The sequence below is a fragment of the Tenrec ecaudatus genome, chromosome 1, assembly GCF_050624435.1.
Source record: "Tenrec ecaudatus isolate mTenEca1 chromosome 1, mTenEca1.hap1, whole genome shotgun sequence".
Classification (NCBI taxonomy): domain Eukaryota; kingdom Metazoa; phylum Chordata; class Mammalia; order Afrosoricida; family Tenrecidae; genus Tenrec; species Tenrec ecaudatus.
This window is the reverse complement of record NC_134530.1, coordinates 237,808,195-237,952,373: the sequence shown is the minus strand read 5'-3', so window position 1 is coordinate 237,952,373 and position 144,179 is coordinate 237,808,195.

Genomic DNA, 144,179 nt, shown 5'->3' with positions numbered 1-144,179 from the left:
ATAAATATATTTACATATGTACATTCCAGTCTTTGGACGTCTATAAATACCCTTTGTCAACTAGTTCTTTACTCTATTTCCTTTTACTTTCCTCTTGTCCCTCTATCATGCTCAGCCTTCATTTGGGTTTCAGTGATTTCTCTCGGTTACCTTGCCCTCGCTGAATCCCTACCAGGCCTCTCACACCCTCTTTGCTACTGATTTTGGATCACTTATTGCTCCCCTGTCCCTGGGTTGGTCAGCACCACCTCCTTTCCCTCTCTTCCCCTTTTCCTGTGTCACCCCAGAACCACTGAAGACAAACGTGTGTATAAGCAAATGTGAAGAAAGCTAATGGTGCCCGCCTATTTAAAGATAAAGCGTCTGGGGTCTTAAAGGCTTGAAGATAAACAAGAGGCCATCTAGCTGAGAAGCATCAAAGCCCACATGGAAGAAGCACACCAGCCTGTCTTACTACAAGGTGCAGTAGGGACCTGTTATCAGACATGAAAGAACTAAAAATCATATCAATGCTTGCCCACCTCCCTGATACAATCAATGAAAACAAACATCAGCATAGGCAAATGTGGTGAAGAAAGCTAATGGTGCCTAGCTTTCAAAAGATATAATGTCTGGGGTCTTAAAGGCTTGAAGATAAACAAGTGGCCATCTAGCTCAGAAGCAACAAAGCCCACATGGAAGAAACACAGCAGCCTGTGTGACCACAAGCTGTTGAAGAGATCAGGTATCAAGCATCAAGGAACAAAAAATCATGTCATTGAAAATGTGGGTGAGTGCAGAGTGAAGACTCAAAGCCCATCTGTAGGCAACTGGACACCCCCTTACTGAAGGGTTGTGGGTAGGAGATGAGCCAGTCAGGGTACAGTGTAGCAACGATGAAACATACAACTTCCTCTAGTTCTTAAATGCTACCTCTCCCCTACTATCATGATCCCAATTCTACCTTACAAATCTGGCTAGACTAGAGGATGTACATAGGTACAGAGAGCAGCTGGAAACACAGGGAATCCAGGACAGATGACTCCTTCAGGGCCAGTCGTGAGAGTGGCGATGCCTGGAGGGTGGAGAGAATGTGGGGTAGAAAGGGGGAACTCATTACAAGAATCTACGTATAGCCTCCTTCCTGGGGGAGAACAGCAGAGAAGAAGGCAGAGGGAGACATCGGATGGTGTAATATATGACAAAATAATGATAATGTATTAATTGTGAAGGGTTCATGGAGTAGGGAGGGAGAAAATGACAGCAGATATTAGGGCTTAGGTAGAAGGCAAATGTTTTGAGAATGATGATGGCAACAAATGTACATATGTTCTTGACAAAATGGATGTATGTATGGATTTTGATAAGAATTGTATGAGCCCCCAATAAAATGATTAAATTAAAAAAAAGAAAGTAACATGTCTTCCCACTTCTAATGCTGCATTCAGAATGACATATATTCACATAACTTCCGGATATTTTCCCATCTTTACTAATCTTTAAAGGAGAGAAAGTACCTATTCAAATAACCTGGTGATGTCCAACTTAGTTCCATCCTTTTACATCTTCGGAGAAAGTTGCTCATGAAGAACAGGAACTGAGGGCTCTACCAGAGTCAGGTGCCTTTCTTCGGTGGTTGGGTAGGGGCAGAGATGTAGCAGGAAAAAAAGAATAATACTTCCATTATCCAGCACACCCTATGATTAGGTAGGTAACTTGATTAGGTTAGCTCCAACTTTATTGTTTAGTTCGCGAGTCAATTTGCCACAAATTATATTGCATTGGCTAACTTGTCCTTTATCCACAGTCAAGGTAGTACTTAGCTTTTTTCTCCTGGCATTTTTGCCTTAGTCTTCCATTGACTCAGAATTCATAGAGGCATGAGGAATTTCTTCTTTTCATAAATAGCAGGATCACTTAACCTTTTAAGATTATTTTTGCCCTTTCTGATCTTTTTTGTCTTCCTTTTTTTGTGACCATAAACCCAAATGTCAGTTATAAATAATTTATAATTTAAGAAATGTATTACAGGAGACATATTATGATATAATATCAACAGTGCAATTTCTATAAACCCTCACTGCCACTAAGTCTACGTCAGCTCACAGTGACCCTATAGGAAAAGGCAAAACTGCTTCCGAGAGTTTCTGGGCCTGTTTACAAAAGTAGAAAGCCCTGTCTTTTTCCTGAGGAGCGGCTGGTAATTTCAAGCGATGGAGCCAAGAGTTAGCAACCCAAATGTAGCTACTACACACAAAGTGTAACCTGAACTCTCATAGCTGATTCCATGTATACAATAACTTATGCAGAGAAGAAATCACACTTCTTGAATTCAACATTCAGCCTCTTTGCATTTGTCCAACATTATCTATGCTCTTTCTTCAGTGTGTTATATCGGATGCATCGTATCCTTCTAAGACAGATCTTCAAACACTGATCTAGCAGCTTGCCTTACTGTGGTGGCATTGTGTGTTTCAAGGGCTCTAGAAGCTATGTCACTGGAATTAAAAACACCAGGAGGATCACCCATAGTGAACAAGTTTCAGGATAAAAACAGACTAGACAGGAAGGTCCTGGATTCTACTTCTAGAAAATATTCATCAGTGAACATCTTGTAAGTAGCAGAGGAACATTGTGGCAGGAAGAGGAGTCCCTCAAGTTAGAAGGCATCAAAATGCCACTTGGGAAGAGTTGCCTCCTCGTAGTAGAGCTGGCCTTAATGATGTGCTTGAAGCAAAGCTTTGGGAGCCTTCATTTGTCGATGACTGAAAATGAGAAGAAACAATTGTTTACATCCATTAATAAGTGAAACATGGAATGTATGAAAACCTGCAATGTATGAATGTAGGAAAAGGTGAAACTGTCAAAAAGAAGAAAAATGTATTAGATATCAATAGTTGGGGCATTAGTGAGCTGAAGTATCCTGGTATTGGCCATTTTCAATTGGAAATGCTATGGTCTACTCTGCCAGGAATGACAAATTCAAGAGGAATCTCTCCACTCAATACACACAAAAACTTGAGGTCTATGTTGAAGTACCAAGCTGTCATAATTAGGAACATACACAGGTGCTCCAAGGAAGACCAGTTAATGCAAATATCATTCAACTTCACACTTTCAACCAATGGGGTTGTGAAACTGAAATATCAGAAATGAAGGCATGGAAGATTTTCACCAACTTCTGTAGTCTGAAACTGATCAAATGTACAGTTAACGTACCTTGATAATTACTGTTAATTGAAATATGAAGTTTGGTAACAAACACTTATTGGTAGCTGGAAATATGGCCTCAGTTAACTAAATGGCACTGGAGATTGAAGATAGACATTTACACAGCCAATAACTTACTAGAAATACCTTTTCTCAAGAGCATTAAAAGTAATATACATGTGGACCTCACTAGAGGGCACACACAGGGATCAAATATACTACATCTGTGCAAAAGGGGTATGGAGAGCACAGTATCAGCAATCAGAAGAATGCCAGGCACCAGGTGTTGACGGGATCAACTATCAGGCCTGAGAGAACTCAAAACAATTATATTGATGAAAATGAGGGCAATTGAAGTGGAGACCTAAAGCCCATCTGTAGAAAATTGGACATCTCACCAAAAGGTCACAAGGAAGGGATGAGCTAGCCAGCATGCAGTATAGCACCACCAAACATACAACACTCCTCTGGTTCTTGAATGCTTCCTCTTCCCCACTATCATGACCCCATTTCTACCTTACAAATCCGGCTAGACCAGAGCATGTACACAGGTACAGATAAGAGCTCTTGAACACAGAATCTAAGACACATAAAGCCCTTATGAACAGTAATTGGAGTAGTGATACCATGAGGGTAGGGGGAAGGTGTGTGGTGATGAAGGGGGAACCTATTGCAATGATCAGCATAACCCCCCCCCCCAACCAGGGGACGAACAATATAAATGTGATGACAGGCAGCAGATGGTATAAAATAAATTTTAATTTATCAAGGGTTCATGAGGATGGGAGAGGGTGAGGGAGGGGGCGATAAAAAGAACAAAGCCAGGGGTTAACTGCAGAGCAGACTGTCAATTGCTTTTCAGTAAATTCAAGTTGAAGTTGAAAAAAAATTAAAACAAGTCCAAGAGAGCCTAAGTATGACCCTGAATATATCATAGTCACGGGCACTTAAAGACTATTTTAAGAATGGGTTTGATGCACTGACTAGTAATGATCAGACTATGTGAGTTGTGGGAGAACAAAAGGTGTCACACATGAAGAAAGCAAAAGGACAGACTACAGATGTTAAAAAAACAAACAAACAAAAACCAGGAGAAAATAAAGAGAGAAGTCGAAAGTGGATGTCAGAGGACACTCTGAAATTTATTCTTGAACCAAGAGCAATAGAGAAAATTAAAGAAATGATGACATGAAAGAGCTCAACAGAAGATTTCAAAGGACAGCTCAAGAAGATGAAATATGATTATGAAATGTGCAAAGGCCTGGAGTTAAAAACTCAACAGGAGGGGCATGCTCGACATATCTCAAGCTGAAAGGGAAAAAATGCAAGCGTCATGTGGCAATGCTGAATTCTTCTATGGGCAAAATATTGAATGATGCAGGAAGCCTGAAAAGAAAATGCCAGTAATACATATTGTCAGTTTAATTTAATGTAGGAATTGATCTACTTTAAACTATTTCATATGGTAGCCAGGAATTTGCAAAATTCCAGTTGAAATGTTTCAAAAAATGGATGAAACTCTGGAAGGAATGACTCATCTAACCAAGACATTTTTGAACACATTTATCTGATCAACTGACTGGAGAAAAAAAAACACATTTTATGCATTCCAATAAAAGGTGATCCAATAGAATATGAAAATTATGGAAAAATATTAATATAACATTCAAGTGAAATGTACAGTTGAAACAGTGCATATCCAGAGAGATGCCCATAATTCAAGCTGGATTTAGGAGAGGGTGTGAAAGGAGGAATTTTGCTAATGTCAGATACATCTTGACTGAGGGCAAAGGATACCAAGAAGAGGTTTAGTTGTATTTTATTGACTATGCAAGGGCATTTCACTGTGTGAGTTATAACAAATTATGGCTAACATTATGAAGAATGTATATTTCAGAACACTTAATTGTACTCTTGTTGAATCTGTAATTGTTTATTGATCAATAAACAATTGTTTGAAAAGAGTAAGAAGACACTATAAAAAACAAACCGCCATAAGCTCACTGCTCTCCAGTCGATTGTGACACAGAGTGACCCTGTAGAACAGAGTCACGCTGTCCCTGAGGGTTTCTGACACTGTGACTCTTTACAGGAGTAGAGAGTCTTACCTTTCTCCTGTGGAGTGGATGGTTGTTTTGAACTGGCCACCTTGCAATTAGCAGCCCAAGGCATAAATAACCCACTCTCCCACGGGGGCACCAAAATGATACTACATGGAATAAAAATAGGAACAGCATTGTTAGGGTTGTATTTTTTAACCATATTTATTCAATTTATAAACTCAACAAGTAAACCAAAAACCAGACTACATAACAAAGATATCATCAGGATCGGTGGAAAATTCATTAAAAACTTTTGATATGGAGACAACAGTTTTACCTGCAGAAAGGAAAGAGGGCTTGAAGCATTTACTTCTGATTACAAGGACTATGATTTATATATACCTCGATATAAAGTAGGTGAAGATCCTCACAAATGAACGGCCTCACCGTGATAAATGGAGAAAAGTTTGAAATCATCAAGGATTGTATTTTACTTTGATCCATAATCCACACCCATTTTATTTGGATTCAGTCTCAACACCAAGCAGCAATTTAAAAAATTCAATGGCATATTACCTTGGGGAAATCTGCTATATTTCTTTTGTGCCACAAAATGAGATGACCTTCAGGATTAAGGCACATCTTATTTTATTTTCAATAGTCTCATGTACATGTGATAATTGGACAAAGAATAAGGAAAATTGAAGAAGAATTGATACCTTTGAATTATGGTGTTGCAAAGACCATTGACTATACCAAGGGTTTCGGGGGGAGGGGGGGCAGGAATCCATCTTGGAAAAAATGCATCTGGAATGCTTTTTATATGGAAAAATGACAAGATGTTAACTCAGATATTTTGGACACAATGTCAAGAGAGACGTGCCCCTGGAGAAGGAGTTCGTGCTTGGTAAAGTGCAAACTCAGTGGAAAGGGGAGAGCTTCTCCGTGAGACAGGCTGACACAATGGCTGCAGCTATGGGTTAAACACAGCAAGCGTCAGGAGGACACTGCATGTCTAGGCACTGCTTCATTTTTACAAGGCGCTGCTGTAAGTTGTAAACACCTCAGTGCACCTAACAACAACGACATCAGGACAGATTTTAATTTACCTTTCAGCAAGTTTCTTGTTGCATTTCTGGGGGTATTGATTTCCAGAGAGAATGTTTACATTGAGGTTGCATTTTTCATTTCTGTTATCAGTAGTTTGAGGCAGTTTGTTCAATTTATTTACCTGACTAAAATTTAGAAGAAAAAAAACCCCACACAGAAGTAATTTTATACTAATGAAGGTAGGACAAGATCTCTAGATAATTGGATGACTGAATATTGATTAGTGTTGAGGTTATTTTGGTGTTTTTACTACAATTTTATATTCATTCATTTCTTGCGTTTCTTTTTTGATTAATTTGGATTATTACATATATCAAATCATTCCATTGTGTTAATTCTTAGACAAGTCAACATTACCTTGAGCTTTTGTTGTGCTGTCTGCTTACTTTCCTGATTGCTCTCAGTGTTTTTGCTGACTCCGACAGAAATAAAAAGCCTCTAACATCAGTTTTTTAGTTGGAATCAACTCGGTGGGGTGGGTTTAGTAGAAGTATCAGTTTTATGCTATTAATTCAACTAGTTGCTTTTTAAAAATATTAGAATGTGGATAAGATTACTGTACAGCTGGTTCATTTGCTCCATGAGAGAGCTGCGTAGCTGCCATATTGACAGTGGTGAAATTGACTCAAGGTGACTGTGTCCGCCCAATCCAAATGCTCAGTTAAACAAATGTACACTGAGTCCTTACTATCTGTCACATGCAAGGTGCAGTTCAGAAACATTCAAATTGCATTTGGTCCCCCACCAAAACAGCATGTTTCCCACCAAGACAACATGTTTATTTCTGTTTATCTAGAATTTAAAAAATCTTATGATAACTTAAAAGTACATTATAAATATTAATATGATATTTCATAATCATTGCATAAAATAAAAAGCACGATAGAAAAGTTTATGTAAAATACCATTTCAAGTGTATTTCTGAAGTAAAAAAAAATACATTAAAAGCTTAGGAGTTCAAAGTGGGGACCCAAGGCCCATCTGTGGGAAATTGGACATCCCCTTGCAGAAGGGCCGTTGGGAGGAGAGAAGTCAGTCAGGGTGCAGTGAAGCAATGATAAGACATACAATTTTCTTCTAGTTCTTGAATGCTTCCTCCCCCACCACCCCCCGCCACTATCATGATCCCAATTGTACCTTACAAATCTGACTGGACCGGAAGATGTACACTGACACAAATAGGAACTGGAAACACAGGGAATCCAGGACAGATGAACTCCTCAGGACCAGTAGTGAAAGTGGCGATACCGGGAAGGTGGAGAGAAGGTGAGGGAGAAAGGGGGAACACATTACAAGAATTTACATTTAAGCTTCTTCCTGGGAGACAGACAGTGGAGAAGTGGGTGAAGGGCGACGTTGGACGGTGTAAGACATGACAAAATAATAATAATTGACAAATTATCAAGGTTTCATGGGGGAGGAGGAAGGTGAAGGGAGGGGAAAAACAAGGAGCTGATACCCAGGGCTCAAGTAGAAAGCAAATGTTTTGAGAATGATGATGGCAACAAATGTACAAAAGTGCTTGACACAATGGATGTATGTACGGATTGTGATGAATTGCATGAGCCCCCAATAAAATGATTTTTAAAAAAAGAAATACATTTTAAAAAGAAAAAAAAAGCTTGGTGCATGATACCGTTGTGAGATCCCCACAGGAAATAAACCTCCCATGATTTCCCTCTATCTATAATGGATTGGAGAGATGACTATAGGAAATCAAAATGATAAACCTCACTTGAATAGCTAAAACCCATCAGTTACCAGCCCTCTGGGACACATTGAGTTTTCAACATTTCACATTGGGGTTTATCTCTGATGTATTTTGTCAATGAGGGTATCCCTCCTGAATTTTTGTTAAATATTTTTCAGTATATGAAACCCTGGGTTAATGAACCTATAAAGACAACAAGTAGAATCAGGGTTCTGGGGGTACAGGGGAGGTAGGGGAAAGGAGAGCTGATATGAAGGCGTTCAGGAGGGAAGAGAATATTCTGAAACTGATTGTGGTCACAATTGTATAATACTGTTTGATGTGATAGAACTATGGAATGATAGGACATCTGTATTAGCTCCCAATAAAATGATTAAAAAAGAAAAGCTTAGTGTATGGAAATTAAAATGTATAAAGCCAAGATAAGCAAGACACATGAACTGTTCTCAACAAGTTTATTATTGAAGTGAAAAAGAATACACGTACAAAAAGCTTCAACATGAGGGAGAACATGAGTGGAGTTCTAATTCAGGAGATGAAACAATAAAACCAACATAGGCGAGGCTATTAGAAAAAATAAATTATAGGACATGTTAAGAAGAATAAAAAGATCTGTAGAACTCAGTAGGAAATGGAAGACAGGCCCCGGATAGACTTTCCCAGTGTTGATAAAATTATACTTTTCATAAGAACTCGAAATTGTGTGTCAGTTTTCAATTAAATATGATAGAGGGCATTAGTTCTTGGATTGACCTGGGTCCTTTGGAATTAAGATTCCAAATGTAGCAAGCAGATGATGTCCTTGGTGGACTCTACTTCTTCCCATAGAGTGCCTCTGGGGTGCGAATAGTTGACATGCTCATACACTCACCCGAAGACTGGAGATTCAAATCTACATCCAGGCACCAAAGGACAAGGCCGAGCAATCTACTTCTGAAAACTCACCCCGGGAAGATCGTATGGAGTGCAGTTCTAAATGACAAATGAAAAACAATAGTTCTTCCTCTATTATTTTCTCACTTTCATATGCTTGTCTCCCAAGGTAGCCATGAGCTGTAGAAGGAAAATTGCTCTACCTGTGTTGAAAGACTACTCAGCATATGCTTCGTGCCAGCTTAAAGAATGACAGGACACCCTCCTTTCAGTTTCAATAATTGCCCCTCATTTATTCTATTCATAGGCAGTTCAAAGAGTGAAGCACTTTAACAAGATCTTTATTTTTAAGTTAAAAAGCATTTATTATAATTGATTCCGTATTAGTGGTATAGTACAGTATGTATAAGGGAAATATCCCTAAGTTTAGGGGTTAAAGATTGCTGGGTGAGATTCCACTTACTTAGCTGTCCTGATTCTCTGCTACATAGATTCATATTATCTTTAGTTTCAACCAAATAAACCATTACTTTAAATGTTTGATTAGTTTTCATTCTAAATGGACTTTTGGTTATTTAGATTATACTTCTATTCCATACAAATGACAGCTAATTTTAATACTCTTTGGTACTTATTTGAGAAATTTATTATTATGAATTATATAGAGATAAGTTAGTTCCTGAGGCTATAAGAATACCGAGGACAATGAAAAACAATTTGGTGAATAGAGCTTTAAAAAAATCGATGTAAAACTTTCTTTGAATTTACATTTTCTTTAGTCAAGACAGAAACCAGCCTGACTTAGAATATGGAGTCTATGAATTAGATTATTTTGTTGCTCAATGGGTTTCCAGGCAGTGCAGGTAGCGCTATATTTCAGTTTGGCATGAAGTGTGTGAACATTCAGGTCTCACTTAAAGACTGTCTAGGGCAGCTGTCTACTGACTTGAGACTGAGAAGGAGTTGAATCACAGCTTTCTGCATTTGTATCACACACACGACAAATAAAAAGATAATAAAATTAAGAATATATTAATATAAATATCAATGAATATTGCTTTATAAAAGATTCATCATGACTCTAAATACTACCTGTGAAAGGTAGGTTAATTGTACCAACATGGCCAAGGAACACATGTGGGATTAATTGAAGGGCAGAGAGATAAATGGCTCAGTGAGCCTCGCCGTTCCTGTCTCTTGCTCTTTGATGATCAAACCAGTGTGCGGCTGCCTTAGCTTGTTCTCTGCATCAATTTGCAAGCTACACTACCTGTGGGACATCTAACCCATGGACTGTATCGCTGTAGTTTGAGGTTCCTTCAAGACTTGCTTTGCCACGCTACTGAAGTATACATCGCTTGAGCTGGGACTGTCGGGCCCTGTCATCTGGCTGACTGTTGGTGACTTACCTTGCTAATTGCTGCCTGTGACTAGATCTCCTGAATTTCTCTACAGAGGACTATATGGAAGCCCTCAAAACTGGAAGGACTGCCAGTGTATTAGCTGTCTCACGGAAGTGAGTTGCACTGAGCCGTTTGTACTGCTTTATAGATTAATTAACTGTTTATTTTGTATGTTATCTATCTATGTAAATATATATATATATATATATATATATATATATATATATATATATATATATGTAAAAGCATTAGTGTCCTGGTTTTGTTTCTCTAAAGAACCCTGTTTAACATACTACCCAAACTCAAATGCCTTTATTCAAACACCACATAATTATATGGGAATAAATTCAAACCTTATCATGCATTATTCAAGAAATATAATCAAACTAATTTTAAACTTTCTGGAAATGGGGAATAAATACTCTATACATAATTTTTCAAAATTAATTTAGTATATTTAATGTTCTAAATTCCACAAAAATCTGAAACTATAAAGTCTAATCCAAGATTCTAAAAAGGAAGATATTTAAATCAATACACACACACACACAAAAACCAAATGAAGAGTTTTATGTATTTGGGCTATAAAAGTGGCTACTAATAGCAAGGTCAATGTAAAACATTATATGTTTACCTTAAAACTAATAACCACAACAAAAAGGATGCATGAGATATATATATATATATATATATATATATATATATATATATATATATATATATATATAATTTTAGGGTAGCCATGGGATCTTTTCAATGAGTAGATTGCTTTCTCTTTGGTTTGGTGTTGCTCAAGAAAATCAAAATAGTTTAAAGTATAGAAGGGGATTAAAAATTCTTGAAAAGTGAAATTAAAATATAATGGAATTTTCTTATAAACTTTTGGAAACATCCTCATATAAAAATCTTCTGTTCCTATTATGAGATATTTGGGGAGGGGTGAATTTCTCAGAAAATTCCAAGTTTATTTTACACTGTTATGTTTAATATTAGACACAGCTTCTATTTATTGAGAAATTCTTATGTGCAAAGTTAAATAGCATCATGTTATTTCATCCTCATTAAACTTATTGCCATCCAGTCTATTCCAAACCACAACTACCCTAATGCAAAAGAGAACTGTCCCCGTGAGTTTCCCAAACTGTAACTCTGCATGGACACAGACAGACTCATCCTTCTCTGGGCGGGGGACTGGTGGGTTTGAAATGCTGACCTTGCGGTTAATAGCCCACCAGGCAGCCCATGGCACCACGAGGGCTCTTTTTCTTGAGCCGAAGAACTAGTAATTACAGAGGGGTTGCCTGAGGTTTAGGAAGGTTACATAAGTTTCCCAGAACCCCACAACTAGTAATTAGAAGAGCAAGTATTTGAATCAAGACCTGTTTCAGTCTAAAGATCCTACTCATATTCTTCTGTGTTCATGAGAAATCAAGAGAGGGTCCAAATAAAATGAATAAAGCACACAGGCTATGTTGATAATTGGGCAGCAGGAAGCCGTTTGAGCTGTAGGGAACTGGAAAAAGACAACAGTGTAAGTATTTATATGCCATGTATGAGAAAAGTAAAGAGACTTTAATATGCATTGCATGGTCACCAATTGTTGTTTTCTTGAAATTCACATTCACCTCTAGCCCAATAAGGCCACGGTTGAGCCAGGAATTCCTCTCTGCTATTGAGCACTGTCCTTCCACCTCGATCGGAGCAGTACCATGAGGGTAAGAGCTTTCAAACCATGCTGGTCGGAGGGAGAAGTCTGATGGGAAATTTCAGCCCTCTAAAACAGGTTGTTTCTTATAATACCCAAGACAAAAGTGCAGGATGCACTCAGAGCTCTGATTTAAGACCTGAAAATGAGTCTGGCTGGAGGACCTATTTATAAAGCAGAGCTTTTGATGAAAATCTATCTTGCAGCACCTCTGGTTTGATTTAGCAAAGTCCATAGAAATAGTGTATCTGTCTTAGAAGCCTCATCTCTGGGGGGTTGAGGATACTGAATTATCCATGAATATTACCAAGCCATGAATAATACAATGTTCTTGCCTTTATTAGCTACCTAAATCACTAGCCATGTGCATTTATTTTTGATGTGTCATGTTACTTTTCTGATGAGTCATATGACATTACATACACTTTGGAAAGGAAGAGGCATGTCGTTTTGCTGAAGTGAGTTACAGCCGGACATGGAAACAATGCTCCTACTCAGAAATAACTAACAAATAACTAATCAATAGGCCTAAAATATCAAACAGTGACTGTGGACAGTACACAATGTTCCCACTGAGAGCCAGTCAACGACCCTCCCTAGATACTCTCAGTCTCTCCAAGGGCAGTCTTGAACTGTCTTTCAGAGTACTCCAGCATGCTCCAGAAAAAGACATCACCTCCAAGAAGCAGGGAAGACTGAAAGAACCTGGCTTGGATTCAGAAAAACGTGGATTCAAAATCTAGACAGGACATTTAAAAAAATCATTTTATTGGGGGTTCTTACAGCTCTTATAACAAACCATACATAAATCCATTGTTTCATGCACATTTGTACATATGTTACCATCATCATTTTCAAAACATTTTCTTTCTATTTGAGTCTTTCATATCAGCAGCTTATTTTGCCCCTTCCTCCTGAACTCTTGATAATTAAAAACATTTTTTTCATGTCTTACACTGACCACTATCTCCCTTTACCCTCTTTCCTGTTTTTCAGGGTGTGTGTGTGTGTGTGTGTGTGTGTGTGTGTGTGTGTGTGTGTGTGTGTGTGTGTGTGTGTTAATATGTTGATCATTGTGATCAGTTCTCCCTTTATCCCCCCATTTTCCCCCTACTCTCCTAGTATTGCTACTCTCATTATTGATTCTGAGGGGTTTATCTGTCCAGGATTCCCCGTGTTGTGAGCTCTTAGCTGTACAAGTGTACATGCTCCTGTCTAGCCAGATTTGTAAGACAGAACTGAGGCCATGATGTGGAGCAGGGGGAGGAAGCATTAAAGAACTAGAGGAAAGTTGTGTGTTTTATCAGTGCTATACTGTACCCTGACTGGCTCTAGACAGGACCTTTATCAGTTCTGACTAGTTAGGTAAGTTCTCTCTGCTTCTGTATCCTCATATGTAAAATTTTGCAAAGCTGGAACAACAAGTGATCTAGAATCGATGGCAAGGAGGGCATAGGATGCTTGGTAGGGCTTGATCAAGGGCAATGTAACTGAGAGGAATTACTGAAACTCAAACGAAGACCGAACATAATAATGGGTCAAGAAGAAAGTAAAAGGAAATAGAGGAAAGAGCTAGGAGGCAAAGGGCATGTATAGAGGTCTAAACACAGGTATGTACATATGTAAATATATTTATATACAACGATAGGGAAATAGATCTATGTAAATATATTCATAGGTTTAGTATTAGGGTATCAGATGGACATTGTGCCTCTACTCAAATACTCCCTCAACGCAAAAACATTTTGTTCTAATAACCTGGTATTCTGTGATGTGCACCTTCCTGACAAGATCGCTGAAGACAAAATGGGTGCATAAGCAAATGTGGTGAAGTAAACTGAAGGGGTCTGGTTATTAAAAGATACAGGGTCTGGGGTCTTAAAAGCTTGAATATAAACAAGCGGCCATCTAGCTGAGAGAAGCAACAGAGTCCACATGGAAGAAACACACCAGCCTGTGTGATCAGGAGGTGTCCATAGGATCAGGTATCAGGCATCAAAGACCCGGAACAAAAAATGTACCATTGTGAATGAGGCAGAGTGCAGAGTGGAGACCCAAAGCCCATCTGTAGACAATTGGACATCCTGTTACAGAAGGGTCACAAGGAAGAGACGAGCCAGTCAAGGTGCAGTATAACACCATTGAAACATAAACTTTCCTCTAATTCTTTCATGTCACCCCCCTGCACTAGCATGACCTCAATTCCACCTTACAAATCTGGCTAGATCAGAGCATGTACATGGGTACAGATAAGAGATGAAAACACAGGGAACCCAGGACAGATAAGCCCTCAGGACCAATAATGAGAGTAGCAACACCAGAAGGATAAGGTGAGGGGAGGTGAGAAAGGGGGAACTGATCACAATGACCCCCTCCCAGACAGACAACAGAAAAGTGGGTGAAGGGAGACGTCGGACAGTATAAAATATGACAAAATAATAATAATTTATAAATTATCAAGAGTTCATGAGAAAGGAGGAGTGGGGAGGGAAGGAAAAAATGAGGAGCTGATACCAAGGGCTCAAGTAGAAAGAAAATGTTTTGAAAATGATGATGGCAACAAATGTACAAATGTGCTTGACACAATGGATGAATGTATGGATTGTGAGGAGTTGGATGAGCCCCCAATAAAATGATTTTTTTTAAAGAGTTTTAAAACCGATCATGGTGCACAAGTTAGATAGACCTAGGAATAAGGGAGCATTTATACACACACACACACACACACACACACACATCTCACTCTCTACATGGTATTTTTCAATCCAACCAATCTTTTATTTCTCTTTTTAGACCATCAAGGATGAAACTCTGGGAACAAGTGGAATGAGTGGTAAATTTTGACTCAGAAGTACTATGCCCATGCATGAGTCATTTGATATCTCTGAATTCCACTTTTCTCTGCAATATATTAGGGTTGCAGACCATGCTCAAGTTTCCTTAAGTTCTGACTTGCTATCATTTTATGATTCAATATTTCAAAGGAAGTAAAACCAGATTTTGCATCTCTGGTTACCTTTTTAAATACTAAGGTGTGTTGGTTAGGTTCCTCTTTGTGAAACGGGTCTATTTGATGAACAAATCCCATAGTCAGAGAGAAGACTTATGGAAAGGCACAGATTGAGAATGAAATTGAATGCTCTGATAGTGACATGCTGACAGTACGGAGAATCCCATGGGCATATTGAGAAGCAAGACTAGATCTAGTGGAATAATTGGAGTTAGCTGTCTTTCTGGTTTTAAGAAAACAAAAGTTTGGTATAAATGACATGCGATTGCTAAAACTTACGACGAACAATGGCTACCTACCAACTAGTTGCTATTGAAGCAACACCAGCTCATGGTGACACCTGCGTTTCAGAATAAAACTGCTCCATAGAACTCGCAAAGCATGCCTCTTCAGAAGTAGAGCACCAGACTTTTCTTCTGAGGCTCCTTCTCAACAGACTCGAATCTTCAACTGTACTGTGAACAGTCAGACAAAATAAGCATTTGCACCTCTCAGAGACGCCGTGACTGACAATGATACTGCTGTTGTGGGCTTCCAAGTCGATTCTGACACATAGCAACTTTATTTTTTAAAAGATCATTTTATTGGGATCTCTTACAGCTCTTAAAACAATGCATATATCAATTGTATCAAGCATATCTGTACATATGTTGCCAGCATTATTTTCTAAACATATACTTTCTATTTGAGCCGTTGAAAAACAAAAACAAAGAAATGCACTGCCGTTGAGTTGGTTTCCAATAAGAGTGGCCCTATAAGGCAGAGCACAACTGTCCGGGTGGGGTTCTGAGGATGTAACTCCTGCTGAGGACAGAAAGCCTTGTCGTTTCCCCATGGAGCAGCTGGTGATTTCGAACTGCTAACCTTTCCTCACCTGTGACATTCCCCAAAGCATCTTGCTAGGTGTTTCATCCTGTGGAGTGACAGGTGACTTGAGACCACCACTCTTCTGATGAGCATTAGCAACGTGGTGCTCGACTCTCGCACCCGCAGGACTAACAAGAGGATGGTGTCATTTAGTATCATCCTTGAGTGTGATCATAGATATTGGATAAGCATTAACCTAAACTAAGCATCTTCCACAAATGACACACACCCTAAATGCACTGCTCATTCCTTAAGCTGAACCATTTCACACCAGAAAGTGAATGTAGATGTCCACTGGATGAAGAATTTACTTTCAAGAGGGATCACATTTTCTGAAACATTAGAGCTACACAGGATTAGGAACCATGAGGGAAAATGGGACACTATTTAAAAGCTGTGTGGGTGGTAGAGCTCAGCCACGTGTGAAACTCTGGAGGACCTGTTTCAGTTTCAGCAATCTGGGGATGTGATGACTTGCTAATGGGTACTTAGCTAGAGTCTTGGTAATAATGTGCTTAGCAGCACACTGGAAGCCTACTTTTATCTGTGAAATAAGGGATAGAAAGAGTATCTACTTTATAGGATTGCTGTAAGGATTAAATAAGTTACAGTTTTCCACGTAATAAGTACTCAATAAATGTAAGCTATTATTAGTAGTAATGATAGTACTACTAAGGAATACTTGGTATTCACAGTTGCCGACAGATCTCATATTCGGGAGTTAAATCAGATATTTGTTAATCTTCAGCTATATTAAGGGTTGTTTTGTTCTGATACCTGATACCTGATCCCATCAAAACCTCGTGTTCACACAGGTTGTGTGTATTCTAGAAGCAATATATGGATGGATGGAGGGCAGATGGTGACCTTTGGGACTATTTGGGAAAATAAATCACAGGAACAAATCTCTTCAGATCCACTGCATGAATTACCATGCTGTAAAGAGCATTTCTGGCTCTAGTTAGCCTTCTCGAGTTTAAGGAATGGAACTGAGCCCGGACAAGGGGTAGGATTTACCTCCAGAAAGGAAATAAATTATTGCCTGTCTCTGTGACCCAACTATGGAACCGGCCCTACTGAAAGAATGTGTGTCCATTCATCTTAAGTACACATCCCCGATGATGACATGTTTATGATTTGCTGCTTGTTTGTTAGTTTGTTTCCTGGTCAGTTAATCTCATTATTATTCTACTTGTAGGATTTGCTTCTGGAACTTCGGTTAAAACCAATAATCCATTTGGAAATGTTCAAACTGCAGAATAAAGAAGTCGACGTGTGTCTGTCTTAAGTGTTGAAAAAAACCTGTTTGTAGGATGTTTGCTTCTTAAATAGCTAACGAAGTAAACTTATGTTTACTTATTATAATAGCGATAAAAACCATTGCCCACAGTTTGAATCAGAGAAGTAGAGAACATTGCCTACAACCCACTTACCTGAACATGTAGTGTGGTGCTTTGAAGAAGTAACTAAATTTCAACCGATTCAAACTGAATTTGAAGAGAGGAGAGCTCGGTTTCTCAACGTGACTTTTTCTTTTAAACACAAATTACATGGTTTCCCTTAGGAGCTAATCTGGTGACTTGTGATACGATTTCCCCCCTTTACTTTTCGCTCAGGATTGAACACTGCACATACAAGACATTCGTTCAAAGGTACCCACCAACATGTTCGTGCTTTGTCTTACTTGGCGTGGACTGTTCTAAGATCATCTTCCTAATTTTCTCCGTCGGGCTCTTTCTGACAGAATAAAGCTTCCATGGTGTCATAGAAGTCCAGAAAAGTTCCTTTTTTGTTCCCGTAGAAATAAAATTCTCCTCCTCTCTCTACTACCAAGTGCCTCCTCTCAGGGACCACGCAAACTCGCATCTCCCCAAGCGCCGTGTGGACCGCTGTGGTTGGGGGATGTTGAGTCAGGTCCGGCTCACAGTGACCCGATTCCTGCCGGTGCTGTGCGGTCCTGGTCGCTGTTCCCACGCCTGCGGCCATTGCTGAGCCCCAGCGTCAACCGTCTCGTGGAGGGTCTTCCTGTTTAGCTGACCTTCTACTGCGTCGACTGGGTGTCCTTCTCAGAGGGCCGCTGGCTAGATGGATGATTTCGTTCCTGTCAAAATCATGTCCAGTTCAGGCACCTGGGCGTGAGCTGTTAAATCGTCAGCCCGAAACATGACTTTTTACAAATTCTAAATCCACATGGACATTATAATTCGGTTGTCTACAAGTGAGCCTGCACCTAAGAATCCTGTTTCTATTCTGTTCTCTAGGGAGTTTCTGCACACTCACTCACTGGGGTGGGGTGGTGTGTGTGTGTGTGTGTGTGTGTGTGTGTGTGTGTGTGTGTGTGTGTGTGATTGTTTTGAAATGCTTCACTGGCTTCCGAGTGGGTTAGGTTTCCTAGACCAGAGTCTCAGACATTTTTAAGACCCCGGTGACAAAGGTCACAGGCTGGGCTGCTAACCATAAGCTCAGTACTTTGAAACGACCAGCCGTTCCCAGGGAGAAAGAGCAGGCTTTCTGCTGCCATAAAGAGTGAATAGTCTGTGTGGGGACGTCCAATTGTCTTGAGATGGGCTTTGAGTTTCCATTCCGATCCCCTTTGTTCGCATCAAAATTGTTGTTTTGTTCTGATACCTGATACCTGATCCCATCAACACTTCGTGTTCACACAGGTTGGTGTGCTTCTTCCATGTAGGCTTTGTTGTTTCCCTGCTAGATGGCCACTTGTTTATCTTCAAGCCTTTGGGTCACAAGGAAGAGATGAGTCAGCCAGGGTGCAGTATAGCACCGAGGACACGCACAACATTCCTCTAGTTCTTTAATACTTTCTCCACCACCACCCCTTCTCCAACTATCATGACCCTAGTTCTACGTTACAAAGCTGGCTAGACTGGAGCATGTACACTGCTATAGATAAGAGCTCAAAACGCACAGACTCCAGGACAGACAAACCCCTCAGGATCAATAATAAGAGTAGTGAGATCTTGAGAGAAAGGGGAAGGTGGAGGAAAAGGGAGAGAAAGGGGGAAACTGATCACAATGATCGATGTACAACCCCTCTACCCAGGGGGACGAACAACAGTAATGTGCGTGAAAGGAGACAGAAGACAGTGTAAAATATGAAAATAAAACTGATTTATCAAGGGTTCACGAGGGTGGGAGAGTGGGGAAGGGAGGGGAAAAAAGAGGAGCTGATACCAAGGGCTCAAGAAGAAAGAAAATGTTTTGGAAACGATGATAGCAACATATGTGCAAGTGTGCTTGATGTATGGATTCTTATAAGAGCTGTAAGAACTCCCAATAAAATGACTTATTAAAATAAAAAGAGTTAATAGTCTTGGAAACTCACAAAGGCAGTTCTACCCTATCCTATAAGAGAGATAGAGAGTAGAAAAAATATCTTAAAGATACTTTCATATACTTTTTGAAATTTCTGATATCTTCTATTTAGCCCACACATAGATTTCTACCTATTGAATTAATATCAACCCTAGCTTCAAAGAGAGGGCAGAAACAGGCTTTCACAAAGAAACTTAGCTTTAAGAGTTAAAATTAGTTTCTCCGTTTCCATAGCAGAGCTAATGGTCTGAAAGTTCACAGGGATTTTGCTTTGCAAGAATTGTGTTCATAAGAGAAAAATATTTCACGGGGAGTCTGTTCCTCTCTAAGTCCGTGCTGTCTTCACCCTTCCTTCCTCTTCCTCTCCTGTTGTAAGAACTTACCTATATTTTCATCCAGCATAGAATTACATATGTTTGGTAAGGTGTACTACATTTCTTCAAGTCACAGAAACCAGGTAGGAATTCTGCCTATTGTTTCCCTCCAACAAATTCATCCTATGTCTTTGATTCATCGAAGTCCTGTTGAATTTGGGAAAATGGATCTGTGTTTCTTCCAATCATACAAACTGTCTGTGAGCACTCATTTCTTGTCTTCCCTGAGTTTTTAGGATTTGAGGTTTGAATACTTTACTGGTAAGAAATTGTACCCTTACTTAGTGCCTTTCCAGAAGCCCATTCTCCATCCAGCTTCCTATTTCTCCCCTCAACTATAGTTATTTCCATCTGCTGCTTCCTTATCTTCCTCATAAAAGCCCTCCAGTTTGTATGCTTTTCTTCTCCTTCAAGACTTTCTCAGATTTTCTACAGAACAAGCTCCCACGTAGCGAAGATGGATGGATGAAAACATGCAGCTGCAGTATGTGAAGTCTTTCCATGGAAAGAGATGTCCCTCTTACAGCTATGATGAGTGAGTGCTGTACTAGAGGTCTTTAAAGTGACCAAGGGAGCACTTGTCCGGGACTTCTCATGGGTTATAGGATAACTTCAGATGTGCATTCATGCACACCAAAAGAATTTGAGGGGTGTTTTTATATCCACAAGACAGATGATGTATAGTGGTACTGATATATTTTTTATGCTTCATGTACTAAATTTTTAAAAAGTTACACCTGCAGATTTTTATCTGTGTTCCATCAGCATAAACGCTCCAGGATCAGCACTTTTCAGTTCTCCCATGAAAAGTGATGAGGTCTTGCAAGGGCTGGGGTCATATGATCTGTCTCAGTGCTGTCTTAAACGGTTGCCAGAAGCTGGGGCATAAAGTGAGTGCTATTTTGGCCACACTTTACTGAATTCCCTCTCCAGATGCTCTACGTATTTCACAGCAGAATTAGCTACAGCAATCAGTGTGGAGGATCATAAATGTCCCAACTCCTCTCTCAATCCCCACCAGTTCACAGCTCTTACTAGCTGAAGATGATGACAAACTTATTCCGTGCACCTGACACTGCAAAATGTACATGTGCTTGAGGGCTGCAGGGTGCCGGGGGGGCGGGGGAGAGGGAAGGTTGTGGGGAACATCATGGGAATGAGGAAAGTTTGGCTTTAAAGGCTGAGACTTTTCCTTGCGCGACGTTGTGTGTGCTTTATAGGACCTAAGAGGGCAGCCAATAACCTGAGACTGTGTTTCATACCTGAGTCCCGAGCTGGACTTGTCGTTTTCCATCCAAAGTCAAATTCTCTCCTGCAAGTCTTTGCATCCAAATCCATTTTCGGGGCGATTTGCCTACCCAAACATTTCTTGAAACCATTCTCAACGGGGAGCTTACCTGGGATTCTCTACGGCGTCATCTGAAGTAAAGTGACCAGGATTTTAGTTTGCACTTCCAAGTGCTCTCAGTCTCAGCAGTTCCGTCAAACTGATGTTAATGCACCATAATATTCGTAAGAGCCCAGGCCTTGTGGGAGGGTATATTTAGACACTTTTCGTTCCGTGCAGCTATTTACGGCAGGTGGATCAGACTCCTCACACGGCATCCCTTCGAATATAGTAAATGACTGTCAGCAAATAAGTGTCAAAGCCAAGCTAAATCTTCAGTTCTTTAAACGTTACAAAATGGGGATGAGCACACACTGGCATCCGGCACTTGGCAGTCGTCTTTATTGTCGGTGATCTGTGTGCCCAGCATGACCTGGCAGTAACTTTCAGATACCCTCCTCAGATGTTTGCTTCCCTGGTCAAGCTCTAGGAAATCTCCCAGTGAAGCTAATCTGCATCTTTACGTCCATCGATAACGTCTCCGGTTCAGGACTTGTGTAACCACCATCTGCCCTCTGCAGAATTAGAAATCCTATGAAAGTTATTTATATGCATGATATATAAGCTTTGAAAAACAAAATCCAGTGTCTAATGCATAGCAACCCTACATATCCTTTCTGGGGCTGTGCCTCTTTATGGAAGCAGGTAGCCTCGCCTTCCTTCCTTAGAGAGACTGGTAGACTCGAACTGTCGACCCTTCTGTTAACTTATCAGACAGCGCCACCATGGCTCCTTCTATGAGCTTTAAAATCAGATGTCCCCACATCTAATTGATTAGTGTCTTGGAGTTGATGCTTTTAAAATTAGAATATTATTTTAGGCAAAAATATCAAATTATCTAATTACCAGAAACAGAATCCACTAATTGTGTGTGTGTGTGCATGTGTGCGCGTGTATGTGCATGTGTGTGTGTGTGTGTGTGTCTCGGCTGTTGACTATAGTGGCTATCAAATTTTTGCCTAGAGTTTTGATGAAAAATGTCACAGGGACATTTTTTGAGAACTGTGACTCAAAAAGTCAGCTCACTGCCTGGTCGATCCAGTTGAGTAAACCATTTGGGGTGTTGCTAGAAAGGGATTGGTGGAAGAACCATCCGCTTTATGTCTGCAGATTGACTTGAGTTGCGTTGCTTTTCATCTTCTCTTGTGTTACTTGTTTGAAAACTCCACTTTGTTTAGTTGCAGGTGGGGAGAAAAACAACATCTGCAACCCTTTGGTCTCTACTAAGTAAACCACACACTGTAGACCGGATGCTAGTTTAGGAAAACTGCCCACATCATGAACTCCCTCCAGGTGCAAATACTTACAGTAGGAGCTACAGGCTCCTACTGTAAAGAAAAGTTTCACAGCTTCTTCTGCTCACTCCGTGGTCCCTCATCTACATCCTCAACAGTCTGTTTTATCTAATATTGAAATAGAGGCTTCACCTGCACCACCTGCAAATGCATGAGCGCGCACACATCAACCCCCTCACCGCACCCCGCCCGCACGCGGACACACTTGTAGTTTATTTCCTGTAGTTTCAACCTTTACAGAAAGCTTTCACTGCAACTCCGACTTTACAGCAGTCACAAACCTAGACTAGGCTTCCTTGCCAGCGTTCTGCTTTGGCTCGGGTTGTGAGCATGTGAAGGGTAAGTGGTGGGGGTGAAGGGAGACCCCTGTTATCATGCAAGCAATTGCTAACTGTGGACCTCTGACTTTGTAATTTGTTCTTTATGGACTTGCCTGCAGCCAATAAGCAAAATCAATAGTCTGCTGAAAAGTAAGCAAGTGCCAGCGTGCTATGTGACAGGTGAAGATACATGTGCTTACCAGGGGTCAGGGGGCCAAATCAAATTTCTCTCTGACTTCTTTTCAAAAAGCTGAACCATTTAGGGAGCAGTCGTCGTTGGGCAATGTTGCGATGAGGAATAAGGAAGGCGGCTGCTCTTTTTTCTCCTTTCATGATGTTTGTTTTCAACTGCCTGTTCAGTAAGGTCACCGGGAAGAAATTATGTGAGAAGAATAAAGTGCTTAGAGCCTAGTTATTTATTCATTCATTCATTCCTTTCTGTAGACTAACACGAGCTGCTGCTTTCTCATGCATATTAATACAGCGGTGATTGTCCAAACATTTGTTTGTTCTCTTCCTCCTCAAGAAATAGGTAAGTCTCTTTCCATGGCCATAGACTTGATTACCTGTAGTTTAAGTCAGAGGGAAGCTTATATGAGCTTGATGGGAGGCAGACAGTTCTCTAAGCCAACATTATAGTAGGATGTAAATTTACTCAATAATTTGGCTTCTGATAAGATGTCAAGAACCTATTCTGTTTTCTTCTCAGCGCCATCAGACGTCAGGCACTTTTGGAGATGGATATAAAATTTTAAAACTAATGGACAAGAGTGGATTCAAAGGGAGTAAATAAAATGGGCTTCTAATCTTTGATATTTCATCACTGTATTCTCCCTTTGGTTTCTGAGACTCCAATGTGTTTGAATGTTCAGCTCAAAAGACAGGATTACCATCGCAAGCAGGACTGCTTAACCTGCTATTAAACGGAAACAAGTAAGCTAACAGGGGATTTTCTTTTTGCTTTTCCCCCTCAAATTTTGAGGAACTGACAAACAGCAGGGAACCATGCAAATCTAGCTATAATCAGGCCGGTGTACACCAGGCACCCAGAGCAAAGCCCCAGACCAAAGACTAGCATTCCGGAAGAACCTCAGAAGACAGCACAAGCTGAGTCTGCTACTTTGGGTGTGACTCCTTCGGAAGGGAAAATGAAATTAGGAATATCGCTCAATTTCAATTATTTCTATGGTAAATTGTAATGTTTACTTTTTATTTTACAATTGTAATAGATTTGTGCTTTTGTAGTTGCGTCATTTCAAGGGCACACCCATAGGCTTTGTTAAGTTTCCATGGAAAGCTCAGAGGCAAACCAGCCAGGGCTGTTTCCATGGTGCCATCATTTGCTTTGAAATCTTTTGAAGATTCAAAATTCTGTGAAATCAGAACTGATGCCCCAAAAGATTACCCTCATGGCATGAAGCCATTGGATTTTTGGGTCCTTTCTGGTAGTAGAACACTAGGTTTTTCCCTAGTCTAGCTTAGTCTGGAAACTCCACTAAAACCTGCTTGCCACGGGAAAGCAATCCTGCTGGTACTGAAAATGCCAAAGACCTAACTTCCAGAATCATAGCCACAAGCAAGCCACCACAATAAGACAACCTGACGACAGATGGTAGAAAAGTCATAAAACCCCCAGATCCCACTTATTTCACATCGTATTGAATATCACATCATATTAAATATCAGGAAATTTCAGTTTACAAAAGCAATTTAGGTTATCTTAGTGTTTATGGGGCCTCATACGCTTCTTCCTAAGTAGAGAGTAAATTCCTTGAGAGTGGACACTGCGGCTTGCATTTCCCTGTAGCGCCTGTGTTTGAGCTACAGCCTCAACTCAGGGTCACTTGAGCAAACATGAATCTGAACTTGATTAACTTACGTGAAAGTGTACCTGCTTTGTCTCTATGTAGATTGTGTAATTGTAGTACATAAAGATATACATGTCAATGTCATATAGTGTGTTAAGAATATATCTACATGCTTTTTCTTCATTAGTACATACATTTATTTTTATGTCTGTGTTCAGATAATCATAGAAAATGTAATAGGGTCTAAAACTATTGGGGTTAAACTATGAGGGCTAAACATTAATTCCATTAAGTATCCCTCTCTACTACTGGCATATAATTCACATGGCATACAATTCAGCAGTTCAATCATATTAAGAAGAGATGTGAAATCATCACCACAATCAGTTTTAGAACATTTTATCCTTTTTTATAGTTATATTTTAGCTTATAATAATTTCAGATACATAAGATGCTAGAGAGAATATAACGCTATATTAGCAAGTATTGTAGCTATTAGCCACATATGGCTATTGAATACTTAATATATGGCTAATCAAAATTGATAGGTGCTTTAAGTGTAAAATGAACAGAATATTTTAAAAACACAGTTTGAAAAAAAAGAAAAGGTGTTGAAATCATGCTATTTTGGATTATTATATCAAATTAAATATGTTATTGAAATTAATTTTGCTTGCCAAACTTTTAAAAATATAGTTACCAGAAAATTTGAAGTTACATGTTCAACTTACATATTTCTATTGAAGAGTGACTTATACAAGTTCACATAAGTTATTATAGCCAAACCACTACCTCAGATACACTTGGCCATCTTACTTATCTGTTTATATAGAAAGCAGTTCCTGTGTTTATCAACTGTAATTATAATATAGTCACATTTGTGTCCCTTTATTCCCTCTCACAAAGGCATTTAAATGAATAACAGCCTATGATTCAATGTTTAATCTTCATTACACTTCTTAAAAAATGAATTTATAAATCAAAAGGCAAAACTTGGTATTCTGAATTTGGGGATATAAAACAATAGATTTATGCTAGCAATTTTCAACCAATCATTGTCTTCTTCTGATATAGATGGCCAAGCCTTCTTCTACGATGCCACTGGGTGCCTTTGAACCACCAACCTTTCAGGTAGTAGATGACTGGAATGATTTGTACCACCTAGGGATTTATGTAGAGTTCTTTTTCAGATCAAGAGTATCTACTTACTCATTCATTATTTTCCTCCTCTTCGATCCTTCATATTGTTCCTCCATAGTTAATTTCAGCATCACTCTCCCAAACCAAACCAAACTTGCATTGGTGGTGTTAGGCATCGCTGAGTTGGTTTAAACTCATAGTAACCCTGTTTACAACAGAAAAAAACAGTGTGCCATCCTCAAAATCATTGCTGCTTGAGCCCATTGTGCAACTGTGCTATTCTATGTCATAGAGGGCTTTACTTGTTTTTGCTCATCTTCTACCAAGCACGGTATTTTTCTCCAGGGACTGGCCCTTCCTAATTATATGTCTACATTATGTGAGACAAAGTCGCCACCTTCCCTCTAAGAAGCCTTCTGACTGTCCTTCCTCCAAGACAAATTTGTTATTTCTTTTGGTAGTTTATGATATAATTTCAAATGGCCTAAATCATGACTTCCTAGGTATGGCGGTCACATATTGTGTTTAATCAGGTCTGTGATGCACACATTTCCACAGTCTTTGATCTCTAAAATTAAGATGCAACTTACAATCAAGGGCATCTTTAATACTGGGGCACAGGTTCATTGATAGCGTGTGTGTGTGTGTGTGTGCGCGCTTTCGTAGAGTTAGATAAAATCATGCTGCTACCTACAGTGGCATCTGAAGTTTCATGACATGTGATAAATCATGTGGGAAGTTTTATAAGAGACAGAGTCCTGGCCTCAGCTCATAGGCAATGAGACCTTATATGAGGCTGATGCTGTTTGGTTATCTTTTCTGGTCAAGCACTCTGAAAATGTCTGATTGTGTCCTGGGACCATTGTCTCCATGAACCACTGATCTCCAGGCTGCTTTAGGATAGTGTCAGCATCCTGCCCTTTGGTACCAATTCAATTCATTCACAAATCAACCAAGGGCTCATGAACAATTTTTTACCTAGTTTCTAGATGGTGAGTGGACCAAACAGAATAGAAAAGACAGACTGTCCTCAAGGAATTGATAACTTCCTGTCCCCCATGCATTGGGATATTCTAAGTTCCAGTCTCTTCTGTAAAATCAAATCGTGAATCCCTCTGCTTCTCCAGACGATCAGAAGGCACGCATTGTTCAGGGAGGAGTTGACTACTCTCTTTGTGAAGCGATGTCTAGTCTGTCTGACCACTCTAGAGGGGAAAATACTTTGGGGTTAGAAGCAGAGGCTACAGGCACAGGCCTGTGGCAGGGTTGTAATTTGAAAGCTAGATCACAAGCTACATGGGAGGTAATGAGTTCCCATTTTTGACTTAATTAAGACTTTAATGGTTATAAAGACAAGCATCTCTCCTTAATTCCATACCAACTGAGGACAGCAATTTCAATCACTTTTATAATGTTGACCCAAAGGTACGAAAAAGAGGGGAAATGCCTGACAGTACAAAGGATCCTGTGATATCCAGGTCACTGTGAGCCCTGGGCCAAGAGAACATTGCTATCCCATTGCTTAAGTTATCTCCTAACTCTAAACTAGCTACTTTCTGGAGACTGTAGACCTGCTAAGGCCCCTAAGGGACCATTGGGAAGAAGATGAGAGCCCCACATTTACAGAAATGATGCTGGAACTCGAAGCTCTCTGGGAATGCAAGTAGCCATCCTCGATAGTCTATTGAGGGGACTAAAGGGGTCGTTATATGGCATCCTTGAAAGAGCACCCTTCCCTGAAGGGGCTTTGTGTCTTGTCCATTGGAGAAGTCTGACATTGTGCAGTAGATATTCCTTTGTATTAAGACATTGTCTACGTTAGCATACAAATTTGCTTAACAGACACAACATATTAAACTATCAATAGTCATTTGTACCTTAGAATGAAGTGTTAATAATTAATTTAATAATTATTTATTAAGCCACGGTAGAAGGCACCCACTCTGTGAGGCACTGGGAATATAATGGGAAGCAAAAGCAGACACTCATTCTCATTCCAAGGAGCTCACAGTTGAGTAGCAGAAAATGAAATTATGAAAATGAATGCATGATCACAACTGAGTAGGCATTGGGGATATGATGCAGAGCAAAAGACACTATTCTTAATCTCATGGAGTTTGCAGTCTAACAGTAGAAACAGATATTAATAGGAAAAATATTACAATCTTACAATTCATGCATGATCACAAACCAAGGTAAACGCTTTCACTGGTGAGTTACTGGAACTGAGCCAGGAGGTCAAAGGAGAGAAGCGTCTTTGAGGAGTTGGCCATTGAACTATATCTAAAGGATGCATAAGATCAGGAGGCACTGACTAGGTAATGAAGAAAGCAGCATATTGAGAATAGCCTTTAGTCCTCTTGAAATTAGGTTTTGTTTGATAGGATGTATTGTAGACAAATCAATGAGAGTTCTTCACCTGCTGGGACATGAAAATATCTTTGATTGAGAGTATATTTATCTCTGTCCTATTTTTAATAATGTAGATTTTATACTTATAAACTTTAATTGGCAAGCTAATTATTGGTGGGGAATAGAATTTCATTTTGAGAAAGCAGAATAGCAAAAGTTTAGACAATTGAGGTCTACAGATAAGGCACCTGTTTATTTTAGAAAACACTTTCTTCTCTGTACGAGATGTTTTCTGGAGCATATAAAAATAACGTGTGTGTGTGTGTGTGTTCCAATTCTGATGCAGCGACTGCTAAAATAAGAAATGATTTGCTCTTGGGGGAAAGGATAAGATACCGGAGGAGAGTGGATCTAATGGTCGCATTGCTCACTCTCTGTTGGGTAACAGAAACAGCCAAGGTTGAGAGGGAAACGATGGTTATGAAATTCCATATGGCTGATTGTTAGACAGTGAAATACATTTCCAAACGGTGGGAATTGAGAACATGGATTCCCTGGTACTGTTGCATGCATTCTGAAAAGGGTAGCAAGCAAAGCATTGCCTTTTTTTTCCTGAGTGAATTTAAGTTCTATAAAGTAAACATTCTTCTAAATTTCCAAGTACTTTAGATTGAAAGTATATTATTAAAAGTGTTGAGTTTATTTTAAATGGCCAACAAAAGTATGGGAACATATACTGACAATGATAGCCATGGTAGGTAGGTAGATATATTATAGATTAGATAGATAGATAAAACAAAATAATTTTTAAAGGGTGGGGGTGGGGATATTGGAAACTTCATTCACTGTGTAAATATGTGTACCCACTGTGGACAATGATATGGTGCTACCTCAAACTGGGAATAGAAATCCCATATGATCTAGCAATTAATTACTCTGCTGGTTATACATCCTAAAGAAATAAAAGCTACAGCACAAACAGACATATGCCCAGTCATGTTTCATGACAGCACTGTTCACAAAAACAAGAAGATGGAAGTAATCGAATGCCCATCAGTAAAAGAACAGATAAAGACACTGGTATCTACACACAATGGAATATGATATAGCCCTAAAGCCATGAGACAGCCATGAAGCACACCGTGGCCTGGGTGTACCTGAAGGCTATTATGCTGAGTGAAATCAAGTTAATCACAAAAGGACAAATATTGTATGAGATCACTGTTACGAAGAAAGAAAAAGACAAAGACATTCATACCCAAAGGAACAAACTTTGGGGGTTGCCAAGGTGGGGAGGATGAGACAGGGGAGATGACATAATAGTCTAGAGGGTTGACAGGTCGTAACTTGAGTGAAAGGAAAGAGTAATCCACAGGAGGGTGAGAAGAAATCAAAGGAAGGGGGTAAGCTATTGGGGAGTTTGATAAATAATTTAAATTCTTGAATACAAATTTGATAATCTGATAATTTAACTCCCCACCTAACTCACAACTTAAACGATTGCTTAAACCAAAAGAGAGTGTTGAGTTTAGGTTATTGAAACCACATCTTGAGTTTAGCAGGAAACAACCTTTTAGCTGATCAGTAAGACTGTCACCAATAAAAGAACAAGTATGTGGTGGTTCGCTTTCCACACGTTTCCCATGTCTTTTCTGAACAATTATTTTGATTGTCCCGGAGCTGATTCTGACCCACGGTGACCCTGTAAGACAGAGTTGAACTGCCCCTTTGGGTTTCTGAGACGTTAAATCTTTTCAGGTAGCAAATGTTCTCATCTTTCTCTCTCATATTGACTGGCGGGCACAAATCACAGAGCATGTGTTCAGTTCCTCTAAGGTGCACAGCTTTGCTTCTTTCCTTTGGCCACCTAAAGCTATTCCCAAAGACAAACGAAAGGAAATCACATTTTACGTCCTTAAAAATGATCATTGCTTCACAGTAATACAAGCTCATTAGAATTCTTTTTCTTGTAGTGGGTTTAGAAAAGAAGCAAAGCTAAGGAACAACACCAGCAATTTTATTAACACAAAATTGTAAGTTTCAAAGAAATTTGCATTTCCAGTATTGGGAAGTATTGAGTCTTTTTTGAACTCAAATCTTATGTTCACACCAGGGTGAAAAAGGGCAACATTTATAACATCTGAATCTGTGAGCCAGTGAATAAAAGATATCAGTGTTACTTAGCTGAGCCATGAATAAATATTCCTAACAATGGCACATGCATGGCTAATTGAATGACTTTTGTTAATATTAAACTAGATATTCATGGACATGTGCCTTTTACTATAAAGAAAATACCGCCTGGGGCTAGTTTTGTTTTTCTCGTCTCGGACAATTTATGTGCTTTCACTGAAATGAATATAAACTCCTATTCTCATGGCAAAAGAATTCACCATTAATTTGGGTAGAGAATTTCCTTATTCCCTTTGTGATACACTTTATTGAAAAAAGCAAACTGTAAACGTATCTTAAAATTTCTGTTTGTGCGTTATGTTTAATTTCAACAACAAATTAGATGTCTATAAATAGAGATCTCTAGGATTATTGGGACCCGATGAATTGTTATCAAGTCCATAAGAGATTTTCTTTTGATTCATTTAAAAAGTAATAAAACAAAACCAAAACAAAATAAAATTCCTATGTGAATGTTTGTGCGGTTTGAACCTCCCATTTTCTTTATTTCTGCGATCGTTTCCCCCCTTTTCATTTGTACAATATGTAATGCAATATATAATATATTATAATTATAATATGTAATGCAATTAGTATTTCCTTGTATTGACTGCTCAGCATTTATTCTGGGAGTCCAGTGGCACAGTGGTTACATATTCAGCTGTGATCTGAAAGGTCAGCAGTTTGAAACCACCAGGAGAAAGGCCTGGCTTTCTACTCTGGTGGAGAGTTACAGTCTCGGGAGCTCAAGGAAGCCATTCTCTCCAGTTCTCGGGGTCGCTAGGAATTGGCAGTGGGTTCTGACTAAAAGGGATGAGCTTGTTCTTACAGCAGCACCACCCCTTCACGAAGAACCCCGGCCTATACTTTCCTGGTCTTGCTGCAATCAAGAGGGTTGGCAGTGACCTACACTTGTCCAACTTGCTGTTCTCTCCAAAAACTTGGAATGTTAAACAAGATAGACAAAACCAGTTGTGAGCTCTTTAGGTTTTTCCTCTAAAAGCCAGGCAGCAGGGTCCTGACTAGTCTCTTACTACTAAGGAGTTGGTTACTCTATTTCTTACTTCCTAAATTCCCAAGATGCGTGGTTTCTGATCAATAAGCACTCCCTTTTCCAACCTCCAGTCTACATGATGAACCTCCAACACCCTTCCGACAAATTTATTTTAGCATGAGTGACTCCGAATCTAAGATCCACGGACACAAATGCACACATGCACATTTCTTATTCCGATCTCTGTCTTCTAAGTGAAGACATCCAGATATTACTAAGGTTGAACAATAGCTTCTAGTTTGCCAATACATTGATTCATCCATTAAAAGTTGTCTGAAAGAACCCGGGGGAAGATTGATGTGAACTGAATTCTAGGATACAGAAAATTCACATCATGACCCAGGGGTTTCTCCAATTCACAATCACTCTATCATGATAGTAATTAAATTGAACATGAGGTTGTTAACGTAGCTAGACTTATCATGTGAAAACATCAGTGCCACTCAATTGTTGTTTTCAAGACTTAGCCCAACCCGGAAATGAACTACAAAGGCCTCGGAGAATAGGTACATAGAGTATTGATTGTTTGTTATAAAATAACCTGCTATTTGAAGCTCTCTCTCTCAGAAGACTTGTTCAGTGGACTTGTTTGGTACATTTCTGAATTTCTCTGGAAATTGAAATTACCGAGAAATTCTTTTACAAATTCAATTCTGATGTGTTGGCCACAGTCAAGAAATTCTGAATCACTGGGTCTATGACAGGTGCACTTGGCTGGTCACCCAAAATTCATTCTTCACTCTCCAAGACCTGTAGTTCTTTCTGCTTGACAACTGGGCAGTCAGTCTTAGGCAGCTCCAGCAGATTTTGTATGTAAGTTCAGGTATATACTTAAAAGTCTTACTGGCATCCAGCTGATTCTGAATCTTAGTGACCCTGTGGGACAGAACAGAACTGACCCAGTGAGCGTTGAGACTGTAACTCTTTGCTGGAGTAGAAAGTCCCTGCTTTTTCCCAAGGAGCAGCTGGTGGTTCCAAACTGCAGCCCAACACATAGCCATGACATCACCGGGGGTCCTTAAAAGCCAAGGCTCCTTACAAGCTCCTTAAAATATAATTTGTACTCTCATTTCATCAATGAAATGAGAGTACAAATCAAATTGTCTCTTTATGTCTGAGGCTTTTAAGAAGTCAACTTTCCTGCTCTTTCTGCCCTTTTCTTCCAGCGATATTCAAATATTCCAAAGCTCAACTTCATGGCAGAGGTATTGTGGAAGAGTCCATGCAACTGGGTCATTGCAAGAGGAAAGCCACCCACCAACCTGGAACAACTACATTGGATTTCTTCGTGTTATGTGAGGAAATGCGGTGGTTAATTTATTTTAATAGTTATAATCCAAATCACATCTGAGCATGATAGAAACCAAACCTTCAGATAATTGACACATCTTGTCATTTTTTTAAACTATCAATGTGCTACCATTCCAGAAATGCAGGGTGGACATTTACTGCAAATCTGAAAAAACTCAGATTCATCCCTCTCCAATTTTTTTGTTGATAAACTTTACTAATTTAAAGTTTAGTGATGTTATTCAAAGTAACCAAAAGTGATGAGCAGTAAATTAACTAATCAATCCATGCAATCCAGAAAACAGATTAAGATGGCCTGGTGAGTAGAATACAACTCTCTCCACTAGAAGATTAAACTTTAATGATCTATCTATTATTATTTTCCTTGTAGGATACACTAAGCTGTCTCCAACCCATTATTTCTTCTCAGTCACATAGTTTTATAGTCCCAAATAAAAAAGAATAGAAATAAAGGTTAATGCTCTTTCTTAAATGCATGGCTGAAAGTTTACTGAGTATGTTCTTTCTAGAGGCAGGGAAGCCGGGTATATGATTCTGGGTGCCTGACTGAGAGGATTAGAGGGACGAAAATTCCCGCCTGCCCCACCCACCAAACATAGAGACAGCCAAGGACTGTGTTCCTCCAGAGGAAGTGATACTTCCTCTATTTGCATAAAAACTAGCATTGGCTCTTGATAGTGACAGTGTTTATTTCCAATCAATATGCTTTCTATTTAACCAATTAATTAAAACATGGAAACCAATTCACACCTCCTTGATTATTGTGAGTGAGGCTCATTTTTTTTCTGAATGTTAAAAGCAGATGTGTGAATAGTTTCTCTCTGGTTCAGTCATTGAAACTGAGATGAACAGAAATTAGAAAAAGGTGAGCAAACCAAAATGATAAACTGAAAAATTATGGGTCAAAGCTCTTCTGCAAGCTTTCTCTCTCTCACTTAGAAAGCAATGGCAATGAATGTCGTGAGGAGAAATCAAATCTCTGGCCCCTCAGATTTGAGCTGTCAGAAACAGCCATGCCACACTGACATCTGGCCACCGACCAGATCACTTTAAATGTACATGGCAACCTACCATCTTGCTGATAATCCTGTCTTGCATATCAGTCTCCTGAAAGGGATCACTATTTAGCTTCTGAATGTCCCATTCTAAGCTTCAACTCATTCTTTTTTTTAATTGTTTTATTAGGGGTTCATACAGCTCTTATCACAATCCATACATACATAAATTGTGTAAAGCACATTTATACTTTCATTGTCCTCATCATTCTCAAAACATTTGCTCTCCACCAAAGCCCCTGGCATCAGCTCCTCATTTTTCCTCTCCCTCTCCCTCCCCACTCCCTCATAAACCCTTGATAATTTACAAATTATTATTTTGTCATATCTTGCCCTGTCCGAAGTCTTCCTTCACCCACTTTTTTGTTGTCCAAACCCAGGGAAGAGGTCACATGTAGATCCTTGTAATTGGTTCCCCCTTTCTAACCCACCCTCCCTCCATCCTCCCAGTATCGCCACTCACAACACTGATCCGACAGGGATAATCTGCCTTGGATTTCCTGTTTCTATTTCCTATCTGTACCAATGTACATCCTCTGGTCTAGCCAGATTTGTAAGGTGGAATTGGGATCATGATAGTGGCGAAGCAGGAAGCATTTAGGAACTAGAGGAAAGTTGTATGTTTCATCATTGCTACACTGCACCCTGACTGGCTCATCTCCTCCTTCAGACCCTTATGTAAGGAGATGTCCACTGGCCTATAAATAGGCTTTGGGTCTCCACTCTGCACTACCCCCTCTTCACTATGATAAAATTTTTTGTTCTGATGATGACTGATCCCTTCGGCACCTCATGATTCCATCTGGTGTGCTTCCATGTGGGCTTTGTTGCATCTGAGCTAGATGGCCACTTGTTTACTTTCAAGCTTTTGAGACCCCAGACACTATATCTTTTGATAGCCAGACACCATCAGCATTCTTCCCCACATTTACTTATTCACCCACTTTGTCTTCAGCGGTTCTGTTGGGAAGATGAGCATCATAGGATGCCAATTTAATAGAAGAAAGTATTCTTACATTGACAGAGTACTTGAGTGGAGGCCCAAAGTCCTTCTACTCCCTTAATATTAAACCTCTAAATATATGCACATAGATTTATATCCCCATCCTCATATATAAATATATTTACACATGTGAATGCCTTATTTAGACCTCTATAAATGCCCTTTGCCTCCTAGCTCTTTCCTGTATTTCCTTTGACTTTCCTCTTGTCCCACTATCATGCTCAGCCTTCATTTAGGTTTCAGTTATTCCTCTCGGTTACATTACCTTTGATCACGACCTACCAGGCCTCCTACACCCTCCTCACCACAGATTTGGATCATTTGTTATTCCCTTGTCCCTGGGTTTGTTAACACCACTACCTTTCCCCCCACCTCCCCCTCTCCCACCCGGAACTTTCAGTCCCATTGTTTTCTCCTCCAGATAGTTCATCCAGCCTATCTTATTTAGACAGACCTGTGGAGATGCTATCCTTTTGATTTCACATGGTTGATTATTCCAAGAACTGCATATTTCTCTCGTGTTATTGAGCTCTTTATATACCTGCTTATTGTTTGACTTAAAATTTAGTCATGAGAGTGGGTTTATTTCCAGACCTGAAGGGTAGCTAAAGAATATAGTCTCGGGGGTTCCACTAGTCTCTATCCTTGTTTGTACCACATTTTCTTCCCACTCTGTATATAACCTAATATGATCCTTTTCAGAGCAGTTGATGGAGACAGCAAGGGACCATCTAATTCTTTTTGTTTCAGGATTGTGGAGATGGATATTTATAAGGTATATTAATCCATTGGATTCATTGTATCCATGTGTCTATTGTCATCACTCTTCCTCCATAGAGGGACCAGAGTAGCATCTAAGATGACTACCCACAAGCTTTTAAGACCCCAATTATTGTGAAGAAAGCTGGTGGTGCCCGGCTATCAAAAGAGATAGTGTCTGGGGTCTTAAAGGCTTGAAGGTGAACAAGCGGCCATCTAGCTCAGAAACAAAAAAGCCCACATGGAAGAAGCACACCAGCCAGTGCGATCACTAGGTGCCAAAGGGACGAGGTATAAGGCATCGTGCAAAAAACAAAAAAGATATGTGTGTATATGTATATATGTGTGTGTATGTATGTATATATATATATATATATATATATATACATACATACCATATTGAATGAAGGAGGAAGTGCAGAGAGGAGACCCAAGGTCCAAGTGTCGGCCAATGGAGATCCCCTCATAGAGGGGTTTAGGAGAGGAGATGGGTCAATCAGGGTGCGAGGTAGTACCGATGAAGAACACAGCTTTCCCCCAGATCCTGGATGCTTCCTCCCCCCAACTACCATGATCCAAATTCTACCTTGCAGGACTGGATAGGACACAGGCTGTACACTGGTACATATGAGGGCTGGAGACACAGGGAATCCAGGGTGGATGATACCTTCAGGTCCAAGGGTGTGAGGGGCGATGCTGGGAGAGTGGAGGGTGAGTGTGTTGGAAAGGGGGAACTGATTACAAGGATCCGCATGTGACCTCCTCCCTGGGAGAGGGACGGCAGAGAAGGGGGGGAAGGGAGACTCCGGATAGGGCAATATATTACAAAATAACGATGTATAAATTACCAAGGGCACATGAGGGAAGGGGGAACAGGGAGGGAGGGGGAAAAAAAAAGAGGACCTGATGCAAAGGGCTTAAGTGGAGAGCAAATGCTTTGAGAATGATTGGGGCAAAGAATGTACGGATGTGCTTTATACAATTGATGTATGTATATGTATGGATTATGATAAGAATTGTATGAGCCCCTAATAAAATGTAAAAAAAAGACCCCAATTATTACTCACCCAACTAGGTTATAGAAATTTTTTGTTAATCATAATATGCCAATTGACCTTGGTGTCCCCTGAATTATACTCCTTAGCTCTGAAGCCCAGTAGCTCAATCCCTCAAAGCGTTTGTGTATAAAAATTTTTCAAAAATTTCCCTGCTATATTCTGCACCACATTCTGGGAAATCTGAAGCAAAGGTAAATGCACATGTGTACATATTTTATGTAAAACCTATATGTGTTTATAGATATCCTCCTACTCTCCTTCCTGTACAAATTCAGCCTTTGTGTCTATCCAAACATCTACTCATAGACCACAGTTATTGCATTATTGTGTATGAAACAGTATTTATCTCTATTACCTTTAACTCTTGCAAGCCTCCCAGTGTATTCCCTTTTCTCCATCATTTTTTTGTTGCTAACTTCCCTTTTATTGCATTTGACCTTTCCTTTATTGACGGTAACATCAAATGACTGGCTTCTGCTTCACCAAAGTTATTCTCTAGCCACCTAGTCCCCTCCTTTTTTATTCCATACCATCCCTAAAATAAAAAGGACCTACTGCCTTTGAATCTATAAAGCTAACTTATGGCAACCCTGTGTATGACAGAAGAAACACTGCACCATCCTATGATCATTCCATGTTTAAACCTATTGTGTCAGACACTGTGTCGATCCATCTTGTCAATGACCTTGGACCTTCCTCTTTTTAAATTTCCATCTATTTTACCCAACATGATGTCGTTTTCCAGGGACTGATCTCTGCTGATAGCATGTTTAATGTTTGTAAGATGAAGTCTCACAATCTTTGCCTCTGAAGTGCATTCTGGCTATACTTCTTCTGAGATAAATTTCTCCGTTTGGCTGTCCATGGTACTTTCAATATTCTTTGGCAGCATCATAATTCAAATGGATCAACTATTCTTCAGATTTCTTATTCAATATCTAACTTTCATACACATATGAAGCAATTGAAAATACCATGACTTAGATCCAGCACATGTTAGACCTCAAAGTAACACCTTTGCTTTTCAGCACTCTAAAAAGATTTTGAGCAGCAGAATGTGTCCTTTGATCTCTTGATTGCTGTTTTCATGAGAATTGATTGTTTGCCTTGATTGATCCAAGAAGAAGAAATCGTTGACAACTTCAATCTTTACTCCCTTTATCATTATATTATTTATTGGTCGAGTTGTGCGGATTGAAGTCTTCTTTGCATTGAGTTTTAATTCATACTGAAAGCTGCAGTCCTTGACCTTCATCAGCAAGTGATTCAAGTCCTCACTTTCAACAAGCAAAACTGTGTCATTTATATATTGCTGGTTGTTCATAAGCCTTTAATCCTGACGCTACCTTCTTCCTCATATAATCCAGTTTCTCTAATTATTTGCTCAGCATACAGAATCAGTGATAAACGTGGGTGGGCTTGTATCTATTCTTATTCCTTTTTTTTCTATTCTTATTTCTTATGGATCTATACCAAAGAGAGGAACTGCTGAGTCATATGGTATTTCCATTTCCAACGTTTTGAGGGAGTGCCACCCCAATCTCCCTGGTGGTTGCATCTTACAGTCATCAGTCTGTGAGGGGTTCAGTTGCCTCCACCTTTGTGAAAATTTGTTCTCCGGGGTGAGGTGATGCTTCATTGTTGGTTTGATTAGCATCTCACAAATGGCTAATGATCACAAATATCTTCATGTGTTTTTTGGCCACCTGAATGTCTTCTTTGGTGAAGTGTGTGTTCATGTCCTCTGCCAATTATTTAATCAGATTTTTTCCTTTTCTTATTGAGGTGTTGATGTTATGTATAAATTTACAAATTAGTCCCTTGTTTGATATGTCATTACCAAAAGTTGTTTTCTGAGTATGTGCATTCAATTTTTACTATTTTGGTGAAATAGTAAATAGTTTTATACATTTTTTGTTAAATAGTTTATACTTTTTTGAGGGCACTCTTAACAAATATCTTAACATTCCATACTTCAATCACATCAAGCATTATTGTACACTTGTTACCATAATCAATTTCAAAATAGTCTCCTTATTCTTGACCTCCTTGATATCCTCTCCCCTTTATCCCCTCCCTCGCCCCACTCCCTGAACCTATATTGTTGTTATTATATATATTGCTGTATCTTACACTAGCTAATATATCCACTCACCTACAATTCTGTTATTCACTACTCTAGCGTGGAGTTATACAATCACTACTGCTATCACTTTCCCCTCCCCCCTTCCCCTCCCTCTCTTCCTGTGCTCTCAGGAAACTTACTTCTATACTTTTCCTGGGACACTATCTATGTAGGCTTTCATGCATCAAATAATCTTAATTTTACCAATGACCATACACAAGTCTAACAAGTTTAATGAGGTAGAACTGAAACCATAATAAATAAGGGGAGAAATTATTAAAGAACCAGAAGATAGTTTTGTGTTTCATCCGTGCTATACTGAACACTGGACATATCATCCCTTCCTTTGGGTCATTCTGTGAGGGACTGTCCAATTATCTTACAGGTGGGTTTTGGGTCTCCTCTACATCCACACTCCTTCACATTGATTCAGTTGCCTATTTGTGATCTTCTGATACATATTCCCATTGACACCTCATGATCACACAGGCTGGTGTGCTTTTTCTATGTTAGTTTTGTTGTTTCCTTGCTAGATAGCTGCTTGTTTAACTACAAGCCTTAAAGACCTCAGGTGCTATATATTTTAATAGCCAGGCACCATCAGCTTTCTTCAACACATTTGCTTGTTCACCCATTTTGTCTTCAGCAATAATGTTGGGTGGTTAAATAGTCTACAATGCCACATTGTTAGAACAGATGGTTCTTGAACTGAGGTAAGATTTAAGTAGAGGCCCAAGGTCCATCTTCTTCCTTGTTGTATTTAAATGTATATATACAAATACACTTGAACATATATTTAAATATTTATACCTATACATGTCTATCTATCTATATACCTATAAATATATTTTTACTTTCTTCTTCTTTTCTCTTTTTCTTTCCTCCTGCTCCACTGTCATGTTTACCCATTATTCACCTCTAAGTAATTTCTCTCAGTTACTTTTATTTGCCATGTATTTTAGAACCCTTACTATTCTCCTGTCCCCAACATAAATGGCTCACCACTCACTTTCTCCTCACCCCCTCTTTCCCTCCCATCCCTTCCCTGGAACCTTCAGTCCCATCACTGTCTTCTTAGGATTGCTTATCCTGCCTGTCCTGTATGGATAGACACCAAAGAAAGAAAAATGGATTTAAAAAAGAAAGAGAAAGGCTATACAACTAGGACCAAGTCTAACAAGCTTCCTTACCTAGAATAGATGAGTATCTTTCTGTTAAGTGACAAGTAGGGTCTGCTATAAACCATCAGTCCACCACCCCCCCTTTTTTCAGGGTTCCGTATCCCGGGATCCACTTACCTAATAATGCACGTGTCCTTTTAGCCCTCCGCATTCATGTCTGAGAAGCGTACATCATAAAAATCTCCATTGCTCTTCCTGTAGACAGAAACGGAATGGTCTAGTGAAACCCCCGCCCCATTATATCTTTAGACTTTCACTGTGGCCTCCTTGTGAGTAACCTCCACCAAGTTCAGATGAGGTGCCAAGTGCTGCCCCCAGAGTCAGTAGTCTACAATCAGGATTCCTTGGGGACTTTGAGGCTTCGCTCCCATCCCTATTGCACTCTCCTCTGGGTTTGCCCCCATGTGGGCTGGTCAGACGGACCACTCTCCCTGAACTGTATCTATAGGGCCATCCTCAATAGCACTGTCATCTAGGTAGGGGATGTGCTGTCTCGAGCTGAGACTGGCCTGCAGTCATCTCTGGGATCAAGCTGCTCCAAGCAGGAATGCTGTCCTCATGGATTGCACACTGGAAAGAGGTCTACTCTCAATCTCCCTTTGGAGATTTAAAACAGTAACCCCCCCCCTTGGTTGAACTTGTGCCCTGGCCCCCATTGCCATAATTTTTCTTTCCTGTCTCAGGCAGGATTCTCTAGAGAAACAAAACCAGGACACTTATGGTTACATATATATATATATATATATATATATATATATATATATATATATATATATATATATATATATATGGAGGGGGTTATATATAAATATATATGTGGAGGGACATATATATATATGGAGGGGTTTATTTATATCTAGAGAGAGGGGTTTGTACAGCGAGAAGGACTATAATATCTAATTAGCCCACAGCAATACAGAGGGCTCAGTTCAACACACTTTCATGGAATAATTAATATGCCGAAGTCCTTCAACTCATGTGGACTGCCGGGCCCAAGAGTAAGGAAGCACACAATGGAGTCCTCCCTCAGGCAAGACAGGCAGAGTCTGCCCACAGACAGCAGACAGCAGTGTGTGTCAGCAATAGTCAGTAACTCAAGAGCTTAGCAAAGGAGGCCCTGATGCACGGGGCAGGATCCACCAGCTCCAAGCTCAAGCAATGTATGCACCAGCAGTGTGGTGAAGCAGGTCTCAAAGGAGCCTCAAGCTCTAGCAAGATGATCCATGGCCCAAGGTAGTGTAGCACACAGGTTGAGGCAGAGAGCTAGCTAAAGCAGCAACATGCTGGTCAACCACCAGGGAGCAAGCGAGATATGGGATGCCAGCCATCTTTATTTATCTCAGCCCAATCAAGCTGCGACCTAATCAAACTCTGGCCACGTGTTCCTATTTTCCTAGTTGGCAAAATAAACCTAAAGATCACATTTCTTGACTCCTCTGTGGGCCATAATGGCATATGAGAGGGGAGGAAAAGATGTCTTCCAGCTCAGGTGCTATCTGCATTTTTTTCCTTTTTTTGATGACTTGTATCGCTGGTTTGGTCTGGCTCATGCCAGAGTATCTAGTTCTCAGCCCAGGAACAGCATGTTATGTAAATTTTCCCTTATGCCCATTCTATTGCTTGTACTTACCGCAGTGGACTCATGTCATACATCACCTTTTATGCTTGGCAAACTTCACACATTAAAAGTTCCTTCAACTCTTTCTACATGATAAAGTGTTTCATATTTTATCACTTTTTTAGGGATGTGTAGTATTCTATAGTGTGTGTATACCAGAGATTTTTAATACATTCATCTACTGTTGAAAATTTAGGCTGTTTCCAATTTTTTGCTACAGTGAACTGCACAATGATAAACATTGGAGAGCAGATGGTCGTGGTCTGCTTATTTCTTCTGGGTATATCACCAATAGTGGAACCGCTGGGTCATCAACTAACTCAATTTCCATTGGTTTTTGGTATTGCCAAATCACTTTCCACAATGGCTTGGATGTATCTTCAAGACAACTAGCAGTGAATGAGAGTACCTATTTTACATACTCCCTCTGTTTCTTATTACTCTGTTGCTGAATTCTTTTGAGGTACACAAATATTTTATCTGTAGTATGTCCCACTCATTAATTTATCTTCCTCTAAGTGGGTATTCTCCCTTATTTCTGCTAGCTTATGTATTTTCTGTACTAGAGTCTTAGCTTTGGCTTAATTCTTTTCTTGATGATCCTGATGGTTTACAGTTTTACTTGAAGGTTTGTGATCCACCTTGAATTTTTTCTAGTGTATGGAGTGAGGTAAGGAACTTGCTTCATTCTTCTGCAGGTTAATATCCAGTTTTTTCCAGCACCATTTGTTAACAGAGCATCCACTTCCAATTGATATGTTTTGGGGCCCTTATCAAAGATCAGTTGTCTGTAAGCTGCTGTTTTTATTTCTGGGTTTTGTTTTTATACATTGGCACAAGTGCCTATCATTATACCAGTATCATGCTGTTGTGACAGCTGTGGCTGTATAATAAGTTTTAAAGTCAGGTAATATAAGCACACCCCTTTATTCTTCTTCTGGAGTTCTTTGCTAATTCTAGGCTTCTTTTTCCATATAAGGCTGGTTCTGTTTTTTCCATTTCTTTGAAAAAAGATGCTGGTATTTGTATCCATATTGCATTGAATTTATATAATGCCCAGGAAAGAGGTCACATGTAAATCCTTGAAATCGGTTCACCCTTTCCAACCCACCCTCTCTCTGCCCTCCCAGTATCGCCACTAGCACCACTGGTCCTGAAGGGATCATCCACCCTGGATTCCCTGTGTTTCCAGTTCCTATCTGTACCAGTGTACATCCTCTGGTATAGCCAGACTTGCAAGGTAGGATTGTGATCATGATAGTGCAGGGGGGAGTGGGGAGGAACATTTAGGAACTAGAGGAAAGTTGTATTTTTCATCGTTGCTACATCGCACCCTGACTGGCTCGTCTCCTCCCCAAGACCCTTCTGTAAGGGGATGTCCAGTGGCCTACAAATGGGCCTTGGGTCTCCACTCCAAACTCCTTGCCTCATTCACTATGGTAAGATATTTTTGTTCTGATGATGCCTAATACCTGATACCTTCGACACCTTGTGACCTCACAGGCTGATATGCTTCTTCCATATGGGCTTTGTTGCCTCTGAGCTAGATGTCCGCTTGTTTACCTTCAAGCCTTTAAGAACCCAGACACTATATCTTTTGATAGCCAGGCACCATCAGCTTTCTACACCACATTTGCTTATGCACCCATTTGTCTTCAGAGATTGTATCATGGAGGTGAGCACACAATGATATGATATTTTTGTTCTTTGATGCCTGATAACTGATCCCTTCGACACCTCATGATCACACAGGATGGTGTGCTTCTTCCATATGGGCTTTGTTGCTTCTGAGCTAGATGGCTGCTTGTTTACCTTCAAGCCTTTACGAACCCAGACACTATCTCTTTTGATAGCCGGGCACCATCAGCTTTTTCACCACATTTGCTTGTTCACTCTCTTTGTATTCAGCGGTTGTGTCCGGAAGGTGAGCATCATAGAATGCCAATTTAATAGAAGAAAGTGTTCTTGCATTGAAGGGGTACTTGAGTGGAGGCCCAATGTCCTTCTGCTAATGCTAAACCTATAAATATACTCAAATAGATCTATTTCCCCATACTCATATATAAATATAGTTGCATATGTACATGCCTTTATCTAGACTTCTATAAATGTCCTTTGCCTCCTAGCTCTTTCCTCTACTTCCTTTGACTTTCCTCCTGTCCCAGTATCATGTTTAGTACCAGCAAGGTTTCAGCAATTCCTCCTGGTCACATTACCCTTGATCATGCTCTACCAGGCCTCCCACATCCTCCTCAACACTGATTTGGGTCACTTGTTGTTCCCTTGCCCCTGGGTTTGTTAACACCACTACCTTTCCCCCCACCTTCCCCTCTCCCATGTCCTCCGGAACTGTCGGTCCCGTTGCTTTCTCCTCCAGATTGTTTATCCAGCCTAATTTATTTAGATAGTCCTGTGGAGATAATAACATGTAAAAAACAAGACAGAGCAAAACCAAGCAACAATATACAGCAAAACAACAACAAACCAATGACAAGAAACTCAAAACAAAACACAGCAAGAAAGAAAAGCTTGTAGTTAGTTCAAGGATTGTTTGTTGGCCTTAAAGAGTGTTTTCCAGTTGAGTCTGTTGGGACACCACCCCCTGGCCCCAAAGTCCACCTTCAGCATTCCCTGGGGACCTCGCCACTCCATTCCCTTGCTGTTCTGTTGCACCCCCTTAGTGTTTTGCCTTGGTGTGGCGGGATCAGATCGGGTGAAATTCCCACACTGTCTCTGTTGCTGTCCCCTGTAGGGCTATGGGTCAGTGAGGGATGTCATGTCTCCTAGTGGGGCCGACCATGTGATCCTCTCTGTCGACTGGCTGCTCTAATTGGGAACATCGTCCTCACGGCCTGGTGGTATCATGTGGTTCTTTTTCTTGTTCTTGTCTATGTGTTAGATAATGTTGGTGGTTTTCATATGTTGAACCATCCCTTCATTCCTGGTATAAATCCCACTTGGTCATGGTGGATTATTCATTTTATATATTTCTGTGTTCTATTGACCAATATTTGTTAAAGATTTGTAGTTCTCTATTCTTGTGGGATCCTGGTTTTGTTATCAGTGTTTTACTAGCTTCATATGATGTGTTTTGGAGTGCACCATCCTTTTCAATTTTCTGGAAGAGCTTGTGTAGAATGGTTGTCAACTCTTCCTTGAATGCTTGGTAGAATTCTCCAGTGAAGCCATCTGGGCAAGGTCTATTTTTAGTTGATACATCCTTGATAACTTTATCAATTTCTTCCTTTGCTACAGGTCTGCTAAGATTCTTGACAACTATATGAGCTAATCTGGGGATGAATTGTTTTTCCAAGTATTTTCCCATGTCTTCCAAGTTGTTGTCTTCATTGGAGTTTAAATCTTCATAGTACTGTGTTAGTAAACTTTTTATTTAGTAAACTTTTTATTTCAGTATCCCTCATCCTGGCTATTGATGTCTGCTCCTTCCTATTGTTGGTTAGATTTGCCAAGTGGTTGTTGCTTCTGTCAATCCTTTTGAAGAAACAGCCTTTCATTGAATTGACTTTTTGCATTGTTTTCTCACTCGTTTATATTTTCCCTAATTATTATTTATTGTCTTGTGCTATTAGAAGGGGTTTTCCACTGACTCTTGCAACTTCCAAGGGTTTTGTGATAGAATATCAACCATAAGTCTCTCTTCCTACTTCATATATGCATTTATCACTGTCAAGCATCCTCTCATAACTGCCTTTGCTGTATCCCATAGGTTTTGTAATGTTGTATTCTAATTCTCATTAGTTTCTAGAAACTTCTTGATTTCATCCCTAATTTGGGCCTGTACTCACTCCTTTTAAAAAAAGTTGTTTATTCTCCAAGAATTTGCCCATTAAACCCCTTTCTTTTCTTGATTTCCAGCTTTATGAGCCAGAGTGACTTCCATATGTTTGAATTTACTCAAGCTTGACTGTGTCCCAGCATGTGGCCTATTTTTGAATATGTGTCATGTACACTTAAAAATAATGTGATTTTGGCGGGGAGTTGGGTGGATAGCTCTGAATATGTCTATCAGGTTGAGTTGTGTATATGTTGAGTGTAATTCTGTAGCCTCCTGTTGAGCTTCTTTCCCACTGATGTGCCTTTCTCAAAGAATAGTGTGTTGAAGTCATGTACTGTGATTGCTGACCTGTGATTTGTTTTTTCATCTTTTAAAAGGTTTGGCTGAAGAATTTTGGGGTCTTCTGTTGGGCCCAATATTTATTATGCTCACTGGCTCTTTGTGTACTTTTCCCTGAGCATTTACATAGTGCCCAGCCTTATCTCTTGTTATGTCCTGCCCTTTCAAGTAGATTTTGTCAGAGATTAGGACTGCAACTCCTGCTTTTTAAAAACATTACCTTTAGCTTAATATTATTTTCACCGGTCTTTCATTCTTGACTTATGTTTGCTTGCTAGCTTGAGATGTGTTCTCTTGCAGACAACAGATCAACATGTTCTGCTATCTAATCCAATTTGGTTACCTGTTTTCTTTTAATGAGTGAATTCAGACCATTGAATCCAGAGTTACCACTTCCATCTGTGGAGTCTTTGCTGTCATCTCATATCTTTTGTGCTAGGTATTTTCCTACTTTGTTCTTTAGCAGTGAGTTGTTTGTGTGTGGATAGATTCATTCTTGTCTTCTATTTATCTTTGGGTCAATGACATCTTGGGCATATCTTTCATTGTATTGAATTCTGGATAGTGTTACACTATGTAGTGGTCTCACGTTTGTGCTCTGTGAATGATAGTCTTCTGTCCAAAGTGAGTTGGAAAGCTGGTTTGCTTATGTTTTTCAATGTATTCTCTAATTTTTTCCTTCTCTAAGAAAATACTTAACTTTCCATCGATTTTGATGATAGTTTGGCCGGAGAGAGGATTCTTTGGTTACTGTTATTCTCCTTCAACTTTCATAAGAGGCTACTCCACTCTCTCCTCTTTTTTGTGGTGACTGCATTTGAAATGCCAAAATCTCTATTCATATCCCATTATTGAATTTACTAGCTTTGTAACCTTAAATGAGTCACTTTACTTCCCTAGTTATTAGAAACATGTGTGCTACTGCCATAAGGAGACAAATAAACCCAAACTTTCAAAAATAAAACTAGAGCTATTCAACAAAAGGACAAACTGGCTTCATCATACACTCAAGATGGTAGAGAAATATGTGCCCAACAAAAGTGATAACACTATCCAATGATTCATTCAGGAGATCAAAGGTAAAACTTAGCAACCAGATTATAAATATTAAATATTTGATGCAAGAATGATTAGCTTCATTGAATGGGTGTAGGAGAGTATGACTGTCATCTGTATTCTTTTCTTATTAGGTAAAAATAGAACCTCTGACTTTGGCAACAAAAATGAGAGCTCCCATTTCTCAGCTTCCTTTGGGAGTTTTCCTTATAGGAAGCAAACTAATATGGCAGATAAGCTCTTGATAGTGCCTTAAAGAGAAAGGATGCTCTTTCTCCAACTTCTTCTAAACAGAAAGGAATAGAGCTATCTTGGATGATACAAAAAAAGGTAATGCTCTGGGAGAAGATTTATATGTATGTAAGAGTTCAGTAAATGATGGCGGATATGATGCTCAGAGGTAATCTGAGTTTGGCATGGCAGATCTTTTGCACAGACCTCTTTAAAGTATTAAAGAGAAAATATTAGGGCTAAGTGATGCCTGATCCAAGTCATGATCTTTTCAATCCTCTCAGACACAAATGAATGTTAGACAATGAATAAGGACGACCACTAAAGGACTGATGAATTCAAAATATGCTGTTGACAAAGAAAATTGAAAGTGCCATGGACTGCTAGCACAGCAAACAAGCCTGTCTGGGAAGAAGTATTGCCAGAATGTTCCTTAGGAGAAAAATCAGTGAGACTTTGTCTCAATTACTTTGGACATGTTATCAAGAAGGATCAATGTCTGTGGAAGGGAATCACATTTGGCAAAGTAGAGGAGTCAGTGAAAAACAGAATAATTCTTAAGGAGATAGATTGACATAGTGACTACAATAATGAGCTCAAACATAGGGGGGGAAATGTGAGAGTGTAGCAGTACCAGGCACTGTTTATTTCTCTTGTTTGCTATGCATCTGAACAGACTCAATGGACTCTAACAAAAATAAGTCCTTATAAGTTCAGATTCTTTCTTATGTTTACTTGGTATTCACCTTTATTTCACCCAATATCTAGCATATTGATATCAATTTAGAATAGTTTATAAATTTGCATATTTTTTACTATCTAATTGAAAGACTTTCAGATCATTTGATAAGAATCTTTGTCTTCATTAAAAAAGGCTTGTTTAAAAAAAGTATATTCTACAGAATTTATAGTATTCTTTTTTCATAAGAATATTAAGCAATGGCACTTTCTGAGCTGCTGCTCAAAATGCAAAATACAAAGAAAAATACAAACCAACTGATCAATGTTTGCAAGAAATTTCTTTTCCAAGGTGATAATTTGTTTCCCAATAAATTATTTGTTTGGTTGTTAATAATGTGCTTGTGAATATTAAAGATTAATTTTAGAAGAAAAGTCTTGAAATATGATAATTCAGGTGACCTGAACTCAGAAGTAGAAATTCAATGATGATAAATTCCACACATGAATAATAAGTCATATTTCAGAAATCTATGCACCCAGTAAATAGGAAAGAGGAGTTTGAAAAGGAGTGGGAAAGAGAATTATAAAGCTCATAAAGGTCACATTCATAATATGACATTTCTCCAATTCCATCATTCTATAGAAATCAAGTCTCATTATGAAAGTACAACACACACACACACACACACACATGCGCTTACAATTCCTGGACTCTCACAGGCCCCTCTGTCTTCCAGCCTGCATCACCAGGATTCCTTCCACACAGTAAAGATTGTTTTTCAGTGTGAAGAACCATGGTAATGGAGTATGTTAGGTGTCGGCTGCTAAATTCAAAGTTGGTAGTACAAACCCACTAACCACTCTGAGGGAGAGTGATAGGCTGATTGTTCTATAAGTATTCAGAGTCCTGGAAATCTTAGGAAGCAATTCTACTCTGTTCTATAGGACATTAGAAATTGGAATTGATTGGACAACAGTGAATTTTGGTGGGTATATGAAACCACAAGTTGGCACTTAACTTGTCTTTCAATTCTCAGCTCAGTTGTCACCTTCTTTCACAGAAATTTTTTGTCTGACACTGGTCAAATCCCGCTATTTTTGCCTTTCATGGATTTATGTACCTATCTTTCAAAACTATAACAAAATTATAATTGTAATTTAACATGTTTACGATGGCATCTAGATTAATATCCATAAACCTGATAGATTATTAACTTCATTAGTGCAGGGGCAGTGAATTATTTAATATGGCTCTTCTAGCCAAAGTTTCTAACTCCTACCAATGGACCTTTTTATTGAATTGGCCTGGTAAACAGATCAGGGAAGATATTGATAGGAATCACATATGAGCAATTATGGACATGATCCACTGAAATGCCATCCTGTTGAGTAAAAATTAGTCCTCCATTACGCAGGAGGAGAGATCTCATTATCAGCAAGAGCTAGGAGTGGAGCTCATCGTTGACAACCTTAATCTCTTTTCCATTTATCATGATGCTACCCATTGGTCCAGTTGTGAGGATTTTGGTCTTCTTTACATTGAGTTGTAAACTCTAATGAAGGCTGAAACCCTTGATCTTTATCAACAAGCACTTCAGGTCCTCTTCACTTTCAGCAAGCAACGTTGTGTCATCTACCTGTTGCAGATTGTTAATAAGTCTTCCTCCAATTCTGATGCCATATTCTTCTTTACATAATTTAATTTCTCTGGTTATTTACTTAGGATACAAATGGAACAAGTATGAGAGGATGCAGCCCTAACACACACTTTTCCTGATTCTAAAGCATGCCATATTCCCTTGTTCTGTTCATACACTGCCTCTCTATACCTGTATAGGATCACATGGGCACAATGCAGGGTTCTGAGATTTCCATTCTTCTGAAGCCTATCCATAGTTTGTTATGATCCTTACAGTTGAATGCGTTTTCATCGGCAATAAAATACAAGTGAATATTTCAGATATTCTCTGCTTTTGGCCAAGATTCATCTGAAGTCAGCTATAATATCCCTTGTTCCTCTTCTGAATCCAATCTGAACTTCTGGCAGCTCATTGTCAATGTTCTACTCAACCGCTGTTGGATGATCTGCAGCAAAATATTTCTTGCACGTTAGATTAATTATATTGTTCTAATATTTGAGCATTCAGTTGGGTCACCATTTTTTTGTTATTGGTACAAATATCCATCTCTTTTGGTCAGATGATCAAATAGCTGCCTTCAAAATTTCTTGGCATAGATGAGTGAGTGCTTTCGGTGCTTTATCAGCTTGTTGAAACATTTCATTGATGTCCCATCAATTCCTGGAGCCTAGTTTTTGGCTAATGCTTTCAGTGCAGCTTGGACTCAATGCTTGTGCTTCAGTACCATTGGTTCTCACTTATATGCTACCTCCTGAAATGGTGAAATGTCAACTAGTTCTTGGTACAGTGACTCTGTGTATATGTGTTCATCTTCTCTCGATGCGTCCTGCAACATTCCGTATTTTCCCCCTAAAGTCTTGAGGTTTGAATTTTTATTGAATTTATTCAGTAGAAGATATGCTGAGTGTCTTCTTCCATTTTGGTTTTTTCATTGTCTTGGTCTTTTCACATTTCATTAAAATGTTTTATATTGTTTTCTTAAGCTGCCTTTTGAAACTCTCTTTTCAGCCCATTGACTTGATCATTTCTTCCATTTGCCTTAACTACTGTACAATGAAGAGCACGTTTTAGTCTCCCGATATCCAATTAGTTCTTTTCTTTTCCCCCTCTCTTTTAATGACCATTTATTGTCTTCATGAATAATGGCCTTGATGTCCTTCCACAGTTCATCGGGTCTTCTGTCATCAGTGCTCAATGAGTCAAATCTTTTCTTGAAATTTAGATGGGATACGCTCATGATCGTAATTTGGCTCTCATAGGCTTATTTTAATTTTTTTCAGTCTTATCCTGAAATTACATATGAGCAATTTGTGGTCTGCTCCACAGTAAGCCCCAGACTGGTTAGCTGCTGATATTGAGTTTCTCCATTGTCTCTTCTGAAAGACAAAGTCAATTTGATTTTGGGGTATTCCGTGTGGAGAATTCTATGTGTACAGTTGTTTGTGTTGTAAAAAGTTATTTGCTCTAAAGAAGTCAGTGGTCTTGCAACATTCTGTCATGTGATCTCCAATTTCGTGTCCATCACTAGGACCTTATTATCAAACTACTATCCCTTCTTTCTTTCCCACTTTTGCATCCCAACCACCAATAATTATCAATGCATCTGGATTGCTTTTTTCATCAATTTCAGACTGAAGGGGATGGTAGAATTCTTCAGTTTCTGCATCATTGGCTGACATGGTTGGTGTATAAATTTGAAAAACTGTGATATTGACAACATTTCCTTGTACATGCATAGTTATTAACATAGCACAGATAGCATTTTTACTTCAAGATACATCTTGAAATGTCTTTTTTTTCCCATTTTGCTTTTTATTGATCATTTTATTGGGAGTTCTTATAGATGTCATAACTTTCCACAAGTCAAATAGATCATGCATAATTGTAAAATTGCTACTATAATCAGTTTGAAAACATTTTTATTCTTGAATTCTTTGCTATCAGTTCCCCTTTACTTCCTCCCTCCCCAATCTTACCCCCAGAAACCAATATATATATATATATATATATATATTCCATATCTTATCCCATCCAATATATCCATTCACCTACAATTCTGTTATTCAGTTCCCTCAAGTGGGGTTATACTTGCTCTCAGCTCCCCCTTTATCCCTTTCTCTCCCACACCCTGTCTCCCCATATCTTCAGGGAATCATTACTCTCATTGTTGTTTCAAAAGGGTCATCCATCCTGGCATTCTTGCATCGAACTATCTTAATTAGACAAGTGACCATATGTAGGCCTAAGAGTATAATGAGGTGAAACATAAGGCTCAATAGTAGGGTTGAGGAAATTTTTAAGAATTAAAGTATAGTTCTAGGTTTCATTAGTGCTATACTGCAACCTTAATTCCTCGCCCCCTCTGTGCAGCCTCTTTGTGAGGGCCTGTCCAACTTTCTGACAGGTGGGTTTTGGGTCTCCACTTTGTCCATGCTCCTTTACATCAGTTTGATTGCTTGTTTTTGAACTTCTGATACCTATTCCCGTTGACACCTCATGATCACACAGGTTGGTGTTCCATGTGGACTTTGTTGCTTTTCTGCTCAATGACTGCTTGTTTGACTACAAGCCTTAAAGACCCTAGACGCTATATTTTTAATAGCCAGACACTATCAGCTTTGTTGACCACATTTGCTTATGCACCCATTTTATCTTCAGCGATTATGTTGGGAAGGTACCACATTATTAGAACAAACCATTCTTGTACTCAGGTGAGATTTTAGAAGAGGCCCAAAGTCCATCTGCTTCTTTATTGTATTTGCATATATGTAAATGTATAGACAAATACACATATATTTACATATTTATATATCTGTATGTATACCTGTATGTATAAATGTTTGCTTTCTTCTTCTTTCCGCTTTCTCTTTTTGAATTCCTCCAGCCCGACTGTTATGTTTAGCCATGGTTCACCTCTCAGTAATTCCACTCAGAAACATTTCGATTGATCAAACCCAATCAGGAACTCTACACCCTACTTACCATCAATTTTATAACCATTGCTATTCCCTTGTCCCTGTCATAATTGGCTCACCACTCACCTCCTGCCACCACTTCCCCTCCCAAACCTCCTGGAACCATTGGTCTCATCATTGTCTCCATAGGGTTGCTTATCTTGCGTATCTTATATAAATAGACACCAAAAAAGGGGAAAAAGAAAGAAAATAAAGAAAAAGATCATATACATAGTTCCGAGTCTAACTGATATCTTGACCCAGAGCAGATGATTAGCTATCCGTTAAATTGTGAGCAGGACCTGTAATCATCTTATTTTGGTGCTAAACACAACGCCATTTCTCTTGATTGTGTTATTCCCAGCATAGTGAACCATATGATTTTCTGTTTCAAAATGGCCATTGTGAGAGAAGTAAAATAGAGACCACTAATTACAACAACACAACAGGATAGGAGTAGTGTTTTTAACTGAAATGGTGAAGGTTTCAGACCTCCCAGAAGCACCTTGGAAAAAAGATTTGGTAATGTAATTTTAAAAAATTAACCATTGAAAGTCCTATGGTGCACAGCTCTATTCTGACACACCTGGAATTAACAATGTGTTATTTTTCCTTTTTACCACTTAATAGGGGGCGGAAAAAGAAATGGCCTCAAGAGCAAGGAACTATGAAAGGATGGGCCCAGAGCTTGAACACCTCTGTGTGTGTCATATGAGAGCTACTATTCCACTTACCATCTATACTCATGTATAAGCTGGGGCTTGGCTTATACACGGGTCAGTGGTACCCCAGCGAGGTGTAACGTCTCGCTGCCCCCCACCCCCCAATGTAATGGGACGAGCACCTGTTATCTTGCGGGTGATTGCCATTTCTCTGCTGTTCATTCAAAGCCCCGCTGACACTGCAGGGTTTTGAATGTTTGTTAATTCACATCTAACCAATCAGAGCCGTCCTATGACGTATATCTTTGAATAAGCCTTTTAAAGACCGTGTGCAAAGCATGCGGCATGAATGGATGTCATCTTGTCAAACCCGACTAAAAACAGGAGGAAATCTCATGAACCCTGGCAGAGAGTTAATAGCAAAGTGGGTTCGAGATGCATGGGAAGACATTCCAGAAGACATGGTGCGATGTGCCTTCCAGAAATGTAGTATTAGTAATGCTATGGATGGCAGTGAAGACTGCGCTTTGTATGAAAATGTCAGCAGTGATGGTGATGACGGTGATCTCAGTGAGGACAGCGTCTATGATGACCTCACACCAGCTGAAGCTCTGCATTGGGATACGGATGATGATAATGAATCCAGTTTTGAAGGATTTTAACTCTACATTTTAGCTGATTGAGTTCAGGGAATAGTACTCTTAAGGTATCATTGTTGATACCTTATAATTGTTGTTGAACCTCTTTTCCACTTACTGTGCTGGTTTACTAATGTTAAATGACTTGTCCTTTTATTTATGTTTTTTATTTCAGTCATTTTATTTTCATTTGTTTTGATTATTGACACTCACCAATAGCTTCTGCATTTTCCACCCTAGGCTTATACTTGAGTCAATCAGTTTTTCTCATTTCCCAGGTAATAATTAGGTACCTCGGCTTACACTCGGGTCGGCTTATCTTCGAGTATATATGGTAATTAGAGTTTACAGTGGCCTGGCATTCTTTGGAACTTTTTCTGGCTGGCCCCTTGCATCAGTGGGGTTTTCTCCCAGTATGGACTTAGAGCCTTCCCTCTGCTCTGTAGTTGAGCCATCATATCACCAGCACTTCTCTCCATGCTGAACTTTGCTGCGGAGGCCACCGTTACCACAGGCGTTGCAGTGCCTGCACTAGACATGAGCTTCACTGGCCTTCCTCCACATAAACTGTTTCCAGGTAACAATAATTCTTCATTTCTACACAAGAACTAGCTATCAATCTGCTTATGGCTGAACCTGGACATCATTCCATGTGAATACCTTTTCTGGGACCTGCTTACTTGAACTGGTTATATATTTCTGGTTCTCTCATGAACCAGTAGCCAAGGAGGCCAAATGGTCTGCTGGGGAATTTGAGCAAATGTGATCTGAGGCTGAGTCAGAGCTTGCCAACCTCACAGCTCAGCCTGCCATTTGTGGAAATGCTCATGCACTTAGCACAGTATCCTGGTTCCCTCTGCGTTAGTTAGTCTTGTGATTAATTCCTTCCTTGCAGGGTAGAGCTCACTGAACCAAGTGCATGCTCACGGACTACATCCAGCCAGGGGGCAGGTTTCCCCTTGAAACACTTAGAGAACCAAGTGGCCAGTCTCGTGGGACCCGAGGCCTCCTGCCCAGGTGCCTGATTGTTTACCTTAATACTACTGGGCATTTCTCTCCTCCCTGCTGAAATTTGTACGGGGATTTTGGAGCTTGCCATTAGTTCCTGGGCAGCTCTGGCCTCCCCTGTGCTGGGTGCACACATCACCTCTGGTGGGAACAATTTAAATGCATCATTAATCCCTTGCTGGTCACGAGGCATTGTACCCTCTGGGGTTTCGGTGCCCGTGGACCTGGCTTCCACTTTCTCATGATTTAGCAAGGGAACCAGCAACCTTTGGCTCTGTGTCTTGCTCCTTCTCCACAGTTATCTGCCTGATTCAATTTGTTATGTTATTTTTTTAATACATTTTCTTTAACCTCACCTATGGGAGTGGCCATGCTTGGGCATGAGCCTAATTTTACCTCTTTTCCAAGATGAGTGCATACAAAGAAAGAATGGGCCTTATATGCACCTGTGTTGCTGCCTTGGAGTTGATGATGACTTCCTGCAACCCCACAAGAAAGAGTGGAGCTACTGAACACGGGTTCTAGGCTGTACATTCTTATGGAGGAAAACTGTCGCACCTTTCTCCGAGAAACTAGTTCGGAACCTAGCAAGTTGTAGGTGATCTGTGAGAACACTTGACAGCTAAAGAAAAGATAGGCTGTTCCCACACACCAGTCATTCCACTGATGAAAACCAAACCAAGCCCACTCTCTTTGAGTCTATTATGACTCATGGCAAGCTCATCTAGGGGTCCTGAGACTGTAAATACTTAAGGGACCAAATATTCTCATCTTTCTCCAGTGGAGCAGCTGGTGGGTTTGAAGTTCCAATCTGGTAGTTAAAAGCCCAATGCCTAAGCCAAAATTCTAACAGAGAAAAGACTTGGAAGTCTGCCATAAATAAAGAATACAGCCTATGAAACTCTAGGAAGCAGTTCTACACCGTCCTGAAAGATTGATATGAGTTGGAATTCACTTGATGTCACACAATAGCAATAATAATAATAATAACATGGTCCTATAGTATTATCACATGATTTAATAGGACATGGGTTGTTAACATCATTATAATAAAAAATCATTTTATTGGGGCCTCATACAACTCTTCTCACAATCCATACATCCATCCATTGTATATCAAACACATTTTCACAGTTGTTGCCATCATCATTCCCAAAACATTTGCTTTCTACTTGAGCCCTTGGTATCAGCTCCCTCCCCGCTCCCTCTTCCTTCATGATCCCTTGATAATTTATAGATTATTATTATTTTGTCATATCTTACACTCCCCAATGTCTCTCTTCACCCTCTTTTCTGTTGTCCATCCCCCACAGAGGGGGTTATTTGTAGATCCTTAAAATCTGTTCCCCCTTTCTACCCCACCCCTCCTCCATCCTCTTGGTATCACCACTCTCACCACTGGTCCTGAAGGGATCATCTGTCCTGGATTCCCAGTGTTTCCAGTTCCTATATGTACCAGTGTACATCCTCCAGTCCAGTCATATTTGTAAGGTAGGATTGGGATCATGATAGTGTGGGAGAGGAAGCATTAAAGGACTAGAGGAAAGTTGTATGTTTCGTCATTGCTACACTGAATCCTGACTGACTCATCTCCTCCCCACAACCCTTCTATAAGGGGATGTCCAGTTGCCTACAGATGGGCTTTGGGACTCCAATCTGCACTCTCACTCTTTCACAATGATATGACTTTTGTTCTTTGATGCCTGATAACTGATCCCTTCAACACCTTGTGGTCACATAGGCTGGTGTGCTTCTTCCATGTGGGCTTTGTTGCTTCTTAGCTAGATGACAGCTTGTTTACCATCAAGCTTTAAGATCCCAGACACTATACCTTTTGATAGCTGGGCACCATCATTTTTCTTCACCACATTTGCTTATGCACCCATTTGTCTTCAGTGACCATGTTGGGAAGGTGAGCATCATGAAATGCCAATTTAATAAGACAAAGTATTCTTGCATTGAGGGAATACTTGAGGGGGGGTCCATTGTCTATCTGCCACCTTTATACGAAACCTATAAATATATGCACATAGATCTATTTTTCCATCATATATAAATATATATGCTTTTATTTCAACCTGTATAAATGCCCTTTGCCTCCTAGTTCTTTCCTCTATTTCACACTTTCCTCTTGTCCCACTATCATGCTCAGCCTTCATTTGGGTTTCAGTAATTTCTCATTAACATCATTATTAATATGATACAGTTTTATTGAATATTATATTGGTAATTATGAAATGAAAATTGTATAAATATCATTTCCCTGCTGTAGAAACACAATTTGAGATCTGTAAACTTGTTTGAGTCTATGTTGCCAGAAGCACAAAAGAATAAAAACACAACATCAAAATAAGAACTGTCAGGTCACATTTAGGACAGTGGTGGAGATGTTTAGGGTGTGAAATCAGATTCCATGTAGAAACAGGTGGAATTAAGGGAACAAGTAAGCAAAGAGTTTCTTACCAATACAGGACACAGAGCAGTGAAGTAATAGCACATAGAACATTTCCAGATGCCACCATTAATGTTAAGAACTATTAAACAGTGCCCCTGTGCCATAATGCAGGTCTGCCCGCTATCAAAAACCACAGAATGGAGAAACCTGCAAGAAATCATAGAAATAATCTCATTCCACCCTTTAACTGTGAAAAATGGGAAAATTAGAACCCTAATGGATTAAATGTCTTGTCTAAGATATCACAGGTAGTTATCTTGGTAGCAGTGATGTGCCTAGAATACAATAACCTGAAATTTAAAATGGACGTGATCTATCTGAAGTATGTACCTAGAAGGGAACTGGTTACATGTTTGATGGATTGGGTTTAATGGTAGGCCCTAAAAGATATGCTGATGTCAAAAATGATAAAACCTATGAATGCTACCTAAGTTTGAAAAGGGATTTTCAAAAAAAAGAAAAAAAGGATCTTGAAATGAGATCATTCTAGATTACCCAAGCAGGTCATAAATCCAATGACCAATGTTCTCATATAAGACAGAAAAAGAGGGCACATGGACAGAAGAGGAGGCAGTGGGACAACATGAAGAATTTGGAGTGACAAAGCCACAAGGAAGGCCAAGAAACCGCAGAATCTGGAAAAGATGAATTGTGTACCCTCCCCTGGGGCATCCCAAGGGAAGATAGAGCCACTTCTGCTTCGATGTTACTCTTTTGGCACCAAGAGGCACAAATTGATTTCTGTTGTTATTAGCTACCAAGTTCATGATAATTTGTTAAGGGCATCACAGGAAACTAATAGAGTAGGAATTTAAAAAGTCAACTCCATTCCTTAATTTATTGCTCACAACTTCCCTCTGGGTCAGGTGTCCACAAATCACTTGTTATTTTAAGTAAATGGTAGTTCGAACTACCAGGATCCATTCTCAACATCGAAATCTCTCTGGGATAGAGCGACCAGTTTTGCTCATTGAATCTTAGGAAATTTTACTGATCCCGTCATGCTGACAAGTATCTTGGGAACACACAATAAAATAGCTCAAGTCCAATTTATCAAGGAAATTTTCATGAAGAGAGATATATATCTATCCTGTCCTTATCCATGTTTTATCATTTTTTCCAGTTCATCCTACCAGCCAATTTTCATAGCTCTCTACATTCCAAAATAAGCTGCCTTTGACTGATTAGGAAGAAATAAATCTGCAACTGTGATCATATCTTCCAAATCTGAGAAGATTATATTTTTAATCCTGTTATATAACCTTAGCTACAGTTTAAGGTAACTAGACATCACATTGAAATGTAGCAAAGGGCACTACTCTTAGTATCAAAGTGCTAAGACAAAAGGAAATGCCAGCTAGCACTAGATGACTTGTACAAGACTGCTTGATGTGATTAAATTATGGATTGATATGATATTTGTATTAGCTCCCAGTAAAGAGGTTTGGGTAAAAAAAACGGGAAATGAGATGTCAAATCTTAAAGAATCATAAAAGTACTGTCAGGGAAATCTAGGGTGCAGAATAGTTCAAATTGAACTGATTGGAAAACTGGCCTCCTGAAGCTGGTCTGTTATTATTCCGTGCTCTCAAGCTGGCTCCAAGTCATAGCAACCTTGTATACAAGAGGAAAAAATGTTGGTACAAGCTCTGGTGTGCTTGAGTCACCGTTTTAACTATTATCTCAATTCACCACATTAGCAGTCTATATTTTTGCAGACACTCTAGCAAAGATTATGTCTTTTTCTAGTGATCAATCTTTTCTGGTCTAATGATTGGTCTAACTGATGACCTATTCAAAGATAGGAACCAAAGTCTCACCATCCTCTAGGCAATATCTGGCTATATATCTCCTGAATAATATGTATTGAGGTAGCTAGCTTTTTGTGCCAGACTGGCCGATAAACACATGTGGGATTGCTTGAAGGGTGGAATAATAAATGGCTTGATGAGCCTCGCCTTTCTTGTCTCTCGCTCTTTGATCATTGGACCAGTGTGCAGCTGCCTTGCTTGTTCTGTGCCTCAATTTGCAAGCTACACTACCTGTGGGACACCTAACCTGTGGACTGTGTCACTGTAACTTGAGGTTCCTTCAAGACCTGCTTTGCCACACAATTGGAATTTACATCTCTTGAGCTGGGGACTGACTGTTGGTTACCTGGCTGACTGTTGGTGACCTGCCTTGCTGTTTGCTGCCTGTGCCGGGATAGCCTGAATCTCTCTACAGAGGACTACCTGGCAGCCCACAAAACTTAAAGGACTGCCAGAGTCTCACAATTCTCTCACAGGAGTGAGTTGCACTGAGCCATTTGTACTGCTTTATAATTTAACTGTTCATTTCTTGTGTTATATATCTATCTGTATAATATATATATATAATATATAATTATTAGCAATCTGGTTTTGTCTTTCTAGAGAACCCTCTCTAACACATTTTGGTACCAGGAGTGGGGTGCTGAAGTAGCATTACTAGTGTTAAGACTAATCAAGCTAGAGAGCCAATTTAAGAAGCCTATATTTATGATTTTATTTCTCTAGAAGCACTCATTCTTCTATCAGTCCATGTTATACTCAATACACTTACCAGTAACACAGAGCAAATCCATTACTTTTTCTTCTAAGTCTTCTTTTTTTCATTGTCCAGCTTTCATGTACATAGGAAATCATTGAAAAGATTGTGACTTGCTTTAGATGTACCTTCATTATCAAAGTGACATCTTTGTTTTGTTTTTTAATCATTTTATTGGGGGCTTGTACAATTCTTATCACAATCCCTACATACCTCCATTGTGTCAAGCACATATGTACATTTGTCGCCATCATCATACTCAAAACATTTGCCTTCTACTTGAGCCCTTAAAATCGGCTGCTCATTTTCCCCCTCCCTTCCCACTCCCCCTCCCTCATGAAACCTTCATAATTCATAAATTATTATTATGTCATATGTTACACTATCTGACGTCTCCTCCTGCCCTCTTCTCTGCTGTCCATCCCCCAGGGAGGAGGTTATACATAGATTCCTGTAGTCGGTTCCCCGTTTCCACCCCACATTACCTCCACCCTCCAGGCATTGCCACTGTCACCACTGGTCCTGAAGGGGTCATCTGTCCTGGATTCCCTGTGTTTCCAGTTGCTATCTGTACCAATGTGGCATCTTTGTTTTCTAAAACTTTAAGGAGACCTTCTACTGAAGGGTTTCCCAATGAAATACATTATTTAATTCTTTGACAGCTGCTTCCATGAAAATTGATTATTGATCCAAATAAAGTGAAGGTAGGTAGGAAGAGTTGGGTGACATGTTGAGATTGTATTCCCTCCCTAGATAAAACCAACATTGAATATTAGTGATCAGACTCAGAAAGAGAAAACGTGGATGCTGGCATTTGATGGATCAGGAAAAGCTCTCTGAATAATGGCATACATGTTGACTCAGCTTCCTAGCTAAGGACTACACATTAAGCCCTGCGGCTGCCAACATTTGAAAATGTAGACACTATTCAGAAAATACTGATTATTTTAAATTTTCTGGATTTTACCTTGTGAAATGGAATTCTTTATTAAAGAGTTCTTTGAAAAGGCCAAGTATTTCTGACATTTCAGGCAGAAATCTCATCTCAGACATCTCAAGCACACTCTTGTCTGCGTTCCCTTCTTTCTTTTGTTGACACAATTAATATAACCCTAATTCACACAGGACTGGAAGTAGTTCCTGGGTGCTATAAATAGTTAAATGCTCAGCTGATAACTAAAAAGTCAGAGGTTATAACCTGCCAAGAGATGCTTCAAAAGAAAGAACCAGTCTTCTGCTTCTGAAAGTTCACAACCATAAAAACCCCATTAGAGACCAGTTCTACTCTGTACACCTGGAGTCTCCGTGAGACAAAATCCACTCAAAAGGCAACTGGTTTGTTTTGATTCACTCTCACTAAGCAAGTTGTATGTGAACTATCACTACAATGTCTAGATAGCAAGGTAAATGATGAATATGTGGGACATGAATGAATCCACAGAAAGATTTTTACCCCAGGTTGTCTTCCCCCAAATATACACCAAACCTAGGATGCTGCTTGCTAGAGCATTGTGAGTTCAGCTGCTAGGAAGTATTCTCCTTGAAGGCTTCAGCCATCCAGAGCAATCAGACTATTGTCTGCCCCACAATAGATGGGGCCCACACCCTGCTGATAAGGATAGTGGATTGCTTTCCTGAGGGAGAACTCAGAATAGGTCAAGCCAACTCAAGGGAGATTAAGGTTAGGCTGCCATCTTGAATCTAGGATCTGCCCATTTTGTCACTTGTGTACCCCTAATCCCTCCTCTTCCTATTGTGTGCACACCTTTGGATCATCTCCCTCCCACTGCTGCATTGCCTATAGTACAACTCCGTCTTGTGACATATTTACTTGTAATCAGGGGGGCTTGCACGCCCCCAAGTATATATAAGCCTTGGTTAGAAATATATTCTCTCTCCTTCTCTGGTCTCCCACCTCCACGTGGACCACCAAGAGGAGTTGAGGTGAGCATGCTCTGACTATTTTATCTTCGTTCCTAACTTCCCTCTTGTCTATGACTTTACTATAATTTTTACTTGTTATTGTGGTACAATTGTGCCTACAGGCCCACGATATTTTTAGGGGCTGGCTTACTCTAATACTCTTCTGTTTTGGCTGTGCACAGAAGTCTTACTTCTTGAAATAAGCAGACCTTCAGGCATCCTTAGGATATTTAGAGATGAGTAGCTTGCAAGGCAGGATCTTTAATAATTATAGATAATTATTTCCTCTTCTCCCCACATCCAAAGGACACTCTTATGTACAGATACAATTTTGAAGGGATGCTTGGATCTTTCGGTCAAGCATTCCAGGCCCTTAAATGTTACTTTAAATAAAAATCTGCCTAATCAATCGGCATGGTTCATTTTCAGGCTTCCCAAAAGACTCTTCCATTTCCCAATGGGCTCAGCTAACTGGTTACTCTTTGGCTCTGACAGACAAATGTATTCCTGGAGCAATGTTGCTTGTACATTTAGAGTGTTATTTTGCTTAGCTTTAGAAGACATTGGCGTGTTTCTTGGTGTATTACCAAGAAAGTAATATTCATTTTTCTGGCCTGGCGAAGAAATACTCTTTCTGTTACTATAGCAGTGGAATTACATCATTCAGGGATCTTGGTCGGTAAATCTTATTGGAGTCATAATTTTAAAATTTCACAAATTCATATGCATTAGCCAATACTAACAAAGTTCTCTCATATTTTCCCATTCATTCATTGGCTCATAAATTCATTCAAAGCTTTATTCATCTAATACTCAATACATTATTTATTGAGTGTCTAGCCTTTTGTTTATGGTGTTGAATGAAAGTTCTTTGAAGTCTTACTAGTAATACTTCAATTGGATTCTCCTTCATGAGTTACTTTAGCTTGCCAGGCTTTTCCAACTTGGTGTTCTATGGATCCTCTATCCTTTTGGAACTACTCTAGTCAACATCAAGTTTCTGGACACATCTGTTAAATCATCTTTATTATATTTTCCTAATGCAAAAGGAGAAATTTGCATTTTCTCCCCAAATATTTCATCTGTGTAAAATTATTAGTAAGTATTCAAAGGAGCTGAATTCCTCTTCCTTTTATAAGAGGGGAATACTAACTCACACAAATTCAATAAAGGGGTTCATGTTCACTTCATGTCCTGTGAAGAGGTACTCATTTTCCAAGTGTTTATAGACTAAGAAAAATGTAGTTTTAGAAAGAAATCACCTTTCTAGCTCCATCTATTCTAAAGTCACTGAGAACATGTTTTTAGGAACTTCTGATGAGGACATGGTCTTACCACTGATCTGTAAGGAGGAGAAAACTCCTGACTCACACCCCAGGGAAGTAGATTGAGGGAAAACAGTAATGTAGGAGTGATTTCATCTATCAACAGACTCCTGATGGTCAAAGATTTTGTTTTAATTGGGGGTGGGGGGCAAGAGAGGGTAGGGTGTAAAGGATCATGGGTTGGTTATTTTTTCTTTTGAATTCAAGATATTCCATGCACCCTGAGATTATTTATATACTTTGATTTTTCAAACCAGTAAATCTCAGAATGCATAAAATATCTTGAGTTCAAGAAAACATGAAATTGAACAAGGAAAATTATCTGCAAGAAGATTAAACAGCACAAATAATAATTAAAACAAGGATAAAGAATATAATTGTTATATATATATAATTTCAAATAGAGTGAAAAATAAGGAAGTCAATTTGCTTCATTTTTATCAGAGGCTGACACCTAATGAAGACATTAGACTGGGTATTATTCAGTCCCTGAAGAAAAGATTCCATCTTATTTTCCCCTTTCTATAGTGGGATACCAACATAGTCCAACACATTTGAATTGAGCGTTTCTTACTTCACTTAATTTTTTTCCCCATCTCATTACAACAGAGCTAAAAGCTCAAAATATAACATAGAGCTATTAAAGCGTGAACTTAAGCTCATGTCTAATCTACTACATGACGTTTTGATATGTGATGTGTGATATAGACAAATTAGCATTTGGATGTTATAATGGGGGTCTTGCATATTGAACAATGGTGAGTTGATGGAGAGTTATGAAAATACTTTTCCTTTCTTTCTTATAACCTCTATGTCAAACCAATGCTTGTGGCTTAAATTAATCATCACCTCTGTCAAAAATCTTTCTGGCTGATTCAGCTCTCAGTGCTCTCTTGTCTGAACGCTTTAACAATCTTCAAATGAAATGCTCATTATTTGACTAACATATATTACATATGAAACTGCAGTGCTTTGTGCTTCCACATGTCTTATATCTTCAATGAAACTGAAAGCTGCTTAAAAGTTGGAATTAAACCCCATGGTCTTCCTACTTACCAGAGAGTTAGACATACACCCAGTGTTCAATTAGTTTATTCATTTACTCTACATATGTCTCTATAAGAGCTAACATTTGTTGGGAACTGTTAAAGTACTGAGGATTCAATGCTGATGGTAGCTCTGTTTTTAAAATTAGGCTATCATTTTGGGTGTTAAATGATATCCCATTTTTGTTTTGATTTGCATCTCCTGATTGACGAGTGATCATGAGCATTTCCTCATGTGTTTGTTAGCCATTGGAGGGCTGTCCTCTCTGAGTCATCTATTAATGTCTTTTGCCCACCTTTTCATTAGATTGTTTTTCTTTCTTGTTGAGATATTGCAGAATTCTATAGATTTTAGTGATTAGTCCATTGTTCATTGTGACATTGCTCAAGATGTTTTCCCAATCTGTGGACTATCATTTTACATTTAAACATTTTCTTAATCATTTTATTGGGAGGGCTTACAGAAATCATAACAATCCATAGTTAAATCACATCAAGCAGTATAATTGATACCACAATCAGTTTAAAAACATTGTCTTTCTTCTTGAACTCCTTGATATCAACTCCCCTTTATCTCCTCCCTCCTCCACCCTACTCCCCAAGAACTCCCCCCCACCAAATAGGTGGGTTTTTTGGGTCATGTTTTATACATTCCAATATATCCATTCACATACAGTTCTGTTGCTCTAGTCCAGCGAATGGGCTATGCAGTCATCAGAGCTATCAGTTGCCCATTCCCCCCTCCCTTCTCTCTTCTTGAGCCCCCAGAGTAACATTACTCCTGTTATTGCTTCTGAACGGTTATCTATCTTGGCTTTCATGTACTGAAAAATCTTAAATATACAAATGAACATATGCAAATCTGACATGATTAACGAGGTAAGACAAATAAAAACCACAATAGTAAGGGGGGGAATATTAAAGAACTAGAGGATAGTTATGTGGTTCATGTCCTTCTTTCTATTTAACAGAGAGATAGTCATCTCCTCTACATCAAGAGGTCTGTTAGTCTTGTGGCTAACTGTAAGTTGCTTTATTATCTTTTTACTTTTGGTGTCATCTGTACAACATAGGCAATCTTACAGAGACAGTTACTTGTCTGACGGTTCTTGGAGACCATGGGAGTGGAGGGAGGAGCCAACAGTGATGAGTACAGGGGAACAGTAAATGATCTAAAATTTATTGCAAAGAGGATATAGCTTTTCTGGTGGAGTTTAATCAATTCAATTGTATCTGAAAGGAATTGCTGAGAGGTGAACAATAGATAAACATAATAGTGGAGTAGGAAGAAAGAAAAAATAAATATATATGTATTTGTTTATGTATGCATATATATGCAAATGCAACAAGATTGTACTGTGGGCCTTTACTTAAATCTTACCTCAGTACAAGAACAGTTTGTTTTAATAATGTGGCATTGTATGATATTCACCTTCCCAACACAATCACTGAAGACAAAATGGGTACATAAGCAAATGTGGTGAAGAAAGCTGATGGTGCCTGGCTATTAAAAGACGTAGCATCTGGGTTTTAAAGGCTTGAAGTTATACAAGCAACCAAGTCAATGTGAAGGGGTGTGGAGGTAGTGGAGACCCCAAACTCATTTAAGATAATTGGACAGTCCCTCTCAGAAGGGCCACACAGAAGGGATAAAAATCCAGTGTGGTAAAGCACCATTTTACTCTTTCAATGAAGTCCTTTGATGTACGTAAGTAGTTTATTTTTAATAGGTCCCATTCATGTATTTTTTCTGCTTTTATTGTATTTGGAAGTCTGTGTGTGCTTCCTTTAATATATTTGGTATATAATTACTTCTTAATTTAAAGCACTTTCTTACACATATATGAGTCTCGCTGGATTTGTTTCTATAGTCAGTCCGGCCTAACACACTATGAATGTGTGGTTCACAGGGCTCAGACTCGAGTCAAAGTGATAGCTTAGAAGATACAGGTAGCTAATGCTCTATGAGGTAGATGCGGTTGAGAGAACTTGAGAAAGTAAGTAAGATATTCTCAATATAGATTATGATTTGTGCCACTCAAACCCAATCACACCCTTCATTTTATATGTAGTTCTCGTACTGTAATATGGGTCTCTTAGTGTGTAAGAAAGAGACTATTGTTGTAGCTAGTTGCTGAGGTATTGGCTTCAACTCCTGGCAATCTGATGTTTAATCAGGCACAAAACACTTCCTGTTCCTGACCCATCTTCATGACCTTTGATATGCTTGAGCCCTATTATATCCTATCATGGACACATTTCAAACTGAGGGGTTTATTTTCCAAAATGTTCTGTTGTTTTTCAGAAAGTTTCCATTAGCTAATTTTTGGAGGTGTATGCTTAAGATGCTCTTACTTCTTCCTGAGGTGAGAATAAAAAGCCCAATTAGTTTGTAAGTTCCCTTAAAGATAATAACCTATCTCAAACTCCTGAATGACCTAATACCTGAACCTTCATCCCCAAAGAGACTGAGCCCTTGGTTGCCTTCCTTTATTGGATTGCAATTGCTCTAATTGTCCGTTAACAGTATTACTGGATCTAGAAATGTAAAACGTATTCTTCTGGGAATCAGATATTCTCCTCCCTGACTAATTGTGTGGTAGCAAGTCTAACATCTTGTGGTAATGAGGGTCAATTGCTCTTCATGATAATCAGCTACAATTATCCAAGCAACTACAGTAGCTCCTGCTGGGATACTAGTATGGAAAGCCTAAAGTGGCCGATTTTTAGTCAAAGCTTCCAGTTCTGACAAATTCCTACCCTTTGCTGAGGAGGAAGTTTTCCACTTCTGAGAATCAAGACTGCATCCCAGTAGCGCCTAAAGCTGAAGATGTTTAAAGGACCAATTCCACAAGGAAATCACAAGTGAAAGAAATCATTTAAATTTTTATTATTTAGTTTCCAAACCAGGTATTCCAATTATTAGACACCCAATTCCATGTAACACCCCTTGTTTCTATGAATAGTCTACATCCTGGATGGCAGCACCCCAACCCCACAGGGTTTGTCAGGCTGTGCCTTGCTGAACCCTTCAGTAGTTGACTGCTTTTGCATGCTGCTGTACATGGCAAAATTGGTGAATCACATGGTTGTAAGCCACTGTCACAGTTTTTAATAACAAAGGTATCTCTTAAATCATGCTTATGTGGGCTCTTGTAATGTTGGGTAAATCATTAAGTTGTTGTTGTTAGGTGCCAACTCATAGGGATCCTATAGATAATAGAATGAAATGTTCCTTGGTCCTATGCCATCCTCAAGATAATTGCAGCCACTGTGTCAAGGCATCTTGTGGAGGGTCTCCCTCTTTGCCACTACCTCTCGACTTTACTAATCATGATGTCCTTCGCTGGGAACCAATCTCTCCTGATAGCATGTCCAACGTGTGTGAGATAAAGTCTTGTCAATATTCTTTGCCAGAACCATAATTCAAATGCAAAAATTCTTCTTCAGTCTTCTTCATTCATTGTCTACTTTCCATGTGTATGTGAGGCTAACATAAGTATCATGGCTTGGGTCACGCTCACCTTACTCTTCAAAGGAGTGTATTTGCTTCTTAATCATCTTAAAGAGGCTTTTTGCAGTAGATTCACCCAATATACTACAATGTTTGATTTCCTGATGATGCTTCAAAGAGCGTTCACAGCTGATTCAAGCAAAGTGAAGTCTTTAACCACGTCATTTCTTTTCTCTGTCGTGGTGCTGTCCATTGGTCTATTTGTAAAAAATTTTTCTTTACAGTGAGTTTCAAATCTCGACGGAAAGCTGCAGTCAGTCTTTGATCTTCATCTGCAAGTGCCTCGAGTCCTCCTTCCTTTCAGCAAAGCAGGTCGAGTCATCTGGCTTTCGTCAGCTGTTAAGCCTGCTGAAAATCTGTTGCCATACAGACTGAATATTTGAGGTAAAAGGATATAAAACTTATGCACACATTTTTGAATATCAGACCAGCAATATTCCCTTGTCCTAGTTATATAAGCTCCTCTCGATTGATGTATGGTTCCACATGAACACAACGAAGAATTCTGGGATTCACACTATTCTCAATATTACCCAAAGTTTGTTATAATACAGTCAAATGCCTTTGCCTAGTCAATAAAATGCAAGTAAACATCTTTTCGCTATTTTCTGCTATAGGCCCAAATCCATCTGGTCTCAGCAATGATACCTCTCTTTCCAGATGCACTGTTAAGTGCAACTGAAGTTTCTGGCAGCTCCCTGTCTATGTACTGTTGCAAACGCCTTTGAGTTTCTTTCAGCAAAATTCTACTTGCATGTCATGTTAATGATACTATTCAATAATTTCTTCATTTTGTTGTGTCATCTTTCTTTTGAATGTGCACAAAAATGGATCTCTTAAAATCAATTGGCCAGGTAGCTGTCTTCCAAATGTCTGGGCATAGACTAGTGAGTGCTTCTAATGCTACATTAGCTGTTGAACCATTTCCCTGTGTATTCCATCAATTCCTGGAGCTACGTCTATTACTAATGGTGTCAGTGCAGCTGGACATCTTCAACTGTGATCACACATTACCTATTGAAATGATTGAACATGGACCAGTCTTTTTTTGTTGTTACAATCACAGTATGTCCTTTCCATCTTTTTCGATGTATTCTGAATCATTCAATATGTTGCCCATACAATATGTTTCAACTCAATGCTTGATTTTTTTATTCAGGTCTATCAGCTTGAACCTGCTGAGCATATCCTTCCTTATTGGCTTTCTAACTCCAGGTGTTTGCACATTTCATTTACTTTATTGTTTTGAGCTGCCCTTTGATGTTTTCTCTAAAGCTCTGTTACTTCAGCTTTCCTCCCCCACCCCACCCCAAGCTTTAGATACTCTACTTGCAAGCAAATTTCAGAGTCTTTTCTGGAATCTCTAGTGAATCAGTTGTAGTATGACATCCAGAACATCATCTATATAAAAACACTTTTAAAATTAAAAGGTAATTAAAAAGATGGGGGAGAGGTTAGAAATGGCATTTTGAAAGGATTCATTGGTGCTAAAATTATCAATGGTGGATAAAATGATCAGTTCTTGGGTGGTGTATGAGTCCAGGTTGACTAGAGAAACAACATCAGGGACACCCATGTGTGTCTAAGAGAGAGCTTTATATAAAAGAGTAATCATATATTAAGAAAACAGCCATATGTCTGATACCAGTCTATAAATTCCTCTTCAGACTCATGCCACACATGCAAAGACACCAAATACAGGAAGATCACAGGCCAGTGCGTGGAAAGTCTTATGGATCCAGTGGTAGCAGAAGCATCTCGGCACTGGTGTGGGTCTCCACGTAGCTCCTTCAAGTCCCAGGTTCTGGCTCCATCAGCATAATTCCATGTAGTTTGTCACCAGAAATGTCTCAAAGGGAGAATGTGTGTCCCACCTCCAGGAACAAAGACTGGAGTTCCAAAATCCTCTGGACAATTCCATGCCCACCCAGAGGCCTCATTGCCTATGACATGATTGATGGGCTAGATTCCACCTTTTCAGTCAAGTTGACAGTAGATTATGTAACTGCCACAGGTGGCACCTCTGAAAGTCTTGTCTAAGAGATCATCACTGTTGAGAATCTTATGGGTCTGGAACAGACTGTGTAGCAGGGTGTGGCAGAGGATACTCTGTGTTTATAAAGTGATCAGAGTGCCACAGCTGTGCTTATGGTTCCCAATTTAGCACTTGGCTCTAATAGAGTCCGATCAGCTGAGCTGGTGACCAGCAAAGGACTGTTCAACCTTAGCTATTCATCATCAACTCGGGGTTACTGGATTCAACGAGTCATAAAGCTAGGTGGATACTAGTCGCCACTCTGGTCTTACTACCTTTTATGGTAATTACACATATCTTGTCCCTGGTGACTAATAGTTACCACTGGGTTTCTGACATTCTAGAATCTCCTTTTATCCCTGCTGATATTTGTGACCCAGTTTTTATGGCAGTAGCATTTGGCATCAAACTTAAAAACAATGTTTAAAATGGATGTTTTTTAAAAAACCTGTTAGTCCAGGTTGACTAGAGAAACAAATCCAGGGACATTCATATATGTATAAGAAAGATCTATATGTATAAGAGCAATTGTATATTGAGAAAACCTCTCAGCCCAGATCAAGTTCATATTCCAATATCAGCTCAGTTGTCTGATACTAGTCCATAAATTTCCCTTTGGACTCAAGGAGCATGTGCAATGATGCCAAATGCAGGAAGAACACAGGCCGGTGGGTTAAAAGTTTTGTGGAGCCAGTGGCGGTGGAAGTATCTCAAAGCTGGCATGGGTCCCCACGGAGATTTTCCAGCTCTCTGATTGTCTTAACAGCAAGAAAGGGAAGGGACAGAGTATAGTCCTCCTCCAGGGAGAAAGAGGAAAGTCCCAGATTCCTTCTGAGAAGGTAATGCCCACAAGGAGGGATCATCAGGCTGTGACCTGATTGACAGCTTAGACTCTACCCCTTCATTCTTTGATCAAGTTGATGTGAAATTGTGTAACTACCACAGAAGATGATTCCCCCCCCCCCCGCCCCCTACTCCTGCCCCTCCCTAATTGGTAAATCCCTTTTGACTTCTCAAAGCACGTAGGGGGTGAGCTCTCAGGCAAACAATATCAACCTATTTCAATATTACCACTTTCTTGATACCCTTGCCTGTGTTGTGCAAATTACTCAAAGGAGGTTCTCAAATCTCCACTTTATTTCCTAGGCCATTAAGTTAAGGCACAGATGGCAAGATGGCACAGTCTGTATAAAGATGTGTGGTCTTGAAACCCTAAGAAGCAGTTCTAGGCTGTCTTCATGAGGTCACTATGAGTCAGAAGCAGGTTAATACCACTGGGACAGACAGGTGAGGGCTCATGGCACTTACTCAGAGAAACCATTGGAACCAATGGTTGGATTCCCCCTTGGAAAGATTCTTTTCTACTCAGCCACATGTTCTTGACCCCTGATTGTTTGTTTGGTTTTTAACATCCTCAACACTGTGTCCATCTGTGTCTCTCCAATTTCTAGAATTCTTTAGCAGGCCACTATTTCTTTGCAGATCAAGACTAGTACTTCCTTGCATGGAGGTGCTGAGACCCGATTCTGGTGATAAGCCTAGAGATAATAAGATGTGGAGTAGCTGGGTTATAGTCCCCATTTCTCCCATTAGAAGAAACAACCTTTGCCATAGGTTTCGTGTCAAGGCTGTTTGTTTGCTTTTCTGCAACCCTGCCACCCTGAAATTCAGATAAAGAATCTGATTTGAGTATATTCTGCTCTGTTGTTTCATGAGATGGATCTCTCTCACAATTCCTTTAGAGGTTGGATGGCGTTCAGAGGGAGCCTTATGTTGGCAGCTAGCTACTCAAAATCTCGTACTTTACTCTTTGCAACTCTATCAAATTGTCACTCTCCCCAATCTTTCTCATTTCAGCTGCGCCCATAACAATTATGTGCCTCAGCTATTGGATTTTATAATGCCTTTTGATCTCCCACGGCTTTTTCCTCCCTTTGCTTTATCTCATCTCAATTAAGCACAATTTTATTAATTATAATGCTGATGTATGCCAGGGGTTATTATAAACCTACTCACTGAAAGCACTGAGGTGCCTGTTGCTTCTAATAAATTGGAAATACAATCCCCAAATCCGATCCTTTTTTTTAAAGTAGTTCATCCACCTCCTGCCATTGACTAGATTCCAAGTCATAGTAACTCTATAGGGCAGAGCAGAAACCGCTCAATATGATTTACAAAGCTGTAGCTCTTTATGGGAATAAACTGCCACATCTTTCTTCCAAAGAGCAGCTGGTGGGTTTAAACCACAAAACTTTCAGCTATCTGTGGAATGTTGTAACCACTGCACCATCGGGGCTCCTTAGCATTCCACATATTATCCACTACTGTGTTTATACTTTTTAATCACTTATTTATTTTATCTTCTAATTATTTTATTATGGAAAAAAATATATATAACAAAATATTTGCCAAGTGAACATTTTATACCCTTCCACCATGTTGTGCAACTATTGTCTCTAGCCACTTCCAAATTATTCCATCACCATCAATGGAATAATTCCATCATTGGAAACTCAATGCCCCCCTAGTCAACGCTTCCTCCTTTCCCCCTCTTTTCTTCCCAGTAAAGACTTTCTCCCTTTTTCATCCCCAGTAAACACATGGGTCTCCGTGTATTCGCCTTTTCTATATATTTCATTTAAGTGCACTCATCCATTCTGTGGCTAACTAATTTCACTCAGCATAATCAAGATGTGTCTATGCTGGAGCAGGTATCAGGACCTCATTTCTATTTGTATCTGAGTATTATTTCATGTCATATGTTTCAATTTTGTTTAGCCATTTCTCTCATGATTGATATTAAAGTGGTTTTCACATTTGGCTATTGAGAATAATGCTGCAAGTGTGAGTATGCTTTTTAAAAACTAGTAAAAGTTCAACTTTATCTGGTCCCTTAAAAACAGCGTTGATGCAAAAATTAAATTTAAATTCATTTCATTGGAGGAAAATGCCTAGGATATACAGAATAAAGAAAAAGGAAAGCCATTACTTCAAGAATATTCAAAAAGACACAGCCAATCAAAGGGAAACTTGTGCATATTCATTCTTAGTGGTCAGAAGAAGATCAAAAATTGTTTCAGGTTCAGTTTTTCCAACAAATTAACTTAATTTAGATCTGCATTTCTACCAAAATAATTACAAAAAACAAAAATCCAGTTTAGATTTGAACATTGCATATATGGGGCTGTGGGCTTGTACTTATATAATAATAGTTAACTAATTTTGTACTTAAAATTAGCTACTTTCTATTCAATCTGTCATACAGTAGTGACTTATATTTGTTGCTAATATTTCAAATACCTGTTTGTAACTCATGGTGAACAGGTTTTAGTGGTGCTTTCAGACTAAGATAGATTAGAACATATGGCCTGGTGACTTAGTTCCAAAAACTAACAATGAAATGCTATGATCCCAACAGAATATTGTGATAGTTAAAATTTTGTGTCAACTTGGCTGGGCCAAGATTCTCAGTGGTTTGGCAGTTAATTTCCTAAGATGAGTTCTTCTTGAAGATGGACTGCTTCCAATATAAGTAAAGGTTATAGAAAAACTTGCATTTTGCTAGGTTTAGATTCCACTTCTTTGGCTTTGAACTGATGGCCTGCCGTATTGCTTGCTGATCCTGAGAGTCATCAGTAATTCACTATTTTACCTGTTGACCTTGGATTCATTTACATCTGTAACTGCATGCTTGTCATCATCCTGCCAATTTTGAGTTCATTCGCCCTGACAGCTATATGGGTTCAGCCTTAAATCTGACCCATGGACTTGGAAATTGGCCACTTCTACAAATGTGTGGGCCATTTTCTTTATGTAAACCTCTCTCTATAAACACATATAAAAGCACCACAGGTTTCACTTCTTTAGAAAACCCAGCTGAGATAAAGTTTATTGTGTCAATTTTGCCAATCTGGCCGATAAACACATGTGGGCTTAATTGAAGGGTGAAGAGATAAATGGCTCAATGAGCCTCACCTTTCTAGTTCTTGGGTCTCTTGTTTTCTGATGGTTGAAACAAGGTGCAGCTGCCTTAACCAGTTCACTGCTCCAGTTGGCAAGGCTCACTTCCTATAAGACATCCCTGAGGAGAAGCCACATGGACCTACCCCGATGCAGCTCTGGGTGCTGGAGCAGCCATGTGGAGACTCCTGCCAGCGCTGAGACACTTACACGTTCACTGATTCGGCTTTCCTCCTGTAGTCGGCATGATAGTGAGTGTTTTGTGAAATGGAGGAGGGCTTTGTGGACTGGTGTTGGACATATGGGGTAATATTGAACTTGTGGGCTTGGGCCACCCTGGGTTGGGATGTTTTCTTAATGTGTACTTACCCTTTATATAAAACTCTCTCTTATACCTATGGGTTTCTGTGGGTTTGTTTCTCTAATGTACCCAGACTAACACACCAGCCAAAGAGAAACATAATGTTGTAAAATGAGACCCTTAGGTAGAAAGCACTCAAAATATACAGTCATCTTAACAACTGACTGAAACATGACCACATGTACAAATATGGCTCAGGACTGGTCAGTGTTTTATTCTAGTATGCATCATCAGGTCATCATGAGTAAGAGCTAACTTGATGGCAATTAATCTTTTAAATATTTCTTGTCTTATTTCTCCTATTGTAGCGCAGGTACTGATGACATACCTTTAAAACATAATTTTAAGTTTTACCACCACACAATTCAATAGCTCAATGGTCAACAAGGGTTGTGCAGTAATAACAACAATCAACTATGGAACATTTTCTTCCTTCTTGTACCCTTCGGTGCTAAGTCCCCATTTTCTGTACCCTCCCCTGCTGTGCTTCCAGGTCAGTATGATTTCAGTGTCTGTCTTTATAAACCCACTCATCCTGGCTTCCCTCTATAGAAAAACCTGCAAAACAAAAAGGACCCAGCAATAACAAGCTTATAAAACAGAGAAAGACCTCAATCTAAGAAAAAGCAGAGTATATTACATTTTAGAATAAATTTAACATTGTTACAAAGGGAGTTCTAGTGACAAGATGTTATATTCTAATCTAAGTACAGCTACTGAGAACTATTTCACAAGCTATTTGTCTGATATTAAGGCTTTCGCATTCCTAGTTTATAGACAGTGGGAACTTATTAGGAATTCAATCCTCATAAAGACCCTGGAAATGACAAAAACAGAGACAAGGGAGCAATAAGAGATCTAAAATTGATGGTGAGCAAGGCACAGAATGCCTGGTAGAGTTCGATCAAGTGCAAGGTAGTTGAGAGGAAGTATAGAGAGCTGAATGAAGTTTAGATATGATAGTGGTACAGAAGCAAAGTAAAAGGAAATAGAGGAAAGGACTTGGAGGCAAAAGACATTTATACAGGTATAAACATAGGCATGTACATATGTAAATATATTAATATATAACAATAAGGACATAGATCTATGTACATATATTTATAGGTTAAGTATTAAGGTAGCAGATAGAAATTGGGCCTCTACTCAAGTCCTCCCTCAACACAAGAACACTTTGTTCTAATAACCTAGCATTCTGTGATGCTCACCTATTTGATATCAGTGAAGACAAAATGGGTGCATAAACTAATGTGGTGAAGAAAGCTAATGGTGCCCGGCTATTACAAGATAGAGCATCTGGGATCTTAAAGGCTTGAAGTTAAACAAGCAGCCATTTAGCAGGGAAGCAACAAAGCCCACATGGAAGAAGCACACCAGACTGTATAATCACAAGGTGTCGATGAGAACAGGTATCAGGCATCAGAAAACCCCCAACAAACAACTATTTCAATGTGAATGAAGGGGGTCAGAATGAAGACCCAAAGCCCATCTGTAGATAGTTGGACATCCCCTCACAGAATGGTCACAAGGAAAGGATGAGTCTGTCAAAGTGTAGTATAGTACCAACAAAACACACAACATCCCTCTAGTTCTTTAATGCTTCATTCTCCCCCACTATCGTGACCCCAGCTATATCTTACAAATCTGCCTAGACCAGAGCATGTACACTGGTACAAGATATGAACTCTTGTACAGAATCCAGGACAGATTATCCTCTCAGGGCCAATCATGAGAGTGATGATTACATAGGGGGAAGGTGGGGAGAGAAAATGGAGAAAGGGGGAATTGATTGCAATGATTGATGTACAACCACCCAACCCCTACCCAGGGGGATAAACAACAGAAGTGTGGGTGAAGGAGACAGTGGATGGTGTAAACTATGGAAATAAAATAATTTATAAATTGTCAAGGGTTCACAAGGGTGGGAGGTTGGCGGAAGGAGGGGAGAAAGGAGGAGCTGATACCAAGGGCTCAGGTAGAAAGAAAATGTTTTGGAAATTATGGCAACAAATGTACAAGTGTGCTTGATACAATTGACTTATGGATTGTTATAAGAGCTGTTAGATCCTCCAATAAAATGATTTATTAAAAATTTTTAAAGACCATGCAAATGGATTTTGGGCTTCCACTACCATCCATGAGGTTCCATAAACCGGTTGTTTAGAATTTTAGGGATGGGTACGGTTCCCTCATCCAGGTTTGGATGTTATTGTTTGCAGTCCTTGGATCACATAGGTTGGTATACTCCTTCAGTGTGGACTTAGCTGAGTTCTCAGTTAAATGGATGTTTGTTTGGAGACAAGCCTTTAAGACCTCATCCACTATTTTTCCTGATAGTTGGACACCATCTGATTTCTTTACCACATGTCGCAATGACATTCATATCTTTAATAATCTCCCTGTAAGGGTGAGTATCAGGTATGGTCATTTCATAATTACTTATTGTTCTTATATTATGTCTATGATCAGGTGAGAGCTCAAAATCCATTCATATAACTATTATTCCCATATGTCCCCCATTCACTTTTAGAGAATTTTAATTCTTTTATTTTAGTTCATTATAGATCATCCTCATGGGGCTTAAGGGAATTTTATTGATGGTAATATTGTTATAGTCAATGGTAAAACATTGTCGTACAAAGGATTTGATACACGTGGAAGACATATTATTAGACTCCAATATATGTTTTGTTAATTTATACAACTTTATAACTAGTTTCACAAGCCAAAAGGGTTAGAGGAATGGCAGAGTTTTCAGTTACATATGAAGACAGAACCATGCCTAGTATAAAAATACATGTCACAGAAAGGCAGAGAGAGCATGAACATAGCAAATAACTGTTGGACTTAGGTTGTCATTCATTGGGCATCCTCAAATCAATAGGTCTGAACTTCCCCAAGGCCCAACCACTACCAATTCCTTAACGTTGGGAGAGCAATTGTCTGCTTCTTTTCCCATCAGGGTATTACAGTGTAGAATTAAAAGGAGTATTTCATTTATTTAGCTCTGCTACAAGTGAGCTCAAGGAAAGTCCAGTTCACCCAGTGGGGTTTCCAACTTGGGTCCTTCTACAGTGGTCCTAAAAGGGTGTTTTATACTCAGTTGTCTATAGGATACTGCCCAGGTCAACAGGGGTTGGTTGGAAACTAAGTAAACCATGTCCAATTAGAAACATAATATCAGGTATATTCTCCCTCTGTGGTCTCTATAAAGGTAAGCATTTTTCTCAATGGGAAGTGTCCCACTCGTCTTACCCACCATCAGAAGCATAATTGCTTCTTTGATACAGACATGTCACCACCCCCTCTTGAAGAGAGTTCTTAGTAAGTTTCACTAGTTGCTCTTCTAGGATTACCTGTTGATTTGGGATGGTTGCAGAACACGGTTACATGCTAGAAACTAATCGATTTTCTCCCTTTTCCCACAACATGAAAATAACCTAATCTGGAGTAAGGCTACCCCCAGTAAAGTAGATTTTAAGATATTCTAATAAAGAGATAATACACAGTTTATGGTAATTAGGTAGGCACAATACCTCAACACCTGCAGGACCAGACTGGATTACATGGCCTGTAAACTGGAGACAGTATTTGTCTTGGTTTAATCCCTATAGCAGTAGGATCATGCAGTATTTGTCCTTTTTGTGATTGGCTAACTTTACACAATATAATGGTTTCCAGATCTATCCATGCCATGAGGTGGTTTGTGGTTTTATCACTGTATTAGGGACACCTAGTATTCCCTTGTGTACATATACCAAAGTTTCTTTATCCATTCTTCTACTGATGGGCATTTGAACTGTTTCCAACTTTTTGCTATTATGAACTGTGACACAATGAACATGGGAAAGCAAATGTCTATTTCTTATTCCGTCTCTTACTTCTTTGGAGTATATGCCTAGCAGATGTATTGATGTCTTATGAATCCCCAACATATAACAACAACGACAAAGTGGAATCAAGAGTATATGCTCAGCATATGTTTATGAGACTTATTGATGGAATAATAATAGTAACAGGAATCATGACTATTTATTGTAACTACTGCATGCCCCAACATATGCAAGATGCCTTAGGTTATAATCTAAAATCTATTCTTAGGACATAATCCATTAGAAACTTCAATTTAAGAGAAAACATAAGCCAGTTTATTTTGAGAAATCATGTGTTTCCTGTTTCATCCAAAATAAGCCCATTCATATATAAAGTTCTTAATTGGAATTATTGTATATGTATTTTTAAATACCAGATGGTGCATACTGTCTGGTTCTTGTTCGTACTCCCTGGCGTGCTCTGAGTGCAAACTTGTTAAAACCCAGTCAGCCTGGGTCAGTGTGGGCAAATGGTTTTCTAACATCTGGGTTTTAGAAAATCATTACTGAAGAATTCCACAAATGACGGTCCCCAGGTGTTCCTGAAAAATTGATTCCCTATGCAGCTTTCCCAGGAGAGTTAAGTATCGCTGTTGGTATTCTCACTTGCAAACAAAAGATGAGAATTGAGTCAATTATCTGAATAATTACAACCTAAATGAGTGCCTTGGTTTGCTTATAGATTTCAAGAATTTTTTTTAGGGGGCAGGGAGAGTAGGGACTTGATGTAAGATGACTGAGAAGTTATCTCTATTTTCCACTTTGCTTATGGAACATGTGGTTAGGTTCTGCTGCATTGGCTCCGACTCATAGTGACCCTAGGTGCAACAGAACCAATCACTGCCTGGTCCTTTGGCATTCTCAAAATTTTTATTATGTTCTAGTCCATTGTTGAAGCTGCTGTGTCAATTCAGCTTGTGGAGGATCTTCCTCTTTTTCCATGGCCCTCTACTTTACCAAGCATGATGTCCTTTTCCAAGGACTGGTCTCTCCTGGAAGTACACGAGACAAAGTCTGGCATCCTTACTGCTAAGAAGTAGAGTTGTGTCTGCATCCCCTCCAGCATGGACTCGTAGTGCCATGACAGGCCACGGTGCTTTCAGCATTCTTTACCAGCACCATGCTGCAAATGCACTGATTTTTATTTTCAGTCTTCCTGATTCAATGTCCAATTTTCTCATACATAGGAGGAAATTGACAATATCATGACTTGGGTAGGCACACCCTAGTCCACAAAGGGACATCATTAATGTTAAACCCTTTAAAGAGGACTTGTGCAGCAGATGCACCCAATGCAAGGTGTTGTTTAATCTCTTGACTGCTTTCAAGAGCAGTCTGCTTTCAAGAGTATTGATCGTGGCTCCAACCAAAGTGAAATTCTTGACAACTTCAAGCTTTTCTCTGTTTATCATGATGTTACCCATTGGTCCAGTTCTGAGGATTATAATATTGACTTTACATTAAATTGTGTGAGAAACAGAAAGATTTCTCCCAAGTTTTCTCCCCCAAATATATGCCAAACTTAGCTGCTTGCTACACATGGTGAATGACTATGCACTTGGGGGTAAACAGAAGCATGTCAGGGGTTATTCTCCTTAAGGGTTATCAGCAACCCAGAACAAGCAGACACCACTGTTTATCCCACAACAAGTAGGACCCAATCCCTTCTGATAAGGATAGTAGTTGACTGTTTCCTTTTAGGAGACCCCAGAGAGGTCAAGCCCACCTAAGGGTGACCAAGGTTAGGCTGCCATCATGAATTGAGGGTCCACCCATCTTGTCACATGAATACCTCTAGCCCCTCCCCTTCCTATGTGCACACCCATAGCTCATCCCTTCCTATCACACTTATGCCTATTGTACTGCCCCTTCCTGTGATGTGTGGTTACCTGAAATCACACCCCGCCTAAGTAGTTATAAGCTTTGCTTAGCAATAAAAATGGCTCTCTGTTCTTGGCTCTCGGGCTCTCCCGATGAGGACCACCAAGCAGGGCTGAGGCGAGCATGCTACTATGAATTGTGTCTGACACCATTATTTCAGTCTCTCTTCTATCTCTCTCTATGACTTCATTATAATCTTTATTTATTATTGTCATACAATTGTGCCTACCAGACCTGTGATGATTTGTTGGGGGCCCTCCGTTCCCCCAGAAAATTGTAATCCACACTGAAGGCTGCAATCCTTGATCCTCATCATCAAGTGCTTCAAGTCCTCCTCACTTTCAGCAAGCGAGGTTGTTTCATCTACATCTCACAGGTTGGCCCTCTAATCCTTCCTCCAATTCTGATGCCACATTTTCCCCCAAATAACCCACTTTCTCTGATTATTTTGTCAGCATACAGATTGAATGGATATGTTGAGAGAATAAACCATGAAGCACACATTGCCTGCTTTTAAACAATGAATTATCCTCTTGTTCTATTTGCCCAACTGCCTCTTGATTCTTGTACAAGTTTCTAAAGAGTACAATGAAGTGTTCTGGATTCCCATTTTTCTCAAGGTTATCCATAGCTTACCATGGTTCGCACAGATAATGCCTTGGCATATTCATTAATACACAAGACAGTATCTTTCTGGTTGGGATAGTTAGGTTTATTGTGCCAACTAGGGTACCTTAGGGGCATGTGGGTAGAGTTTATCAGGTTGCAGCTTGATTGGAAATAAATTGGCTTTCTGAGGCTGGTCTCCTCCTTTCTTTCTCCCTGGTGGTTGGACCAGTGTATTGCTGCTTGAGCTAATCCTTTGCCTCAACTGTGTGTTGAGCCAACGTATGGATTTTGTCTCCTTGCCATTCAGTGCTAGAGTTTAAGGCCATCAGGACAAGCTGCACCATGCTGCTGATGGATTGTGTCAGTATGTGTGCATTTATTTGGGACTCCATTAGGACATGCTTCGCTATGTTAATGGACATTTCTGCCTAACCCTGCTGCCTGCAGGTTGACTCTGCTTGTCTTGCCTAAGGGAAGATTCCATTGACCTTGGATCAGCAGACGGTGTGAGCTGAAGGACTGTCAGTATATGAACTCTTCCATAAAACAAGCTAACTCAGTTCTCTGTACTGCTGTGCGGACTAATTAGGTGTTAAATGAGTATTCCGTCACGTTATATAAACCCAGCCTTTATATATACATATATATATATAAACATTGTAATATAAATGATTATATATATATTATCAAAAGTTTCCTCATGTTGTTCCTCTAGAGAACCTTGTCTTACACACTGGTATTCTCTGCTTTCAGCAATAATCCATCTGACTTCGGCAATGATATCTCTTGCTCCCTGTCCTCTTCTGAAACTGACCTGAACCTTTGGCAGCTTCCTGTCAATGAACTGCTGCAACTGTTGTTGGATGATCTTGAGCAAAATTTTATTTGCATGTGATATCAATGCTATTATTCTACAATTTGAGCTTTCTGTTGGGTCACCTTTTTTTTGGAAATGGGTACAAATATGAATCTCTTCCTGTCAGTTGGCCAAGTCGTTGTCTTCTAAACTTCCTAGCATAGATGAGTAAGTACTTTCACTGCTCCATCAGCTTGTTGACCATTTCAATCGGTGTTCCATCAATTCCCAGAGCCTTGTTTTTAGCTAATGCTTTCAGGGCAGTGTGAAGCTTTTCCTTTAGCACCATCGATTATTGCTCGTATGTTACCTCCTGAAATGGTGGCTTATCAACTCGTTCTTTTTGGTACAGTGACTTTTAATCTCTACATGATGCTTCCTGCATCATTCAATATTTTGTCCATAGAATCTTTCAATATGGCGACTTGAAGCTTGAGTTTTCTTGAGTTCTTTCACTTTAGGACATGCTAAAGCATCTTCTTCTCTTTTGGCTTTCTAATTCTAGTTCTTTTCACGTTTCATTATATTTGTATTTGTCTTCTAGAGCTGCCCTTAGAAATTTTCTATTCAACTCGTCGACTTCATAATTTCTTCCATTTGCTTTTAGCCACTTTACTATAAGAGCAAATTTCAAAGTCTCTTCTGACATCGACTTTTATCTTTTTTAACTTTCCTGTCTTTTTAATGACCTTTAGCTTACTTCATCAGTGATGGCCAGATGTCTTCCCATGGCTCATCAGATCTTCTGGCATTAGTATTCAGTGCATCAAATCACTTCTTGAGATGTTCTTGAATTTCAGGTTGGATTAGACTCAAGGGGTTTCTGTGGCTCTGTGTACTTGCTTTAATATTCTCCACCTTTAACCTGAACTTACATATGAGGAATTGATGGTCTATTCCATAGTTAGCCTCTTTCTTGGTTTAAGCTGTTGATCATAAGGTTCTCCATAGTCTCTTCCCACAGATGTAGTCCATTTGATTCCTGTGTATTCTTGGCATAGTAAACCATATTATTTTGTGACTCAAAAATGTCTAATACCAAACCATTTCCATTTCCCTAATGCCTAAGATATTGATCTTTGTGCTTTCCATTTCATTTTTGACAACTTCCAATTTTTCTATATTCTTACCTCACACCTTCTAAAGTCCAATCATTAGCACATTTGTGCAGCTGTTTCTCCTTACCTGCCATCTTGCCCCATCAGCAAGCAGGCTGACAAAGGCTCCATTTCCTCACACTTTACCCTGTTCATGTGATATGGCTGACTGCACTCTGAGAAATCAGCTCCTCCTCAAATGTTGAATGCCCTCCAACTTTAGGGGCTCATCTTCTGCCACTATCCCCAACAATGTTCTAGCTCCATCTAAAGAAGTCCATGTATTTAGTGGCCCTTTGAGTTGTTGAAAAATTAAGTATTTGCGAAGAAGAATTCCTTGAGTTTGCAAAATTCAATCATGCTTTGTTTCTATCACCAACACCATATTTTCCAACTACTATTACTTCCTCTTTGTTTCCAACTTTTGCATTTCAATCACCATAATTACCAATGCATCTTAATTGCATGTTTGTTCAATTTCATACTGAAGAAAGTGATAAAATTCTCAATTTCTTCATCACCAGCTTTAATGATGGTAGGTGAGTAAACTTGAATAATAGTTGTATCGACTGTATTTCCATGTGTGTAGATAGTCATTATTGTATTAAAAATAACATTGTATTTCCAGATAAATCTTGGAATATCCTTTTGAATTTGTCATCCCAGCATAGTAAGCCATCTGATTCAAAATGTCAGTACCAGTTTATTTCAGTTCACCGACACCTATAATGTTAATCTGTATGCATTCCATTTCATTTTTCACGACTTCTAATTTTCCCAGATTCATATTCCATAATACTTTGTACAATCCCAATTATTAATTAGTCTTTATAGCTCTTTATTCTCATTTTTAGCTGTGCCCCATTGGCAAATGAAGATCCCACAGGCTTTACTTCTGAAGGCTTTACTCCATCTCCGTCATGATGCGTGTCTCTCATTTGAGCTGGCAGAGCTTCCACAGCCATGTTGTGAGTGACCTCCACCCTGAGGGACTCCTTTTCTGGCACTCTGTCTGGCAATGGTCTACTTCCATTCATGCATTTTTTAGTAATTGACAATGTTTTGATGTTACTCATAGTGTATTTGCTGCCAGTCCTATGAAGTAGACAGCCAATTCCTTCTTCATAGTCTGCTCTTAGTATGGCAAGTTCTGCTGAAACCTCTTCTCTTTGGGTAACTCTGCCAGTTTTTAAAATACTAGTCATGTAGCTGCCAGCCTCACAGCAACACACAAGACAACATAGTACAACAAATTGACCAACAAGTGGTGGGTCCGTAAGTATCAGGGGTTAGGAATTACAACACACATAATCCATAACAGCTCCCATAAGAAACAATTTCTGGTTGAGCATGTTAGTGGTGTTGAGTTTCAGAAACCATATAAACCACACCCTACAGGCATAGTTGAGAGTTATTGCAGATTCAGTTCAAGACCACGTCAATAAAGGTAATATTGCAATAAATTGAGGCATGGGTATATTTTTTCAAACGCAATTACAAACTGGGTCTACACTATAGTGTATCTAATATGTGTACAATAGCATTATTAAAAGAATGAACTATGGTGAGAATTACAAAATGTGACACACACACACAAAGTAAACACATGCTGTTGGAAACTGGCACTGATAGTCTTGCTCAATGCCAAAAATTTTAAGCTGTAAAATTACAATATCTGTGAAGCACAATCAAGTGAAGCACAAAAAAATGGGTATGCATGTATCTCTGATATGCTGTCACCACCATTGAGTTGATTCTGATTTATAGCGACCCTATGGGATGAGCAGAACTGCCCTCTGTGAGTTTCTGAGACCGCAATTCTTCACAGGAATAGAAAATTTCATCTTTTCTTCTTTGGAACTGCTTGTGGTTTCGAACTGTTGACCTTGTAGTTAGCAGCCCAATGTGTAGTCACTATACCACTATACCTAAAGATTCATGTTACATCCAAGTTTGGGAAACAAATAGGGATAGTTTTTCTCAATGTTCATAGTTATCAAAATTACTCATGAAAAGCGCAAAGAAAAGGCATTTCTCAAGGGCAATACATAGTTTACCAAATCGACTTAAACAGAAACCAGATTGCACATCGAAAACCCATTTTAAAATTTCACTTATAATTTTTGTTTTAATAGATAAGCCACACATTTAGATCACTAGCATGAAGCTTCACACAGCAACACCTTTTGGGCAAGATTTTGGTTACATTTCACTGTTTCTACTTTATACTAAATCTTCAAAATGTTAAGCTTGCAAATAGAATATTTCTGTAAAAAAAAATAAAAGGTTCTATAGAAGAATAATGAAGAGTGAGCACACTCAGTGGCAGATCCATGTAGAAAGTGCCTTGCCTACCCGAAGAACTATAGCTTTGAGTTTTGAGAATTAATGTAATAGTCCTCTGGTAAGACATGTGGTTTTCCAAGACATAGAAAATCCTAGTCATTGAGAAATGGGGCTTTTGATTCCGGCCAATATCCCTATGAAAGTATCTCTTGGTACAGAGAAATAATATATTTAATTATTTTCCCCAGAACTTCCCAAATTTGTATACTCTAATAAGTTTATAAAAGAGATGATAAATGTCAGAGGTGCTTATTGAAAGCACATTGGTATGGGTAGGTTTGCTTTAGGACCAGTTCTCCAGATTCATTTTATGACCTGGCAATACTGGAAAAGAGCATTACAAGGTGGAGGGTCACAAAGTCTGACCACATCTGGCTTGCCAATTGTATATGCAAATAACGTTTTATTGGAACCCAGCCTCACTGATCACTTACTTTTTACTTTCTCTGTTTTCATGCTCTACCAGCCATCTTGAGTATGGTGTTGCATGTGGATCACAACAGTAAAAATACTTCCTCTCTGATCCTTGACAATACGGACATTCGCTGAGCCTCCGTCAGCTGAGTAATGTGGAAAGTGGTGGGTACGGGCAGAGCAGACCCATCTCTGCGTTAGCCCCACTTCCCTGGGACTGCAACACATTTGCTCCCAAACAAGCAGAGTCGTACATTTAATTCCTTTAGGAGTCAAGTCAGTGTTAAGACACACAGTCATCCTGTTAAGGAATCAAGCCTTAGAGAGTCTAGAAATGCATTATGAATATTTTACAATGTGAAGATCCCCAGCCTTGGAGAAGGTAGTCAAAGAATGCATAGAGAAGACAATTGAAGAAAAAATAGGCACTTAACTATGTGCTTCTGAATTGAAAAGCAACAGGTATTTAAAGAAAGGAGAGGCATGTTCCGATAGATTAGCCAGGGCAAGATGCAATGAAGAGGCTGAGGTTAAATGTGCGCATTGAAAGAATGACTATTAAATACATACTCGATGGGTTGACTGATTGATCGACTAATTTGCTGGTTGATATATGTCAGAAGAGTTTGCATCTTGATTAATGACAGGGAATAAAGTTGGATACTGAATTAGTTATTTATTGATACATAATAAATTATTCCTCAATGTGAGTGGTTAAAAACAACAAACATCATTACCTCACACTGCTTCTGAGGGCTACGTTGTTCTGGTAAAGATCTCTCATGAGGCAAAAATCAAGATGTAGGTTGCACTGTGGTCAAGGTAAAGGGCCCGGGAAGGGTAGTGAGTACTCCTCGGGCTGCTTACCCCAACGTCAACAGTTTGAAACCACCTGGAGTTTCAGAAACCTATTGTTGCTATGAACCAGATTCATTAATTAGGAGCACGGGTGGCAGAGTATTGCCATGTTGGGAGAAAGACCAGGTGCTCTATTCCTGTAGAGAGTGACAGTCCTGGAAACTCACCAGGGTCAGTTCCACCCTGTCCTATAAGGCCACCGTGAGTCAGTAGTGACTCCATGGCAGTGAGTTTATATTTTTTGGAGAGCCAGATGATTCCCTTCCAAGATGGTTTAGTTGCCTGGCTAGAGGCTGGCCACCTCAGTATCTTGCTGCTAGTGGCCAGAAGGCTTAGTTCCTCCACACCTGGACCTCAGGACATGGTAGTAAGCTTGTCATCAAATGTGATCCAAAAAAGAGCGAGAACAAGGAGAGAGCGCTGATGTCTTTTATGACCTCATCATACATCATCACTTCTGCCACCGTCTACTAGAAGCTGGTCATTACCTCCAGCCCACAGGAAGGGGAGAGGTAGTAGGCTCTACCTTTTGGAGGAGAATGTTGCAGAATCAGCAGAATCAAAATTTTTACACCCTGATCTTCAAAGCAAGGATCCGTGACTAGAGAAGGAACCGATATTCTCTCCAGACTCACGAGGACAGGTTCAGGCTTCCAATGGTAAGCTTCATACCCATCACCCAACAACAATCAGCTAAATCATCTTCCTTGTGCATTTTCAAGACTTGCCTCTCATAAACTAGCAGGGTGACACTGGTTCTCAAGTTCCACAGGACAAGAAGATGCTCCTCCTACAGAGTCTTCTATCCTTTACCAGAGAGAATCTTGGCGTGGAGATGAGGAACCAAGAATGGACCTTTTTTTTTGCTTTTCCTTGCTCCTATGTGTCTACTACCAAACCATGTATCAAACTCAATGCCGCTGAGTCAGTCCTGACCCATAGTGACTGCACTTTAAAGAAATAGGAGGCTAAGGTTCTGGAACCATTTATAAGAAATGCGAAATCTTATTTTTCACAGGTATTTTATAATAGAGCTGCTTTATAAGTAATTAGTTTTACTTTCCATATTGGCTTGGTGTTTAAACAACTGGACCGTTTTTCTTACATCTTTTAAAATGTTACCATTCATTAACACACATATATACTTAATATTCTAAATGCCTGGTGATGAATTATGCACACAACCCAATGTCCTACCACACTTTAAAAATGATTCTAATAGTACCATTACATAATTATCACGGTCAACCATTTATCAGACCTGTTTCACACACAGGTACCTGTGGTTTGGGTTGCATAGTACTCTTTCTATGGATAGACTTGAGCCCCTGAAAAAGATATGTTGACATCCTAACTTCTGTTCTTGTGACCTTGTTTAGGGAAGTAGGGTATTTCTTTGGAGATATTATCAGTTAAGGAGGTCACACTAGAAAAACAGCGGGTCCGGATTCTATACAATTTGAGTCTTACAAATGAAAAGAACAGATAGGGAGAAGGGGGAGCTTAAAGGGAAGATTTCATGTGAAGATAAATGTACTAGGAGCCAAGGAAAACTAAGGATTGCTAGGGCCACCAGAAGCTAGGACGGGAGCATGGAGCAGTTGCTATCTCAAAGCTCTCAGAAGTTAACAGGCCACTTCCCTGATTCAGATGCCTAGTCATGCCAACCGTAAAACAGGATACTTCCGTTCTGCAAACCACCCCCTAAAGCAAGACACCTAGCTCACACTTCAAGACGTGCATTTTCTGATGACCTTAAGTCAATTAAAAAAAAAAAAGCAAAACTCACTGTCATAGAATTGATTTCAACTCATAGCAACCATCTAAGGCAGGGTATAACTGCCCTTATGGGTTTCTGAGAGTTTAACTGTTTTAGGGTGTAGAAAGCCTCATCTTTCCCCATCAGTAGGCAACTGGACATCCCCTTGTGGAAGGGCTGTGGGGAGAAGACTAGCCAGTCAGGGTGCAGTGTAGTAAAGATGAAGCATACAACTTTCCTCTAGTTCCTAAATGCTTCCTCCCTCCCATGCCCCCCTCCACCCGCAACTATCATGATTCCAATTCTACTTTACAAATTTGGCTAGACCAGAGGATGTACACTGGTACAGATAGGACCTGGAAACACAGGGAATCCATGACAGATGATCCCTTCAGGACCAGTGATGAGAGTAGCGATACAGGGAGGGTGGAGGGAGGGTGGGGTGGAAAGGGGGAACTGATTGCAAGGATCTGCATGTAACCTTTCTGGGGGAGGGACAATAGAAAAGTGGGTGAAGGGAGATGCCAGATGGTGTAATATATGACAAAATAATAATTTATAAATTATGAAGGGTTCATGAGGGAGAGGGGAGCGGGGAGGGAAGGGTAAAAATGAGGAGCTGATACCAAGGGCTCAAGTCGAAAGCAAATGTTTTGAGAATGATGACGGCAACAAATGTACAAATGTGCTTGACACAATGGATCGATGCATGGATTGTTATAAGAATTGTATGAGCCCCCAATAAAATGATAGAAGAAGAAGAAGAGGAGGAGGAGGAGGAGGAGGAGGAGGAGGAGGAGGAGGAGGAGGAGGAGGAGGAAGAAGAAGAAGAAGAAGAAGAAGAAGAAGAAGAAGAAGAAGAAAGAAGAAGAAAAGCAAGCCTCATCTTTCTCACCCAGCGTGATTAGCAGCTGAACATGTAATCCACAGAACCTCCTAGGCTTCTTTAATTCTACTCTGTTGTGATGCAAACAATGTGTGTCTTTGAAGTTTGTTTGCCAAACTTTCGCTGCAACCCTGGAGCAGTTTTGTAAAAGCACTGTGCTAATTTTTTTTTAAAAGGTGACAATATAAAATTGGCCTGGGTAAGAGCCCTGGTGATACAGTGGACTGAAAGTTGGACTGCTAACCGTAAGGTTGATGGTTTGAACCTCCCAGCAGCTCCGCGGGAGAAAGGTGAGGCTTTCTGCTCCTGTGAAGATCTACAGCTTTCGAAACTCCTAAGGGGCAGTTCTTGGTCATATAAGGTTGCTATGAGTCAGAATTGACTAGATGGTCGTAAGTTTGGTTTATGGTTTTGGCATTTAAAAAAAAATACCTAAGGCGAAGAAAGGAAGGGAGTGGCTTGTCAGCAACTGTAAAACATGTGTACTCTTTGTGTCTATCAGGTCACTCTGTGTTGTCACGCAGATGGCAGCAGCGAGCAAGTCATTTTATTCTGTTCAGTGACAGCCAGTATTTGGGCTTTTAAAAATTCTATCATGTGAAAGAAGACTAGCTCTTTTCCTGCAGTGACACAGAAGCACCTGGCCTCAGGATGGAGATGAAGGCGAGAAGCTGACCTCACGGAAGAAGAGAGCGAAGGAAAGGAAGAAGCCTTGCCCACGTGATATGAACGCCGGAATGAGCCTTACTCAGCTGGAATTGAAGTTTCCTTTCACTTGAAATACAAGAAATCCTAACTTATTAAATAATTCACTTACTGGATTTGAGTTCTGCGTGTGTGCACATGTATATTTGCTTGTTTCAAAGCTATTTGTGTAGTCGTTGTTAGTTGGCACCAAGTCCAAGTCGCGGGGCCCTTACATGTAACAGAATGCAGGGCTCCCGGTCATGAGCATTGGTTGGCTCCAGTCCATTGTTTCAACTATTGCAGCAGTTCACCTCGTGGAGGGATTTCTTTGGCCTTTACCTTTCTTTTTTTTAACCAAATATGATATCTGTTTCTAGTGATAGATCTTTCTTGCTGATGTGTTCCCAAGTAATTGAGTTTTGGTATCCCCACTTTTAAGGAAAATTCCAAGACTGATTAGTTTATTCTTTTGATAATACAGGGGGTGTTCAACCATAGTTTGAACAAACAAATCCTTCTTCTGGCTGCCCTTTTCACTGTCTTTTTCTGATGGCAGACGGTGCAACAGGACAGAACATGGCTTGGATCAGACGCCCCTTAGTCCGCAAAGTGACAGCTGTCCTTTTTGTCCATCAGTGATGTTTACACAGCAGAACTTGTATGGCTGTACGCTCACTGGGCCATTTCTCAGGAACCTGATTTGAGTTAGTATTATTATAATCGAGGTGTCTTAAGTTTATATGGGCTTCGGAGAGAAGAACTTGATGAGTCTCTCTCTCTCTCTCTCTCTCTCTCTCTCTCTCTCTCTCTCTCTCTCTCTCTCTCTCTCTCTCTCTCTCTCTCTCTCTCTCAGTCTCCCTGAGGGGCATGTCATTGGAGGCTGGTTTGTCATGCTTATGGTGCAGGTGACAGCACTCATGAAATTCAATCTTGGAATTAAGCTGTAACCAAGCTTGTATATTCATTAGAGGAGAAAAATTCTCCACGAAGAAGTTCAAATTGTTTATTGATTTTCATTTCTGTGTTCAAAGGAAGCCAGAGTAAGTCTGTCTCAGTGCAGAGCTGAAGCTCCAAAAAGAGCATCACGTTTAAACCCGGCCGAGTAGCTCTCAGCCACAATGCGGGGCTTCTTTTAAAACCAAATTAATAAATAGTAAGAGGCTGAGATTCCTAGTTCGATAAAATTGATTCTTAATGAGGAATAACAAACTAGCGGCAGCTGGCAATAATGATAATTTAAGAAGAGCTTACAGATGATGGAAATAAGGGAAGTCCAAAGCACATTTGGGTCACCTCGTTGGGCCTAGGTTTCAAAAACGCTCACTGCTATCAAGTCAGTTCAGGCTCATAGTGACCCTAACAGGACAGAGTCGGACTGTCCCCTGAGGGCTTCCAAGACTATGAATCTTTATGGGGAGTCAAAAGTCTCATCTTTCTCCCAAGGAGCAGCTGGTGGTTCTGAACTGCTAACCTGGTGGTTAAGAGTCCAATAGATAACTCATTGTGCTCCATGGCTGTGTGGAAACAGACTGCCAGGATTTTCTCCTATGGTGGCTCTAGGTGGATTTGAACTACCACCCTTTTAGGAACGTTCTACTTTGAATCGTAGGGCTTCTGAGAGTCAGAAATGATTGCGTGACAGCAGGCTTTTCTAATTGGTTCATAGAGGTAGAGAAAGAGGATTCTATAAAAATCATGTTTTGCTTCTATTTGAAATATAACTATATTTGAAACTGCTGGGCTCGTAGACAGCCCCCCAACATGCAACCACGGCGCAAACAGGGCTCCTATGCGACCTCCATGCTACAATCAGGAGAGCATGGGTAACTTGTTAAGACAAAACTGGCGTTCCCTCTGGTAATGGTCATGTGAAGACTCGCTCAGGCATCTCAGAAACAGGGAGATACAAATTATGAAAAACGAGTCTGAGTAGAAATAGTTTATGTGTCTTGAAGCAAAATTTTAAAATTAGCTTTTAAAGGTGAATGTGAGGATTGCTGACTTTTCGCGGCTCCTCGGCAGGTGGTGTTCACTACATAGAAAGAATATGTTGTAACTATCCCCAGCTCTGCGGGTTCTGGGTGGACTTGCATATTGCCTTCATTTCATCTTAGGGGGAAAAAGTAGACATGATTTGTTTTCCTAAGTACAAAGATAAGTGAGGAAGATACTTCTGCTCTGTCCGCTTCAAGGTGCTCCCTAAAGATTTTGAGTCAGATTTTTATTGGGCAAGAATAGCTCAAAAAATAATGGACTTATATCTATTAGAACAACCAAATTATGTATTAGAAAATTATGTGAACTCTATATTTCCCCCTGCACTCAGAAAAAGAGGAGATTCTTGACCTTTCCTGCCCCTTGAAGACTCCATTTTTTTAATAGTTTCAATTTCTTTAATACAATACTTTATAAAGAGTAGGGCAAGACAGACAGGAAATTTGTATAGCTTTAGTTCCAAGCTTAGAATGGAAATAATTGATAAGAGATTGGAAAATTATCAATCTATTTGTGACCTCCCAACCCCCAATAATCCCATTATTCTTAGAATCCTTTTCTTTTTTTTTTTAAATCTTTTTATTGGGGCTCATAAGGCTCTTATCACAATCTGTACATATATCAATTGAGCAAAGCACCCTTATACATTCGTTGCACTCGTCACTCTCATAATTCACCTTCCACTTGGGTTCCTGGAATCAGCTCGGTTTCCCTTTTTTTCCCCCCATCCCCCTCCCTCCCTGATCCCACCCCTGGTCCCTTGATAGTTTATAAATAATTATTATATCTTATCTTACTCAATTTTTAACCTTCATTCTGCCACAGTGTTCTGTAGGCCAGGGGAAAGTTACTTTCTCCCTGCATGTAACAGTTTTATCATTTTACATTCTTGGATGGAAGCATTTGTTCTGCCTCAGAGAAATGTTTTGAGGAAGAAATATGATAATGCTGGCAAGCATGTAAAACCATCGCCTGTGATAGTGGGAATGATGTCAATGTTATAGGGAAGCCACATAAGACAGGACCGCATGGTTAGAGGGCAGCTGTCCTGGCCAGATAGAAGCATGTCTACAGAGGCGGTGTCACTGTTAATCAATTGGTACCATGCATCCGAGAAATAGTATAGCACAGACAACTTATCAGTAAATCATTGAGTCCCTTCCTACCACACCAGCTACCACAAGAGTGCTGGGAAAGTTCCCTGAGCTATCAACATTAAGTTGGTTCTCTGCAATATTCTCCACCACAGGAATAGATTGAATCTGGAAAAACTATCAAAAGAGAATATGTAATTTCAGGATGTAAAAATATTCAATTTAAATTGAAATATCAGACAACCATATGCTTCCTCTATACAAAGACGGTCAATATTTAGAAACTTCTAGCAGATTCAATGTTTTATTTCTTTTGATTCAGATGTTTAACACTGAATAATTTCTCTTGGACTGGGAGGTTAGAGCTACAGCCAGCAAAATTTCCATCTCTGTGCATTAAAAGGATCTTTATCAAGTGTAAGGCCTAGAAGGAATCAGACTGCATCCAAAAGTAATAATTTTAGGAAGCCCTGGTCCCCAGTATCTGTGCTAATGTTTAGGGCCTTAAGCTATCTCAGCACTAGATAGAAAAGCTTAGAATGAAAAGCTTAGGGGAAATGTGAAGGGTGAGAGAGCTCTTCAAATTTATCGGCAAGGCTTCATTAAGTTGCATAATTGTAATTCAGAAGAAATAATTTCATCTGTACTTTTGTATTAAAAGGAGTAATTTGTTATTGAAAAACATTGTCTGAACAGAAATCTAATTTTTTTTAAAAGGCAGTGAAGTCTAGTGTAAAACAGGATAGGCAAAATCTTCTTATTGTGCTATCTACGCAGTCAAGCACTGCGTACAGAAAGACCCACGCTCACAAAGTTCTGCCTAGCAGACAACTCGTGTTGCCCCTTCAATGTTATGTAAACTGCCCGCACATGGACGTGTCTGAACCAATGGCTGCTTGCACACTTACTTCTTTGTCCCAATCACCTTCTCTTGCTCTACATCCAGCCTTTAAATCATGGAAGTCTTTCCGTCTTCCTTTGTACTGAAAGGCTAAATAAGAAGGGTGTGCACTTGTTCCAGGCTACTACAAATTCAACCTAAAGACACCCTTTTAAATGGATCCTATTTCTAACCTGGGGCTGCCTATAAGTCGGTTATCCTTCTCAGTGTTGTTGCAAATAAACATGCATCCAAATATAAGTGAAGAGTAGAAGTCTGCAACTCAGCATTGCTTAGACCTTTGGCAGGAGATGGCGTGGGGGTGGAGGGATGAGCAATACCTTTGGTGGCAAGGTGGAACCTAGTCGAGTTCTGAGGACCTGGGGTCTTTGGGGGGATTATGCCCTGTGCAGAAATTCTTATGGAAAAATTCTTTTACTTTTCACCATTATGACACATAAGCAAAGTCTCCTTCCTGCAGACAATCCTACTACTATCTATTGATTTCTGGTTGTCCATACATATTTAGCGACTCCTTTGGAATCTAGTTGACAATTTACCTCTTTGTCCCACATTCTGACATTGGTCTTAGAAATTAAGAAGCACATGAATTAATCGACCATTACATAACTTTGGGGATTTCTTCAGTTTCGATGATCCTTGTTTCCACTCTACGAAGCCCCTTGAACCTGTGGTTACATTCTGGACCACCTTCTCGCCTAGAACCACCCACCTCAGATTTCTTAAACTCAAAAATGTCACACTCGGACAGCACAGTCTCCTGGCAGTGCTCTCTGTTCCTTCTCATCTCTCTCACGGAGTGCCAATTCTTTATGTCCTAATTGCTTTTCATTATTTTTATTGGGGGGCTCTTTCAGCTCTTATCAAAGTCCATACATATATCCATTTTGTCAAACACATCTGTACATACATTGTCATCAACTTTTTCTAAACATTTTCCTTCTACTTGCACCCCTGGCATCAGCTCCTCATATCCCTCCCTCCCTGGCTTTATTGCTGGTGCTACCTAGCTAGAACCTCCAAATTGACTGCCTGCTCAATTTTCTTATCTGTACCTTCTACCAGAGCTCTCTATGACCTCCTTTTCACTCTCCAGCCTCACCACCAGCCACTGTCCACCTTAAATTCTGCACAGATAGGATATCAAATTCCTTACAGTTTTGTGAGCACATGACTGTTTTATGTATTTAGTAGGTGCCATGCTGTCTAAGAGTTGGATTATGCCTCCTCTTCTCTCAGAGTCATCCTTTGACCCTTTCCTTGCACCCTCCAAGCCCTGGACATAATGCTTGTCATTATTAACAATATCTGCTAGCGTTTCTGTTTTTTCCCAGCAAACAGCTCTCCTGAAAAGGAAAACTGTTTCTTTAATCTGTGAATTCCCAACATGTTTCAGGATATCTATCCTGAAATAGATATTTATTTATTCAATTAACGTTTGTTCAACTGAAGCCCTACCCTACTTCAGCTCTTGGTTCTCAACTTTCTCAATGTAGAGCAATTAAACAACCGTGTTAGGCCAGGTTGTCTAGAGCCACAGATTCAGAGACACTCATGTATATATGAGGAAAAGCTTTACATCAAGAATTATTTGTATATCAAGAGGCATTAAAAATAATTATAAGAAGAAGGCATCCTAGTCCAGTCCAACTCAAATCTGTAAGTCTGATGCTAGTTCATAAGCCTCTCCTCAGACTCACATAGCAGCAGGCTGGAAGTATAGCAGGGTGACAACAGCTCTCAGCATAAGACAGCCCTCGTGGGGCCACCCCTGGAGTCCCAGTGATGTTTCAGCAAGGAGGAAGGTGAAATGGTGGGAAAAGAGGCAGTTCCCAGAGTCCCTTGCTCTCATACAAAACCCCACGTAGGTGTTATCACACTGCTACTTGATTGACAAGTTTGGCTCCACCCATAGCCATGAGTGTGTAGTTGACATAATTCCTAACTACCACAACAACCAAACTTTTATTTTTATTATACAAAAAAAATAATTTAACCAGCACCACGCTACCACTCTAGTATGCAAACTGCGTAATATCTCGGTTACAGCTCCCATGCCCCGAACAACCAAACACATATCAGGTCCTTGAATAACTACACATTTTCCACATAAATTTATAATATCCCAATAGTGCTCTTGTTGTTGTTAGCTGCCTTCCAGGGTACCCCGATCCATGACAATCCTATGTGTACAGAATAGGCCTGTTTCATTGGATGCACAAGGCTGTAACCCGTTGGAAGTCAGTCAGGCCTGTCTTCTGAGGTACCCTAGGTGGATTTGAATTGTCACACTTTCAAGCCTAGTGGGAAAGTTCTCAACCCTTTGCACCATCCAGTGGCACCTTTCCCAATATTAAATGGAATTAAAATATGTAGAGTTGTTCCATTTCACTTGAGCATCATTTTGTCTCATTTTGATCAGAGATTATTCCAAAACGTTCATTCTCCTCAAGCTTTCTAACACATCTCCAGCTAGGATTCTGTTCTCCACTTTCTTGGGAAACTAAAGGAAAGTATGAAGTATAAGTCTATACAGTCTCTGTAAGCATTACGTGCTAATGCTTCGGCACCTATAGAAGAAATGGCAAATTCACTCAGCTAAATGCTAGGTTTTATTTTTCTTGACTTGATTATTGATTGACTTGATTATTGACTAACACTAGGATTGTAACATTGCACTAAGAAACAACCAGGGGTAATATAATCAGGTCTACTGGAAAAATTGTATTATCTCTGATCTCTGATAATTATCTAAATTCTTAAATCACCTTTTAATTAAAAACAAGCCACATTTCATCACTGTTGTCAATAACTAGTACACATAACTTACATGGATGCCCGATCAAATGACTCACTAAAGAAAAACTTGGTTTTGTTGTACATATTTTTCCACAATTAGAAAAAAAATTACATGAATAACAATGAGTACAAGGAAGAAGAAAATGTTCTAGAATTGACTGTAGGGATCATTTTACACCTCTTCTTGATATGATTAAGTTATTGAATTGTATGGCATGTGGATAAAGTACTAATAAAACTGTCCAAAAACATAGTTAATATCAGTACTGAAAAGAGAGACATACTAGTAATTAAAATACAATGAAATATTGTTGCTAAAAATAAGAAAAGCTTGAGTGGTTCAAGATGCAGTGATGAATACCAATCAGGTGAACCACCTTTAATAAGAGAAATGGTAGAGAGCTTTGTAAGCATTCAATGCCCTTCTTACTAAATCATTTCCACTTGGGTTATGATACTATAAATAGTCAATGGTAGTTTAAGACAATTGCAAGTATCACAAAAAATGGCCTTATCTAAACATTCTTGGCATGCCTATTGGCTTACAAAACAAAAATCCAAATAAAAATGAAAATGTTAGATATTGCTTTGATCTTTTATTCATATCTAATCTACCTAAACTGCAAGTCTAGCTATTTTTAATTTTCCAGATATTTGGCGTTTAAGCCTTTCCTTTTCTTGTGTTGAAGAGCCATTCTTACATGATTGTTATTACTGTCAATAGTCTTTGCGTAGGCTCCCAATTCAATTTCTACAATACAACAACATGCATCATTCTGCACAACCCTCATGACTGGTTGGTCTGATTGGATCAGGTCTCTGTGATCCAGTAGGTCTTCACTGTCATATTTTTGGAACTAGATTGCCAGACTTTTCATTCTCATTATCGTTTCAGTCCGGGAGCTCTGTTGAAATCTATCTGCATCATGCAACACATAACTGACAGACAAGTGGTGGCTGTGGATGAAGTGTACAGAGTGCACGTCTCCCTCTGGGAGTGTGAAAATTCTGCCACTGGACCACCCTCTTAGCTTACCTTTTAGCAAAATGAATGAGCACTAGAAACAAGTTTAACTCTTTCATATGTCATGAGCTGATTGCACCAAAGATTATTTGAAGAAGTAAGGAAAATAAGAGTTAGAAGTTTCTGGCAATAAAGGCAGAGTCTCATTGCAATGTTATTTGATGCAATGTAATCTAACCTGGATCAAAGCTATAATCAAGAGGCAGGAAATGGTTCATTTGCAAAATAAATGGCATGAATTGTTGAAGTACAAATGCTATATTTGTTGCTTAAAATTAGAGAAGATGTATTTATGACTTAAAAATATGACGTTAATTTTTTTAACTATTGAGTTCAGAAATAATGGGTTTGAACCAATTAAATTAATCTCATTGATTTGTAACTAAATAAAAGCATTTTTTATTATTGTCATTATTTTTAAACCCACTATCTCTATTCAATAAGTGTTTGCTAATTAAGTTAATTGTCTTGACTGGAGAAAAATAGACTTTTACATTAATGTCATCATTTATTTCTATCCATGAACAAATGAATAAATTATTTTAGAAGGATCAGCACAAAGTTGCTTTCAATGAGACAGAAGTTAGAGATATCCTACATGCCCAACTTTTCCAAAGTGCTTTATCACTTCATCACCTTTAATATCAACTACTTCCCGCAATACTTTTCTTCCTGTCTTTGGGTACTATAATTTGTTGCAACAACTCATAGAACTGACAAACCATCAAAAAATGACTCTAACAGTAAGAGAACCCCAAATTTGTGATTCAGACAACAGACTGGAGGCTTCCTCTGATCCACATGGTTGGAAGGACTGAAGAACCTATCTCGGCAAGTCACACAATAAACTGCTCTGGCTCACATGGCTGTAAAACTGGAAGATCAGGTCACCTGATAGAGTTTTTACTCAAGTTCCAAGAATAAGAGTTAAGTCAAGAGTAAGTCAAGGTCAAGTCATGAGCATGAGCGAGCGCTGTAAGAATATTTATTTATATTTGATGCGGACCATACCTTCAAGGGAACTCCCTTATCAACGCTATTCGAGGATGTGACTTAAGAAAGGCTGGTATTGGGGTAAAAGTTGGTATCTTGCCTCACGCCTTCAGCAAAGTAGTGTCTTAATATACATCAAAGCCTAATTCTGTCTTATAAACATAATAAAAAAACTTTTAGATAAGGCTAGGATTTATAATCCTTAAAAGTTAAGGATTTTTGATCCAAGCAAAGATTCAAAATCCTTGGATTCACAATCAATGCTTATGGAAGCAACAGTGAAGAGCTCAAAAGAGGTATTGGTTGCATTTGGTACCTCTGCTGCACAGGACCTCTTTAGAGTACTGGAAAGCAAGGATGCTACTTTAAAGACTAAGGCGCCCCTGACCCAGCTATGGTATTTTCAGTTGCCGCATACGCATGTGAAAGTTGGACATTGAATAAGACTGAAGAAAAATGAGTACCTTTGAATTGTGGTGCTAGCAAAGTATATTAAAAGTACTATGGACTGCCCAAAAGACATACAAATCTGTCTTGGAAGAAGTATGGCTAAAGTACTCTCCAGAGACAAGGATCATGAGACTTTATCTTACATACTTTGGACGTGTTGCCAGGAGAGACCAGTCCCTGGAGAAGGACAGCAGGCTTGGTAAAGTTGAGGGGCAGAGAAAGAGGGATTGACAGTGGCTGCAACAATGGGCTCAGGCACAGGGACGGCTGTGAGAATGGTGTAGGACCTAGAAGTGTTTTGTTCTGTTGTTCTTGGGGTCACTACGGGTTGGAACCATCTCAATGGCACTTAGCAACAATAACGACAACTGGATTTACCATACATCATAAAATGGAGGATAATTTTATCAGATCACAAAATGGAGGAAAATTACATCATTATATAACTGCCAACCCACTGAAAATCAGAGCCCAGCCAAGCTGACATATAATTATCACCCTCACACTTTCTTTACACAGTATTTGCATTAGCAGCAAGCTGTCCAATCCCTGTGGTGGGACATAAATCCCTTGTTTGCATACTCCCACTCAATCATCGAATATGAACTGGCAATATATTTTTGGAAGAAAGAATAATGTGTATAAAAATAGGAGCAGAAGCAATATGGAAAGAAGAACTAGAAAAGCTGTATTTCTTGATATAATACATCTTAATGTGGTCTTTCACAAGAGAAAATCAAACTATTATTCACATAAGCCATTATTAAAATCCATATATTTCTTGTGAGAATTCTTTCAAAGAAATCCTTTTCTATTAGGAAAAAGCACTGTAAATAAAAAGTAATTGAGAACTTGAATGTGAACATTTATTCATGTAAACAGCTAGAGAAAAACTCCTTTAACTACACTCAGCAGTGAGTCCAGCTCTGTGGGTTTCACAAGACCATTGTACGGATCAAAGCCATTGGGATTTGCCCAATTTTTTCTTATTGAATTTGTTTGTAATCTATGGGATGAGACTGAGGCTGCCTGTCTTGAAGCCAAAGCACTACGTGGGAACAGTCATACATGATTTAGATGCTGCTGAGTCACTCACCCTCCAGTAACGTGTCTAGTTATGTGGTCGACGCAAAGAAGATTTTCAAGCAGAGCTATTGGTCTCTATCATGCTTACAACATGTAAAAAAGAACTTTCCATAATCTGAAAGTATGAATTTTTCTTATGGAGCTCAAAATTTATTGGGGAGGCAGATGTATAAACATATACTGCAGTGGTATGCTTTGATAACCATTGTATGCCCTCTATACTCGAAAACATTTTTTTAACAATTTATTGGGGCTGATACAATTCTTTTCACAGTTCATACATATACATACATCAATTGTATAAAGCACATCTGTACAGTCTTTGCCCTAATCATTTTTTTTCTCTTTTCTTCTTTTACATTTTATTAGGGACTCATACAACTCTTACCACAATCCATACATATACATACATCAATTGTATAAAGCACATCCATACATTCCCTGCCCCAATCATTCTCAAGGCATTTGCTCTCCACTTAAGCCCCTTGCATCAGGTCCTCTTCCCCCCCCCCCTGCCTCCCCATTCCCCCCTCCCTCATATGCCCTTGGTAATTTATACATCGTTATTTTGTCATATCTTGCCCTATCCGGAGTCTCCCTTCCCCCCTTCTCTGCTGTCCCTCTCCCAAGGAAGAGGTCACATGTGGATCCTTGTAATCAGTTCCCCCTTTCCAACCCACTCACCCTCCACTCTCCCAGCATCGTCCCTCACACCCTTGGTCCTGAAGGTATCATCCACCCTGGATTCCCTGTACCTCCAACCCTCATATGCACCAGTGTACAGCCTCTGTCCTATCCAACCCTGCAAGCTGGGGGAAAGCTGTGTTCTTCATCAATACTACCTCACACCCTAATTAACCCATCTCCTCTCCTAAACCCCTCTATGAGGGGTTCTCCATTGGCCGACACTTGGGCCTTGGGTCTCCACTCTGCACTTCCCCCTTCATTTAATATGATATATATACATATATACACATATATATATACATATACACATATATACACATACATACACACACTTATATCTTTTTTTTTTTGCATGATGCCTTATACCGGGTCCCTTGGGCACCTCGTGATCGCACTGGCCGGTGTGCTTCTTCCATGTGGGCTTATTTGCTTCTGAGCTAGATGGCCGCTTGTTCACCTTCAAGCCTTTAAGACCCCAGACGCTATCTCTTTTGATTGCCGGGCACAATCAGCTTTCTTCACCACATTTGCTTATGCACCCATTTGTCTTCAGCGATCCTATCATGGAGGTGTGCAGTCAATGATATGATTTTTTGTTCTTTGATGCCTGGTAACTGATCCCTTTGGGACCACTCGATCACACAGGCTGGTGTGTTCTTCCATGTGGACTTTGTTGCTTCTGAGCTAGATGGCCGCTTGTTTATCTTCAAGCCTTTAAGACCCCAGTCACTATCTCTTTTGATAGCCGGGCACCATCAGCTTTCTTCACCACATTTACTTGTTCACCCACTTTGGCTCCAGCCGTTGTGTCGGGAGAGTGAGCATCATAGAGTTCCAATTTAATAAAAGAAGGTATTCATGCATTGAGGGAGTATTTGAGTAGAGGCCCAAGGTCCTTCCGCCACCTTAATACTTGACCTATAAATATAGACACATAGATCTATTTCCCCATCCTCCTATATATATTTGCATGTACATGTCTTTGTCTAGACCTCCATGAATGCCCTTTGACTCCTAGCTCTTTCCTCCATCTCCCTTGACTTTCCTCCTGCCCTACTACCATGCTTCATCGCCACCTGGGCTAGAGTATACCTCTTCTCTAAGCACCCTTACCCTTGATCATTTCCCACCAGGCCAGCCACTCCCCCTTCTCTACCATTTGGGGTCCCATGTTTTTCCCTTGTCCCTGGGTTTGTTAACACCACTTCCTTACCCCCCCTACCCCCCCACATCGAAAACATTTTTTTAAAGCAGTCTGAATATGTTAAAGAAATGAGTCTAATGTCTAATTTCCTTGGCTAATGTTTTCATGTCAATTTAATGTGCGTATTTATGGAGCACATTGGACCATAGACACTCAAGAGTTGATAATTTAAAACATAATTTTAGATCCCTAAAACATTGTTTCACTACCCTGGCATATTCAAGGGACATTCTACCCTGTCCTACAGGGTTGCTATGAGTCCACCTTGACCGGGTGGCAGTGAGGTTTGTTTTCTCAGGATGCACGATAGTAGCAGATCACTTGCTGCAAAATAATTGGAATTTTATTTGTTTGTACTCTTAGCACTAATGAGGGGAAAAACTCTGACTCAAAGTCTTGTAATAACAGCTCTTACAAGATGAGAATTCATTGGTCCTCATTTAGTTGTACTTATGGAGATGAGAGCATTCCTCCTGCCATTTGGATGCTTTCTGATGCACCTAGATGCCCTGGTTATCCACATTTCAACCAAGCTTCGGTTCTGTCTTGAATCATTGACCTTAAAGCCCAGGCAATTTGATGGCAGTTTCATCAATTTAAGGTTGTGGTACAATTTCTTAATTTTCTTTACCTGGAACTCAGCAAGTGTGCTCTTGCCTTGCTCTTCTATCTTAGAGAGTAGGCTTTGCCACTTCCTTGAAAATTATTCCAACTGAGTAAAACTCTCTGGAACCATGACTTACAGAGGCCTGGGCCTCCTATAGTTCTTCAGCCAGATTGACCCTTTAGACAATGACCATCTTTTGAACCTGTGTTTGCTAATATCCTTCAGACGTGAGAAAGTTGCAGTGATCACCATCTCAAATCCCTTATTTCCTTAAGAATGTACATTTTGTCTTGACTGGCTTTTAGTTCCCATGTCAGTCTAAAACTAAGTTATGATAAGCATCTACTCCAAATTAAAGAAAATTTATATAAATACTGTTCCCTCATTTCTAAAACTGGTACAGAAAATCAGGGATTTGGGGGGGCAGTTCTGCCTGGCCTGTCATGGTGGGTGCTGTTAGGTGCTGTCAAGTCAGTCCTGACTGAGCTGTGCACTTGTGTAACAGAACAAGCATTGCACCATGTTCACAATCCTTCTGTATTTGAGCTCATTGTAACCTCCATCGAATCCTTCTCGATTTTAGCCAGCAAAGTTGTGCATCTGTCTATTGGTGGTGGTTGATGAGTGCTCTTACAGCCCTTCTATCCTGCTCTTCTGAATGTAGTCTAGCTTTGGGTATTATTTATTCAACATACAGATTGCATAAATTTGGTGCACACCTTTCCTGATTGTAAACCAGGAAAACTAAACTGGACTGATATTGGCCACTGTGAGTCAGACAATCGTTGCTTACTATGATAGGAATGACAAATTGATAACATTGGAAGGAACAGGAATTTTATAACACTTAATAGTGGTCATGTGAAACCTATACATAGATAGAGGCAGCTGTTTGAACAGATGATACCCAAGTGGATATGGGGTAGTTTAAAATCAGGAAATCTCTATCTGGATTGTACCCTTTCCTCATACTTCCTCCAGCTGTATACTACCGTATATACTCAAGTATAAGCCGAGGCACCTAATTTTACCACAAAAAACTGGGGGGCTTTTTCAAAATAAAAATATACTCAAGTATATAAGGTAATGAAATAATCTGAGACTGGACTTTATGAAGGACAGTAGGGGTTCAGGATTAAAGATAACTAATTAACAACCTGTGCTATACAGATAATACAATCTTGCTCGCTAAAACTGAAGAGAAATTGAAAACACTGATGAAGTTCAAAAGCTACACTCTTCATTATGGATTACATATAACCATCAAGAAAACAAACATTTTCACAACTGGACCAATAAGCAGCATCATGGTAAACAGAGACAAGATAGAAATTGTCAAAATTTTATTTTACTTGAATTTACAACCCATGGCCATAGAAGGAACGATCAGGAATTTAAATGAAAGTTACTCACTTCCACCTTTAGATCATTAATAATTAATGCATCTTGATTGTATGCTTGCTAAATTTCAGACTGAAGAAGTTGGTAGAAATCTTCAATTTCTTCATGATTAGCTTAAGGGAAGTGGTTCTCAAACTTCCTAATGCCGCGACCCTTTAATACAGTTCGTCATGTTGTGGTGACCCCCAACCACAAAGTTATTTTTGTTGCTATTTCATCACTGTCATTTTGCTACTGTTATGAATTGGGCGACCCCTGTGAAAGGGTCTCAAAGGGGTGCTGACCCACAGGTTGAGAACCGCTGCTTTGGTAGTTGCTGAGAAATTTTAAATAATAACCGAGTGAACTAGACCTCCTTGTATGCGCACAGATGGCATCCTACCACAGGCAGCTTGGTGTTTCAAGACAGATCTTGAAATGCCCTTTGTGATGGTGAATGTGGTGCCATGCCTCTTCCAGGTGTCATTTCTGACATATGAAGTCATATGGCTATCTGACTCAACTGGCCCCTAGAAGTCCATTGTAGCTCACCCATTCTTCGTATATCCACCATCTTTTTTAAAAAACATTTTATTAGGGGATCATACAACTCTTATCACAATCCATACATATACATGCATCAATTGTATAAAGCACATCTGTACATTCTTTGCCCTAATCATTTTCAAAGCATTTGCTCTCCACCCAAGCCCTTTGCACCAGGTCCTCTTTTTTTCCCCCCTCCCTCCCCACTCCCCACTCCCTCATAAGCCCTTGATAATTTATAGATTATTATTTTGTCATACCTTGCCCTATCCGGGATCTCCCTTCACCCCCTTCTCTGTTGTCTGTCCCTCAGGAAGGAGGTCACATGTAGATCCTTGTAATCAGTTCCTCCTTTCCAACACACTCACCCTCTACTCTCCCAGTATCGCCCCTCACCCCCTGGTTCTGAAGGTATCATCCACCCTGCATTCCCTGTGACTCCAGCTCCAATATGCACCAGTGTACAACCTCTCCTCTATCCAGACTTGCAAGGTAGAATTCGGATCCTGGTAGTTGGGGGGGGGGGGGGGGGGCGGGGGGAGGAAGCATCCAGGATCTGGGGGAAAGCTGTATTCTTCATCAGTGCTACACCACACCCTGACTGACTCATCTCCTCCCCAAGATCCCTCTGTGAGGGCGTCTCCAGTAGCCGACAAATGGGCTTTGGGTCTCCACTCTGCATTTCCCCCTTCATTCAATATGGTAAGATTTTTTTTTATTGATGCCTTATCCCTGATCCCTTTGGCACCTCGTGATTGCACAGGCTGGTGTGCTTCTTCCATGTGGGCTTTGTTGCTTCTGAGCAAGATGGCCGCTTATTCACCTTCAAGCCTCTAAGACCCCAGACACAATCTCTTTTTGGATATCCATCATCTTATGTGCCATTTCATTTTGGGTGGATTTCAATTTTCCTAGACTCATAGTTCCTATGTTCAGCTTATTAATTGATGTTTACAGCTGTTTCTTCTCATGTTGAGTTATTCTCCATTAGCAAATCGGGTGCTAAAGACGTTACTCCATCACATCTTCAAGGTCAAATCTACTGTGAGGAGGTAGCTCTTTCTCGATCTTATTTCTAGATAAGTAATTATGTAGAGACTACAAGATCCTAAAATGAACTGAAAATTCTTGCCCCACACAAATTCATCTATCAATTTTTCATCTGAGACTACTCACAGTATTTAAACAAGCTGGCAAATGAATCTAAAAATCCAAAATGAAGTATTGAGGTATAGCTTAGTTTGCTGTCAGAAACTGTCCTGATAGGTATGTGATAAACAGAAATAAGGGTGGGGGGAAAGATAGCAATGTGGTATGCTAGGCTTGGAAAGAGCTTGAATGAAGATTTCAGAACAACTGTTTAATGGAGACAAAAAATCATTTTCTTGTCTAGAGCATAGTATGAGGCTATGCATAAAAAATGTGTATGATTCTAGGTTTTGCTTGGTTACCTGGTTGTCTGTGGTCAATTGCTATTTCAGAGCCAGCTATGGGCAAAACAGTGACATTGGTCTTATGAGCTTTTAAAATTTACTCTATAATATAGACTAGATATTACAGTCCGTTATAGACCACTATAGTTTTTGTTCTTGTTGTCTCTTTCCTTTTCTCCTTTATGAATTTTTTTCTTCTACATTCATTCTAATGAAAGTGTAAAGACTTGAGAACAATTACTATTCCCAAAAACATTTACGTTTTAATAAATAAAGCGAGATGTAGTTTTAATTTTTTTTAATTAATAGACATCAAAGATTTCAAGGAAGCATTGCCCACTTCTGCATCCTTGAGTCTACATTAGTGGGTGGACACCAACTCTTCCTTAACACCCATACCGCAGAGAAATCATTTGAATGTATCCTCTACAGCAGAAAGGACAATACATCTGAAAGAAGTGTACACAGATGATGAACTCTGGGTTATAAAAGAATCTAAGCTAGGAAAATTAGAGAGATAAGAGGCAGCCATCGGGAACTTGGGACATTGTAGAACTAAACTAAGAAGGCAGAAAGACGGAGCAGGAAAGTCTCTGTTAGCACGTGTCTGAGTATCAAACTGACAGTGAGGAGGAGGAGGGCAGAAGTTAGGAAGAAATAAGAAGCCCAGTCATCTGACAAGGAGGATCCTGGGTCAGAGTCAGAGTTGGCAGCAAGAAGGAGAATAATGTCCTTCAACACTTTCAGCCAACCAAACACACAGCCAACCAGTCACCAGGACAGGAAAAGTGACGAGGCAATAGTTAGAGACGTCTTCAATTCCTTATTGTTATGAAGACTCGTCTTGTTGGGAGCTCTTACAGATGACGTAACATTCCATAATTCAACTGGAGTGAGCATAATTGTACAAGTGTTACTTCAATCAGTTTCCAAACATTTTCTTCTTGAATTCTTTCTCCTTAAATTCTTCTGGAATCCTTTATCCTTTCTCTCTCCCACCCTTCAGGAACCCTTATTACTATTGTGATATATTAGTATATATACAATAATATTATTGTTGTTGTTATATATAACAATATATTATTAGCATTATACATAAAAATAATTATGATTATTGCTATATATAGCAACAATAATATTATTGTTGTTATTATATGTAATAATATATAATCTATTGTTATATGGTATATATCATTATTGCTATACATTATTATTATTTTATTAGTAGTATTATATATATATATTTATAGCTATATATTTTTTATAGCTATATATTAACACATCCAAATTTAAGCTCTCAAAGACATACCTCATTAATTTTTTTCACCCTCCTACATTTCAAGCATACACCAAGTCTCTGGTTAAGGCTCTCTTATTGCCATACTCAGACCATTATGAGTCAATCCTCTGATTCGGCCCCCAAATTAGAATATTATCTGACCCTTCTCACTTCTAGGCATAGAACATTGAGACATTGGGGTCATTCTAAGGTGACGAGATCAAATCATTCACGATCTAAGAGAAGGAAAAACCCGACAGTTACAACACCAGGACCTCTCACAACACAAAGGTAAAATTTCATGCAGATGTACAAATACAAAGTCACTGTTTTTATCACATCATAAGTAGTTGTAACCTCAATATTAGCTTAATAATGACTGTGGGTCTTTTTGCAAGCCTTATGTAGATCATTTCCTGCCTGTGGGATATTATTACACTTTTTCTCATTTTTGTGCTTCATGGGTTTTCGGATTTAAAAAAAATATTTCTGATAATTTTTCAGTGCCAATTCATTATGTGAAGCTGTACTACAATCTAGGTCAGATAGTAAAACCAAAGCAAATCCTGGTTCTTGGATCGTTATTTCTAAACATTAGTTCAGAACTTACATTATTGTGAATTTAGACCTGTTCTCCTCTAATATACAAGATCATGCTTTATTCTCCAAGCTAATGATGAGAATTTAAATAAAAGAAACAGACGATCTAAGACCCGTTCCTAGAGGGGCCCTCCTGTCCGTCACTAAATAAGTCAGCTCATATTCATATATTCCAATTAATGAGAAATAGGTCTATTGCCATGAAAAGCCTAGTCAAAAAATCTGGTTTTTTTAATTTTTTAAACAATTTATTAGGGGCTCATACAACTCTTATCACAGTCCATACATATACATACATCAATTGTATAAAGCACATCCATACATTCCCTGCCCTAATCATTCTCAAAGCATTTGCTCTCCACTTAAGTCCTTTGCATCAGGTCCTCTTTTTTTTTTTCGAAAAATCTGTTCTTATAATACTGCTTTGCTCTGTTGACTGGCTGAAGAGCATTCTTGTCACCAGTGTTGAAAGACTTCCATAAAGGAGTGTCATCAATGTTTTTCTTTTTCTTTCTTGTCCTGAGTTGCAATGGAAAAAAGAAAAAGAACAAATAAATAGAAGGAACTCTAATTGGCCTGGTAATTGAACTGTGAGAATGTGTATAAAGATCAGAAATGGAAAGGAAAGCTAGAGAAGTAGTGGCCATCCAGTAATTCAACTTAGTAGCCAAGAAAGTCCCCAGCCATTTTGGCTGGCCTACCTGAAAACAGTTTGTCCATTTTTTAATTTTGTAACATTAAAAAATAGTAGCTACGGGATTCGCTTTGTGATGTCCTCACTGAATGAGTGAAACGTGAAGATGTGCTTGAAAAAGGCCGTCGTTTTAATCAGAGCGTCATTAACCTGACCCCTTGTCCTCACTCGGGAACTTAAGAGAAAACCTCTCCATACAATTAGTGAAACTGTGATCACCTGAAACTTTCTCCTGCTGCTCTAGCTCCGACTCTTTGTTTTTCACCTAATCCTTCGCCAAAGGAAATGTATCAGCAATTCATATTGTGGTATCATCATCTAGTGGGGACCCACCCTTATATCAAGAGAGCATTTCTCTGTTATGCACTGCAAGAAACACCGGGTTGGATGGTTGATATAATTCCTGACAAGGTAACTGAGCAGAAAAAAATACCCATTTTTCTCATAAGAGAAAACAGGATGACTTAATGGTAAAATCTAGTGTGTCTTGGGACAAGTAACTTCTGGCCACAGCAGCTTACAAGGCCTAGTCATTTCTTGAGCCAGCATTGCTTTCACTCTGTGTAGAACTGATGGCTATAAGAACATGCACAAAATGAAGAAGACCCTTCATCCTTCTAGGAAATTTCTGGAATAGGGACATCCATCAACACAAAAGAAAAGTTCCAGTGCATAGATTGAGGTAAGAAAGAGAGTTTAAACAAAACAAAAAGAGATAAATTTATGTAAGATTGGTAGATATATATTAAAGCAATCATCATAAAACAATGGGAGACTATGACACAGGTATACTCAATATGAAAATATGGTAGTTTTCCTGTATGGTAGACATATTCATAATTAAGAAAACAAAAATCACATTGACACGCACACATATATTTGAATTCTGATTCTAGTAGTTTCCGGGCCTCTCTTTCCAAGTACTCCACTAGGTTTGGGTGATTTTGAGTTGTTTGTGTTGATTTTCCTCTTTGGCGGGGCGGTGGTGCTGCAGCTGACTGCTGTCTCTGTGAGCTGGTGAGGCAGCTCTGAGTGGTGTGTGAGCTGCCCAGCGGGGTCAGCGTAGTTGGCTTCGTGGACGTGGGAGACGTAGCGACTGGTAACATGTTGGCTAGTGATGTGGGAGAGGTAGAAGAGGAGCCGGAAAGCATTCAGTGGGGAGTGGGAGAAAAGGAGAGAGAGTGGGTAAGTGGAGAAGGTGTGGGGAGGGAGAACATAGAGAATACAATAAAAACAATATGATTAATAAGTGGGCATTTGACTATGCCAGCAGATTTTTAAAAATAATGGGAACATATATTTTAATCAGAATTAATAAAGTCAGTGGAGATAGATTTCACAAGGAAAAGGCCAGGGAGAGCAGAGATGGTGGGTGGGGCAGGAAAAAAGTATATGGAAATATTCAGCCTCAGAGTAGAGAATTTACATATATATATATATATATATATATAAAAATATACATATATTTGGAAGAAGGACTACAATTAAATAATGAATGAGGAAAGCAAGAAGGAAGGAAAAGAGAGAGAAAAGGAAGACAAAAGGAGAAAGAAAAGACCAAGAAAAAAACAAAAAAGCATGGATGTACAGAGGAGAGAAAAGACAAAGAGATACAAGAAGAGCATGTGGCCTGGGGAGGGCGTGCTGGAGCTCTGTGGCTGTGGCCCAGTGAGGGGGGACAGGTCTGTTCACTCAGGAAGGGGAAGCCTCGTTTGGGTGGCTTTGCCCATGTGTGCAGGCCTGCCTGGTTTTGCCTCTGAGGTGTTTGTACTCTTAAAAGGGTAGGCTCACTCAGGAAGAGACAGTGGGAGAGAACTCGAGAGAAATAATAAAAGAAGTATAATAGATCAAACATTTTAAAAACCAAAGACATTAAAATAAAACCGTCTGCGAGTGGGCTGTCCTACTCCTTTGATAGTGTTCGCACCTCCCCCTGGGGGAAGGATACTGAGAAGAAAGCAGCAGGAAAGGGGAAAAGTGGTGAAAAGGGGCTCCTGGGCACACAGACTCTCTGCACCCAGCTGCCCATGCGCTCAGCGTGCACTCCAAAGAGGCCACATGCTTCAGAGGTTGGGCTGGTGGTGCTGGCTCAAGGCCCACAGAGAATCCCTTATGCTGGAGAGTTGGTGGGACACACAGAAGCATCTTGTGTCCTGGTCAGTGATAAAGGAGAGTCCTTCAGCAGGTGTTGCTGATCTCTCACTTGAAGAAACATTAGTGTATTTTGCTTTTAAGTTGGTTTTCTCACTTCTAGGGAGTGTAAGATAGCCCTCCTAGCAATACCTCCAAGATAGCCCTCTCCAGTCAGTACTCAAGCTTTTCTTCTTACAATTTCCCTAATAACATCCATCATTTTGAGTACAGTCTGTGAGTTCTACTTGACCAGAGAGAATGAACTGCACAAAGAGGAGAATCTAGAACCAATACCCCAGGGAGAAATTCCCTGCGAGCTTTGGGCTAAAGGATGGAATACACATGCACAAGCCAAGAGCCGGTGAGCCTAGCAAAGATCCTCTCCTATAGGACTCAGGACTCAAGAGTGATAACAGAGGTCATACTCTGCTGGAAAAGTTCCAGCCCACAGCTACCCGATGGACAACAGAGTAAAGCACGGCCCAGTCATGCTCCATGCTCACAGTTGTCCCCATGCCTCAGCCACAACAAAACCAGTACACTTATGAATATATATACATATGGATAAGTTTATATTGTAAGAAGGAATTATGATTGTATACAATATATGGATAGGTTTATATAGCAAGAAGAAACATAATGGCTAAGTAGTCCACACAACAATACAGAGGGCTCAGTTCAACTCACTTTCATGGAACACTTAATATAATGAAGGACCCTCAACTCACAAGGGCTGCCAGTCCTAGAGTCTGCCCTCAGGCAAGAGAGGCAGAGTTGGCCCCTCAGGCAGCAGACAGCAGGGTGGAGCAGCTACAGTCAGTAGTGCAGGAGCACAGTGAAGCAGGCCCTGATGGGGTCTCAAGCTCTAGCGATGCATGGCAAGGCGTGGCGATCCACAGATTGGCTGGCCCACAGGTAGTGCAGCACACAGTTGAGGCAAAGGAGTAGCTCAAGCAGCAGCATGCTTGTCCAATCACTAGGGAGAAAAGAGATAGTAAGGTGGTCAAAGAAAGTATTTATCTCAGTCGCCCACCAATTAAGCTGTGAACTGATTGGAATTCCATCCACAGGGTGCTATGGAGACCTAGTTGGCACAATAAACCTAGCTTTTGCAGAGCATTCTGACTCTTCCAGAAAGACTTTTATGTTATTTTGTCAACCCATGTACTTTCAAGACTCTGCCAGTACCATAATTCAAATGCATGAATTCTTCTTGACTGTCTTATTCAATGTTCAGCTTTCACATGCATATGAAGTGATTGAAAATACCATGGTTTGGGGTGCAGAGCATCCTAGTGCTCAAAGTAACATCCTTGCCTTTCAAAACTTTTAACGAGGTCTTGTGCAGCAGATGTATGCAATGCAATACATAAGTTGATATCTTGACCACTACTGCCATCAGCATTGGTTGTGTATCCATGTGAAACAAAATCCTGGACAACTTCAAGCTTTTCTCTGTTTATTATATTACCTATTGGTCCTTTTGTGAAGATTTTCAGTTTCTTTCCATTGAGAAATCCATATTGAAAGCTTCGATCCTTGATCTTCATTAGAAAGTGCTTTAATTCCTTCTCATTTTTAGTAAGCAAGTTGTGTGATTTGCATATTACACGTTGTTATTAAGCATTCCTCCAATCCTGATACCACATTCTTTATATAGTCCAGTCTCTCTGATTAGTTGTTCATCATATAGATTGAATAATTATGATAAGATGATAGAATCCTGACACACATATTTCCTGATTTTAAATCATGCTGTATTTCCTTGTTCTGTGCACACACCTGCCTCTTATTCCATGTACAGTTTCCACATGAGCACAGTTAAGTGTTCTGGGATTCCCATTCTTCTGGAAAATATCCATAGTGTGTTATGGTGCACCCAGTCAAATCTTGGAATATTTGGTAAAACACAAGTAAACACCTTCCTTATATTCTCTGCTTTCAGTTGAGATCCATTTGACATCAGCAATGGTATCCTTTGTTCCTTGTCCTCTTCTGAATCCATCCTGAACCTTGGCAGCTCCTGTCAAACCTCTGTATATATACTTTTACAACTATTGTTGGGTGAAAAATTTGCTTACATGTAATATCAATGATATTGTTCTATAATTTGAAGATTCTGTTGGTTCATCTTTCTTTCTTTGGAATGGATACTAACGTAGATCCCTTTAAGTCAGTTAGCCAAGTAATTGTCTTCCTAATTTTTTGCCATAGACAAGTGAGTGCTTCCAGGGCTTCATCAAAAGCTATACATTTTGATAACTAATCCATCATATCCTGGAGTCTTGTTTCGTGCTAATATTTTCCGTGCAGCTGGGGCTTCTTTATCTAGTTCCACTGGTTCTTGATCATCTGGTACCTCTTGAAATAGATGAATGCTGACTAGTTCTTTGGGGTCAATCTGTGTAGTCTTTTTATCTTGTTTTGATGTTTCCTGTATGCTTCAATATTTTGCCCACAGAATCTTTCAGGACTGTAGCTCAACGCTTGGATTGTTTTCTTTAGTTCTTCCAGTGTAAGATAAGCTTGGCCTCATTTTCCTTTTTGGCTTTCTAATTCTATGGCTGTGCATTTTTCATTAAACTATTTGTCTTGGTCTTGTCGAGCTGCCCTTTGTAATTTTCTGTTCAACTCCTTGACTTCATCCTCTCTTCCATGTGCTTTAGCTACTTGATGATTGCCAGTCAGATTCAGAGTCTCCTCTGACATTCACTTTGATCTTTTCTTTCTTTCCTGTCTTTTTAATGACCTTTTGCTTTCTTCATGAATGATGGTCTTGATGTCCTCCCGCAGCTCATCAGGACTTCTGTCATTAGTGTTCAATGCAGAAAATTTGTCCTTGAGACGTACTTGATATTCAGGTGGGAGAGAAATATAGATATCTAAAAGGCAGAAATATTTATCATTAGAAAAAGACCAGTACCCAATAAGAACACATGCCAAATCTTGAACAGTTTATAGAAATGTTTTGTGAATGGCCAATAAACACATAGAAGATAGATCAACATCATAAATGATTAAGGAAATTCAAATTAAAACCATAATGGCTTTCCACTGCATACTCTAAAAAGTCACGGAGATGAATAGATAGACAACACTAAATGGCAGCAGAAGTGTCCAACAAAGAGATCCCGTAGAGAAAAGATTTCAGAACGCTCCTTCAAGTATGGGTGTTGTTGTTAGGTGTTATCCGTCAATTCTGACTCAGTGATCCTGTTCACCTCAGAAGGAAACATCGCCTCCTCCTTCACCATCCGCACAATTGTTCCAATGCCTGAGCCCATTGTTGCAGCCACCGTGTCCATCCATTCCTGAGAGCGCCTTCCTGTTTTTAATGCCCCCTGCACTTTACCGAGCGTCATGTCCTCCAGGCACTTGTCGCTCCTGACGATATGTCCAAAGTAGGCTATACGAAGCCTTGCCATCCTTGCCTCTACTGCCCTTCTTCCAACACAGAGCTGCTTGTTCTTGCAGCAGCACTTACCGTATTCTTCCCATGCACCGCACTTTCAAAGGCATCCATTTTCCTTCTGTCTTCCTTTCCATTGCCCGACTTCCATGTGGGCGTGATGCAATGGAGAGTACCATGGCTTCGGTCAGGCGCATCTTAGCCCTCAAAGTGACATTCTGGCTTTTTGATACTCTAAGTAGGTCTTGGGTTCAATTCTTGCTTATAAATTTACAGGTCTACTTCCCTCCGAATCTAGTCATTTCTCTATGATGAAATACTACCTAGCAATAAATATGAACTTCTGACATACTCAACATCATGGATGAAGCTCCAAAACATTATGCTGAGTAAATAAAGCCAGACAAAAATTACATACTGTATGATTATATGCATACAATGTTCAAGAACAGACAAAGCTATCTATGTTAACAGAAAACAGATGCGACTCCTGATGGTGAGAAAATAAATATTGGAAGCAGAAGGAGCACATTCTCGATGGACATGCTCTATGTCTGATTTTGGCAATCGCTTATAAATTGCAACATTTGCGAAAACGCACTGAATTGTACACTGAAGGTCATTTCATATATAAAAAATTAACTTATTAATTAGTTACATTTTAAAAGATAAAAGTAAAACATTCATTGGGATATTTTATAACCAAATGCTTTACGGTGACTGTTAGTCCGAATAAACAGAAAGCATTCTAGGGTAGGTGTCCTGGTTCAGAATGCTCTGAAGCATATTATAATAGAGAGGCTTGCTTTATGCTCAGAATTTGGTCTCGTGTCTTCAAATGTAACCGTGTGGTTGTGCATTAAAGATGCAGGTATTAAAAATAGAACATTCTGAATTTCCCTAGAAGTAGATCTGTGCGTGAAGCAGCAGCAGCAATGAGAGCCCAGCCTGATCTCTGTTCCCTTCTTCTCTCAGCCTGGCTTTGAAGGCGTAAGTGGGTCACCCGGTCTGCACCGCTCTCACAGGCACTGGCACTGGGAAGGATAGTCAGGCCTCTCGCTCTCTGATTCAAAGAAGCGTTTCTGAGAAGCGCAATCCGCTGGGCACTCTTGAAATGAACCTCGTGGAGTATGATTATACATACAAAGATCTAGGGGGGTAGTGGACAGCAAATTCATTTAGCCCTGATGACACATTTTTTTGTTCGATGACCCCAGTTGCCCAGCTTCTGACCAGACTATTTGTGAAATGTGAAAAAGTCTTTATATGGAACTTGATATAAAGATGCATAACATTCCCACGGGAGTCCATTAGGCTGCGACAGAAAGGTTGGTGGTTCAAACCCACCATCCACTCTGCTGGAGATATATGGGGCAGTCTGCTTCTGTAAAGAAAGCTGAGAGAGCAGCTGTGCTCCATCCTATAAGTCCACTAAGTGTCGGAAGGACTTGACGGCCGTGGGCTATCTCACCTGTTTGGGGCACAGTATCGGGAAGGACCAATCACTAGAAAAGGACATCATACTTAGTAAAATAATGAGCCAATGAAAATGAAGAAAGCTCAAAGTGAGATGAATTGACACATGGCACAACAATGGACTTAATGATCACAAAAGTCGGATGGGTCTGAGTAATGTTTTGTTCTGTTACATACAAGGGCACCCTGAGTTGGAGCCAACTGAACTGCAACTACGGACGATAATCTCTGGCTCACTCTTCTGGCTACCATCAAGTAGCAAGCAAGTACTTGAGAGAGGGCTTGCCAAGATGGGAGCAATAGTGTGTGGCATGGACGCAGCTCTAGCGCTTGCCTTTCCCTTTCTAAGGGTATAGTAGAAAGCACATCCTTATATTGTTCCCCACCACCTTAGAGTCCAATGAATCTTACACTACAAACATTTGCACAGATAAGATTCAAAGGTGCCCAAAATTTTAATTACGAACCAGGAAGCTGTGACAACAGACACCTCAGACCATTCAAGCAGCATTTTCCTGTGTCACAGATATACTTGTTCTAGGTGCCTATAAAAGCCTGTCAATCCTTATCTTTTGGCCATGTCTACATCTTTAAAATTTTGAAAAATGACTAAACTCTTCGGTATATATCCCTCTAACCCCCCCTTAATTCCACAATTTAAACAGTTCTCTGATAGTTATCTGGGAAGAGGGTGATGAGTTAAAACTCTAGACTCTCGATATGCTTTATTGGCATTGATGGGTGTGGTAAGTGGAAATATCATTTCACAAATGCTAGACCTCTGGTGGCACAGTGGTTACTTATCGGGCTGCTAACCAAAGTTCAGCAGTTCAAAACCGCCAGCTGCTCTCTGGGAGAAAGGTGAGACTGTCTACTGCTTTAAAGAGTTAGTCTCAGAAACACACAGAGGTAGTCCTACCTTGTCCTATAGAGTCACTATGAGCCCACATCGACTTGATGACAGCGATTTATGAGTGAGAGTACAGAGAACATTTCCATTTTGTCTCCCTCATGAATCCTGCTGGCCACCTATTTTGTCACTTCTATATGCCTATATTCCACTTCTCCCTCAAAAACAAAACAAAAAAACCCCAGTGTCTGGGTTTTAAAAGATGACTCCACGGTGACAGTGCAGTGAATAAAAGCACACACCCATCACACAACCACCCAACAAGACCCTCGATCATTGCTTCACGATCCTATAAAAGGGACAAAGGGGAAGACAAACATTTATGGAAAGGGGGATTTTTCTCATAATAGCCCCAATAAATATGTTTGTTGTGGAGAAATAAATGTGGAGGGAAGACATGCAAGCCTGATGTTGAGGAAAGGCTTGTTCATGCTTAATACATTGGAGAAATTCTCAAGAGCTGTTCATCCATGTAAAAAATATTACCCCTGTACTGCAGCCAAGGACAGGGAGACCTAGGATGGCCAGCGGAAGAAGTGCTGCCCGTCCAAGTTAAAGTGCCTGCGGGCAGGAATAATTTACGTGCCCAATTTTTTCAGCATGTCAACAACAGAAATTTCAAGGAGGAGTACATGTATCATGGGCATATGGGCAGCTTGTTTATACACGCACGCGCACACACACACAATAGCTACACATACACCAGAGAGTCCCTGAAATTTGCCTTTTCTCAGAAACAAAGTGAGAGAGGGTGGAGGAAACTGTGCTGTTCGAAGCCGCTGAGAAGAGCGTTACCACCTCTGCCGCAGCCTAGGGTTTTCCGTAGTCCACGAACGCAACCTGAAAAACAATATAAAACACAGGCTAATTCCAGATGTGGGCTTAAAGATGGTGGCAGGTTTCCGTGACAAATAATTAACAGAGGCCACATATCTGTGACCTACTTTAAGTCTTACTCCCCAAAGCAAATTATTGCAATTGTTAAAGCCAGAAGACTGCTTTGGCGATTTCTTCCAAGAGATAATGTTGAGAAGTAACAATAGAGTTACAAAATCAGACACCGCAATGGAATCGGGGTGGTACAAAAGCCCTGTCTGCCTGTGGCAAAATTTATTACAGCTCTGAAAGTTCTCTGCCAATCACAATTATACTCACGAAACCGAACCAGTATTGCAGGTCATATAACCCACTCTTCAAGGAGAGGATGACAAGATGGATAGGAAGTTAATGGATTTATGGGATTAGACAATGAAGAAAAATACCTGTCTGGGCTAATCATAAACTTTTCTTTAGCTGCAATTAACCTCATGTTGAAATACTATATGAAGGCAATGTAACTGATAGCGCTTAAGAAAAGCAATGAATGCGTAATTGTCTGGAGATTTGGCTGGGGGAGGGAAGAGCTGGTGAAACTGAACATTTTCACCAAATAACATATAATCATGCCTATATTTAGAATGTGATTAATATAATATTTTAGAGTTTTAGCTTAAAGTGAGAGAATCAAGCATCGGCCCTTACTCCAAGAATGTTGAACTAAACTTATTTTTGTTTGCTCAAAAAAGGTTTATATAAATAATAAAATGAATATGTAAATCATAAGAAGGACTGTGGACTTATGCAAATAATGGAAATACATGTACATTTTAAATATATAAGTTATATTTGGAATATACATGGATATATTTGAAATGTAGAAATAAGTATGTATTGGGCATAGTGGTTATGAATTGGGCTATGATCCTCAAGGTCGGCAGTTCAAAACCACTAGCCACTCTGTGGGAGAAAGATGCAGCTGTCTACTCCCGTAAAGAGTTACTGTCTCAGAAATTCACAAAGGCAGTTCTCCCCTGTCCTATAAAGCTGCTGTGAGTTAGCATAAACTCAATGGCAGTTAGTTAGGTTTGGGTTTATGTATATATTTGAAATCTACAGGTATATATTTCAAATACTTACAAAGGTATATTTTTTAAAGTATTTCAATTCAGTTTATATATGCACCAGGTTATTCCAAACAAAATATGTTTAAAATTTCTTTGCAACCAGTGGATGGCTGCAGACAGGTTCTCTCAGTAATATATTGACTATAGTCAGTAAGGCATTGGAATGCCTTAAAATCTATCACCTTATTATTTTACCTCTTTTTTGACTCATTGAAAATTTGTACTCACTCACTGCCATCAAATCAATGTTGATTCATAGTGACCCTATAGGACAGGGTAGAACCGTCCCTGGGGATTTCTGAGACCATTCTTTATAGGTGCAGAAAGCCCAGTCTGTCTCACGCAGAGTGGCTGGTCACTTCGAACTTCCAGCCTTGAGGATGGCAGCCTAATGCATCACCACTAGACCACCAGAACTCTCAAATTTGCCCTAGTTTTTAATATTTCCTGTTTTCTTTACTATTGAAGTTTTTCTCTGGTTTACTTTATCTTTTGGCCAGTATTTCGTATGTTTTCCTGCACATGGAATCTGGGATCGATAAATCCATGGAGACAGTACCTGGATAAGTAGTTTCCTGGGGGTGTGATAGGGGAGATTGGGGTGGGAGTGGGGTGGGGTGGGGGTGATCACAGAACTAAAATCAAGGACTACAGGAAGGAAGAAAATGTTCTAGAACTGCCTGTAGTGATGATTGTACAATTATTTCAATATTATTGAACTATTGAAGTATTGTATGTATTATATGTCAATGAAACTATTTTATAAAAAGAAAAAAAAAGTCCGGATTAAAACAGTGATTGCCAAGGGAATCTGCTGGGTCAGTTAAGTTCACGGTGGAGAGGGGAGCTCAGGGAAGTACAGTGACTTTTGGGGGTGATTCCAAAGGGGTAATATTGATAGATTGTCTCAAAAGACCCAGAAGCATCACAACAGCTTATTATGAAGATGTTTTAAGTACGTTGAGAGTTGTACTGGTGACAGAAAAGCTAGGCAAGTCATGCCAAGGAATTTTTTCCCCTGTCTAGAGAAGGCAGCTGCTCATTCTTTGATGGCAGGACCTGTCCTATGGGAAGTTTCTTGGGAAACCTTAACTACTCCTCCTATAGCCTTGATCTTGCATCTTCAGACTTCACTGTTTCCGAATGGCATTTCGAAGAAGCATGGGTTGAGTCCCTTGAGGATGCTAAAACTGTCATGTGAGGTATGCAACTCAAGGACAGCAGTATTCTCTGGGGCAGAGTTAGAGATGGAAATGCCTGTCTCACACTGCAGAGCTCTAGTTAGAGGAGGTGCAAAAAACAGTCGTTTTACATGTTTGCATGTTTGTTTAATAAAAGTTTCCATTATTCTTTAGAGCAATACTTTTTTACTTGATTGTCTGTGTTTGCATAATTAAAATAGAGCTTAAATTCAAAGATCCTTAACATAAGCTCCTTAAGAACAATGATCTTATCTTCTGTTGTTAGTGCAGTTTTGGTTTATTTTTTCAATTCTCTTTGCATTCAGCACAGCACCATACCTAAGAGTAGAGTTAGCACTCAAATACCTGTTAAAGTGATATTTAATAAGTAAAATTACTCCCAGATGATCTCTGGCAAAAAAACATTATCTTGGTCCCTAACTCTACACTTTAAACTACATCATCTATCTTCAGCTAACTTCCTCTCCAAGTATTTAGTCCTATAAAAATCAGGAAATTTCTTCAACAAGGATGGAAAGAGAAATAATCCGGCAAACTTGAGCAGCAGAGTGTTTTGGTTATTATATTTTACTTGAGTATGCTTGGTTACTATATCTATATCCTTCCTCCCTGACTTCAGCTGCCTGAGTGACCTCTATATGCTGTATCGTTGAAGGTATCACCTCATTTGCTGTGTACCAATCTTAAACTCACTTTGTTTTGACCTTGATACTGGTCTGTCCTCTTACCTTGTCAATTTTTAAATTCTCTCTCTAACCTTATTTTGATTCCCATTTGTTTTTACAGTTCCACATCATGCTACACTATTTCTGATCTTTTACAACACAACAGAATTGGAGAACGAGGCTCCAGGAGCATGGACAGTTTAATCAATGCATTCTGTGATTTAGGAACATATTGCTTGGTGATCTTAGTTTGGATAGACAGGGGCACTTATAGGTAGATTGCTGATATTTAATCTCTTAAAAAATAAACTGTATTGTGAACAACGAGGATAAAAGCCATAGCCTAAACTAGATGAGACAGCAAGCATGTTACCATTATACACTCCTGTTATTTGACACTACGTATTTCCTCAAAACTCCCTCCTCACCCCCGATTTGATATTTCAAAGATGGTTAGTGCGTACACCTGGCTTTAACTTAGAAAGCATATCGAGATACACCACGGAGAGACTAGCCACAAGATGCATTGCTGAAAGTGGGAATTTTTTTAAGAGATAAAGGGAGAACAATGAACAAATTATACTGGAACAGGCACAAACTAAGATTAGTCTAAGAAATCCAGGGTGTGTGGTCATTGTAACAAAGGGATTGGGCTAATTTTAGCAGAACAGACAGACGCCTAAAGGACACCTGCACAGGGACTGCATTTGACATGCGCTGATCAGCTGGTGCCTCCCATTGAGCCACACTGTCATCCCTCATTCTGGAAGAAAATGAGTCTTCGCCTAAGTTTCCTAATCTAGCTCCTAGCCATCTGCCAAGCACTGGGTTGAAGACACAGCTGCTTAGAAGTTATCCATCCGGAATTGTTTGAGACAAAAATAGATTCAAAAGTCCTGGGGGTAAATGTTCCAAAATGGTTATGAACTGGACATTGGGAATAGAAGAATGCATGGACTAGAAGGGGGGCCAGGTTCTAAGGGTGGAGGGTACATGCATGTTGGAAATATTGACAATGAAGGAGAATATCTGCAGAGGGCTATTTGTATGTGAACATGCTATACTCATTAAATTGGAACACTAAATCCTAAAATGCGTTTTTAAAACCGTTTTGAGATTTAAGTGTTGCCTCTTTCCAATATCCAAAGCTGAAGTGGAGTCTATATAACCTTGAGGTCCTTCAAGCCGTCAGCATCTGTGAACAGTTTCTGGGCATGTAAATTCCCTAAGGAATGGACCCTTTGCCCATGCCTTCCTTCCCTGCGTGTGGTTAGGCTACTGAATTGACACCTTGACAGACGTTCAAATGCAGCAGGGGCTGCGCTGGGAGAAGGACTTGGAAATTTGCTCTTGGAAAGGAGCTGCAGGCCAGCAGCTCCTATGAAATGGGTTTACGACACCACATGGGGTGGCTATGCGTTGACAATTGACTCTGTAACACCCCAAAGAGGCAAAATATAAAAGTGTTCCCAAGAGTCCCACCTCTTGATGCACATGTTCTCGGTCTATGTATAAAACCCCACCCCCTGCATGCGTTTGGGGATTGTGAATAGGGTCGGAGAGTCGAGTATGTGCGCCCATTGTTCCAGCCACTGTGTCGAGCCCTCTCCTGGAGGGATCCCTCTTTTTTGTTTCCCTGTACTTTCCAAAGGGTGATGTCTTTCTCCAGCGATTGGCCTCTCTTGATAATACATCCAACATATGTAAGACAAATTTTCAAAACTTTATCAAAATGACACATAAATGAGCGAATTTTATTTGATAGAATTATGCCTCCAATGTAATGACTATCATTTTTTGGAAACATTTTATTAGGGGCTAATACAACTCTTATCACCATCCATACATATACATACATCAATTGTATAAAGCACATTCGTACATTCTTTGCCCTAATCACTCTCAAAGCATTTGCTCTCCACTTAAGCCCTCTGCATCAGGTCCTCTTTTTCCCCCCTCCCTCCCCATCCCCCCCTCCCTCATGCGCCCTTGATAATCCACAGATTGTTATTTTGGTAATGACTATACTTTAAGGACAGTTTCCATCCTTGTGTTATTGGATTTCTTGGGATATTCAAGACCGAGAACTAGTGTTGCCGCAATGGGGATATAAGTCGAGTGGCATAAGTCTACCCAGCTGTATGCAGCGGCCCCTTGCGAACCCCTGGACAGCAGCTTCCCACGAGCATCTCATCTCCCTGCCCTGTCTCCCTCAAACAGAGGGAGAAATGAATTGAAATCTGATTTGGCAATTTGGTTGCTTCCTGAAGCTTGGGTTAGGACATCTAACCCACAAAATTTCAGAAACCTCAACTAAATACCTGTTTTTCTGACACACATTAGAATGAGGAGTAAGGGTTAATACCAGGCACATGCAGTGTTTGTCATTTAGCTCCTTAATGCTCTTCACTCCAAAGCCATACTGAGCCTGGGCTGTAATTAGCCAATGGACGTGTAAATTAGGGGAGTTCAAGTTGCTCTTCTTGTGCCCCAGACCTCAGGATGAGCTCGGAACCCAGATCCAGTGTATTGTACCCCCTCACTACAATATTTGGTCCATGGAAGGCCATGTGACCCAAACAGGATATCAGAAAGATTTTCCTCAGGATTTTGAATTGAAAAAAAGATATGAATAAAATAAAACCCAAACCCAAACCAAAGCTCTTGGTAACTTTTTTTCATCTCATAAAAGAAGTCTTCTTGGGAATATACATAACATAACATCTAGTGGAGCGATGAAAACAAGTAGATCCCTGAAAATGTTTGATCCTTTGAATCCACTGTATAGACTTCTCAAATACTAGAGTATTTGAGATATATGAAAGTATCTCTAAAATCAATTATGATAAACAAGAAAGGACATCCCATTTTTAAAAAACAAAAAGTAAGATAAAGAATTACCTATTATCTTTAAAGCTTGAGGTCACGTAATTCTAGAATTTCAAGTGCCTTCGATTTTAGAAATGTGTTTTGGTGCTTAGAGCCCCAGTGAAGTCTGAGACTGCTCAGATAGGAGAAGAATCCCTTGGAGATCATTGTTACAATGTGGCAGGATAGCTTACGTCTCAGGTGGGTACTGTGCACCTTGAGGACAGTCATTGGAGAGTACCTACTACTTTGTAATTTCTTAAATCTGTAATAGTGTCATATTCTTATTCAAAAGCTAAAGGAGATCCAAATCCAGAGGGGAATGCTGTATTGGCAAGGAGACCGCAGTGCAGAGGAGCAGCACTGGGCCTACGGGCTCCTGAAGCAGAGGCTGGGACTGGATTTCTGGCTCAGAAGGCCAAGGGACCATGTGACGGAGAGGCTGCAGAGCAGAATGATTTAGCTGCTGGCGGAGGGCTGGTACCGCTGAGGACCATAATGGTACCCCCAATGCTTTCTGATCCTAGTTTGGGGTGACCTCTTGAATTCCCTAATCGTGCGTATTGTCTGTGAGTTCTGTGTGCACATTTCAATTAATTGTAGAACCCAGTAAAAAAAACTTGATAGAAAAAGTGTCATGGGAGGAACTGTTGGTAATAAGGTAGGAAAGTTGGTGAGTAGAGTCGTGTCTGAACTCAGCCTTATGACAATTGGGTAGAGTTGGATGATCCACACTTGTGTAGCTAGAGGAGGTCAGGTTTGTCTTGCATGACATTTTTTTAAACAAATAAAACAGGATAGTCATATTATAGGATCCTGCACAAAAGTTCTATCTGCTTCCATACAGATTCACAGCTCAGAAGCTCTATGCAAGGTTCCTATGAGTCAGAAAAGACTCTGGCCATGCAAAAGCTTTGTTTAGTTTTTGTTGTTGTTTTTAATTTATATTGATGTAAAAAGAGCTCTAAGTTGTATTGTTGAATGTCAAAATCTCCACTTTAAAGAAAAAAGAATAACATTTCAGAATAAAAGCATTATTAAAATATACTTACACATGTACTTATAGATGCACAAGTATTATACAGAAAAGGATCTGAAAAGCATGGGCTTCAATATGTCCCATTCACTCAATAAAGTATCGTTGAGGTGATGCCGACTCACAGTGACCCTACAGGACAAGGTAGAACTGTGCTGAGTTCCTGGGATTTGGGCTCTTTACGGGAGTAGAAAGCCCAGTCTTTCTTCCACAGAGCAGCCCCACGGGGTCCTTCTTCAGTCTCTGTGTGGTTGATATTTTTTAACAATTTATTCATTAGTTGTTTCAATCTATATTAATGAAATTTAGGAAAAAAATTAGCGTTCAATTTTTGTCTCAAAATACTGCATTAGGTATTACCAAACAATGGTTATTGTGTTTTTCTTCTATCAGCCTTCCCCCAATCATTTGAAAAACATGCAAATGATAGAGACAAATAGGATATAGTGATACATAGTTAAAAAGATGAGAGAAAATGACTAAAAACAAAGCAGGATTGCTTTCACTTCCAACATACTTAGTAATTTGATAAAATTCCCTGAAAAAAATGATTTTATACAAAACACTGCATGTGGTTCAGTCAGTGAAACTGACCTTTACAGATTCTTGAAAGAAAAAAAATTAAGCCCATTTTCTAATAAAAATAAAATTGATAATGTACTATAACCTGTAATGTAGACTCCTTCCTAAGTTGAAATGAATGTGAAAAAATGTACCTTATTCTACATTTACAGGAGCAGATAATGAAAGTTTCCATTTTCTCATTAATTTATTCAAACACAGATTCTAACCTCCCATAGAGAACAACACACAGACTCTTCAGTGTCGGGCAGAAACGGCAATCAAACCATTACAATAGTTAGAAATGTGGTTTAGAAGAAACATGGAAGGATGGTTATAAATTACTAAAAATGTATGCTACCTGTGGTAGTTAGATGATTTCATGTCAACTTAAAGACGTACGAAAGTGGAGGGGTGGGATCCAACCTGTCAATCAGGTCACAGCCTGGTGGTGCCTCCTTGGGGATACAGCCTCCTTATAAGTGAAGAGACTGGGACCCTTCCTCTATATATGGTTTTTTAAAAATCATTTTATTGGGGGCTCATACAACTCTTATCACAATCCATACATACATCAATTGTGTAAACACATTTGTACATTTGTTTCCCTCATCATTCTCAAAACATTTGCTCTTCACGTAAGCCCCTGGCATCATCTCCTCATTTTTCCTTCTCCCTCCCCACTCCCTTCTCCCTCATGAACCCTTGATAATTTATACATTACACATTATTGTTATTGTTATTTTGTCATATCTTACACTGTCCGTCATCTCCTTTCACCCACCCATTATTTTCTCCTTCAGATTGTTCATCCAGTCTATCTTATTTAGACAGACCCGAGGAGATAATATGCACTAAAACAAGACAGAGCAAAACAAAGCAACAAAAGAAAACAACAAAAAGCCAATGACAAAAAAACCCAAACAACACAACAAGAACAATAAAAGGAAAGCTTGTAGTTAGTTAAAGGACTGTTTCTTGGTCTTTAAGAGTGTTTTTCACTTGAGTCTGATGGGGTGCCAAGCCCTCAGCCCAAAGTCTATTTTTGGTATTCCTTGGGGACTTTGTTGCTCTTTTCCTATTGCTGTCCTGTTGCACACCCTTAGTGCTTTGCCTCGGTGTGGTGGGATCAGACGGGGCGCAATTCCCACACTGTGTCTCCAGTGTTGTGGCCTATAGGGCTATGGGTCAATGAGGGATGCCGTGTCTCATAGTGGGGCCAGCCATATGGTCTTCTCTGTGGATTGGCTGCTCTGAGCTGGAATATCGTCATCAAGGCTTGGTGGGCCAGGATGTGCTCCACTCTCTCTTCCTCCCCCTTCATTTGTTCCTGAGTGCTCTGATCAACCATGTCCCTCTCCCGGAGCTGCAGCTTCAGTGCTGTCCTCTGAAATAAATTTTTCTGGGGGGAGGTGCAGGTGTCCATGTAGTTGGGATTGGGGCTGGCCCCTCAGACCTCTCCACTGGGTCCCTATTCCATGCCGGCATGTTGCAGTCACATCTTGGAGCACGGGGTTGAAGTCTGGTCCCTCTTTCCCTGTGGAACTATAAACAATACCTTCCTCTTGGATGGGTTGGTGCCCTGTTTCCCCAGTACACATTTCTTTTCTTTTTTCTTTTTTCCCCCCTAGATCTTTAGGACTTAATCTGCCTGCTTGCTGCCACCAATCCTGATAACTGTTGGTGCTCTGCCCAGTTTCCACTGTCTTTGGATCACAGTATCTCTGGAACCACCTGCCTGTGATCTTCCTGCTTCCTGGTTCACAGCTGGGAGCTATGTGAGTCAGAATAGGGCCTTACGGACTAGTATTGGACTTATGGATTTGAGTTGGACTTGGCTGGCATGCCTTCTTGATATATAATTACTTCTTGATATAAAGCATTTTCTTTTAAAAAATCATTTTATTGGGGCTCATACAACTCTTATCACAATTCATACATACATCAATTGTGTAAAGTACACTTATATATTTGTTGCCCTCATCATTCTCAAAATTTGCCTTCTGCTTGGGTTCCTGGAATCAGCTCCTCATTTGCCCCTCCCTTCCTGCTCCTCCTCCCTCATGACCTCTAATGATTTATAAATTATTATTTTAAAGCATTTCCTTATACATAGATGAGTGTCACTGATCTCTCTAAACCAGAGGTTCTCAACCTTCCCAATGCCACACCCTTTAATACAGTTCCTCATGTTGTGGCAACCCCCAACCATAAAATGATTTTCCTTGCTAACTATCATTTTGCTACTATTATGGATCAGGCCACCCTTATGAAAGGATCATTTGACCCCCAAAAGGCTGGCAGCCCACAGGTTGAGAACCACTGTTCTGGACAATCTGGCCTCATATACCATCTACTATTTTAAGTTGGTACTAAAATACCAGATTTACAGACTTTCACTAATTTTGAACTGTGTTGTGGGCAGAGAATATTAAATATACAGTAGAATACCAAAGAATATATAAAAGAGTTCAGAAAAAAATATAACCGGAGTTCCTTAGAAGCAAGGATGACGAGATTTTAACTTGTTTACTTTTGACATGTCATCAGAAGAGACAAATCTTAGAAAGGCTGTCATGTTTAGTAAGGTAGAAGGCCAACAAAAACAAGAGACTCGCAAAGGAGAAGTGGACATACTAGCTACAACAATGGACTTGAACATACCATATATCATGGAGCTCATGCATGATCGAGTAGTATTCTTTCCTGCTGTGCATAAGGTATCCGTGAATTGGAGCTCACTCAACAGAAACACAGCCAATCATTTCAGCATCCTTATAGTATGTGTAGCTTCATTTTTCAAATGAGCCTGGTTTTGAGAAATCTCAATTATTTCTTCAAGGTCATCCGGTCAATAGGGGAACTTGGAGTCCAGCTGACGTGAAGAAACCAGCAGTTTGGAGAGGGTATAAGAGAAGGGCGTGTTTTTAAAGAGCCTCGGGTGGTTTAACTTGAACGCAAGGATGGAGAGAAAACATGAGGTAGGAAATGAGGTTTGCTTCACGGGCACACATTGAAATGTAAATGGGTTCTATGCCAATAAAGGGACTTGGACTTTATCATAGAAACTAAAGCGAGCTATTGACGTGTTGGAGAAAGTTAAGAAATATAATTATAGCATCAGAATGAAATGCATGCTACAGGTATTCTGGAAGTAAAGAGACTAATTAGGAAGATAATTTAAAGAGTCTAATCAAGGTATGAAAGGGGCTTGAACCAATAAGCTCAGACAGTCGGGGTGAGAACTGGTTTGTGGAATTCATTGGTTACCATCTTCCTGAGAAAAAAGTGATCGAGTTGAGTAAAACTTGCATAAGGCACTGAATACACAGCTTTGTTAATCAGATCATTCCAGCAGTGTGGCCACAGCCAGGTCTTTCACTTTCCTACTTGCTTTAATTATTGAGACTTTGGCCCCAACCCCAGAGAATTCCTTTATTAACAGAACTGAGAGAAGGTTGATTTGATGGTGAGGATCTCATAGCTAAAACTGAAAGACGTAGTAGAGAGTTCAGGGACTTGTCAGCCACTCTGTAAATGCACTGAATGGTCTTTGCTAAATATCACGTTGTTTGCAAATTATTATAGGTTCTTGGTGTTTCATATTTCCTAGTGGCCCCGGGGGGAAAGATGAAACTCAAGAGGGTTAGCTTCGCTATTTGATTTCCTGTCTGGTGAAAGGGTTGGTACCCGAGGAAACAAACAAAGTTAAGATGAGCCTGAGTATTTTGTTTGAGGGGTTTTGTTTTGTTTTCCAATTATTTGGGTCCATGTTCTGTACCCAATGCCCATCAAATCAAGTCAATCACAATGTCAAGGATCCTCCTGTGACTGTGACCCATCTACTGTAAATAAATGCTACTGTGGGCTATTGGGGGTTATCCCATATGATTGGAATAGGGGTCTGCTTCCATCAATTTTACAGCACTGGGAATCCTATGGGGCAGTTCTGGTCTGTCCTATAGGGTCAATATGAGAATTGACTCCACGTCAATGATGTGACACCACTCAGGCACATGTTTAGGATTTTAAATTTTATATATTAGGGACAATTTTTTTTCACTAAGAAAAACTTTCATAAGGTGAAAATTTTTTAAAATATTTTTTTATCCTGAATGCTAATAAAAATGAGTATTCATTTAAAAGATCTTCTTCAGGGGTGGCAAGCTGTTCAGCAGTGATCCTTTACACTGGAAGCTGAGAGATGGGCTTTGTCCATACCTTCCCCAGGGTGTTCTCTCATATGGTCGCCAGAGCTCACAGCTCCATTTTGACCAGCTACAAAGTAGAGTCAAAAGAGCTAACTACTTACTCATTCCTCATGGGCTTCTGGGAGAGGAGATGATAAATTTATGTAATCACCCTTTTTTTTTTTTTTGATATGACAGTAATATGGTAGTCACCTAATCTGGTGTCAGTTTAAGGATTAAGAGTGTAGGGGTGGAGTCTAAACTGTCAAACTGGAGATAGCCAATGAGACTTCTGTGTGGGCATGGCCTTCTCCTGAGAATTCTGGGAAATCTGGTACTTCCTCCTTGGATGTGGAAGACACCTTGCTCTCTGCTACTTCCTGGGAGACATTGCAGAAGACAAGTCACATAGATGCAACCAGACCATGGAAGCCGGAAAAGCCACAGAGAGACCCCTGCCAGCACTGAGACGCTTACAGCGCCACTGGACCCAAAGACTTTCTACCCACTGGCTTGTGATCGTCCTGCAATTGGCTTCATTGCATGTGTTTTGTGAGTCTGAAGAGGGCTTTGTAGATTGGTATTGGACATTTGGGCTAATATCAGACTTATGGACTTGATCTGGACTGGGCTGGGATGTTTTCTCAATGTTCAATTCCTCCTAAATATAAACCTCTCCCTTATATACATATGCATGTTTATGAATTGGTTTCTCTAGTCTACCCAGACTAACACAAGTAAAAAAGGTTTATTTTGAATTGTTCCATCCCCTCCCCCACAAAAAAAACCCTGACTTTTTGGTTTTACTGACTCGATGTAGTTAACTGGGGTTGTGGCCCAGACTTTGGCTTGAGTCCACATTCCACCAAGCCCAAGCCCTTCTGAGTTTACCTTCTAACATTTCCCAAACCTACTCTCTCCTCTCAGTACCTCATCACCTTTCAACAAATCCTGCAGGCAGTTTCTTGGTTCACCTCTCTACCTCCACCCTTATACTTGGTCACGTCTCTCTCTCGTAGCCAGGGTCACCGTTCAAAAACACCGTTTCACGTGTCTGTGGACTTCCTGTTTCCTGGGCCAGAAAGGCCACACTGCTCATCTAGGAGGAGTTTCATGAAATAGCTCCCTTTTGCCTCTTCATCTTTTGTTTCTTTTATTACCCAGGTTGTATTTCATATGTGAGTGATGGCAAACCCCTCACAGTTCCTTACTTATGTGGGTTACTTCACCCTGTAAAATACCCCTTGTCTGCGACAGCGCTCCCACTTGCTTCACCCAGATCACGTTCCTGAAGCCTTAGCTAGCCATCCTCTCCACCTTCTCTTCAGTTATCACTGCCTTCTGCTCTTGCCTTCCCCATTGTGTGTAGGACTTCTATTAGGGTGGTGCTCCCTCACAGGACTCTTGTTATTGTTTAGTTGGTTTCTCACCATGGCAGCTCCATGTATCACAAAACAAAACATAGCTCAACCGTGTGCCATCTTCATGTGTGTTGATATGTTGGAGTCCATTGTTTCAGCCATTGCGTCAACTTACCTCATGAAGGGTTTCCTCCACCCTGCAGCAAACATGACGCCTGTCTCCAGGGATGGGCCCCTCCTGGCAATGGGGCCAACATAACCTAGATGACGTCTTGAATAATACTCTGTGATTCAGAGCGTATTCATTAATTAAGTTTCTTCCTAATATCTGTCCACAAAGACACCTCTTCACCGTGAATGAACCTGCTGGTATTTGAAATACCAATGGTATAGCTTGAGTGTCATAGCAACACACACACACACACACACACACACACACACACTATAAAAAACCGGCCACTGGTGAGATTAGATGTTCTCTGATGGAGACCAGATCTTGATTACTTGCGACTCCAAAAGGCAGGAGAGGAGATGGTTTGTAGCCACCTTCAATAACACCCTTTGTTCTGAGTCTCCCTCAGTGTTCCTTCCTCATCCTTCTACTGCTCTTATAGAAATTTAAGACCCGGGAGACAGACATCACGTTAGGTAAAATAGAGAGGCAGTGAAAAAGAGCAAGGTCCTCAAGGAGATGGATTGACCCAGTGGCTGCATCAATGGCCTCAGGCAAGGGAGGGACCATGCAGTGTTTTGTTATGTTGTACATAGTCTCTCAATTGGCACCAAACAACAACAATAACAACAATGTAGAAAATTTAAAATGGAGTTATAGACAATTTGATCCAATATATTTTATCTTCTGCCCAAACTACAGAAGAGAAAACTGAAGTCGGAGTTCTCTGCTCGAGATCACATAGCCATCAAGGGGCAGAGATCGAAATAAAACCCGCAGCGCCTGAGAACAAGGGTTGAACTAAAGAAAACCCAAGTTATGCTAAAGTTCTTGGCACTATGCTTGGCGCTGATGCTTAATAAGTAAGTAAGTGGTAGGGCATTTCTCTTCTTAGCCCAGTTATCTTTCCATCCTATTCCATTGCTTATCCATAGGAGAAACTTCCAGTTGCTTTCTATTTCGCTCGTTTGTTCCCTAGGTAGATACAACTACAGAGGTACTGAGATCGCAGCTTTGCAAGCCCTCTAGAGAAAACGTCTTTTAGTCATCTAACATCGCTGGCTGCTGAAGGCACGACATTAAAAATGTTAACTTGCCAGCACCAGAAACAGCCCAGTGAGGGTGCCGAGTTTTCCTGTTACATTTAATTAAAAGATCATTTTTATGACAATATCATATTAGGGGTGATAAAAGGCTCGTAAATTGCTTCATGAGGTCACCAAGAAAGTTCCAATGCCCCATTAGTTTTCATTGTCCAGTCCCTAGATATCAACACTCATTTTTATCACAAAGTACATAAAACATACTGACCTTTCTAGTTACAGTACACAAATGCTCCCCCAAATCATATAGAGCTTGTTTCACATCTTTAACTTATCACCGCCAAGGGCAGATGTAAAATGTGGCTAATATTTCATATGCTATAAAATGATGAAGTTCTAAAACATTACACATAGACATGCTTTGAGCTCTGAGACTTAACCTGTTTATATTATAGAATTATAGTTTTAAAGACAACCTTGGAAGCTATATCTAAGCAAGAATACTGCTTTATTACCTGCCAGACGTTTACACTGTTTGATCAAAACACACAAAAGACTCCTGGTTTAGAATGGATGGAAAATTTACTTGAATTTTGTCATGTAGGGAAATATAGATGGTATTCCATCATTCTGTAAAATTTTACACTGTCAAAAAATGCTAGACTGGTCCCCATGATTTTAGGAGCAACGCGCCAATCTCCACAGATCTGCATGAATCTTACTTGTAGTTGTGACTTCAGTGTGTAGAAAATCATAGTGCATGGGAATTTCCACAAGTCAGCTTTACTGCAGCCCCTCCAAAGGGAGTTTACAAAGCAATCATTTCTAAACTCTTTATAAAGAGATTTTAATAAAGACCTTCACTGAAAACCTTGATTTTTTTATCACCTGGTTTGCTCCCCTTTCCAAAGGAAGTGGCCAGCCAAAACTGTCTGTATGCAACAAAAAGATAAAAATTTCAATTAGGCTTGGTGCTGTCATAGGCAGACCACATGAGAAAGCTGGAGATAATCCACATTACATATTGATGTCTATCAGCGCCGAGCCCACAGCCGTGTCTCCTTCCAGGCCCCTTTTGTAGGTTTGGCAGCCACTGCACCCAATAAAGGCCTAATCATATTAATTTATGCTCCCATCTATTATACATTCAGATTCCCCAGATAGCTTGTCAGCTTTTATTCACTATTTTCCAAAAAAATACGCCTATTACACTTACTGTGCTAATCGTAGGACTGTCAGAAGCAGAGATTTAAAGAATATCACTTAAAAGAGGCGGGCTTCCTTAATTTATAAATGTTGTATTAGATGACATGCATGTGCTCGTTGTAAAGTCAGGGGCAATGTGAAGATGTCACATTAAGGACTTCCAGAAAAAAGAAAAGAAAGAAAGACAACAGAGGAAAAAACAAATTTCTCTAGCCCTTTGTCATGTTTCAATAGTTCTTTTAAGCAAACCATCTTTCGTGCATTTTTGTACCATCCTTTTTATTTTAATGGAAGGTGTTTTAATTTTGTTTTTTGTCTTCAATAGAAGTATCCCTTACATAAGACTTCAAAGGCACGACCCTGCTGCTCTCCTTGGCTGTGTCTCCCATGGTCTTGTCAAGGTGGCCTTCGAGTCTCTGGGTTCTGTCATTGGAGAGGACATTGATAGCCGATCACTAGGCAGTAAGAGGATTCTTCTTGGAGTGGGCAGTTCCCTCTCCGTGGGGAAGGGATAAGGGGTGTCAGGGTCCCACGGACCTGGAACACCTGAGAGCATCTGCATAATTAGAATCATAGATACCGAGAGTCTGGCAAGGACTTATCCAGAGCAAGGTGGTAAAGTAGAGCAAGTCGTTTAGCTCGGTGGCTTTCTGCTTGTCCTTTTCGGTCCCCACTCCCCAAACCACTCATGTCCCATGATGGCAAGAGTTTTCTCTCCTCTAAAACACAAGCAGAGCAACACCAGTTACTATTGAGCCACTGCTCTGACTCCTGCAGAACACCTGTGTGGCACCGTGGAGCTCTGTTTCGTGAGCTTTTCCGTCACTTTCATTTTGGGAAGTGAGTCTCCAGGCTTTTCTTCTCACGTGTTTCTGGGGGAAGTCAAATCTCCCTTCCTTCCATTAGCAGATGAATCTTTCACCCCGTGCACCACCCGGTGAGTCCTTGCCTCCTCTCACCGACTGCGAGCTCTTGCTGAGACCATTCCGAATCAGCTTACTGAGCGGGCTTCCACAGGAGGAGGTGCGAAAAGATGGCTAGGTGTGCGACTCCCGAGGTCCTGTAATCACAGGAGGAGAGGCTAGTGGAGGAGCTGGACCTGGTAGAGCATGTTGGATGGGGAAAGTCCTTCATTTACTGAGCCAAAACGTAGGAGCATTGAGGTCCATGCCGAAGACATGATCCTTCCTCATGAAGTGTAGCGTCTAGTGGGAGAAAGGCAGACTGGAAAAACAAGCTTATAATGACAAACTGTGCTATTCTGAAGACGAATGGAGGGCATCACGAAAAAGTGAAACAGGAGAATGCATGGTGCCGGGAAGGTCTAGGGATGCTTCTCTGAGGAAGTGACTGTACAACGGCTGAATGGAATTCTGAAGACAACGGTTTTATCGGAACTTTCCGATTCCATAGAAATGGTGCTACTAATTCATAAGTCATAAACTCACAAGGTGTGTTAGTCCGGGTAGACTAGAGAAACATATTCATAGAGACACTCATATGTGTATAAGAAAGAGCTTTATATAAAGCGTAATTGTACGTTAAGAAAACATCCCAGCCCAGTCCAGATCAGGTCCATAAGTCTGAAATTAGCCCATATGTCCAATACCAACTTATATAATGTGGAATGCAGGGAGATCACAGGCCAGTGGGTGGGAAGTCTTGTGGATCTAGTGGTGTTGTAAGCATCTCAGTGCTGGCAGGGGTCTCCACGGGGCTCCTCCAGCTCAGGGCACTAGGTAGTTCCGTGTGTCTTGTCAGCTGCAATGACTCCCAGGGAGTGACAACAGATTACATAACTATCACACGAGGACCCAAAATTAAAATGAATGAAAGAAGAAAGCCCTGAATATCTGAAACCAGAAAGCCTGCTTTTCCTTTTGGTTCCCTGTGAAGCCGAGGGTAATTAATGCAAGGACTTATGTGGGAATTGAGTTGATAGAGTGAAATGTGAGGGGGAAGAGTGTAAAAGAGTAAAGAGGGGTGCATGACTGAATTGCTTCTGTGGACAACAAGTCCCATGGTCTTTGGGAGTTTTCTGAGAGTTCTTGTGGAATCTGCTCAGAACGGCTGAAGAGCATTTACCCTTGATGCCCCCATCCCTTACCCATGAAGGGTCTCCCCAAGACATGCACGGGGGGCTGCTGCAAAGCCCAAGTTGCTGAGAACTATCAAGGCCAACAAAGCAGAAAGGCTATGGCAATGGCGGGATGTGGGCGATGCTCACGGAATTATCCTCCGCTGCACTGGATTCACAGGGTTTGTGACATAGACATGCCTGCTACATGCAGGACACAAGCAGACCAAAACTACAACCACAGAGGAGAAAGTCAGTAAGAAGGAAGCTGGCTGCCACAAGACACTAGTACCTCTGAAGGCGGGGATATGAAGGAGGCCGGGCTGATAGCAAGACAAACGCTTGGAAGTCTACATAAGCAGCCTTTCTTAACCCAAGCAAGACCTTCTCTAATCCATACAAACAAGGAGCATCTCTTCCCTGGGTACCATGGGGAATATAGACGCTTCTCACCTCTAGGAGCCCACCGGAGACCACGACAGAGGAAACACCATCAGTGATAGTAATTACTCTTGCTCACCAACCAACTCTCATTTTTATTAGTTCTCTTTTGCAGGTCTTTTTGCAGCTGTTGTCATTTTCTGTATTTTCCCCATATTCCTTATTTAATGTGTGCTGTTCTATCCATCTTTTATAAGACTAGTCCTCTGTGCGTTCTGGTTCTCCAATGAGCCTGTGCATGGAGGTCAGCATCTTGTGAAGGGTTCGGAAATTCTACTCCCTCCCCATGGGGAAGGCCGTCTGCTTGTTTGCTCTGAAACGAACCGTTCGTTCATAGTGCCTTCGCCTTGATGGACAATCGTCAAAGAATCCTGCTCCTCAGTATTACCAACATCCTCCCACCCTCCTTGCCAGATCCACAGGTGGCATGGGTCACGCCCACCAATAAATAGGTCCTTAGTTAAAAATCACCTGATAGCTCCACTATCAGATGCAAAGAAGACTAGTAAATGAGAGTTTCTGGGGGAAATTAAGAGAGAGAGAAAGAAGACATGTAGCAGAGTGTCTGTGGTCCTGGTCAATAGCCAATCTCCTTATCTAGAATACAAGGAGAATCATTCTCTAGTCACGTAGCCCCAGCCAATTTGCCCCCATTCTACTTGCATGCACACAGATGCTCTGGGACCAGTGCAGTGCCTGGGAAGTTCCCTGCATAATGCCAAGAGAATGGGATTTCCCTGGCGTATAAGAGGGGAAGTTGATGAATGCTGAAGTCGAATAAAGGAGACAAGAGTTATTTCATTTAAAAAAGGGGGGGGGGATGGTGCTGGAGCCGACAAATGAATCAGAAGCAAGGACTAATCAGAGAGCCCAAATGAAATGAGCTGCTAATTTCCCCTGGATAGTGGAACCTAAAATTGGCCCATCCAGAAAAGCTGATTCAATGAGAAGGAGAAAGAAAATGGGAGAAAGAAAATAGCATCACTTGAGAAAGAAAACTTCCTAGTGAGTAGCTTTTTGACAAACATGTCAAAAAATGGAAGGAAGCAAACATATATATATATATATATATATATATATATATATATGAAGGACATTTGCATAGTTGTTATTAACTAGAACACAGAAGTTAAAGATGATCAGTTGACATGGTAAAAATACAAGAAGATAAACATACACAAAGGTAAAAATGAACAAATCTTACAGGTTCTCTGTGCATCCTGACTAAATAGGTCAATAAATGAACCGATCTGCATTCCGCTCTGTCCACATGTTGTTGTGTGCTGTCAAGTTGATTCCAACTCAGAAAGGCCTTACACAGATAGAGTACAACAGTCCCATGGGGCTTCCTAGGGGGTAATCTTTATGGGAGCTGATTGTCAGGTCTTTTCTACCCTGGAGCTATTGGTGGGTTTGAACTGCTGATCTTTCCGTTGTCAGCCAAGCACGTAGCTGTTATGCCACCAGTGTCCTTCCTCCTACTTGTCGGGATGACCAATTCATCTCGGTTTTCCCAGAGCTTTCCCAGTTTGCAGGAAACGTCCCTACTGTTAGTGTCAAAAGTCCCTCATCCCAGGAGAGGCCTAGGCCTCTGCAAATAGGGAAGGCCTGTTGCCTTATACCACCAGGCCTCCCCGAACTCCGGTCTCACTCACTGAAACCGAGTCCATGCCAACCCACAGTGGCCCCATAGGCCAGGGTAGAACTGCCCCTGTGGGTTTCCAACACTGTCGCTCCTACAGGGAGCAGCAAGCCCGTCTTTCTCCAGAGGAGCAGCTGGTGGTTTCAGATTGCTGACCTTGCAGTTAGCAGTCAAGGCACCAGCACTCCTCGGTGGTCTGTGATCCTGCTGCTGAAATCTGAAATATAGCAAAACTGGCGAGGCAATAGCAGTATACACAAAGCAGGATGATGATACAAGGGTGTAAGTCATCCTCAAGATTGACTATCAATTCTAAAGCAGTAGGGAAAGATTACAACAGTAGGTTTCTCTCATCACCATTGTTCAGTAGAAGACTTTTTAATTGCAAAAGCATCCACTACTAAACTCCTGCTGCTGCTGCTTCTTTTTTAATTAAATAATTTGATTGCATCAGAACATCACCGACAGATTGCAGGAATGACCTGGCCTGTAACTGGACACCTCTTCGACTCTACTCAGCAGCCTGTTGAACGATTTCTTTTCCTGAAACATGGCTGCTATCCCATTTTTTGGAAAACCCTTGTTTTTACTGTCATGGCCTGATGAATGAAAGCAACAGCATTTGACACAGTTCAACGTTTTCTTTGAGAATTAGCCCATCTTTCTGGACTGAGATACCGACAAGCAACACGTATCCTCATCCAAACCTTCCAGGTATATTTTTTGCTCAAGAAGTTAACAGATCTCAACAAGACCCGATTCTCCTGCAGACATTGATGGGGAAGTGAGTGTCGACACCTCCTGTATCAGAAGCACATGGTAACTAACAAACACCTTTGACATGTTCTGTACATGACTACACATAGAAAGGAAATAGCTACATTTTACAAGACTTCCCCACCACCTGTCAACGTGAAGCCTCTTCTTTTTATCCAAGGAGACTAAGTGCTACTTTAAAGTGATGGAGTCTCTCCCCAAAGTTCCTCTGGGCCTCTTACAAATTCCAGAGAATGTTGACTGTCTTGTTGCTGAATGTGGTCTTTCTTGAACTAGATGTGCAAAGAAAGATAGCCTCTGCATTCTTGATATATAAATTGACTGGACATTTCACAAGAGAGAAAAAAAACATGAATTACGTTTAAAATTCTCAAGGCTTCTGAATCATGTGATGCTTTTTTGAAGGCATAGATGGTATTATTTTCTGATGACGTAAATGAGCTTTCTACTTCACTGATTGAGAATAATTAAAAGGAGAGCAACTTGAACAAGTGAGATATTAGACAAAATATTTTTATGTCTTTAAGTAGCCTGTTTTTTGGACAAATTGAGATGACTAGTGAGTTAATAACAATAAGCAAAATCAGTTAAATTATACATTAAATTACTCATCTGGATATTTCAGCTTATCTTTTAAAAGGGTTTATATATATATATATATATGAGTCTTTACTGCTTAAATATTTCAATGTTAAGAGGAATAAGGCAATTTCAAGTGCTGTTGAAAGCACAGTGCCACTGGCTCGCTCATACATTGCTGGTAGGGAACAAAAGAATATAGCCACTCTTGCAAACAGCTTGGCAGTTTCTTATGATATTAAACATGGCCATCATAAAACCTACTAATTGCGCTCTTAGGTGAAATTCTGGAGAAATGAAAACTCATGTTCACACAAACACCTTTACATGGATGTTCACAGTGTTATCTGAAATAGCTCCTTACTAAACATATCTAAATCTCCTGGATGCTGTCAATAGTTGTTTTCCAGTTAATCCTGACTCATGACTTCCTCTTCAGACTCTCAAGGCTGGGAGCTTGTGGAAGCAGATCACCAGATTTGCCCCTTGAAGTGGTTTGAATCACTTACCATTCAGCTAGAAGTCTAGCCGGAAATCATTTGCACCCCCCAGGGATTCCTGCAAATGTCCTACATGGAGTAAATGCACAAAAGTGTCCTTGTAGATTAATAACTTCTCTGCAATGAAAAGGAATGCACTATTGGTAATAATGGAACAAGTTAGATGCATGTCAAAAAAGGGAGAAAACCAACCCTCGAATTTACATATTACATCATTCCATTTATGTAATATTCTTGAAGTGACGATAAGTTATTGAAACCGGATCAATGATTGCCGAGGGATCGGGGGGGAAGGAAAGGGGTTACTATAGTTTGTTTGTGGTCTGAGTGATGACTGCATGAGATGATCCGTGGGATACAGTTCCTTAGCGTCATAGATAATGGAGAGAGTATATCTAAAAGCCCATGGATTCAAATAGAGTCTGCGGATGAGTTATTGATATTCCTGCAACGCTAATATCTGAACTCCCACAGTGGACTCTATGAAGTAAGTGCCAGCAGGGATAGCTGAGTGAGGAGGACACAGAAACGCTCTGTATATTTCAGAAACTTCCTAACCCCAAAACCAAACTCACTGCGATGGACTCAGCTCCAATGTATAGTGACCCTATGGGGCACGGTGGAATAGCCCCTGGGGTTTTTCAAGACTGTCATTATTTGTGGAAGTGGAAAACCTCGTCTTTCTCCCTCAGAGGGACTGGTGGTCTATAAACTGCTGACATTATAAATAGCAGTCCAATCAGGAGCCCACTCCACGACTAGGGCTTCTGTTTCAAAATGAAAGCTTTTAAAAATATATAAAAGTGTTCTATTAAAATGATATCTGTAGATTTCCTTCCATTTTTCTTAATACATTTTTCTAATTTTTATGTAGACAAGGGAGAAGGGGAAGGGAAGAGAAGGGGAGGGGGGAGATTACAAATAAATTTCCTTTACTCCTACATGGAAAAATTTTCAAAAGAAAAGCATGCTGATGGGAAGAATAATTTATAGTACTGAGAGACTGTTCAATCTATTAAATCTATTAATTTATTCAACTGAACAGAGCCCCTTGTGCTTTGCGGTATGCTAGACAAAGAGAGTTTAAATGCTTCACAGTCCTGGGCTCAGGGAGATCTGACTTTGGTAGGGGACAGCCAATTTGACTAATAGCTACAAGTGTAATATTTTATAGATGATTTCTTAACATTCTCATTGTGATTCCTATATTGTGAGAAAAGTGGAAAGGACAGCAAATACCAGTTTAAACCCCTTTAAATGTTTAAATTAAAAGAGAGAGAGAGAAGAGATAGAGATATTAACCTTGTATTGGTCTTCAAGGTCTGAGGACAAGATTATTTGGGGTTCTAATTTTATCGGACTTCAACTCCTATTACTATTAAATTGTTTCCTAAGCAAGAAAAATGACTTGGGTCAATAATAATTAGGCATCCTCCGAGTGCTCAGACCTTAGAAGTAAATAATCCAGTAGAGACACTTGCCCCAGTTTAGATGTACATTTAGTGAAGTTAGAATAGGCTGGAAAGAGATCCAGACTCTGCTTATACAGAGAAGGAGAAAGAATTATAATAAGACGGAGCCCTGAATCCAATGAGGTGCTATTGAGTTGATAAGGTGTTTTTGAATTTTGGTTTTAGTTGAGATCGTAATGAGTCAGAATCAACTAGCTATTGTCAACTAAGAGAGAGAGGGAGAGAGAGAGAGAGAGAGAGAGAGAGAGAGAGAGAGAGAGAAATACAAATAGAGTCAACATGTTAGTGCATCTGAGAGTAGGGGACTATTGGAATTTATACTATTAGTGCAATTTATTTCTAAAGTTAAAATGAATCAAAATGACACATGGTTAAAAAGAAAACATGCAGTTGGGGTTGTGTGAGTTATTTGATCAGCCTCTTTGGGTACATTAGATTGAATCGGCCTCAGCCCTAATCCTCGGGGTTACTTGGTGCCCATTGCAACAACTCGATAACAAAGGTAATAAAGGTAAGCCCAAAGACTACAAAAGCACGGAGGAGGGCCACTGAGGCAGGCTTCGAATGATAAGGGGCTTACCCATGATAAGGGGCTTAGCGGTCCTGGAACTGGGTCCTGGAACTGGGTCTAAAAGAAGAAAGAGGAGTTACTTAGATGGCCCTCCGCTGCCTGGCGACAGTAGTGTTTGCAAAGATCAGGAGTCCTTCTAGCTCTGTTTGCCCTGATGATCTATTCTCTGCCCTCCCCTGGCCTGCTGTGTGGCCACCACATGCTGTGTTACCCAGGCTCTCAGACTCTCTGCCTTCATGGTGCCAGCGTTCATTTGGCTTTCTTCTCACCAGCTCTTCTTTGGCCCTGTCAGACCAAGAGGGATCCTGGTTTCCTGTTCTTCCTCACCCCAGGGTACCCTGTCCCCCTTTGTTGGTCCCTATCAACCTGCCCACATTTTGGAAAGTAGTCCATTCAGACAATGATTCTCAGCAAAACTCTTTTGGTGTGTCGTGTGTTTCCTGTTGGTACCCGAACTCCAGCACAAGATGTGACCGATGGGAGGGCATGTGGAGAAATCATGAGAGCTGAGGCTAAAAGACACAGCAAGGACCAGACCAGGATAAGAAGCCGACTATGGTGTTTATGCTGTTATTAGAGTAATCCTTCAACAAACAAACAAACAAAACCCTGCTATGAGGTCCATTCTGACTTATAGTGAGCCTTTCTAGGGCTTCTGAAGTTAGACATCTTTATGGAAGCAGACAGCCTCTTCTTTCTCCCTGAGCAGCTGGAAGGTTTGAACTGCCAACTTTTGGTTAGCAGCCCAACGCTTGCCAGCCAGCTCCGCCATTGCTCGCAGAACAATCTAGACCAGATAGAAAAGACAGCATTGTGTAGAGGAGACACCTCTGTAGTTACATTGATCTGAATTGTATGACCTTGGTGAGTGACTTACTCTGCCTGAGCTGTTCCCTCACTTATGAAAGGAGATTAACCTCACAGGGTTAACGAGAGAAGCAGAGAGAGCTATAGCAAGTTCATCTCCTTTCATAACTCGCTCCAGCCAGTATCTTAAAGTGCCATATCGGTACCGCCTCCTTCATCAGAAGTCTTTCTGTGGTGGTTTATTTCGTCTCTGAATATCTGGGATGCATATTGTTCTATACCAGAGTTTGCACGTCATCATTTACAATTCTTTTATGTATGTATATGTATTTGCTGTAATTCTCTACATAGATCTTAACTTGTCTCAAATAAAGAGCCATGTCTTCGTGCTCAGCACGGGGGGCTTCATACTGAATATGTGGGAAAGGAGTTTTGAGGGTGATAGCATTTAAGAGGACATCCCAGGCCTCTTCCATTGTTCCTGACCTCTCAAAACCAAACCCATTGTCACTGAGTGGAGTCCAACCGATAGTGACCTTAAAGAGGGTTTCTGAGATTATAACTCTTTACAGGAGCAGACAGCTTCATTCTTCTCCCATGGAACAGCTGGTGGCTTTGAACCACTGACCTTTTGGTTATCAGCCCAATGCCTAACCCACCGTGACACCAGATTTCCTGTCTGAGCTATTCCTACTAACAATATGTGAAAATAAAAATGAAGAGGAATCAGTACCATCTCTTTGTTACTCATGTGAGAGTTGAACAATGGCAAAAGAAAAAAAAATTAATGCACTTGAATTGTGATGTTAGCAAACACTACTGAATGGACTATCACCATTTGTCTCTTAGTTTGTCAGACTGTGGACTTGCATGTGGCTGTGATTCTCTAAGCTCTGTCTCCTGTTACTCTTAGGGATCTGGATTCATGTCCAGGTGTTCTGGTGGTGAAGTAGGTCACAAGCTGAGGTGCTAGCTGCAAGATAAGCAGTTGAAAGCCACCAGCTGCTCTTCAGGAGAAAGAAGAGGTTTTCTACTCCAGTAAATGTTTACAGAAACCCACAGAGACCGCTCTACTCCTCTGTATGGTCTCTATGAGTTGGCACGGACTTGGTGGCAATGAGCGAGTGAGTGAGACTCTCTGTCCTGATTCCAACGATGCTTTTGACCTCAATGTGCACAATAATCAACTAAGAAGGTTGTTAGAGGTGGATCTGGGGTAGTTTGAGTCATCATGTGGTAAAATTAACTCACCTGACTTCTAGCCCAGAGGTCCCAGGCACCCAGAGGTGTGTCATAAGGAAGGCCTAGTGCTCTACTCCAACGTATCAGACACGGAAAGCCCTGCAGAGCACAGTTCTACTCTGACTCGGGTGAAGTTGCCATGAGTTACGCTCAACCGCGTCTGCTTTTATTATTTGCCATGTTTTGTATTTTTAAAATTTTAACAAGAAGCCCACCTGGCGTGAGTTGTTTAGCTGACACCTTGAGAAATGCCCCCAATAGCATGGGGTCCTCAGGGAAGGAGGGGGCTAGCTGTTTAAATACTTTTGGTGTCCCTTAAACCTGACTTCCTCAAGATATGGAAATATGAATCTAAATGAGTATTCATATCAGTTTTGGAGCAATTTTTACATTTTTCTACAAAGCTTTTCATATAAGGACCACAGTTTAAATATCCTGAATTCTGTGAACAAATCCTGAGAGGGTGGGTGTTCCTATGTATATCTGTGAGGTTGGAAGTTGTCATATTAAAGTTGTATGTCAACTTGGTTGGGCTCAAGTTCTTCCTGGGGTGGCAGTTAAGATGTAACAATCCCCCCATAATTAGACCTCTTTAGCAGGATGGGGGTGGGGGTTGCCTGCTTCCTATATAAGTGGACACTGTGGAAAAACTTGCCTTCTTTTTCCTGAGTCTGGACTCGGCATCTGGCACTTCCTCTGACCTTCAGTGCTTGGGACTGAAACCAACGGTCTGGCAAACTTGGGAGTCCATAGCAGCTTGCCAGCTGACCTGCTTGGTTAGTTTACCTCTGCTGTCAGAAGCCTTCCATCAGATCTGACAGTTTGGGGTTCATCAGCTCCCGGAGCTGCGTGCATGAGTCAGGGAAGCTCATCGGTGTTTCTGTCCAGTAGCTTAAGCACAATGCTTGTGCTCAATGTATATAGTTACAAGTAGTTTGTAGTCATGGTTTTGCATTATTTTAATTACCTCCATACTTAGCTATACCCTGAAAACTCAGGATAAGATGTTCAAGGCATTTCCTCCCTCCATTTTATGCGGATTCCATTCCCCCAAGAAGGGGCTGGAATGGATTAATCCTCAAGATTTCTTTCAGGACCCAACTATTGAAGTTAGGATGAAAATATTCAATGCTAAGATGGGGGGAAGGACAATGGGGACCATATCTGAATTCCTCTGGCTTCCCTGGATCACAAGGCAGCGGTTATAAGCCTCCGTGATCCCTTGTTACCTATTCTGATACCAACCGACATCATTAATTCACTATAATGACCACAAAAAACTCACATTCAATACTCATGTTAAGGGGGCTCATTAGAGAAGTTAATAGGCTAACAAGTTAGGATCAGAAAACAGCATGGATACAGTAATTGGTGTTTTTAGCCAGAAGCCAGGTCTCTGGTCTCATCTTCTCAGCCAGGGTGTCCTTTGGCTCCTCTGAGAACTAGTACCATAGTCTGTGATGCATCTGGTCTCAGTGGCTTCCACCACTGCAGACAGAGTCCTTGACGTGCTCTTCCAAGGTCTTCGGGGTTCCTCGCTTCACTAGTGCGCCTTCAGTGACCCTTATAGCCAGCTGGGTGCTTACAAAAGCAGACCCACCCTTCCACTATTGTTTCCTGTGCCCTGTTGCCATTGTCCATCCCAATCATTTGGTAGAAATTACGGATATTTGGGTAGAAGAGCCATATAAAGAAATTTTACTCCACTTTACAAGAGAAGCTAGATTATTTCATCAATTGGCTATCTGGATAGTTCCACCTCCTGCAATAGGCACCTGGGCGCTGGGTGGTCAGCCTGCCCTTTCCTCAATAGCCACACACAGTCAGGGACGGAAGGAGCTGTGTTAGCTTGGAGATGAGAAGGGGTCTGTTGATCTTTGACTTCTTTCTCAAATTTCTGAAGAATACATATCTATTCATGGCTGTCGGTAGAATATTTCAAAATGTGCTTTATTTCCCTCAAACAACCTTGTGTAAAGTATTGAGAGATCATATTGGCATTTATATATGTGCCTTAATAAAACTTAACCTAATCTGTAGTGTCCTTGAGCTTCGTGTCCATGTTTAATAACTTTTGGTAGCAGAAGAACTGCTTGGAGGTCCCCAAAAGATATATTCTCCTTGGCCTCTTGATTAGCCATTGGATAATGGATGCTCATCTCTTACAATGATACCAAACCAAACACCAAAGTCACTGCCACCAAGCCGATTCCATTTCATAGTGACCCTATCGGACAGGGGAGACCTGCCCCTCTGGCCTTCTGAGAATGTAAATTGTTATGGGAGTAGAAAGACTTATCTTTCTACTTCAAGGCAGCTAGAGTTTTTGAACTGCTAACCTTATGGCAACCAGCCCAATGCATAGCCATCAAGTCACCAGGGCTCCTTCTACAGGAGCTTCTTCTATTCATG